Source organism: Lepus europaeus, chromosome 12 (genome assembly GCF_033115175.1).
Source record: "Lepus europaeus isolate LE1 chromosome 12, mLepTim1.pri, whole genome shotgun sequence".
Lineage (NCBI taxonomy): Eukaryota > Metazoa > Chordata > Mammalia > Lagomorpha > Leporidae > Lepus > Lepus europaeus.
This window is the reverse complement of record NC_084838.1, coordinates 91805532-91947684: the sequence shown is the minus strand read 5'-3', so window position 1 is coordinate 91947684 and position 142153 is coordinate 91805532. Positions and strand designations below refer to the sequence as shown.

The 142153-nt window shown below is 55.2% G+C and overlaps 1 protein-coding gene across 2 annotated transcripts; it reads right to left on the bottom strand.

Moving 5' to 3' along the window:
- Nucleotides 1–54559: 54559 nt before the first annotated feature.
- On the bottom strand, nucleotides 54560–141444 carry PHF2 (PHD finger protein 2). 2 transcript variants are annotated; one of them, XM_062208513.1, is made up of 22 exons: nucleotides 141316–141444; nucleotides 92825–92910; nucleotides 88209–88323; nucleotides 81460–81620; nucleotides 79259–79400; nucleotides 76098–76284; nucleotides 75096–75258; nucleotides 74170–74257; nucleotides 73609–73715; nucleotides 72301–72392; nucleotides 71503–71592; nucleotides 70619–70987; nucleotides 68994–69113; nucleotides 68242–68357; nucleotides 65148–65326; nucleotides 65001–65071; nucleotides 64712–64875; nucleotides 60668–60945; nucleotides 58807–58902; nucleotides 58174–58283; nucleotides 57095–57530; nucleotides 54560–56451 (listed from the first exon to the last, which is right to left on the bottom strand). In XM_062208513.1, exons 1-22 carry the CDS (start codon nucleotides 141411–141413, stop codon nucleotides 56363–56365), a joined length of 3357 nt encoding a protein of 1118 aa, XP_062064497.1. In that variant the 5' UTR covers nucleotides 141414–141444; the 3' UTR covers nucleotides 54560–56362. The 2 variants fall into 2 exon arrangements, with proteins under 2 accessions (XP_062064497.1, XP_062064498.1); XM_062208514.1 differs by having other exon boundaries at nucleotides 64712–64872.
- Nucleotides 141445–142153: the final 709 nt, after the last annotated feature.

Here is a 142153-nt window from a genome sequence, read left to right as displayed (position 1 = left end):
ACTTTGTAGTGCACATGGCCTTCCAAAGGTGCATTTCCTCAGCTCCCCCCCCCCATACTTTAGTGCCACATTGGAGTTTGTGGTGGTGGTGTCCCCATTCCTAGTGCTGTGGGACAGAAGGGACCTTACCCAGGTCCCACTGGATGGATGTGGGTGATGCCAGGACTTATAGCACAAATAACCACAGTGCCAACATTGGGGAACTTGGGGGAGACTTACACAAGCATAGGTTGTGCTGGGATTGTGCACTGATGAGCATGATCTGAAGTAGAGGAAAGCACAAGCCTCTCCAACGTCCTACGGAGTGTGTACGTGGGATGACCCAGAGTTGCAGAATGTGGTGAGGTCCTTACCCAAGTCCCACCACTGAGTGCAGGTTACTCTGGGGGAGTTGTAGCACCAGCAGCCACAGTCCAGAGCTTTAGGACAGGGAAGGGTCTATCCCCAGGTCCCATAGTGTTTGCAAGTGTGATGCTGGGACTTGTATGATGACCACCCAAATCCTTCAGCCACAAGACACAGAGAGGGACTTTCTCGGGTCTTACTGGGGCTTGTGTATTGGCTGCTACTGGAATTGACCCTGAAGAAGCAGAGAACTTCCCTACATTGTGCAGAATGAGCAACAATGACTCCAGGATTGGGCACAGCAATCCCACAGCACCAGGATGCAGTGGGGCTTGCTCTCTGCCCTGTGATGTGCACTGGTTCCAGGGCCTTCTGGGGGTGATGGGGCTGCCTCTTGGTCCTGAAGTCAGAATGGAGTCTTGCAGTGGCTGGACCATAACAGACAGCACCTGGAGCTGGGGTGTGAGCAACACAAGTTTTGTTTTGTTTTTTGTTTGTTTGTTTTAACAAAGAGGTTGCTCATGCTCCAGTCAGCTTTCCAGACTAGATTCAAAGCCTGTGAGGACCACGGAATTCTCCTGTTAGGGCTGCCAGACTCCAGCGATCACGGGTGTTGCTAAGCTTTCCTGCTTGCTCTTTCCCAGAAAAGTGGAGTTTCTGTGGCCAGCCTGGGACCTGGGGTAGGAGTCGCAGTATACTGTGTTCTTCTCTGTGCTGAGTTTCTGTCCACATGTTTTGATTACTACAATTTTAATTTTTGAAATCAAGAAGTGTGTATCCATATTTTGTTTATTTTTCTGTTTGTTTTCAGTTTGGAACAATTCTAGTTACCCATCTTCAAACTCTGTGATTTTGTCTTTAGCAGTAAACAATCTACTTGATGAGGCCGCCAAAGGCATTTTTGTTGTTGTTGTTATAATGCTTTTAGAATTTGGCTTCTAGAATTTCCTTCTCTTTCTTAGAGTTCTCAACTCTCTGGTCTCACACATTGTCCACTTTAGAGCTCTTAGCTTATTAATCACATTAAATGATTCTGATCTTAGGAGTCCAGAATCTCTGAGTCTGGTTCTGATGCTCACCTATACTTCCAACTATGCTTCTGCCTTCTAGTCTGCCTTGAAACTTTTTGTTGATAGATGGACATTGTGTATTAGTAAAAAGAAACTGAGGCCGGCGCCGTGGCTTAACAGGCTAATCCTCCGCCTTGCAGCGCCGGCACACCGGGTTCTAGTCCCGGTTGGGGAGCCGGATTCTATCCCGGTTGCCCTCTTCCAGGCCAGCTCTCTGCTATGGCCCGGGAGTGCAGTGGAGGATGGCCCAAGTGCTTGGGCCCTGCACCCACATGGGAGACCAGGAGAAGCACCTGGCTCCTGGCTTCGGATCAGAGAGATGTGCCAGCCGCAGCGGCCATTGGAGGGTGAACCAACGGCAAAGGAAGACCTTTCTCTCTGTCTCTCTCTCTCACTATCCACTCTGCCTGTCAAAAGAAAGGAAGAAAGAAAGAAAGAAAGAAAGAAAGGAAGGAAGGAAGGAAGGAAGGAAGGAAGGAAGGAAGAAAGAAAGAAAGAGAAACTGAGATAAAAAGACCTTGAGTGTAAAGCCTTTATCTGTCTAGGGATTACTCTGTTTATTGCTTGTTCTAATTACAGTTGTCAAAGGCTAAAACGCTCTCTGCTGTCCTTGGTTTTTACTCCCCTGCTACCTTTGGATCTCCCTATAGACTTCTTCCTTTAAGTCTGACCCTTGCAGTTCTTTTAACTTTAACCTCTAGTTATCACACAGGAGCCCTACTGACACATTGAGAAGGTGTGGGGAAAGGAGATGTTCTACAATCCTCTGGTAGGTTTATGGGTGCAAGTTCCCAGGTAGAACCTTCACAAGTACTTCTTAATGTCTCCCTTAGGTAAAACAAGGAGACCAGAAGGGACTGGAGTTGAGAATGTCTATTCACCCAAGGTCCTGGTAAAACCCAAAGTGGTCAGGCTCTGGGAAAATATCTTCCTTTGAGGGCATGACTTTTTTTTTTTAAAGATTTATCTATTTATCTGAAATTCAGAGTTGGGGTGGGAAGGGAGGGAGAGAGAGAGAGAGAGAGAGAGAGAGAGAGAGAGAGAGAGAGAGAATGAGTTCCATCTACTGGTTAACTCCCCAAGCAGCTGCAATGGCCAGGGTTGAGCCAGACCAAAACCAGAGCCAGGAGCTTCATCTGTGTCTCCCACATTGGTGGCAGGGCCAAACAGTTGGATCATCTTCTGCTAATGCTCTTCACCATTAGCAGGGAGCTAAATCAGAAATGGAGCAGCCAGGATTTGAACTGGTGCCCATATGGGATTCTAGCACTGCAGGTGGTGGCTTTACCTGCTACACTACAATGCCAGCCTTTGAGGGCATAAATTGTTAAGGAGAAGAGAATGTTTTAGGAATACTTCAAAATGGCTATTGAAATACCCTAGGAAGCACATGGTAATTTTCTCCAATAATTACCCCGAGAACGTGGTGGGATTCCATGAGATCGGTGAGGCTCGTGTAAGTGGGGACTCCCCTTAAGTCTGGGCCCACGGAGTTTTTATCTTTTTTAAGATGTATTTATTTGAAAGAGAGAGAGAGAGAGAGAAAGAGAGAGAGAGAGAATCTTCCACCTGCTGCTTCACTCTCCAAATGACTGCAACAACCAGGGCTGGGGCACAACAAAGCCAGGAGTCTGAAACTCCATCCAGGTCTCCTATATGAGTTGCAGGGGCCCAAGTACTTAAACCATCTTCTATTGCTTTCTCAGGCACGTTAGCAGGGAGTTGGATTGGAAGTGGGATAGCTGGGACTTGAACCAGCATCCACATGGGATGCTGGCATCCTATTAACTGCTGCACCACAATGCCACCCCCAACACACCTGGGAGTTCTTATCTATCAAGCCAGTCCATGCTTAAACTCTAGTTGATTAGTCAGTTACCCTAGTGCTCCTACCATTCCCTACTCCAGTGGTGGCTTTAGCTCCTGGTAGGCTGTGATGCTGCATATCTTCCTGACTCCCTGGTTTTTAGGGCATCAATTTTCCCTCTAAGTTGCTGATTTTCAGTTCATCTGAAAGAAGTAATGATAGGAGTAATGACTTCCAAGCTCCTTATTCTTTGGAATGGGAATAAAAATCCTTGCCTTCATTTTAAAAAAAGATCTGTTTTTTAGAGAAGTTTTAGGTTTGTAGTAAAATTGAGCAAATAGTGCAGGGAGTTCCCCTGTGCTCTCTCCTCCACTAAACACACGTGAGTTGCCCCGTTGGTAACGCACTGCCTTGTTGCAGTCCATGTGTCGTAACTGATGGGCCAATATCACTGAGTTACGTTAGGGTTCACTTTCGGTGTTGCACATTCTACGAGTTTTGACGCAGTATACTGACATTTATTCACCACTGTGGTGAAAATCACTGCCCTAAAAATCCTTTGTGTTCCACCTATTCATCCCTCTCTTCAACACTGATTTTTTTTTTTTTACTGTTCCATAATTTTGTCTTTTCCAGAATGTTTATAGTTGGAATCATACAGTATGTAGCCTTTTCAGACTGGCTTCTTTCATTTAGCAACATACATATCAGCTTCCTCATGCAGTTTTGTGACTTAATAGACTATTTCTTGCTATCAGATAACACTATTCCACTTTATGGATGTACCACAGTTTATCAATTGAGAGAACCCCTGATTTTTCTAGTTTCTGACAATTTTCAGTAAAGCTGCTATAGACATGAGTGCAGGATTCTGTGTGGACCTAAGTTTGCATTTCATATCTAGTGATTACTGGCTCATATTATAGGAGTATGTTTAGCTTGTAAGAAACTGTCAAACTTTCTTCCAAAGTAGCTTTATCATTTTGCATTCCCACCAGCAATCAATGAGAGTACCTGCTGATCCTCAGGCTTTCCTGCATTTGATGTCTTTGCTTTCATTTTTAAAGGTTTTTTTGTTGTTGTTGTCAAGTATAAAATTCCAGTTTGACAGTTTTCCCCCTAGTACTTTAAAGATGGTGCTCCATTACTTTCTGGCTGGCATAGATTCTGATGAGAAGTCTGCTGCTTTTCTTATCTTTGTTCTTCTGTTCACAGGGTTTCTTTTTTCTCTTAGGATTTTAGCTTTATCATTGTTTTTCAAAAATGTGATTCTGATACGCAAAGCCTCTGGATATGTTCTGAAGTTACAGCCAACAGAATATTGGTGAGGGATTCCATGTGGGAGTTCAGGGGAGAAATGGACCAAAGCTATTCCCAGAGTTTTGATTTGAGAAACTCGGAGGAAGGAGTTCAGTTGGCTGAGAAGGGAAAGACATCTGCTGCAGGTCACGAGGATCCTAATTTGGCTGATTCAGAGGAGAAGCAGCACATTCCTCGGGTCCCCTCCAGATGCTAATCCGTGGGCAAGATTTCAGGGCAAGAGTGGTTTATATGAGGGATGATCCCAGACAGCACTTAAAGGGGAGCAGAGCGGCAAGGCAGAGGAGGCAGGGCAGACACACAGGAGGTGCATTGTCAGGGATGTTGTTGCTGCGGGCAACTGGGGCCCATTCCACTGGAGAACTCTGGGGGCCCGTGCACAGTATGCTCCTGGGAGACACCCGACCCCGGGGACAAGGGAGCTGGAGCGTCTGCCCACCAGCCCTGTCTGTCATTGGCTGAGGGCTGGTCCTGAGGGGTGTTAAATCTCAGGCACTCTGGCCCACCTCACAAAGCTGCAGTTGGAGATGCTGGTGAGGCCGAGAGGGACGTGGGCTAGTGGTAGGCCAGAGGACACTCACATATCAGCTACTCCGTGGCCAGAGGTCGCCACACTGGAAAGTGAAAGAAAGCACCAGTGGTCCCTCCTGTTGGGTTACCGCTTGCCTGCAAGACCCTCTACCACTTAATTTAATTCTGAGCAAAGCATGGTGGCTCTCTGCCATGACCTTGATAGCAGGTGAGGGGAGCCTGGTTCGTGGAGGCAGTACCTGCCCCCCCCCCATGCCCACTCAACAAATGGAAGACCCGCGTGCAGAGGGGAGGGGAGGCTGCACTCACCGTTATACTCCATCCTCATCGTATGCCTGGGAGCTGCTGTCACTTTCATCTACATTTCGCAGGCCAGACTGAGGCTAAGAAAAGGCAGTGACTTGTCGAAGGTCTCACACCAAGGAAGTTGGAATCAGGATCCAAACCCAGTGCTGCTGGACACCGGGGCCTCTCCCAGCCCCCGGGGTGCTCCCCGTTCAGGAGCCCCATCCCCAAGCTTGCACTGTCCAGAAGCGCGCGCTGGGAAAGTCGCGGCTCCTATTCATCACCACGGTCGTGTGAATTAAAAACAACATCCATGAGGTCATTTCCATGGGGCTCTGGGGTTGGCTGTGTAAATATTTGGCCTTCAGGGCTCTTCTCGGCCAAGCTCCTCAGGGTGCTGACGTTAAACACACTCCTTCAGGAAAAATGCAATCGCTTTCAGGAAGCCCCTGGAGTCGGTGCTCAGAGGGTGTCTGTTCAGGCTAATGTTTGACAACACAGAGCCCATTTTTCCTATTACTTTTTTCTCATTTAAGACAAGAATGATCGCCCTCTGCTCGCCAACACACACACTCACCAGTCATGAACACGCAGGCATTTAAAAACATTTGTGATCAGAAGGATCTGTGCTTTCTCACTGCTCTACAGAGCCAGAGAGGTTTGAGAGCAGGAGAGTGCGGAGAGAGAGAGGAAGGGAGGAGGAGAGAGCAGAGTAGAGAAAGGGAGAGAACGAGAGAGACAGAAGAAAATGACGCCGGTGCCTGCCATCCGCAGCTCGGCAAGAACCCATCCACTCTGGGCACGCACGCTGCACACTCATGAACTCCGTGACGCAGATCCACGAGGAAACAGCCATGACCCTTACAGGTCCACAGCACAGGTGGGAAACTCACCGCAGTGCTGCAGATCAGAGCCACGCTGTGCTCAGAAGCCGCTGGGGAGGCCCCGCTCTCAGGAGCTTCAATTTCAGGAGGGGTTCACCGTATTCTGTGATGCGATACCCAGCACCTTCATCTCCTGGAGCTGCCAAAACAAAGGAGGCAAACTTGCTGACCCGAAAATGTACAAACATATTCTCCCAGTTCTGGAGACTGGAAGTCCAGATTCAGTCTGGGTCTGGGTCAGGCCGTCGGCACTGCCAACCCCATGCCTCCAGAGCCTTCTCCTGGAGCGAGGAGGGGGACGGGAGAGCAGAGGACATCAGATGCGGAGGACATGCTGGGATTATTTGATCACGAGTCCCTGTTCCTTCCAAGGGCAGATTTGGGATCATGGGGTCTTCTGTATGGCTGGTGAGGGGAGGACTTTGGCTGGAGCAGGAGGAAGACTGAGGGTCCTCTCCGGTCAGGGACTGACCACAGGAAGGAGGGAGCTGGAAGGGCAAGGAGTGGGAGCCCATGTGTTGTGAGCCTGGAGGAAAGTGAAATTGTGAACGCCTGGGTAATATTGGGTCCATAGAAATGATGATTTATTTTTAAAGATTTCCTTATTTATTTGAAAGTCAGAATGACATAGAGGGAATAGCCAGGACATGAACAAGTGCCCTATGGGATGCCAACGTTGCAGGTGGCAGCTTTACCCACTACCCCACAATGCCAGCCCCTGATTTTTTTAAATTGTTTGAAGGGCAGAGTGACTGAGAGAGAGGGACAGGCAGATAGAGAGGAAGAGAGAAAGAGAGAAAGAGAGAGGGAGAGGGAGAGAGAGAGAGAGAGAGAGAGAGAATCTTTCACCCTCTGATTCACTCCTCAAATGGCCACAATGGCCAGAGCTGGGCCAGGCTGAAGCCAGGTGCTAGGAACTCCGTCTGAGTCTCCTACAAAGGTGGCAGAGCCCCCAAGCACTTGGAACATCTTCCACTGCCTTCGCAGGTGCATTAGGAGTTAGCTAGATTGGAGTAGAGCAACCAGGAATGAAATTGGCTCTCTAGTGTGGAATGCCAGCATTGCAGGTGTTGGCTTAACCTACTGGCCATAGCATGGGCCCCAGGAATGACTACTTGGTTTTTTTGGTTTTTTTTTTTTTACAGGCAGAGTGGACAGTGAGAGAGAGACAGAGAGAAAGGTCTTCCTTTTTGCCACCCCTTGGCCACCCTCCAATGGCCGCCACGGTAGGCGTGCTGTGGCCGGCACACCGCGCTGATCCGATGGCAGGAGCCAGGTGCCTATCCTGGTCTCCCATGGGGTGCAGGGCCCAAGCACTTGGGCCATCCTCCACTGCACTCCCTGGCCACAGCAGAGAGCTGGCCTGGAAGAGGGACAACCGGGACAGAATCTGGCACCCCGGCCGGGACTAGAACCCGGAGTGCCGGCGCCGCAAGGCGGAGGATTAGCCTAGTGAGCCGCGGCGCCGGCAGGAATGACTACTTGTAACACACGTGGAAAGTATAAAGAATACCAGGAAATGAGCACTCTGGACCCACTCAGCCTAGGAAACGGAATCTCCCATGGGGACTCCCCCCACCCAGCAGAGTTGGCAGAAAGTGGAATTAAACATCAGTTCATTCTGGTGCAAAAACCTTGAAATCTATGTGTACAGACTCCTCAAAGGGGTCACACAATTGTGTATCATGAAAAACAACACATAGATTTCAAAAAAATTTTACACCAAAACAAACTGACCTTTGTGTTACATTTTCCATGAACTTTTTGAAGCACCCTCATTATTCTTTTGTGACTCCCCTTTGCTCAGCATCATGTTCCTGAAACACACGTGGCCGAATACGCAGGGCTCATTCGTTTGTCCCCAGTGCGGTGGTGGTTTTATTAAACTAGTGCACACCTTCATCCACTCTATCGCTGTGGGGTCCATTGGCTCCCAGCTTGTTTGCTGCTTCGAACAAGGCTCCTAGGAATATCTTCCTTATTCTTTATTTTTTCTGTTCATTTATTTATTTAGTGGAGGGGCAGAAAGAAAGAGTCAGCAAAAGCCCCCATCTACCAGTTCACTCCCCCAAATATGCAAAATGGCCAAGAAGCTCAAGCGGATGGCCAGGAACTCAGTCCAGGTCTCCCCCATGGGTGGCAGGAACTTAGCCACCTGAGCCATGCCTGCTGCCTCCCAGGGTCTGCATGAGCAGGAGGCTGGAATCAGGAGTTAGAGAGCAGGGGATCAAAACGATGCACTCTGAGATGGGATACAGGCTTTCCAACTGCTGGGTTAATGCCTGCCCCTGTGTGTACATCTCCCAGGGCTTGTGTGGGGTGACTTGCCCTGGAGCAGAACTGCCAGGACACTGGATGGGCTTCTGTGAGCTCTACCGGGTGGTGCTGGGCTGATTTCCAAATGCCAGGACCATGACACTACAGAAGCACCCAGAGCTCGCTCTTCGCCCATTCTGCCGCCTTCAGACTCCTGGTTCTTTCTGACACCTTCCAGGATTGTCAGAATAGGATTCACCAATGTCACAAAGTAACCAGGAAAAGGAGGAATTAAGCAATTTATAATTCAAAACAAAAAAAGGAAGAATGAAATCTAGGGGAAATTTTTCAAGGGGGCAGTTTGAGACCCCCCATTGCCTTGAAGCAGTGGGCACTGCTGATGGAATGGCCTTGCTGGCAGACCCCACCGGGGGCCCTGCTGGGGGAGAAAACAAGACTGCATTTTCCCACGTTTGTTCTTTCTCTAAAATCTAAGGCCACAACCCTGTCTGGAGCCACTCTGTGCTCCCCTCCCCCTGCCACAGCTCCTCTGGAGAGCCCTGAGCCAGCACCCCAGCTTCCCCTACTGTCTGCTCCCGCCACGCCGTGAGCCCCATCAGCCACGCTGTCCTGAAGAAGCAAGCTGGGTCTCAGGGGATGACATCTGCTGGGGGAATCATAGGAACTGCCAAGGTCAAGGGTCTCCTTGTCCCGGGGGCTCATGTGGGCAGCAGGGCAGACAGGAGTCCAGGACACCCAGCTGGTGGGCTGGAGTGGGGGCCCTGCGCCCTCATCTGGGAACTCTCGGACTCTGGGAGGTCCCCCTGGCCTAGGACTGCAGCTGGCACGAGTATTGATGACTCAGTGGGTCAGATGCTCTGGGCTCCTTGTTTGGTAGGTGAAGATGCTGCTGTCACTGTCTAGTCATGTGCCCAGGGCCCCGACCTGGGCAGAGGATGGCCCCGTGTTTCTGAGGGGTGCGCTGAACTCGAGGGAAAGCTGTGGGTCACGACGGCTTGGCCTCCCAGCAGGGCCCAGCCCCTCCTATGGCACACTGCACTGCTTGACAGGTGGAGGTGAGGGCACAGAGGGAGGCCCAGGAAGAGGAGTGAGCAGGATCCTACAGGACCAGCAGGTCTGTGGGGCTCAGGGCAGTGAGTGGGGCCTGCAGAAGACCACGGGGGGAAGGGGGCTGTGTCCTCTGGGCCCCTCCAAGAAGTGGGGGTGAGGGTAGCAGGGGTCAGCATCACAGGGGTGTGGCAATGTGTCAACCAAACCCAAGGGGCGCTCAGGGCAAAGACAGCCTCACCAAGGAGCATGTGGGGCAGAAAGGCTGTGCCAGCCCCAGGCTGGACCGTTTGGGAAGGAGCTCTGGTCCCCAGTGCTGGGGCCTTGACCGTGCATGGCCTTGACCCACGATGTCTGGGTTCTTAGAGGAGGAGGCACACAGGGAACGTCAGGGGAGGGGGCTGTTTCCGCCCTCAGCTCAGGTCACGACCCTCTGATGTCCTGGAATGCCAACCAGCCTGGGAGTGGCCTCCCCACCCGGAGCCCTGCCCTGCCTGAGCTGCCCACCCCTCCTCATTCCAGGCCAGCTCCCTGCAGGAGCCTCCTGGCCACCCCTGGCCTGGCTCTGTGAGTCCTTCCTGCCCTTGGTTGGCGGACACGGCCCCTTCGGCTGGAAGGCAGAGCCTCGGCAGGAAGAGGCCGCAGGTCCCAGCTGGAAGTGTGTCTCCCTGAGCCTCCAGAAGTGGGGGCTTAGGCTGCAAGGCCAAGGTCGCCCTTATTCCCAGACAGGGACCTGTGCTGAAAGGAGCTCCTGTTCTCCAAAACTCACCTGCGGCCGGAGCCAGGCACGCCTGTCCTCAGGGACCGGTGCCTCATCAGGTGACCTGGAAGAAGGGTGGGCAGCGGGCTGAGAGAAGGCATCTGGCCCTCCCACACCCCAGGGCTTCGTGTGAGGGGGACACCGGCAGCGGGTGACAGCTGAGGGCTGACGGGCTTGCAGGGGGGTTCCCGGTGCCCCGCACCGCACCGGCGCACCATCTCCAGGACTCGCAGCCCTGGGAAGCTGGCGCAGGCGCCGGCTCCGAGGGCTCCCGGCAGGGCAGTGGAGACCAGGGCTGGCGGAGGCTCCCGACCTTGGTGGGCCCGGAGCCCAGGAACGCGCAGCGGCCCGCGGCAGCATGACGCCCCGCGCACCGCTCACCCGGGCCTGGCCGCTGCTTCAGCTGCGAGGAGACGCCGCCAGCCGCCGAGCCTGCCCAGGTATTTACTTTCCGTTCGTAAAAGGGCCTGGGCTGTTGCCCGGCACCATTTGCCTTTCGCAGGCGTGAAAGCCGCCGCCATCTGGGGACTGGATCGCAGCAGGCCGGCGCGGGGAGGCCCCGAGGGCGCCCACGGCCGCAGGGCCGCGCCCTGAGGGCTCCCCCGACGGCAGGCGCCGGCCTCTCCCGCCGGGCGCTCACAGGCTCCACCCGTGCAGGGCCCTAGCCCAGGCTTCCAGCGCTAGGGCGCAGTCACCGCGGGCCAGGAGGGCACAGTGGCCGCGGCTGCCATGGCATCGCAAGGCCTGACCCGGGCTGCACATCCACTCCGGAGCGTTGCCTGGCCTCAGGCTGCCGGAGGGGGCTCACACACACACACACACCCAGAGCAAGCGATCAGACGGAGGGCCTCCGTGGCAGGAAGGGTTTTCGTAATCCAATTTGGGAAGCGGTACACATCACCTGTGCCACAGTCTATTGTGTACTGGATTAAAAATCTCTCTCTGGGCCAGCCTTGTGGTGCAGAGCCGCTGCTTGCAATGCTGGCGATCCAGCCCCTGCCATTGTGCCTGGGAAAGCAGGGGAAGATGACCCCAATACTTGGGCCCCTGCCACCCACGTGGGAGACCCAGATGGAGCTTCTGGCTCCTGGCTTTGGCCTGGCCCAGCCCCAGCCACAGCGGCTTTTTGGAAAGTGAACCAGCTGGTGGAAGATCTCTCAGCCTCTCAAATAAGCAAATAATACTCTCTTCAAACCACAGAGGAGAACCCAGGAGAAGCCCATGGTGGTGGAGACAGAGGTGGCTGGCAGGGATGCAGCTACAGGCCCAGGAAGGCCACGTGTCTCCGAGTGCTCTCTTGTTGTAACAAAACGCCTGAGCCTGGACAGTTTACCCAGAAAAGAGGTCTGTTTGGCTCACAGTTCTGGAGGCTGGAAGTCCAGGCTGCAGCAGCCCATCTGCATGGTTCCAGCGAGGCCTGTGCTGCCCTGAAAGGGCCAGCAGGCAGTGCTGAACAGGGGAGGGGCCGGCATTGGGGCACAGCAGGTAGAGCCGCCGCCTGCATCCCACATGGGCACTGGTTCATGTCCCGGCTGTCCACTTCCAATTCAGCTCTCTGCTAGTGGCCTGGGAAAGCAGCAGCAGATGGCTCATGTCTTTCGACCCCTACCATCCACATGGGAGACCAGGATGGAGCTCCTGGCTCCTGGCTGCGGCCTGGCCCAGCCCTGGCCATTGTGGCCATCTGGAGAGTGAACCAGCAGATGGAAGATCTCTCTCTGTAACTCCTTCAAATAAGCAAAATCTAAAAAAAAAAAAAAAAAAGATGGAGCAATGGGGACCAGATGCTTTGCAATAAGACACTATTGCAACAGCTAAGCCACTCTAATGGGAACCATGTCAATCCCTTCATGAGGGTGGAACCCCCATGACCCAAACCCTTCTTAAAGGCCCACGATGTCAGAGCGGCAAGATGGCGGAATAGGCAGGGAGCACACTATTAGTCCGGGGGGAGAGAAAGTTTAATATAAGTGGAGATACTGCAGGGTCAAGGAAGAGTAGGGGATGAAACAGCAGAGGAAACTCTTCCGGAACTAGTGATTCACAGTGTACCTGCGTGGAGAGCGTGGGAGCCCAAGTTCGGGACACCAGCGGCAGAATCAACACACCAGCGCTGGAATGCGAGGTGAGCCGAACCTCAATAGCCCGAGACACCAGCGGGCAAGCGGAAAGAGGAGGCTAGAGGGAACGAGGCTTGAAACTCCGGGGGGAAAAGTTCACCAGGCTAACTAGAAGAGAGAGAGGAAAAAAATAAAAAAAAGTGACCGATACAGACACAAGATTCTCTCTCTCCGCTCACCTCTCAAAGGCGAGCAAGACAGAGCAGGCGCCATTTTGGACATACGTCATAAGAAGGGCGACCTCAGGTCTGCACCAGCCTTGAGCCTAGCAGAAACACCTGACTCTGGGGGAGGGGTGAAATAACAGGAGATTAGCATCTAACTTGGCAACCCAGTGGGAAACTGCAGGAGAATTGGAGCCCACACTGAGGGCAGCAGAGATTCCCTGTGTGGAGCTTCCAATCTCTGGCTCCTGTGGGTATATCATTTGCCTGCTAACTACCTCCAATTACGTTCAGCTGTGCAGAATTACTTCCCTTTTGAATCAAAAAAAGAAAGAGAGATTTACCACACCTAACCTGGGAGTGTCATCTTTGACACACCCTCAACCCTGAGGAACCAAACACAGCTCTCAGTCCACACTCATCTCAAGCCTCTAAGGCTCCACTGAAAGCAGACAGTCCACTTAATATAGAGCCATAGTGTAACAAGAAAAAACACCACAGTGAAGAAACCAAATATCTCCAACATGCCAAACAACAAACGCAAAAACCAAGCTAACAAGAACAAGGAAGACACTATGACGCCCCCAAATGAAAAAGACACCCCAATTCAAGATTATGAAGATGATGAGATCGAAGAAATGCAAGAAGCGGATCTCAAAAAATTGATAAGAACATTAAGAAGTTCTCAAAAACAAATTCTTGAACTACAGAAAACCTTAATGGACAAGATAGAAAATCTCTCTCGTGAAAGTGAAATATTAAGGAGGAATCAAAATGAAATGAAACAACTAGTGGAACAAGAAACTCTGATAGTGACTAGAAATCATAATGAAATGAAGAATTCAATAGATCAAATGACAAACACATTAGAGAGCCTTAAAAACAGAATGGGCGAAGCAGAAGAGAGAATATCAGACTTAGAAGACAGAGAACAGGAAAGGAAACAGGCAAACCAAAGAAAAGAAGAAGAAATTAGAAATCTAAAAAATATTGTCAGGAATCTACAGGATACTATTAAAAAACCCAACATTCGGGTTCTAGGAGTTCCTGAAGGCATGGAGAGGGAGAAAGGATTAGAAGGCATTTTCAGTGAGATACTAGCAGAAAATATCCCAGGTTTGGAGAAGGACAGAGGCATCTTAGTACAGGAAGCTTATAGAACCCCCAATAAACCTGACCAAAAGAGATCCTCACCACGACATGTTGTAATCAAACTCACCACAGTGAAACATAAAGAAAAGATCCTAAAAGGTGCAAGAGAGAAACGTCAGATTACTCTTAGAGGATCTCCAATTAGACTCACAGCAGACTTCTCATCAGAAACCCTACAAGCTAGAAGGGAATGGCGAGACATAGCCCAGGTACTAAGAGAGAAAAACTGCCAGCCCAGAATACTATATCCTGCAAAGCTCTCATTTGTGAATGAAGGTGAAATTAAGACTTTTCATAGCAAACAGAAACTGAAAGAATTTGTTGCCACTCATCCTGCCCTGCAAAAGATGCTTAAAGATGTGTTACACACAGAAACACAGAAACATGGTCACCAATATGAAAGAAGGTAAAGGAAGGAAACCTCACAGCAAAAATCACAGGAAGCTCAATTTCTCTTTGACATAGAATTAAACTCTGATGCTCTGTTAAAGCAATGTGTTAAAGTAATCTATTATGTTCTCTTGATGTCTGTTAAATTCTAATTGTTCAAAAACAGCTGAATTTTTATTAAGAGCTATGGGTTATTTAAATATGTGCTTTTTTCAAAAATTTGAATAATCACCTTGTAACAATGATCAAATTTGGTCTATGTTATGTCATGATTTTAAGGAATCTTATTTCAACCAGATTTTTTGGATTTTGAGCCTTCTTGGCATTCTTGACAGGCATTCAAAAAATCAAAGTTTCAAACAATCTGGTCTCTAAAATTTCCAGTAAATCCTGGACTTTGGTTTTTCCAGTTTGGGCCCAACTGAAAAAATCGAAGGACCTATGTCTCTCATCTTATAGAGACACCAACTAATCAGTCTATTTGGAGTATATTAGAAGGACTGTCAAGATGTGATGTGGTACCAGACTTTAAGTTTCTATAATGGAAAATGCTATTAATACAATTAAAAAGTCTAATGATCTTGTGTTACTAGATATGATAGTTATCTTAATGAGAAAGCCCCAGAGGCCTAAAGGGTTAAATACTTGTAAAATCCTACAGGTGCTTTCAAAAATACTGTGAAGTAAGCAAGTGCCTCTTGTTGGTTGATGAGTTTATAATTTTAAACATGGCGACTTAAAGTCTTTTGTCATCCACAGTTATATACGATTTGCTGCTCATAAAACTAAAGCGTTGTTGGTTCTGTGTTTAGCTGTCCTCCTATAGGTTCCTATGGACTTTTTCCAGCCACTTTTATTGTATTCAGTATTTGGGGATGGCTCTGTAAACAGATGAAGCCAATAATGTATTAACAGTACCAACTGAGAGAAAGTATGGTTAACTGAGGTTACTAAAAAGAAAAAGCAATTCAAATCAATTGGCAATCTACAAAAAGAGTTAAAGATTTTAAAAGCTATTATTAAAATTGCTATATTGGTCTATTATGCTATATTATATGTGTGTACATATTGTATGTCCACATGGGGAAATTTTATTAAGAGTTTTATTTTAAATGGCTTATAGATAAGATTGTCCATAAATTTAAGCTGCTAAAATCAATCAAAGATACATTTTAATTTGTGGGACCTGAATCTGTGTATCATATGTTTTAGACTTGTTGGTAGAAAGAAACTAAAAACATTTTAGATGGTTGTGCTTAAGTTTACTGGCTAAACAAACTACACCATGTTAGATATTTAAGAGGTGTTTTCAAATACATGATTCTTAAAATTTATAGAAGGCATTGGACCTTCTGGTAAATGTTTTCTTAAGTTGTTATCTAATGGTTGAAACGGTTTGCTAAGTATTCATGTGATATTGCTATTGTCAGCAAGTGATCTAGGACTTGCTCCCTCATTTCTCTATTCTAAGCCCAACTTGTTCTTTCATTTCTCTATTCTCTTCAAGGTAGGAAACTAATTCTATTACGAAGGAATCTGTAGGATGCACAATTTAATCTTTAGACCTTATAAAAGAGATGGCTAACATTTTTCTGCAATAGCATAGCCAAAATAAGAACTTAAATAATAATCTCATAGCTAGATTCACTTCGCCATCAGCGAAGTATACAGTAAGTAGAAAAAACCTCCCTTTCAGACCAAAGGGAAAGAAAGTTTTAAAGTGAGAATATAATTTTCCTCATGGGCATTGTCTACCTTAGAAAAACTACTACAGAACATGCCTGTGACTATAGACTTGTAGTTCAGGCCACCGAAGATTAGAGATGGGACACGGGCACTCCCCTGACTTGCATCCTCTGGTCTGCTTTAACACAAACCAGGAGGAAAAGAAAGCTCGGCATCAAAAGCAATGGGTGGCAGGCCTATTAATGGCTGATCTGTACGGTGATCTGCCCTCAAGGAGACCCAACAGGCCAGTCCACTGCAGTGGCTTTCAATGTGGTAAGCCTGGGCTTCAGCAGAAGTCAGCTTGTGAAGAGCCCTGGCAGCTCTGCCAAGAGTTGGATCACTGGAAATGGACCTGCCCTGGAGTCGAAGGATGCCCAGGTCAGAGCCACAGATCTTATTGGCTCTAAGCTGAAAAGCCCTTCACTCAGCCCAACTTCCAAAGTGACCACTGCAGCTGAGGGGATGGTCAAGTAGGGTCAGCAACATTGCAGGCAGAACTGTAAATTTCTTGTTAGAGATGCCCCCTGCCTTTACCTGGCCAGCTCTCCTCCCAGGCCAGCCAAGTAATGAAAGTCAACAGAGTGCCTTCCCCTAGGAGGTTCACACCTCCCTTAAGGATATACCCCATGGGAAGAGATAGAGAGGTCTGGGCCTCTGAATTTACAAGGCCTAAAGCCCACCAGATTATTATCAAGCCCCTTCTATCAGGTTCTATTTGCCTCTCAATCAGAAAAATTACTTGTAGCTTAGCACCTTTCTTAGCTCCTCTAATAATGACTCTGTCCTTTGTTCTAGGCCCTGTCTAGCACACTTGGGCCTCATTCCTTTGTAATCATAACCTCTACTCTACCACCAATGGCTCTATTCCCAACCTGTGTGTACTGATGGTCCTCCTCCCCACTTAATGCTGTATAATTGTTCAAACCTGGTAAATGCCACTCTTAGGATCATTGGTTACTATCCTCACTCTGTCTTTTATGACCGTGTCTAAATATGATCAGAGTCGGCAAACTTGGAAGGCTTCCATAGCCTTGGCAACTCATGACGGGAACCTAGGATGGTTACTGGCGCCATAAACTAGAGTGTCAATTTGTTGGGTCAACAACAGGAGCCACTGTGCACTTGCTCCTCATGTGGGATCTCTGTCCTTAATGTGCTGTACATTGTGATTTAATGCTATAACTAGTACTCAAACAGTATGTTTCACTTTGTGTTTCTATGTGGGTGCAAACTGTTGAAATCTTTATACTAAATTGATCTTCTGTATATAAAGAGAATTGAAAATGAATCTTGATGCAAATGGAAGGGGAGAGGGAGCGGGAGAGGGGAGGGTTGCGGGTGGGAGGGAAGTTATGGGGGGGGGAAGCCATTGTAATCCATAAGCTGTACACTGGAAATTTATATTCATTAAATAAAAGTTAAAAAAAAAAAAAAGGCCCACGATGTCTCAATACCACTGCTTTGGCAATTAAATTTCCACGGGAGTTTTGATGGCGACAAAGCAGCTCTGACCCCAGCCCCAAAGACTCCTGTCAGCCACCGTACGCCAGGCCACAGGGAGGGGCCTGGAATGGCGTCCTACAATGTCTCCAGAAGGCACAGCCTTGCCCACACCTTGAGGCCGGACTCCTGGCCCCCAGAGCTGGGCACAAACAGACTCCTGTTGTTTTAGGTTGTCTGCCTCAGTACAGCGGCCCCAGGACTCCCCCACTTGCTGGTCACACGCAGCCCTGCCCTGTGGAGGGAGGACTGTGGGCTGCGAGAAGCAGGAGTTGGGGGTGCCTGCCACAAAGCCGTCTGCTCCCTCATTCTTCAAGCCTCGTGACTACAGGCCATGCCCTCTGCAGAATGGCTCACTGCCCAGGGTAGGCTGGTGCCCAGGGCTCCAGAACTTTCTGTAACACACTTCCCTGGGGGTTGTTTTCAGTCTTTCTTCTCTGTTGGTCTGGAAGCCAAAAAGCAAGGGTGGACCCTATCTTGTCTGCCACCTGTTCACGCCTCACTGCTGACGCACACGTGCTCGGCATACAGTAGGTGCTCCATAAGCGCACTAGTGAATAGGTGGAGACGCTGACCACCTCCTGCTCCTCACATCCCTGCATTTTCGACAACCCTGCTCCCGCTTTATAGATGAAGTTGAAGCCAGAGAGCTGGCACCCCTCCCCACCAGCAGCAGGTACGCAGCGGAGCTGGGATTCAAACCCCGGTCTGTCCAGCTTCCAGTCCTGGGATTTTACCACTGCAGCAGTGTGGCCTCACCTGCAGTGGTGAGGTGGGGGCTTCAGCTCCTGAGGGGACATGCCCAGTGAGGACTCCTGGGAAAATGCACATGTGATGTCCTCTGTCCTCAGTGGAGGCACCCCACTCGGGCCACGCATGGCCGCTTCTGGCCTGATCTGCACCCTCCCATGCCCCAGAGTTCCTTCCGATCATATGGCTGAGGTCATGTGCTCCGAAGCCCCCCTTAGCTGAGTGTCTATGGATGCTCCCACTATTTGCAAGTGAATACGTACATGGTACATCTATCCTCACCCTTTGCTTCCAGCCCACCTATGTCACCGAAGTGGAAGTCACACCCTATAAGTGGCAGACTTGTGTGGTTTATTTTTTATGCACTTTGCCAAGCTCTGATCCAGCTGCCTGTCTGTCCCGGGCTCATCATGGTGAATAAGGAAATGTCATGGTTGGTCCCAGGGTCGGCCCCACCTAAACCACCTGGTCCAAGAGAAGGAGAGAGGTGAGCTCCAAAGGACAGGAGACGGCGGGGTGGAGGGTAGGCAGCGGAAATGGCCGCCTCTGCTCTGTCCCTGTCACCACCAGGCACACTGGGGTCTCGGATGCAGGAGTGAGCAGTCCTGTCATCCTGCCACACTGGCCTGCCCCTGCTCAGTGGCTGTCCCTCAGCCCTCTGCCTTTCCACAAGTCCAGCTCCAGCATGTGGCTGTGACTGTCAGCCCAGGCCGCAGCTCTGCTCTCGCACAGCCAAGAGCCAGGCAGGGGCAGAGGACAGCAGCCTACCTGACGGTACCTGGGATCATGCACCTGTACCTAATTGGCAGGTGGGCATGGAAGGGCAGCTGGAATTCCAGGAGAGGGGGAGTTGGGAGCTCGCATCTGTTAGGAAGGCAGGAGGAGGGAGGGCTGCCTTCCAGGAACAAGGGAAGCCACGGCCCTCTGCCCCAGTCATCAGACCTCCACTGCACATAGCCGGGGGCTGCCTGAGGCCTTCAGATCCCTGACCTATGGGCTCCTCCCACCATCCGGGACCTCCCAGAGGTGGAAGGAGAGTGCCCAGAGGCACATGACTTCTCAGGGGTGGACCCGGGACTCAGGTAAGGGCTGCCTGGCCCCAAAGCTCAGGAGTGGCAGGGGCGGGGTGAGTGTCCTTCTAAGAGGGAGGAAAACAGAGAGCAGGTGTTAAAAATGAAATAATAGGGGCCAGCACTATGGTGTAGTAGGTTAAGCCTCCATCTGCGGCACCGGCATCCCATTCGGGCACCAGTTGGTGTCCCAGCTGCTCCACTTCCAATCCAGCTCTCTGCTATGGCCTGGGAAAGCAGTAGAAGATGACCCAAGTGCTTGGGCCCCTGCACCCACGTGGGAGACCCAGAAGAAGCTCCTGGCTCCTGGCTTCAGATTGGCACAGCTCTGGCCATTGCAGCCATGTGGGGAGTGAACCACCAAATGGAAGACCTCTCTCTCTCTCTCTCTTTCTCTCTCTGTTTCTCCTTCTCTCTGTCTATAACTCTGCCTCTAAAAGAAATAAATAAAATCTTCTAAAAAATCAAGTAGTATCTAGTAAAATGCACATAATGAAATGACGGAAGGCTATGCAGGCAGTGAGCAGGGTGGGGTGGCTGGGGCAGGCAAGGGAGGGGTAGGAATTTGCATGTACCCTTTTGTACCTATTCAGTTCTCAGTCATGGACAAAGAGATCTGCCTTTTTAAAAAAATAAATAAACAAGTTATGCTTTTCCTTGATGGTTTGCTTCTCCTTTGGAAAGTTGCAACTACTTGGGATTTGATTCAGACGGAAGCGGATGGCTGAGCCACACTGTAAGTGCAGAGCTGAGAAAGGTCCCTGCCTCACTCACCTCTCCGGGGCTCACATTTAGGGCGCAGATCGCTGCTGGGAATGCCGAGGCTTATGCTTTTATGTGGCGTGATAGTTTACCACACGGCACTGAGTGAACCAGGTTTTCTGAGAGCACACATTGGTTTCTTAAAAGAGAGACCATTGTTGGGCTGGCACTGTGGCTCAACAGGCTAATCCTCCGCCTTGCGGCACCGGCACACCGGGTTCTAGTCCTGGTCGGGGCGCCGGATTCTGTCCGGGTTGCCCCTCTTCCAGACCAGCTCTCTGCTATGGCCCGGGAAGGCAGTGGAGGATGGCCCAAGTGCTCCTTCGGATCAGCGTGGTGCGCAGGCTGCGGCAGCCATTGGAGGGTGAACCAACGGAAAAGGAAGACCTTTCTCTCTAGCTCTCTCTCTTACTGTCCACTTTGCCTGTCAAAAAAAAAACCAAAAAAAAGTGAGACCATTGTTTTTACACTCAGAAGGCCACTGTGCTATGCCATTATTTCATAGCACTGGAGACAGGCGGCTTAATTTTAGGCACTTCTGTGTTGAAAGACAGCAAAGCATCACAGCCAGTTCGTCTAAGCCGAACTCCACCACCAGCGGCAGAATGGCCTTGGGCAGATCCCGTAGGCTCCCTGGGCCTCAGCTGTCCTCTGTGTAAAATGGACACTCGAGAGAGGACCTCACAGGGCCACCAGAAGGCTCAAAGAAAGCCCATTCCACACAAGCAGAAAAAGAAAAAATAGACAAATCAGGCTTTTGTGCACCAAAGAACACCATCAAGAGTAAAAAGATGACCCTTGGAATGGGAGGAAATACTGCAAATTTTATATTTGATAAGGTTATAATATCCACAATAAATAGGGGCTGGCACTGTGGCATGGCGGGTGTGGTTGCTGCCTGCAGTGCCAGCATCCCATGTGGGCGCCAGTTTGAGGCCTGGCTGCCCCACTTCCGATCCAGCTCTCTGCTATGGCCTGGGAAAACAGTGGAGGATGGGCCCTTGCACCCACATGGGAGACTAGGAAGAAGCTCCTGGCTCCTGGCTTCGGATCAGCACAGCTCTGGCCGTTGCAGCCAACTGGGGAGTGAACCAGCGGATGGAAGACCTCTCTCTCTCTCTCTGCCTCTGCCTCTCTATAAATCTAACTTTCAAGTAAACAAATAACATATTTATAAGAAAATTTTTAAAAAGCCATAATAAATAAAGAATTCTTACAACTCAGCAACAAAAAAATTAAAAATGGACACAACACTTGAGTAGGCATGTCTCTGAAGAGGGTACTCAAATGGCTGACAAGCACATGGAAGATGGTGAACACCATTAGTCATACAGGAATCAAAGTCAAGCACAATGACAGACCCTCAGTTCACATGCCCTGGTAATAACAAGACTGAAGGGGAGAAAAGCAAAAGACAACGAGTGCTGGTGAGAATGTGGAGCAACCGGAACTCTTGCACATCGTTAGCGGACTGGAAAACAGTGCAGCTGCGGCCAAAAACATTCCTGCAGTTCCTCAAGAAGTTAAACACAGAATTGTCGAATGATCCAGCAATGTCACTCCTGGACATACCTTAAAAAGAACTGGAAGTGGTGTTCTAACAAAAACTTGTAGACAATCGTTCATGGCAGTGTCGTTCACGTTAGCCAAGCAGTGGGAACATTCCAAATGTCCAACAAATGATGGATGGGTAAACAAGATGTGATCTGTGCAGACCCTGGAATATTAGTCAGCCATAAAAGAGAGTGGAGTATGGATACATACTGCAACACAACATTGATGAACCCCCCAAAAGTCATGTTAAATGAATGAAGCCAGACGCAAAAGACCACAGACTGTATGAATCCATTTGTGCAAAACATTCCAAATAGACACATCCGTGGAGTCAGAAAGCCAACTCATGGGGACCAGGGATGGGGAGAAGAGAATGGGGAGGGACAGCTTAAAGTGAGGACAGGGTTTCCTTCTGGGGTGATGCAAATGTTGTAGAGCTTAGGGTTGGTGGGAGTTCCACAGCACTAAATGGCACTGATGATAAATTTTGTGTGCATTTTGCCACAATTAAAATATATTAAAAATTCGAAAGTCTGTTTCCCCTAGCCAAAAAACAAACAAAAACAAAAAAAAAAAAAAAATGAGAGCCCAACAACAGAAAATCTTTTTACCAGTGCTCGCCTTACTGCAGGCAAGATGAAGGAAAAGCCTGGTCCTACCCCACTTTTCATCTCAGCGGGGCTGAACTGGAAGTCAACCTTCCATTTTCCTCTTAGTAGAAACGGGCGACCATCACTGGCTGTCCTGCCAGACTGGTTCAGGCAGTACCGGGTGGGCTGCCCATCTCCATCCTCTGCCTAGTAGAAGTGGGTGGGACCCCGATTCTCCTGCCGCCTGAATTAGTGGATCCACACTGAGCCCTGTCACCTCCCACATCAATGGGACTGAACAGGTGACACAAGTCAGGGTTCCTGTTGTCAGGGAGGCCCCAGGAGGAGCTGAACTTGGCCCCTGCCTACAGCAACAAAGTGGTATGAGTTAGCCTCCACTTCCCTCCCTGCTACCAGCCAGCACAGCGGGGTGGGGGTTGGGGTGATCCTACATCCCCACTCAGGGACGATGAGCGGCCTGGGCCGGTACCTGTGTTAGTAGCTTTTTGCTTCTTTAACTAAAACATCTGAGAGTAGCTTCTTCGGAACGAAAGACTTATTTTAGCTCAGAGTTTGCAGGATCTGAGGTCAGGATGGCATCTGGTGGAAGGTGGCAATAGTGGAGAGTTGTGGGGGAGCAATCAGATGATGGTGAGTGAGCTGCAAACAAGGAGGGATGGAGAACCTCACTCAGCTGACATAACCAGCCCGCTCTCAAAAACTCATTTCCGAAGGCAAGCTCCTGGGTGCCCTAAAGAGCTCCCACCTAGCCCACCTACCAGAGACCACACTTAGATCACCCGTAATCCACCAACTGTTAATAAGACTTGAGGTTTCAAAGTCTACATGATTTTGGGGAGCCAAGTCCTGTTCAGTCCATAATCTTACCACACTCCAGTCAAGAGGTATGGGCCCCAGGGAAAGCTACACACCCACAGCCACATGGCCTTTGCATGACATGTGGCCTGAGGACTTCCGGAATAAAGATGAAATAGAATCCAGTCTCACAGTATAATACTCAAATGCAATCAAAATTAAACTTGTCATTCCGAGACCAGGAAATTCACAGAAAAAGACAACTGGCATTCATCAACTCTGAAACATAAAATGTAAAATCATTTGACAAGGCCGGGGCCAGCATTTTGGTGCTGTGGGTCAAACTGCCACCTGCAACCTGTACCAGAGCACCAATTTGTGCCCAGCTGCTCTGCTTTTGATCCAGCTCCCTGCTAATGGACCCGGGAAAGCAGCAGCAGATGGCCCAAATACTCAGGCCCTGTCACCCACATGAGAGACTTAGATGGAGTTCCAGGCTCCTGGCTTTGGCCTGGCCCAGTCCTGGCCATTGCACCCATTTGAGGAGTGAACCAAAGGATGGAAGATCTCTTTCTCTGCCTCTCCCTCTCTCTATATATAAAATAATATAAACATAAAATAATATAAATTTTTTAAAATTACCTAAGACTAATACTAAGGCTAATATTACCCTGATATCAATATCAAACAAAGATGGTCCTAAAAAAGACAACTACAGATAAATACCTCTCATTAACTTAGAGATAAAAATCCTCAAAAATATAATCCAGCAGTGTAAAACAAAACACTCACATTTTATCAAGTGAGATGTATTTCAGAGTAGTGTGATTGGTTCAGTAGTTTTAAAATCAATTAATACAATCCACCATATCAACAGTTTAAAAAGAAAAATCGTATGAGTATACCAACTGATGCAGGAAAAGCATTTGACAAAGCCAGTACCCATTCATGATAGAAACTTCCGGGGTTAGCTTAGTGGTACAGTGGGTTAAGCCACGGCTCGTAACACCAGCTCCCATATGGATAACTAGTTTCAGTCCTGTTTGTTCCGTTTCCATCCAGCGCTCTGCTAATGCACCTGGGAGGGCAACCATGGAGTGGAGTGGGAGTGCCCCACTTAGGGAATGGGCCCCAGGTCAGGAAGCCACGTCTGAGCTGTCCCATAACCCCGACCCTCTAGCGAGAGTCATGTAGCCAGAAAACAAGAACACAGAGACAACTGAAAGAAGTACCCAGCTTGTCTCCGCCAGCTGCAGGTGGTCACCGGTAAGATGGGGGCTGTGCTGTGCTTTCCTAAACAGAAGTCCCAGCTTAGTTAGAGGTGGAAACCACCTGGGAGCCACCAGGAAGCGCTGTTTGGGGAAAATCTGGGATTCAAGAACCGACCACCAAAGGCAGAAGGTGGCATAAGACCAACGAAAAAGGCAGAGAAGTCCAGGACTTGAGAAAGGGCTGTTTTCTGGGGGTTTACAGGCAGAAGTGTGTCTTGGGAGGCCCTAGATGTGAGGATTCCCACACCCTGAGGCAGCAGGAAGAGGTTTCTGTGCTGAGATACAGAAAGGTGTGGCAATCAGAAAGTACCCGGACTTTCTCAGGAAACGCTAACATCTCAGGCTCCCGCAGTGTCTGGCCCGAAACAGCCAGTAGACAATCTAAATGACTTCGTTTTCCCTCCAGGTTGTGTGATGAGTGTCGGGGTCACCTGGTCGGGAACATGGCAGTTCTGACCAGGACAGCTGCAGTCATGCCCAGCCGGACCCCTACAGCCACGTTGCTCTTCTGCACCCCGCCAGGAGGACAAGCCATCCAGAAGCTTCGGGAAGCAAACAGGAATCTGCCAGGCCCCGCTGCAGACCTGCTGAGTCAGAGTAGTGGGGGTCTTCAGGCACAATCCAATCAGATAGACAGATTCAGGGGTGGGAACATCCGGCCTGCACAACATACAAGGCCTATAGAATTATTTGGCCAGGCCCTGCCAGGGCAACTGCAGGTAGAATTCAAAAATTATGTGTAGCAGATGAATTTTTAACTTGATCATTTTGTATGACCCATGAATGATGTTGCAAAAATCCACATGGCTCTTGGCAGTAAAATGTTTTCCACCTATGAATGACAGATGGACAAATGAATAGATTGATGATAAATACAGATGATCCATTAATAAAAGATGGCAGAGAGAACAGAAGATAGAAAAATATAGGCTGCTGACAGATAGATAGATAATCAATAGGACAAGTGACGGATAATGGGATCCCATGAGGGGACCTGGGGTTTCCTCGACTGAACCTGTCCCAAGGCATAGACAGAATATCATGATGTGTGATGTTATCTTCTGAAACCAGAGAGGGACAGTGGCTTGCTGAAGCTCACACAAGACCAGGACGGAGCCCAGCCATTCCAGGCAGCCTCCTCCACAGGGGCCCAGAGGTGGCAGCAGGCCACTTGGGTGGCAGTAACCCAATTACCTGTGCCATCATTGCTGCCTCCCAGGGTCTGCATTAGCAGGAAGCAGGAGTCACTAGCCAGAGCTGGAAAGCAAACCCAGGGACTCTGATGTGGGATGTGGTCCTCTTAACTAGCATCTTAACCATTAGAGCTTGCCCCTCCAGTATGATTTTAATTGTGATTTGTAACTCCACTTTTTATTTTCTACATGATTTGAGAGACAAACAAATAACAATGTAAGAGGGCTGACTAGAGGTGCCTGGCACACTTCCTGCCACGACAAAGAACCAAAACAAGAAGTCAACAGCTGTTTCCCCGGAGTATGTGAGGCAAAGCATCAGGGTGCAGGGCAGGGCATGTGGCAGACACTGCAGAGCACAGAGATGTGCAATGGATTTGTTAAAGGGACCTGACACACAGCACCTGCCATTTCATCTCTCAAGACCAACCCTGAACCAAGAGGGACTCTCCTTAGTGGGGGAAAGGTAAGCAGGTGGCCCCTGCCAGGCACACAGCAAGAAAACAGCTTCCGTGAACTCAAACAATTCGACAGAAAACAAACAAAAAACTGATTTTAAAACTGGCAAATGACCTGAATAGACATTTCTCAAAAGAAAAAAGATAAATGGCCAAATAAGTGAAAAAAATGCTCAAAAACACTCATCACCAAGGAAATGCAACTCAAAACCACAATGAGATATCATCTCACACATGTTAGATGGCTATTATCAAAAAATCCCTAAATAAATAAAAATAAATAATACTGATGAAGAATCAGAGAAAGGAGAACTCTTATATACAGTTAATGGGAATGCAAACCAGCATACGGAAGACAGTATGGAGGTTCCTAAAAAAGAGAAAGAAAAGAAAAAAACTAGAAAAAGAGGCAGGCTAATTTAGCCTAGAAGTTAAGATGCTAATTAAAGCACTCACATCCCATACCGCAGTACCTGGGTTCACTACCTGGCTCCTGACTCCAGCCTCCTGCTAATGCTGACCCTGGGAGGCAACAGTTACAAATACTTGGGTTCCTGCTACCCACACTAGAGATCTAGATTGAGTTCCCAGTGCCTGATATCAGCCTGGCCTAGTCCTTGCTATGGTGGGCATTTGAGGGCATGAACCAACAGATGGGAGTGCCATCCCTTTCTCTCTCTCTCTCTCACTCTAGCTCTATCTATATCTCTTTCTGCCTCTCAAATAATTTTTAAAAGACAAGAATGACGGCCGGCATCGCAGCTCAATAGGCTAATCCTCCGCCTTGTGGCGCCAGCACACCGGGTTCTAGTCCCGGTTGGGGCACCGGATTCTGTCCCAGTTGCCCCACTTCCAGGCCAGCTCTCTGCTATGGCCCGGGAGTGCAGTGGAGGATGGCCCAAGTCCTTGGGCCCTGCACCCCATGGGAGACGAAGAGAAGCACCTGGCTCCTGCCTTCGGATCAGCGAGATGCGCCGGCCGCAGCGGCCATTGGAGGGTGAACCAATGGCAAAAAGGAAGACCTTTCTCTCTGTCTCTCTCTCACTGTCCACTCTGCCTGTCAAAAAAAAAAAAAAAAAAGAAGACAAGAATGACCATATGATCCAGCAATCCCACTACTCACAAATCAGTATGTCAAAGTATATTTGCACTCAAATGTATTTTGCAGCATGACTCACAATAGCCAAAATATAGAACCAACCTAGGTGCCCATGGATGGATGAATGGATAAAGAAAATGTGGTAGGGACAGGCATTGTGGTGCAGCAGGTTAAGAGGTCCCTTGGGACACCATCTCCCACATCTGAGTGCTGGTTTGAGATCCCCTGCTCCACTACTTCTTATTTTTAAGATTTTATTTATTTATTTATTTATTTGAGAGGTAGAGTTACAGACAATGAGAAGGAGAGACAGAGAGAGAGGTCTTCCCTTCACTGGTTCACTCCCCAAATGGCCGCAATGGCCGGGGCTGCGCCAATCTGAAGCCACGAGCCAGGAGCTTCCTTCGGGTCTCCCACGTGGGTGCAGAGGCCCAGTGACTTGGGCCATCCTCCACTGTTTTCCCAGGCTACAGCAGAGAGCTAGATGGGAAGTGGGGCAGCCAGGACTCAAACCTGCACCCATGGGATGCCGGCACTACAGGTGGAGGATTAACCTATTGTGCTACAGCGCCGCCCCTCCCATGCTCTACTTTTGATCCAGCTCTCTTCTAACACATCTGGGAAGCAGCAGATGATGGCCCAAGAACTTGAGTCTCTGCCACCGTGAGAAACCTGGATGGAGTTTCTGGCTCCTGGCTTCAACCCAGCCCTGGCTGATGTGGCCATTTGAGAGATGGGCAGATGGAGATCTTTGCCTCTTTCTCTGTAACTCTGCTTTCCAAATCAATAGGTCCTTTTAAAAATAAAATGTGGCATATATACACTGTGGAATGTTTCAGTCATAAAAAGAATGAAATTTTGTCACTTACAACAACATAGATGGAACTGGCACAGAAACAGGGGACGCAATGATCCTCATCATACGTGGAAGATTAAAATGACATATGTTGGACGTAATAGATATGTCAACTACCCTTATTTGGTCATTACACTGTATCCCATAAATATGTACAATGACTGTGAGTAAATTCTTTTGAGTAAAAGAAAAAATATATGTAGTTAGGCACATAATATATAGTGATGTCAATAACCTAAAGGAGAAAGCAGAGCTGGATAAAGACACAGCTTTGTACACTATGGGAGTTAGGTCGGCATCAGTCCGAATTAGATTGTTGTCACTTTAGGATGGTAGCTGTAAGCCTCGTAGTAGCCATGGAGAAAATATTTATAGAACATACACAAGAGGAAATGAAGAGGGAAAAAGATCTCATGATAAAAAATTAGACACAAAAGAAGGCAGTAATAGGGCATGAGAGACAAAAAACTTTATGTGGTATTACAGAAAACAAAGAGCAAAATGGCAAATATAAGTACTTGCTCATCAGTAAGGTCTTAAGTGTAAATAGACTCAACTCTCCATCCAAAGACAGATGGACAGAATTCATTAAAAATGACCCAACTACATACTATCTGTGAAAGACTCATTTTAGATTAAAGAAACGAATAGGTCAAAGTGATAAGATGAAAAAAGTTCCTTGCAAATAAGCAAAAGAGAGTCCACATAGCTATACTAATATCACATAAATAGACTTTAAGTGAAAAACTGTTACAAATGATAATATGTGACATTACATATTGATAGAAGGGCCAATTCTAATCAAGAACCTTTAACATTTGCAAAGATATGCCCCAAGCAACTAAGCCAAAAAATAGATGAAGCAAATATTGATAGAATTAAAGGGAGAAATTAAAAAAAAAAAAAAAGAAGGCGGGTGCCACGGCTCACTAGGCTAATCCTCTGCCTGCGACGCAAGCACACCAGGTTCTAGTCCCAGTTAGGGCACCAGATTCTAACCCAGTTGCTCCTCTTCCAGTCCAGCTCTGTGCTGTGGCCTGGGAGGGCAGTGGAGGATGGCCCAGGTGCTTGGGCCCTGCACCCGCATGGGAGACCAGGAGGAAGCACCTGGCTCCTGGCTTTGGATCGGCGCAGTGCACCGGCTGTAGCGGCCATTTGGGGGTGAACCAACGGAAGGAAGACCTTTCTCTCTATCTCTCTCTCTCACTAACTCTGCCTATCAAAAAAAAAAAAAAGAATTAAAGGGAGAAATAAACAACTCTATCATGGTAGATGGAGACCTTAATGCCTGCCTCTCGGTAATGGACAGCTGAACAAGGAACTAGAGGACTTGAACAACACTAAAAATCAGTCAGAGCTAGTGACACGCACAGACCACTCCACCCAGCAGGAGAAGAATACGCATTCTTCCAAGTACACCTGGAACATTTGCTAGGATAGACCACATGTTAGGACAGAAAACAAATCTTAATACATTGTAAAAAAAAAAAAAATTGAAGCCACACGAAGTATGTTTTCTGCTCACAAGGAATAAGCCTAGAAATACTTAATTAAAAAAAAAAGACTGGAAAATTCACAAATATAGTCATCCCTTAGTATCCACAGGGACTTGGGTCCAGGACCCGCCACAGGCACTAAAAACCTGTGACTGCTCAAGTCCCTTATAGAGAATAGCACAGTATTTGCATACAACCTATACACATCTTCCCATACACCTTAACTCTTTCTAGATAACTACTGATACCTAACACAATATAAATGCTAGGTAAGTAATGTTACACACAACTATTTAGAGACTAATAAGAAGAACGCCTGTACATGTTAAGTACAAATGATACTTTCTTCTAAATGTTTTTGATCCATGGTCGGTTGAATTTACAGAAGCAAAACCTGCAGATACAGAGGGCCACTGCATCTGAAAATTAAACAACACACTCCTGAACAAACCAAACAACCAAAGAAATAATAAGGAAAATTAGAACATTCTTTGAGTGAATGAAATGAAAACACAACATGCCAAAATGTATGGGGTGCAGGGGAAACAGTGTTAACAGAAAAGTAGATACATTTTTCCTGTTTGTCCAAGATGATATATAAATAGCCAACACACATGAAAAGATGCTCAACACCACTCATCGTTAGAGGAATGAAAATCAAAGCCACAATGAGACACCGTTTTATATCCATTAGCGTGGCTATTATTTCAAAAAGAGAGGATGACAAATACTGGCCGGGATGTGGAGAAATTAGAATCCTTGTGCCTTACTGGGAGGAACATAACACAGTACAGCTGCTGTGGAAAACCGTATGGCAGCTCCTGACAAAGTTAAATGTGGGATGACCCAAGGACCTAGCAATTCCACTCCCAGGTAAAGCCCCAAAAGAATTAAAAACAGAAAACCAAGCAGATTCTTGGACATGCCTGTCCCTGGCAACATTATTTGCAACAGCCAAAGGGTGGAAACGAGCCAAGTGTCCACCTCCAGATGAACAGAGAAGCAAAACTACATATACGTGGGTCAAAGTTCTGGCACATACTCAGCATGGATGAATCTTCAAGTGAAATAAGCCAGACCCGCAAGGACAAACCCCGAGTGGCTCCTCTTCTAGGAAGTACCTGCACAGGCAAATCTGGAGACCCAGAGGAGAATGGTGGTTACCAGGGGCTGGTGGAGTGTGGACTGGGCAGAGACAGCTTAATGGGCACAGCACTTCAGTCTGGGATGGCAGAAAGTTCTGGAGGTGGGTGGTGACGATGGTCACGTAACACTGTGAATGCACGTATTGCCACTGAATCACCACTTACCATGGCTGAAACATGGTATGCATATTTTGCAACAATAAAGGCAGGGGAGAAATGAGGGAGAGTAGGGGAAGGGGCGGGGCTTGGTGCCCTGGCCAGCCTGGCTGGTGCCCTGGCCTAGCAGTGCCAGATGGCTGGATTTTTGCTTTTCCCAACACAGGTCCCGTACAAGTGGTTCTCTCAGGCTGGGTCTACGCACCTCCAAAGTAAATAGAAGGATATTTTAATCCCCAAAGAAGGAAGGCGAATGAGGGGAAGTTACTCTAATTTTCACAGACTTAATTCTTCAAGTGAAGGGAAAACTCCTCTCCGTCCAGATGGGAGTCCTGGTTCACAAGGGGAAATTCCAGCTCTGAGGGGCCAGCTCTACAAGAGCCTGGGTTGCAAGGGGGCTGTCACCGCTGCTCCGGGAGCCCCTCCTGGCCTCCGCGCATCCTGAGGCATCAGGAATGGGGTGAGCATGCCCCACAGATGGACACCCTGAGGCTGGGGGAGGCTCCTGGATTCGCCCCGGGCCTCAGCAGAGTGCAGGACGCAATCCAGGTCTGCCTGTCCACTGATTTCCAGACTGGGGCAGGAGGCTCCCCCAGGCCAGAGGCAGGAGAAAGGCTGGGTTTGGATACGGAAAGGGTGTTCCACTCTTTGTCCTCACCGCACTGTGTACTTTGGGTCCAGACGGCGCATCTCTGAGTATAAAGAGGCCTCGGCACTGAGCTCCGCCCCAGGCAGCTACGTGAGCTGCTCTCCTGTGCAGCCTGTAGCACTCACCCGGGGGCAGATGGACGGTGGCTGGCCCAGGTCCTTCCACATCCCTGAGGGGAGCACCTTGACAGAGAGAGTTTCTCTTGGTCTGGTTTGTTTCTCGCAGAATGTGATGGAAGTCACGAATGGGCTCCTCCAAGTCGGGGGGCAGCACGCACCAGGGAAGGTGTGGGACTTGTGACAGCATACACAGGTGATAGGGCGAGATGAAGGGTGCTTTGAAGACAGGAAGCCTGATGGCCTTTGAGGGACCCAGGAGAAGATTCAAGACACCCTGGGAAATCCTGGAAGTAACTGTCCCGCTGCTCCGGGTGCGGAGCACTTTGCTGTGAGCCTTTACGTTGAAACCTTCCTGGTCTGGCAAACAGAAGCAGAGTATAAGATGTGGGTGCCTCAGACGTCCACGTGGATAGAGCACCCAGGCCTGGCTGTGGCTGGGAATGCCACTCCTGGAATGTCATTCCTTTAGTTTAAGGGTCTGCTAGTCCACAAATGTGTTTCGAACAACCACTGCCCACCCGCCACGCTCCCTGCCCAAGCACCAGACACAAACATCCCTAGGATGTGCAACAGGCTGCAGGCTCCCGGAATCCCTGCTCGTGAGGGTGCCTGACTTCTGGGGCCTGTGCTGGGAGCAGGAGGTCACAGCGAGGGGGTGATTTGGGGGAGGGGGAGGGGGGGAGCCAAGTGCTGATGTTGACAGGAGCCAGAGTGGTGGCCTGGGTGAGCAAATGGGCCCGGTGGAGACTGAGGCCAAGCGAACAGGCCCTGCCCCACCCCCACACAAAAGCTGCCACTCAGCTCAGCCCCTTTGTCACCATATGGGAGCTTGGGCCTTGCGTGGCCAGATCTCACTTCCTCCAGAAACCCTGGTGAAACGTGTGCACCACTGAGGCCCGCCTGTGTCCCGCTGCACAAAAACCCACCCCCACGTCTCCACCATTTCAGGTGACAGATTCTTCTCTCCTGTCCTGCCCCAGGTGGTCACCACAGTCACCCACGGTGAGCTACGCAGCCCTTGTACCAGAGGTGCAGAGCTCTGCAGGGCCTCCTGCTCACAGCCAGGGGGCGCCATCCTGGGAGGGACCCCGGTCCCCTGCCCACGCGAAGGAGCAGACAACAACACGGAACAGCATGAATTCCTTGAAGTAGAGTTGCTGGATCACACCGTAACTCTGTGTTTAATGATAGATGGATAGATAGATAGATAGATAGATAGATATAGATATAGATAGATTCTGTGCTTAATTATAGATAGATAGAGAGACAGACAGACAGACAGACAGCAAGCTCCTATGTCTCATCTCTCCCCGCTAGTCCATGCCCTACAACAGCTGCGGTTGGGTCAAGGCTAAAGGTCAGAGCCAGGAACTCCATCCAGATCTCCCCTGTGGGCGTCAGGGACCCAACTGTTGAGCCACCACTGCTGCCTCCCAGGGTCAGCATAAGCAGGAAGCTGGAGTCAGGAGCCAGGGGACCTACCAAAGCCAGGCACTCCAGGGTGCTACGCAGTCATCCGGGTCTTAACCACCAGGCCAAATGCCTGCCCCGATATTTTTAGTAATTCACACTCATTGGGAAAAAAAAATTGAGAAAAACGCAGTCAAGAGAAAAAGAAGGAAGCAAAACAATGGCTGTTTTTTCAACTTCCTGGAGGGAAACCACTGTTACCACGGGTGGGGTCCCCTCCAGCCCTCCAGGTTGAGCCCTGGCACCCTGGGCTCAGTTGGGAGGCCCCAGGGAATGTCACCAGGGCCCCTCCCCAGTGCCCCGCCCACCACAGGCGAGCCTCGCAGGTGCTCCGGCTGCCTTCACCGATCATAGCGGCCGGGAATTAGCTACGGGGTACATCCGAGCTGTCGTGTGGAGTTGAGTTTCTTTTGGCAAACACTGGAGACTGACAAAAATACTCACGTCAAAACATTTCTAGTGCAAAATTTATGAAAGCATTTGAATTTGGCCTGGGCACTTTTTCCCTCTTCGCTCCGCCTGCCCCCTCCCTGTCCCGGCTGGGGCGGGGAGGGAGATAGAGTCCAGATGTTGGTGGGAATGACTCTCCCCTCTCCTTCCCCACCCCCCTCTGGCCAGGGGCATGGCAGAATCAATGGCCGCTGTGTGCCATGAGCACAAAAGGCCCCGGCCCCGGCCCTGGGCGCTGGGGCTGGGTGAGCTCCGAGGAAGTGCCCCCCGCCTGGAGTCTGCCCCCTAACCCCGGGCGCGGGGTAATTGTGTGCAGAGGCGGCCTGGGGCCGGGCAGGCCATAATGATTTAGGCAGGATTGATTTCACTTCAAGCCTTTTCTCCTCCGAAGAGGCCTAATCGAAAGTAATCTGAAAATTAGGGAAAATAAAAACCATGCCCACTGTTACATAAATACCCATTTCCTCACATCGGCTGCTCGAAATCACCTCATTCCAGGGCGGCGTGATGTTTCCCTGACGGGCGAGGCCCGGCCCTTGGAGCTGTTTGATCTGCCGCCTGCTGCCCCACACTGACCAGCGCCAGAGAAGCAGAGGGTGGGAAGAGAGGGAGGCCACGGGGCGCTGAAGGCCCGGACTCCACAGGGGCTGGACCTTCCCTGCAGATCCAGCATTTGGTCCGGGACTGGGGGAGGAGGCGACAGAACTGGACCCGGGGTGGCCTCAGTGAGTCCGTCACTTACTCCTGAGACCCACAGGTCCCTTGAGATGGCTCGGGGAGACCTCTCCTCTCGAACCCCCTCCCCAACTTCCTGTGTCACGCCTTTAGCCCTCAGACACTTGCAGCTCAGTCATACCCCAGGGACTTTGCACATGCCCAAGCCATGTGGAGTCATCCCACCCCCAAGCTAAGTGTGCGAGCGAAGACACTTCCAGATGGTTCCAGAAGACGCCAGCTATCTGCATGTTCTGGGTCAGTCTGTGGCTGGGATGCGCAGGCTCCTCTCTGGCCAAGTCACTAGCTGGGTGTGCAGATGCAACCAGGAACCAATTCTGACACGTTGGCTCTGTCAGCCTGCGCTCCTCCCACCCCCCAGCCCCAACGCCTCAGCCCTCTGGCAGATGTCCATCCGGGCAGCTGGGGCTGCTGGATGGAGGGCTTGGTCCTCAGAGCCCTCTGCAGATGATGGGCAGGTAGGAGGTGCCCCGTGGGCGCAGTTGACAGGCAAGGAAGACAAACACCCCAGATTACTCACCCTCCCCCGAGCAAACTGGGGTCAGGCGTCAGAAGTCAGCTTTTCACTGCCACAACAACAATCTGAGGCCACTGACCTTACAAAGAGAAGAGGTGGTTGAGCTCAAGTCCAGGATCCAGCGGCCCCACGGCTCTGGTGTCCGGGGAGGGTGGTGGGAGGCGATGGCGGACGCCGGCTGAAGCAGCTGGGCCTAACGCAGGTGTAGTAACTCAGCCTCGCGCCAGACCTGCGGCCTGACGGCGCCCCCGGGACCCGGGAGCCCCCAGCTAGGCCGCTCTCCCGGCCGCCATGATTGGATTATGCTTGCACCTTTTAAGAACCATCCACTTCCGACCTGGCGGCTAAACCTCCGCGTGAGTCAGACGCCAAACCCGTTCAGACCACAGCGCCAGCCGGCCTGGCTCCGATGCTGCCCCCCCCCCCCCCCCCCGCCCAGTCAAACCCTGGGCTAGTCCCAGAGGCTGCTCCCTGTCCTCACAGAACACAGTGGCTCGTACCCTCCCTGCCCCTGGGGCCCCGGGAGCTCCAACAACACGGACAGTGAGAGCCCTGGGGCCCACGCAGCGCCCAGGGACGGCCAGCCCCGGGCCCTCCGTACGTGGCCGGGACATCGGCCGGTCTCCCACCCCGTCCGTGGGATCTGCCTGTCAGCTGTGTTAGCTCCCAGCAGCGGTCATGAAACAGCGAGATCACTGGGGTTTCCCCTTGGTGGGGTCAAGGCTGCTCCCCAATCCGCGCCCCCCCCCCCCCGTGACTCAGTGCACAGAACGGCCCCCGCTGGGATAGAGAAGACGCCAGGAGAGGCAGGGCCTGGGCATGCAACATGGACGGCCCTGGGCAGAAGGGCGGAGGCTTCCGACTCAGGCCCAGGATGGGTCAGGAGCTCTCTGACGGTCGGCCTCTAGGGGCCTGTGTGTCACAGGCAAGGGGCTGGGTCACACGCAGCCCCACAGCGCCAGCCACTGGCACAGCCTTTGCGTGCGCAGTACCCCCAGCCCACCAGCTCTGCCGGCCCTCCCCACTCCCCAGGGCCCCAGGGACATGGGGCCTGCGCAGCCTGGCCTCGGCCTGGAGCAGCCTGAGGGATACCTTCCCCAAGGTGAGGGTGCTTCGTGGGGAGCGGCAGTCAAAGCCTCCACCAGCTGCCACACAGTCGTTTTTCTGTGCAGCAAACGAGACCACAGGGAATCACCGGACGCCACGGCTCCCTGAGCTAGGGAAAGCAGGTACCTGCTATGTGGGGTGGAGGAGTATCCAGGAGGGATCGCGCCGTGCCGGGATGCACACAAGCTCACGCAGGCGCAGTTCGCTCTGGCAGCCGCGGCATCTTATGAGCCGTAGACTCCTCCCAGGGCGGGGAAGGTAAGCAAAGAGTGGCTCTGGCCGCTGCTGGGCAGGTCTGTGTGGGCGTGGCTTCTGCAGGAGGGTGGAACTTGGGCCAGTTCACCATGGCTGGTCTGGTGGATGCATCTCTCCCAGGAGGGTAACTGAAGAGCAATTTTTAGAGACTTTAGAGCTCTGAAGTAGGTAAAAGACTTCTGGGGGCGCCGACATGGCGGCGGAGCGAGTAAAGCCACCGCCGGCATCGCACAGGGGCACCGATTCGTGTCCCGGCTGCTCCACTTTCAATGCAGCTCCCTGCTAATGGCCTGGGGAAGCAGCTGAAGATGGCCCCAGTGCTTGGAACCCTGCTAACCACGTGAGAAACCCGGATGAAGCTCCTGGCTCCTGGCTTTGGCCTGATCCAGCCTTGGCCAGTACAGCCATTTGGGGAGTGAACCAGCGCATGGAAGATCTCTCTGTCACCCTGTGTGTAACTCTTTCGAATAAATATCTAAATCTTAAAAAAAAAAAAAAAAAAAAAAAAAAGACTTTTGAAGGGCAGGCATTTTTGTAGCGGTTAAAATGCCACTTAGAATGCCTGCGTCCCATATTGGAGTTCCTGGGTTTGAGTCCCAGCTCTGCTTCCAAACCCAGCTTCCTGCCAGTGCACACCCGGGGAAGCAGTGCTGATGGTGCAAGTAGTTGGACCCCTGCCATGCCCATGGGAAGCCCACATGGAGTTCCTGCTGCCTGGCCCAGCCTTAGCTGTTGCAGACATTTGGGGAGTAAACCAGCAGATGGGAGATCTCTTTCTTTTCTCTCAACCTTTAAAAAAAAAAAAAAAAAGATGAGTATCTCGGGGCATCGGCTGATGACACAGGTAGCAGGGGCTTGGGCATCCACTTCCAATCCTGCTCTCAGCACGGTGCTGCAGAGGCAGGCGCTCTGTGTGGGCTCCACCCCTGAGCCCCTGGGACTGTCCAGCACGGTGAGAGGTGGACGCTGAGAAGGTTCAGGAAAACCATGAAGCAGAGAACAGTGGGAGAGCTGAGCTGTGGCCAGAGCCTAAGTGCAGACAGGTTGACAGGCGAGGGCCTCCCAGGAGCAGGACAGGTGAGCGGGCCTGATGGTGTCCTGGGAGCAGAGGCAGGGTGCTGGGGAAGGAGAGGACCCCACAGGTGAACTGGGCAAGAGGCCGCAGGCTGCAGACTGTTGGGGAGCAGGTGGCGACCGCTCAGAGACCACACAGAGGAAGCGCCCTGAGGACTGGACTTCGGAGGCCAGAGCTGAAGGATGTGCAAAGACTCACGGGGAGTTCAGGAGACAGGACGCCATGGACTGAGACCCCAGGAAGCTGTGTCCTATCTTCCCCCACAGAGAGTTCCTTCCAGAAGCCCCAGTCTCTGTAGGTCTGGGGTGAGACCCCAAATGGCATGCTGGGCCTTGAAGCTTTGGGGGTAGGTGCCGGGGTCTCCCAAGGCCGAGGCGTGTTCCCCAGTAGTAGGGCGGGGATGCCAGGCGGGGGCTCCCCGGGCAGAGCCGGTGTTCTGTTGCAATTACCCGTAAGCCTGGTGTTTACACGGGGTTTACAGGGAATTCAAAGCATATCTTCCTCTTGCTGTGGCAGCGAAGGCGTATCAAGTGAGTGTTCAAAAGGGCCGAGCCGCGTCTGCAGAAATAGAAACCAAATGGCTGAGTAATTTCCACCAGAGAGGAACTTACTCTCACAATTGCACGGTCTATTTAGCGTGCTTTCATAAAACCTTTTAACGAATCAGCCCTGAACCCCCGACAGCAAGGCCCACCCCACCTGTCAGGCTTGGATTTCCAAACACAGGTATGGCCACTCGCTCCGAGATTGGATGCAGGTTTCCTTCCCACTGGAGCAGAAGCCCTGGAGTCCCTAAAGACTGGCCCCAAGCAGGGGGCCCGCAGGCCTGGCCTCGGGGCTCTGTGCTCCACAAGGGTGAGGGTCCCTGCCCCAGAGAACATCCCAGGGGACAAGGGAGCCAGTCATTCTAGGAAGACAAACAGGTCAGCTCTGTGGCCCCATCAGGACTCCAGGACCTAGGCCGCTCAGCCTAGAGCATCCCAGAAAGCTTCCAGGAGAAGCAAGTAGGACTTGCCTTCTCAGGACTTCGGTAGGACTGAAAAGTAGGACTTGCCTTCTCAGGAGAATAAGAGCCAAAGGAGGCTGGAGCAAAATGCTTGCACATGCAAGACCCTGTCCTGGAAGAGGCTGGCAAGACTGTTTCCCCAGGCGGGGCCACTGAGGCGATTAATGGGCTGGAGATTAGCCGTTAGAAAAGGGAGGGCCATGAGGCTGGCACTGCGGGGCAGTGGGGTAAGCCACCACTTGCGATGCCATCATCCCACATCAGAGTGCTGGTTCCAGCTCCCTGCTAATGCACCCGGGAAGGCAGCAGATGATGGCCCACGCACTTGGGCACCTGTCACCCACGTGGGAGACCCAAATGGAGCTTCCAGCTCTTGGTTCCTGGAAGCCACCTGGAGGCATGAACCAGCAAATAAAAAATATCACTCTTTCGCTCCCTCTTTGTTTCTCCTTCTCTCTCTGTAACTCTGCCTTTCAAGTAAACAAATGAATCTTTTTTTAAAAGGGAGGAGCATGTGGGAAGGTGTTTTAATTTTTTAAAACATAGGTATTTTGAGAGGCAAAGAGACAGAGAGAGGGAGAGAGAGCGCCAGACACACACACAGCACTGGTGGTGCACTTCCCAGATGCCCACCATAGCTGGGGCAGGGACAGAGCCTGGAACTGAACTGGGGGCTCCCACCTTATTGAGGCAGGATTTACAGAGCATGATGTGATGTTCGATGGCTTTGGGTCCCCCCACCCCACCCCATGGAGATCTGGAGCGTTCCACCTCCCTGGAAAGGTCCCTCCTGTCCCACATTCTCTGTTCTCCCTAGGAGGCCAGGGTCCCCTGCTGGTAGGTCTTTTTTTTTTTTTTAAGATTTATTAATTTATTTGAACGGCAGAGTTACAGAGAGGCACAGGCAGAGAGAGAGAAAGAGAGGTCTTCCATCCGCTGGTTCACTCCCCAAATAGCTGTGATAGTTGGAGCTGGCCTGATCCAAAGCCAGGAGCTTCTTCAGGATCTCCCACGTGGATCCAGGGGCCCAAGCACTTGGGCCATCTTCTGCTGCTTTCCCAGGCCATAGCAGAGAGCTGGATGGAAAGTGGAGCAGCCAGGACTCGAGCCAGCGCCCATGTGAGATGCGGGCGGCAGCTTTGCCTGCTACGCCACTTCGCCAGCCCCGATGGTAGATCTTGTATGATCGGAATCCACCCACGTGCGCCTGTCTCCAGTGTCTGCTCAGCTCAGTGTGTTCCCTCTTTACTACTGAATGGTGCTGCACCGTGCAGAGGTCCTGGGGTTCTCATCCACTCACCTGTTGCTAGAGATCTGGGCCATTTCTGGTTAAAGCAACCTGTTTAAAAAGCTGCTCTGGCCAGGTCTTACAAGGCCCTAGCTTTCACTTCTCTTGGAAAAGTACTTAAACACGAAGAGCTCTGGGTAAGTCCCTGGTAGGAGGCAACGACAATGTCTCACCCAGGGGCGCCCATTCTCCATAGCCACCCAAGGTGGATGGTGACCCAGAGCCTTCAAGTTTGTTCCAACGCATGTGCAGTCATTCAGGCTGGCAACACTAAGTGATGCTTAGGAAGTGGTAGCTCCTTCCGGTTCCAATGTGCATGATCCTGATAAACGATACTGAACACCTGTTCCTGTGCTTCCTGGCTGTTTGAATATCTTCCTGAAAGGTTTGCCAGAGCCCTGTCTGGCACTGGATCCTACTGCTCCACTTTCAATCCAGCTCTCTGCTAATGTGCCTGGGAAAGCAGCAGAAGATGGCCCAAGTGCTCGGGCTCCTGTCACCCATGTAGGAGACCCAGATAGAATTCTAGGCTCCTGGATTCAGACCAGTCCAGCCCCATTCTTTGTGCCCATTTTGGGGAACTGAATCAGTAGATGGAAGATCTCTTTTTCTCTGTCATTCTGCCTTTTAAATAAATAAATAAATAAATCTTTTAAGAAACAACAGCAGTACATTGCGAAAACAAGGGAGTCAACATTGGTATAATCTGTAGAACCTATGCCGATGTCCCCAGTCTTGCATGCACTGTGTGTGTGTGCATGCGTGATCATATGCAGGTTCATGAAATGAACACCAGCATAGAGACGCATAACTGTGCCATCTCCAGAGGCTGTCTCACACTCCCCTGTGACCGCCATTCCTACCTTGTCCTAACCCCAGCAACCTCTAACCTGTTCCCATCTCCATTGTTGCCTTATCTGATGGGTGTTGGGTGAAAGGAATCACGCGCAGGTGTCCTTTTGACACTGGCTCTTGTCACTCAGTGCAGCCCCTTGAATTCCTGCACATCCCTGTGTGCACCGAGGCTCAATCCTGTTCACCGCCAAGTGGCATCCGCGGTAGGGATGTACCACAGTGCATTTCGACATTTGTTCCTTGAAGGTTATTTGGGCTGTTTCCAGATTTGGGCTGTTACAAAGGAAGCTGATATAATTATTCCTGTGCAAATTTTGACATGAAAATAAATATTCCTTTCTCTGGGATAAATGCCCGAGAGTGCAATTGCCGGGCCTTCGAGTAATTCCATTTATAGGTTTAAAAAGAGCTGCCATTCTCCGGAGTGGCTGTACCATTTCACATTCCCAGCAGCAATGATTGAGTGATCAGCTTCCTCCGTGTCCTCATGGCATCGGATGCTGTCCCTGTGTGTTAGTGTAGCTGATAGGTGTATAATAATATCCCGTTCTGAGCTGCATTTGCGTTTCCCTCATGGCTGGTAGTGTCGAGCACCTGGTCACATGGTGGTTTGCCACCTGCATATCATTTTCAGCAGAACGTTCGTGCATTTTAGCAGTTTCTCTGGTGGGAATTATCCTTCACCGTTAGGTTTTGAGAGGTCTTTGTATCTTCTAGACACTCGTCCTTCAGCAGGTCGGCAATTGCAAATCTGTTCTTCCAAGCTGCAATCTACCTTCTCAGCCTCTTCGTAGAGACTTCCACAGAGGAGCAGGAAGCATTTTCCTGCGATCCATTTTCCTTTTATGGATTATCTTTTTGCTATCCATCCTGAGAACATTTTGATTTATCTAAAACTCCAAAATTTTCTTCTGTGTATTTTTTTAAGTGGTTTAGTTTTACATTTCACATTTAAATCTCAGATCCATTTTGAGTTTTGATCTGTTTCTAGTTTGCTAAGATTTTTCTTTAAATCAATGGCTGCTGGATTTTTATCAAAAGCTTTTTCTGCATCAATTGATATCATTATATGATTTTTCTTCTTTAATAGTGGATTAAATTGATTGATTTTTTTTTTTTGACAGGCAGAGTGGACAGCGAGAGAGAGAGAGAGAACGAGAAAGGTCTTCCTTTTTTTTAATATTTTTTTTATTTTTATTTTTTGACAGGCAGAGTGGACAGTGAGAGAGAGAGACAGAGAGAAAGGTCTTCCTTTTGCCGTTGGTTCACCCTCCAATGGCCGCCGCGGCTGGCGCGCTGCGGCCGGCGCACCACGCTGATCCGATGGCAGGAGCCAGGTGCTTCTCCTGGTCTCCCATGGGGTGCAGGGCCCAAGGACTTGGGCCATCCTCCACTGCACTCCCTGGCCACAGCAGAGAGCTGGCCTGGAAGAGGGGCAACCGGGACAGGATCGGTGCCCCGACCGGGACTAGAACCTGGTGTGCCAGCGCCGCAAGGCGGAGGATTAGCCTAGTGAGCCGTGGCGCCGGCCTAAATGGATTGATTTTAAATAGTGGACCAGCCTTGCATCCTTGGAATAAGTCCCACTTGGTCGTAGAATATACTTTATTTTCTTATATTGCTGGTACTGTCTTTGCTCTTGGGATCAAGGCACTCCTGGCCTCAGGAAATGACCAAGGAAGTGTTCCCTCCTGTCCTGTTTTCTGAAAGAGACACTGTGGACGTGGCACTAACTCTTCATTATGTATTTGTTAGAATTTTCCAGTAGAAAATTTTGGCCGGGACATTTATTTTTCAGTAGCTTTAATATGACCAGGTCAGGGCAGGCGTTTGGCCTAGCAGTTGGGACACCCCATTCCCTTTCAGAGTGCCTGGGTTCAAGTCCTGGTTCCCTCCCAATTCCAGCTTCTGGCCAGTGAGCACCCTGGGAGGCAGCAGTGGTTGCTCAAGTGGTTGGGTTTCCTGCCACCCACATGGGAGACCTGGATCAAGTTCCATGTCTCCCAGCTTCAACCTGGCTTTGTCCTGGCCATTGCAGGTATATGGGGAGTGAACCAGTGAATGAGTGTGTGTGTGTGTGTGTGAGAGAGAGAGAGAGAGAGAGAGAGAGAGAGAGAGAGAGGAGTGAGAGAGAGTACTTACTTGCCTGTCTCTCAAAAATACAATAAAATTACTGGTTCATTTTATTTAGACGTTATAAAACTATTGAGTTTGTCTCCTCTCAGTAGAATTTTGGTCACTTGTGGTGTTGGAGGACTTGGTCCATTTCTTCTAGTTTGTGAGACTGATGAGCATAAATCTGTTCATAGTTTTTCCTTGTGACACTTGAAATGGCTGTACTATCCCCTGTCTCATTCTCGATATTGGTGGTTTGGGGCTTTCCTCCGTGTACCTTACTTTTGCTAGGAGATTATCAACTTTACTGACGCTTTCATAAATTTCCTATATTATCTTCCTCTTTTCAATTTCATAGACTTTGGGGCTGATGCTGTGGCACAGCAGGTTAAAGGCCTGGCCTGCAGTGCCAGCATCCCATATGGGCACCAGTTCATGTCCTGGCAGCTCCACTTCTGATCCAGCTCTCTGCTTTGGCCTGAGAAAGCAGTGGAGGATGGCCCAAGTGCTTGGGCCCCTGCACCAGCATGGGAGACCCGGAAGAAGCTCCTGGCTCCTGACTTCAGATCAGCGCAGCTCTGGTTGTTGCGGCTTTCTGGGGAGTGAACCAGTGGATGGGGGATTTCTCTCTCTCTCTCTCTGTCTTTCAAATAAATGAAATAAATCATTTTAAAAAGATTTATTTATTTATTTGAAAGACAGAGTTACACAAAGAAAGAAGGAGAGGCAGAGAGGGAGAGAGAGAGAGAGAGAGAGAGAGAGCTCTTCCATCCTCTGGTTCACCCCCCAAATAGTGAACCAGCTTGGCCAAAGCTATGCCAATCTGAAGCCAGGAGCCAGGAGCTTCTTCCCGGTCTCCCAGGTGGGTGCAGGGGCCCAAGGACATGGACCATCTTCTACTGCTTTCCCACGCCATAGCAGAGATCTGGATCGGAAGTGGAGCAGCCAGGACTGGAACCAGCACCCATATGGGATGCCAGCACCGCTGGCAGCAGCTTTACTCACTACGCCGCAGCAACGACCCCAATAAAACAAATCTTTTAAAAAATTTCACAGACTTCTGCTCTTGTCTTTATTATTTGCCTTCTTCAGATTGCTTTGGAGATATTTTGCTCTTCTTTTCCTGTTGCTGTTGTCCACATGCCCTACCTATGTGGATTAATTTCTGGATATTCATTCAGTTCCATTTTTCTGTATCTGTATAGATTGTATATAGGCTTTTTTTTTTTTTTTTTGACAGGCAGAGTGGACCGTGAGAGAGAGATATAGAGAGAAAGGTCTTCCTTTTTGCCGTTGGTTCACCTTCCAATGGCCGCCGCGGTAGGCGCGCTGCTGCCAGCGCACCACGCTGATCCGATGGCAGGAGCCAGGTGCTTCTCCTGGTCTCCCATGGGGTGCAGGGCCCAAGGACTTGGGCCATCCTCCACTGCACTCCCTGGCCACAGCAGAGAGCTGGCCTGGAAGAGGGGCAACCGGGACAGGATCGGTGTCCCGACCTGGACTAGAACCCGGTGTGCCAGCGTGGCAAGGCGGAGGATTAGCCTATTGAGCCGCGGCACCGGCCTGTATATAGGCTTCTATATACATTGTTTACTTAATAATGTCTTTATAACTTCAAGGATCTTTAAGATGTTTATTTATTTATTTCTTTAAAAAGCAGAGAGAGAGAGAGAGTAAAAGAGAAAGAGAGATCTTCCATCTCCTGGTGCATTCTCCAAAAGGCCACAATGCCCAGAGCTGGTCCAGGCAACAGCCCACAGCCAACAGGCGCCCTGACGTGGGATGCCTGCACTGCAAGCCGTGGCTTCACCCACTGCACCACGAGGCTGATTTCCTATACCAGGTTTTGAAATCAACCAGTGTAGTCCTCCAATTTTGTTTTTTTTTTTAATTGTTTGCTTTGCATATTTTAGGCCCTGTGCATTTCCATGTCAGTTTCTACTAAAAATATTGCTAAAATTGGAATTGCAACAAATGCGTAGCTTAGTTTGGAGGAATCAACATCTTAAAAGTATTGGCTCTTCCAATAAATAAACATAATTTATCTCTCCATTTATTTGTCTTCTTTAATTTCTCTCAGCAGTTTTGTTAGTATTTTGTGCATATGTCTTGCAAATATTTTTGTTAAATTTATCCCTAAGTATTCCCTGTTGTTTTGAATGTTATTGTAAAAACGATTACTTTATAATTGCATTTCCACTTGTTCATTGCTAGCACGTATAAATCTAGTTGATTTGTCTAGCACTGATCTCGCATCCTGTCACCTTGGTACCTGACTTTTGACTGTCTCTCCGGTGTTATCACTTTTCTTTGTGTCTCCTTTGGACATTACAAGAGAAAAGTGATCTGTGGTCCAAGTCTTCGCTCAAAACAGTGCCAATAGCTCTTTTGTAGATTCCTTAGGAATCGCTGCGTACACAACGTCATCTAACCAGCATGCCTTTTACTTGTTTTCTTGCGTTATTGCAGTGGCTAACTGCAATGTTGAGTAAGTCCCGACAGTGGCTGTCTTTGCCTCAGCTCTGTTCCCGGGGGAAAGCAGTCAGTCTGCTTCTCACCAGGAAGGGTGAGAGTACTTCAAAACAGTCTGTGGAAAAATGTAATTCAAAGACAAGTTCGCTTTGCTGGGGAGTAACATTGAAAGGCACGTATAGCCTGTGCACCATGCACGCTCCATGGACTCCGAAAACCCGTCATGTTCACGGATGTCCTGCATCAGGACATCCCCCTGCTCAGTTTGAGCAAGTGATTTCTGATCATGCTGTTCTCTTCTTTATTCTCTGAGGACGAATTAAATTGATTTTAGGGTGCTAAGCCATCCCGCCTTCCTGAGGTTAAGCCTGGGGACAGGCACAGGGCAGGCACAGCGGCTACATTGCTGCCTGGGCTGCCGGCTTTCCACACTGGAACGTGTGAGGCTGAGTCCTGCCTCCAGGTGCAGACCAGCTTCCTGCTAATGCACACCTGGGAGGAGCAGCTGATGGCTCAGATGTTTGAGCTCCGGCCGCCCGCGCACGTCGGGGCTCGGATCTCGGATGAGTCTCTGAGCTGCTGGCTTTCTCCTGGCCCAGCACTGGCTGTTGGGAGCATCTGGAGAGTGAAGCAGAAGATGCTATCTCCCTCCCCTACTTTCAGATAAAATAAAAGTAGGTAAGTTTAAAAAATGTGAGGCAACATCCTTTTACTCAACTTACTTCGTGGAGAATATGTGTCTGTATATGTAAGGGATGTAAGTTTGCAGGTTTTTTGTAATTTCTTTGTATCTCTTTGTCATATTTCTTTGTCATTTCCTTGTGGATAAGGATAATGCTGACCTTGTAAAATAAGAAATGTTGTCTGATCCTCTATTTTCTGCAAAAGTTCATATATTTTCATAAAAGGTTTGCTGGGATTCACAGTGAAGCCATTTGGACCTGTAAATTTCTTGGTTGGATGGTTTTATTTTATTTTATTTTTTTAAATTTTATTTAATGAACATAAATTTCCAAAGTACAGCTTATGGATTACAATAGCTTCCCCCCCATAACTTCCCTCCCACCCACAACACTCCCCTCTCCCACTCCCTCTCCCCTTCCATTCACATCAAGATTAATTTTCAATTATCTTTATATACAGAAGATCAATTTAGCATATATTAAGTAAAGATTTCAACAGTTTGCACCCACAGAGAAACACAAAGTGTAAAATACTATTTGAGCACTAGTTATAGCATTAATTAAACACCTAAGAATAATTGTGTATTAATTACAGAGTTCAACCAATAGTTTTAAGTAGAACATAAAAAAATACTAAAAGGGTAAAGTATTAAGTTCTTTTTATTCTTTTTTTTTGTTTGTTATATAGTTATTTTTTTTATTTAATAAATGTGGATTTACAAAGTGCAACTTTTGTATTGTTGTGGCTCCCCCCCACCCCCACAACCTCCCTCCCTCCCACGGCCCTCCCCTCTCCCACTCCCTCTCCCAGGTTGGATGGTTTTAAAATTAAGAATGCCAAGGGGCCCACTCTGTGGTGTAGAAGATTAAGCCTCCGCCTGCAGTGCTGGCATCTCATATGGGCACCAGTTCGAGCCCTGGCTGCTCCACTTCCAATCCAGCTCCTTGCTAATGTTCCTGGGAAAGCAGTGGAAGATGGCCTAAGTACTTGGGCCCCTAAGGTCCATGTGGGAGACCTGGAGGAAGCTCCTGCTTCCGGCCTGCCCCCCCCCCCAATCTGGGGGAATGAACCAGTAGATAGAAGATCTCAGTCTCTCTCTCTCTCTCTCTCCCTCTCCCCCTTCTTCCCTCCCTCCTCCCCCTCCTCTCTCTATCTCTGCCCTTCAAATACATAAATAAATGTTTTTAAAAATTTTTTAAAAGAATACCAAGCACATTTTTATATACAGACACCTAATTGGATTTTCTATTTCTTTTTGCATCAGTTTGGTTTTGTGTGTCCTTTGAGGAATTTGTCATCTAAGTTGTCAAACTTTTTTGCATAAAATTAAAATATCCCTTTTTTTTTTTAAAGATTTATTATTTGAAAAGCACTGTTACAGAGAGGGAGGGAAGGAGGGAGGGAGGGAGAGAGAGAGAGAGAGGTCTTCGATCCACTGGTTGACTCTGCAAATGGCCACAATGGCCGAGTCTCCCACACGGGTGCAGGGGCCCAAGGACTTGGGCCATCTTCTACTGCTTTCCCAGGCTGGATGGGAAGTGGAGCAGCTGGACTCGAACCGGCGCCCATGTGGGATGCTGGCATTACAGGCGGTGGAGTAACCCACTACGCCACAGCACCAGCCCCCTTTGTTGTTCTTTTAATGCCTGTAGAATCCGCAATGATAGTCCTTCTTCTCTTTGCTACACTGGTAATTTGCTCCATTTGTTTCTCGGTCTGTCTAGCTGAAGGTTTGTCAATGTTATTGACCATTTCAAAGAATCACTTTGTTGTTTCTTTGATTTTCTCCATTGTTTTCCTATTTTCTACTTCATTTTTTTTTCAAGTGACTAACATTCATTCACTAAAAGTACATTTAAGATGCAGTGCTCAGCCATGCCCTGGGGCCATTTATCCTGAGGTCCTCTCGGTACCCCGGCAGGCTTCCTGCATCCCTGGGAGGGCCAGGTGGCTCCACAGCCCTTCCTGTCCTCTCTGTGACCCTGGCCTTGGCCCCAGCTCAGCACCTATCCATCACCACTTCCCCTCTCCCTTATCCCTCACCCCTACTGTCTGCGCCCACCTGTGCTTCCAGAGGGAGCCTCCCCCTCCCCCAGGCTCCACCCCACACTCAGGTCTGGCCCCCCAGGCTTCCCAGCCGGGGAGGATCTGTCTCACCAGCAGGGTGCTTTCAGATGCAGCGGGAGCACCCTGTCCCCCCCCCCCCCCTTAGCCCAGGGTACTTGGGGAGGGAGAGGACAAAAGTGACAGCTCCAGTTCCAGAGCTTACAGCCTGAGGCCCGAGGTCCTGCCCAGGATGTGGCCGCTGCCAAGCTGGGGCCATGAATCACCACTGCCTCCCGGGAGGAAGCAGCCATAACCCGGACCCCAGCAGGGCCACCCGGGGCCTCATCTGTCCTGATCCGCCCCTGCCCATCACCGGCCCCTCTGCCCTCACAGGCAGCTCCTCTTCCAAAGTCCCCTCTTACCCCGCCACGCCCCAAGCCTCCCAACCCCGTCCACATCCCAGGCTCCTGGCCCCTCAGTCCTCCTGGCTGGCCCACCACCCACCAATGCCCTTGTCTACCCACGAGTGAGTGAGAGCCCTGAGGGTGAGACCACCACTGGCTCACCCCTTTTCCCAGCACCAGCCAGCAGAGGGTCAAGCAGGGGCTCTGTTCTCAGAAACCAAGGGGGCCCCCTGGAGGCCTGTCTGACCATCCCCAGGGATGCCCCAGGGGCTGAGGGAGCAGAGGCTGGGCATGGGACACCAGAAGGTTGAGATGCCCTGGGCAGTTAGTGGACAGCCAGGGGGCAGTGGGGAGCCACAGAGGGCCCCTGAGCTGGAGGAGGGTGGCCAAAGGAAATGAGGCTTCAAAGATCCATCAGAGGGCGGAGAGGAAGACATGGGCTGCTGTGGGGTTCCAGAGGCTGGGTGGGCCGTTCCCAGGGGCCTGCACACGCCTCCCCAGATCTGCAGTGCACTCACCCGCAGGAGGGCTGGTTGGAAACTCATCAGGAGGCCGTCATCAAAACTCCAGGACAAGGCCGGCGCTGTGGCTTAACGGGCTAATCCTCCACCTTGCGGCGCCAGCACACTGGGTTCTAGTCCCGGTTGGGGCACCGGATTCTGTCCTGGTTGCTCCTCTTCCAGTCCAGCTCTCTGCTGTGGCCCGGGAAGGCAGTGGAGGATGGCCCAAGACCTTGGGCCCTGCACCCGCATGGGAGACCAGGAGAAGCACCTGGCTCCTGGCTTCGGATCAGCACGATGCGCCGGCCGCAGTGGCCATTGGAGGGTGAACCAACGGCAAAAGGAAGACCTTTCTCTCTGTCTCTCTCTCTCTCACTATCCACTCTGCCTGTCAAAAAAAAAAATAATAATAATAATAATAATTAAAAAAAAAAAACTCCAGGACACCACGTTCAGAACAGAAGAAACAGTACAAAGGGACCGTATTCCCCAGAAACCTCTCCCTGATTTCTACCCCTCCTGCATGGAGTCCTCACCCTGGCCGGGCTCCCAGATGCCCAGATGGAGCAGAGTCCAACCCTGGATCAGAGCTTCCCACCAGGAGCAGCCCAGGCCAGGGGACCCCGGCGCCGGGAGACACCTGTGTGCTGCTGCAGGCATCAGGGTTCCAGGGGGTCCCCAGGTCAGAAGGTGACGTAAGCGACTTTTTGGGGACAATCATGATCCAGAGCCAGCTCTGCGCTCTCGTGGCTGGTCCCTGCCATCCTGCAGGCACCTGAAGCCTCAGAGGACTGTGCCCCAGCAGGGACCCAGGGGGCCCCCTGGAGGCAGAGGCCCTGCGATCTTCCTAAGATGCCTAAGGGGTGGACCTCGGGCGGGCCCTGGCTCACTCTGCAGGAGCTCCCCAGGACCTGCAGCCAGAGGCCACGCCAGGTGCACAGGTCGCGTTGCTAAGCAACTGGGCCGAGTTTCTAGGCAACACATGGAAGGAATTCTCCCTCTCCAGGGCATCAAGGTGGTGCAGCTGCTGGCGGGCGCAGGCCTGCAGGGGCCCTCCTCCAGGTGGGCCCCACGCCCCCGGCCCTGGGAGCCCAGGACCGACCACGCTCAGGCCTGGCAGGTGCGGCCCCCTGCGCGGGGCAGGGTGCGCGGGTCTCACGCCCACAGCCGCCCACGAGGCCAGGAGGAAGTTGAGGTCCAAGGCCACAGAGTTGGGGAGGGCCCAGCAGGGAACCCCGACCCCAGTGGAAGCGGAGCGTCCGCTGTCTCCCGCCCCGGCCTCATAGCTCTGCACTTCCGCCACCTGGTAAATAGTTTGCGGGGCTGGGGGAGCGGGGGTGGGGGGTGTTGGGGGGGTCCGATCTTGAAACCACAGGGGCTGGGGTGGAGGGGCCCCGGGCCGGACAGTGAGTGACGAGGCCGGGCGAGGGCCCAGCGGGGCCGGGTGTTTACACGCGCGCTCGTCTGTTTGGGGCCTGCAAATCCGTGTCAGATGTTAATGGAACAGCGTCATTTTTCTGCCGAGGTGGCACCCCGGGTTGTTTGGATGAGGCCGCCCAGGGCTCAGCCTGGGAGAGGCCTGGGGGGCGGAGAGCAGCTCGCTGGGGCCGGCTCCCCGCAGCCCTGGCCCTGCCGGCCCCACCCCTGCCTTCTGGGTTCCTGGGGAGGACGCCCTGGGTCCTGAGGAAAGGACCGTAGCAGGAAACTAGAAACTGGGAATGAGCCAGTGTTTAATCAAGCATTGATGCGGCCCAACACTCGGGGAGGGGGGCAGCCACTGCCCAGGCTCCAGCCCTGCCTGGCACTCGCAGGCCTCAGCCTGCATCCACAGCAGCACCGCAGGTGTGGGCGGCCCACCTGCAGGCTCAGTGGGGGGGGGGGGGGAGCTGGCTGTGCCCTGATGACTGGCCTCAACTCTGCAGGCCATCTCAGATGTGTGGGGCTCCTCCCCTCCACCTGGACGTGGCCTAGGCCTCCAGACGGAGGAAGAGGCCCAGAGAGGGAAAGCGACCCATCCAAGGTCACACAGCATGCCAGGCCCTCTGGGGAGGTCGCTATCCGGGAGTGGCCTGGGAGGGATGAGGACGGAAACACCTCCGTGTGATGTGAAGGCCCTCATCCCCTTCTGCAGGTGAGAAGCTGGGCTAGGCAGAGGCAGGGTCTGGATTCCTCGGAGCTGGTGGGCCCAGGCAGCTGGGCTGTGCAGAGCAGACTGGGCCAAGAGTTTGAGGAGATGAGACTTCCCTGTCACCCTGGCCCTGCCACTGTGACCCTCCCCCACTGCCTCCAGCTGGTCCTCGGCAGGCCCCCAGGGCCTTTGCACAGGTGGCTCCTTCTATGGAACGTTCAGGGAACTTGGGATCTTGGACCCCTGATCAACCATGGTCTCCTTAGGGACCTCCCAGGCCAGGCTGGGACAGTGACCCGGCCTTCTCCCTTCCATTGGGTGAGGCTTAGGGAAGGTAGTAAGTGCTAAGCCAGTGTGCGACAGCTTATAGCAGGCACTCGGGGATTGGGGCCACACTGGTCCCACTGTGGCTGCAGGAAACCCTGGTGTATTTAATGCCTTCCATCTGAATGCCCTCCACACCCCCCCATTTTTTTTTAAAGATTTATTTATTTATTTGAAAGTGTTACAGAGAGGGAAACACAGAGAGAGAAAGAGAGATCTTCCAGCCCCAGGTGGCCAGGGCTGGGCCAGACTGAAGCCAGGAGCCAGGAGCCAAATTCTCCATCTGGGTCTCCTACATGGGTTGCAGGGGCCCAAGCACTTGGGCCACCCTCTGCTGCTTTCCCAGGCGTATTAGCAGGAAGCTGGATCAGAAGTGGAGCAGCCAGGACAGGAACTGGTGCCCATGTGGAGTGCCATTGACGCAAAGGCGGCTTTACCCACTGCGCTGCAGCGCCGGCCCCTCTGTGTCTCTCCTCACACTTGATCTTAGCCAAAAGGCCGAGAAGCGATTGTGTCTCTCATCACTGGGAACTGTGACTGGGAACACTGCTGTCAAGACGGCTGGGAACACAGCATAGGTTTCCAAACCAGCATCTGTTTTTAAACCCTGGGTGGGGAGTGCTCTTGAGTCTCTCTCCCATACCCCAGCCAGCGCCTCAGGACCATGGAGCATCCTCCAGGGCAGGGGCTCTTACAGCCACGTGTCCCAGACAGGCCTGCCTCAGTGTCCCCCCACCCCCCTGCAAAGTGGGCTCCCTGCCCAGAGAAACACAGTGTCTAGGGTGTGTGCAGGGCCCAGGCCAGGCTGGGGAAGGCAAAGGTAGGAACCTGGAGGGCAGCGGGCGACCCCTTCATGATGGAGAGGGGAGCCTGGGGTGAGGATGGTGCCAGCGCCCTGTAGTAAGCTTCAGGTACCTGCCGCTGGGCTCAGCCCCTGCCCTGGCCAGCCTTAGAAAGGTGTACTTCTCCCCACCCCAGGCCCTTTGCACTTGCGCCACTTCTGCAGGCTGTGAGAGTTGGCTCCTGGCCACCATCTGCAGGGGTGGGCTTACCCCTTGGTCCACCAGCCATCCGCCTGGAGGCCAAACAAGCCCCCCCCCCCCCCCCCCAGTACAATAGTCCTGAGCCAAACACGAGATAACGCAGGCCTGGTGCTTAAAACGGATGACAGCTAAGGCAATTCTATTTTTCTCACTCCCAACACTCACAGCATGCTTTTAGTTTCATTCTTTCTGCCTTTAGTCCCCCTGAGCCCTAAGGCTCTGCATCCCAGCCCCAGGCATGTAATACCTCCTGCGATTGTCCGCCCTGTTCCCAGCCTTGCCCTGCCCCCTGGTGTTCGTTCTGGGAAGTGCCCCCCAGGCTCATGAGTTATGGCGCCTTGCAGCCAACCACAGGTTCAGACAGCTTCAGGACTTGGGCACCTGGCAGGTGGGGGTGTAGAGCAGACAGAGCTGCCTGCATTGCCGAGCTCCCTAGCAGGCAGGGGGAGGATGGGCATGTGGAAAGGGGTGGTGGGGAGCCCTTGTATGCGGCCCATCTGCCCACAGTGTGGGCCGCCCCCCCCCCCCGCCCTGAGCCCTGCTCTGAGTCGACCCCAGGCCCTCCTCTCTACTCAGCCCGCAGACCCAGCTGACCTCAGCCTCCTTGGCTCCAAGGGGCTGCCCGGGCTGCCTTCCCCTCTGGGGGTGTCACCCACACCCTGCCCCGCGGCACAGGGGGCTCTGGGAGCCTTGGTGGGCGGAGCACGCTAGGACATGTAGGATGCCTTCCTGCAGGAGTGCTGGGCACTCGGGAGCCAACCGTGGGCTCCGACGAGCTTGCTGCGCCGGCCGCTCAGCTGGACGGGGCTGCGGAAAGAAACAGCCTCAGCCCCTCCAAGGCCGGCGCGGAGACCCTGCTGCTGCCGGGCGGCGCCCTGGGCAGCTCTCCTCCTGGTGCACGCTCCAGGACCCGGCCGTGCATCCCGGCCCCCAGTGCTGTCCCAGCAGGGTGGGCAGACCAGCGGCGCGGTCCCCCACCACGAGAGGGCTGAACAGTGATGGCGAGTGTGGGCTGTTCCTGGTGCACTGGGTCCCATCCTCCAGCCCAGGCTGCCTGAAAGTGGACAGGGCCTGGGCAGAGGCCCGAGGGTCGCAGTTCTCTGGATCTCTGCGTGCCGGAGGGTGCAGCTCTGGGATTGGGGCCCCATCCCAGCCTGCGCACCCGTGGGGTCTAACTGGACCCAGGAAGGCAGGAGCCGAGCCCTGAGTGCCAAGTCCCAGGACTCCTTGTGGTGGCTCCCAGAGGTGGACGACGAAGCCCGAATGAAGAAGGGGTCCAGGCTGTCTGCGAGAATCTAGAGCGCTGCCCCGTCGAGGCTGCCTTGGACAGAGCTGGGGCCTGCCTGAGCCCGGCCTTTGGGTGCCCACCTACCGTGGGCTTCAGCCGCCCAGCCTCACTGGCAGGGAACTGTGATCTGCAGGAGGGCCCCTGCCAGGACCCCCCACCGCACCTGCTACAGGCACACATGCATCGGGCCAGGAGCCACAGGCTGGCATGAGGCAGGGCAGGACAGGGGCCCCAACCCTGCTGCCTCTGGACCCCCAGCTCCCTGAGGGTCCTGACAGTGAACCCCAAAGCACAGAGGGGCAGCCCTAAGGTCATGGGGTCAGCCTGAGCATGGTGAAGGCCCAGGGCCAGTCCTAGAGAGGCCGCATGGACCTTTCCCTGGCTGGGGTGGGGTCTCCTGGGGGCTTGGGAATCCCCCTACCCTTTGTCTCCAGAGGACGGGCTCAGGCGGGGGGTGCCCAGGGCCCAGCACTGGGCTCACTGCAGCAGGGGTGGGGCGTCTCCCCTGAGCGTGCAGCGGCACACAGGATCCCAGCCACAGGCCCAGCACAGTGGGCTGCGTCCATGGTCTCCCTCAGGAAACCTAGGCTTAGCTCAGGGTCCAACCCGGCCCAGCTACCTGCAGACTGGGTGACCTTACATGGAAGTAGGAGCCTTCCTCACGCCCAGCTCCCATCCCCACAATGAGACCCCACGTGTGTGCGGGCACAGGCACCAGGGCTGGGGGGCGGTGCACTTCCTACTGCAGCCGCCAGTGCAACCACCGGTGCCATCACCGATGCTGACACGGCGTGAGCAGCCCATGGTGACTGTGGCTGTCCCGCCTACGTCGTCAGCCAGCGCTGACAGTGGCTGTCCCGCCTACCATCATCAGCTGGCGCTGACACTGCATGGTGACTGTGGCTGTCTCACCTACCGTGGTCGTCAGCATTGTCATCAGCCCCCACCTGCCCCCGCCCCCACCAGAGAACCACCTGTGTCCCAGCAGCCCCACCCACTGCAACCAGGAACTGTCACCTGGTCCCCGAGCTGGACACCCTCCCTCCTCCCCTTATCATTCCCGTGCGTCTGTCGGGGGCCAGGGCCGCTCCCGTTGGTTTGTCGTGACGAACCCTGTACCTCTGAGTGCCCTCTGGGGGGGTCTGGCCCCATGCTGGGTGGGTGCGCCTGCGTGTGTGCCCTGGGCTCGGCCAGGCCAGGCACCTGTAACAAGGCTCCAGGGGCTCCCCGAGGACACTCGCGGGGCTGAGGCTGGCAGAGCCAGGGTCTCAAGGACCACCCAGCCCTGGGAGTCGGCTCGGGGCACTGCAGGTCTGGGGGGCCACCCGAGGCTTGCCGTGGGGCATGCCGGTGGCCTGGCCCCCACCCCCAATGCCGTCTCCCCACCACGACGGTAGATGAAGGCCAAGGAGGCAGAAATGACACAGACATGGTTCTGTACAAAACCTGAAATATTTTTACTTTTTTAAAACTTTGGTCTAAGTTGCCTTAGACCTCATGGACTCGATACAAGAGTAATATGAATCGGGAAATAAAACACTTTAATAGCCACGATAAACTTTGTTAGAAATGTACATGTTGCCAAAATAATAATAATAATAAAATTAAAAAGAGAGAGAGAGAGAGAGGCCAGCTTGGTGCCCGGGTTCGATTATATAAATGCTCATCGAGGACGGGGACGCGGATTCCGAGCAGGCCTGGGGCCCGTGGGTCCCCCTCTCCCAGCCTCGGGCCCTGGACCCCGCCGCGCCTCCCCGGACACGTGGGAGTGGGGGAGGCTTCCGCCAAGCTGCTTCTCCCCGTGGACAGAACATCCAGGTGATGGGTATATAAACAAAGCTCATAAGAAATGTACAAATATAAAAAGCTACAAACATTAATAAATTACAGCATCACAAAACACGGAAACACTTCACAAGGTGCTAGTAAAATAACTGTATCCCCACCCCTCATCATACAAGGAAAACGAAGAGCTGGTATAGAGTCGAAGTCATCTTGACGCGGGCGCGGCGGGCCCGCGCGTCCGCCTCGCACCTGCGGGGGCAGCGGCTGCACAGACGGCACTTGTTTTTCAGGCAATACCTTAGTTCCTAAAAGAAAAACGACAGCGACGGGAACGGAAGGAAAGAAAGAGCGAGGGAAGAAGCGTCGGAACCCACTGTCCGTCAGACTCGGCAAAAAACTCGTATAAATGTTAATGGAGGACTCTCTAGAAAGTAACCCCTAAAGATACTTTTACTCTTATAAAAAAGAAGTTATTTAAAAAGCTATTTACACGCTACATTCTATGAAAAATATGCTTCAGGAAATACATCTAAAATGAAAATACAGGATTGCCTGAGAAACAAATCCAGCCACTCTGTGTCGCCGGGCGGACGCGCCGCCCAGGGACGACCCACGCTCGCCACGCACACAAGGGCCGCGTTCCGACTGCGAAGTGCTTCTCTGGAGCGTCGCTGGCAGGGCTGGCGGGGGGCCCTTCCCGTGGCTTAGCCTGGGTCCCCCGGACCCAAAGACGTGGCCGAGCCCCCGCCTTCCCTTTCCACATGGCTCCCTGGCTCCCTAACACACCGACCTGGCTGTCGGTCCCAGCTGCCCCCGAGGAGTGCCCCCTGGGCATTCGGGGCACGAGGCCCACCACACGGCCTGCCGCGGCCAGCCGGGGATTGCAGGGCACACCTCTCCTTGCTGGCCAAGCGCTCTCCGCACTTGTCTGACAATCACTCGGGAAGGCAAGGGAAGGGAGGCACATCCACGCCCCGCCTGCTCCTCCTCCTCTCTGTGTTCTTGGCCTTATTTTTTTAAGCCCCTAGAGGCTACCAGCCTGTGGCCAGCTCACACTCTGGGGCTGGTGAGCATTGGCTCACTCTGCCTTCCTGGAAGGACTCACGCTCCCAGCAGAGCTGCGGAGGCCCCTGAAATCACACCCACACTCAGGGGTGCCCAGAGGCTGTCCTGAACCTGGAATGGTCCTCCTCCTGGCAGGGCTGCTGTTCAGGAACTGGTCACTCTAAGCAACTTGAGAAAGGACGTCCGTATTCAAACCGCAGGACGGCCGGGCTCAGCTCACTCCCGCCTGCCCTGGGACACACGTTCGTTTGGGGGAGTGGTGGCTGGGAGGAGGCAAGGCCCCCCCACCCCCGGGCAAGGCAGCTTGGCCACCCTCCTGGGGGGCGATGGTTCAGCGGGGCTCCAGGGGTCCTGAGCGGAGCAGAAGGCTCCTGGTTTTCCAAGCTTTAAAGGAGCAGTTTCCCATTCCGATGAATTTTCAAAATCTTCCCAAGCCTCTGTTTGGCGGTGGCCATGCCCTTTTTTGTACGTTTTCCTACAGAGAGATGGGGGGGCAGGGACATGAAAAAGGAAGATGAGTGATGGGGCAGCACGCAGCCCCTCGCCCACACCCTCTCCAGAGGTTGCACCTATGGCCCGTGAAGAGCGGCTGGACTCAGGCTCAGGTCGGCATTCACGGAACATGAGGCCACCCCGGGCCCCCACCCCCTGCAACATGGCCACCTGGAGCCACGCCAGTCACCATGCCAGGCTCTGGATCTGGGGGGTGGACTGGGGCAGGAGAGGGAAGACACACTGAGGCTGCAGGGCCTCTGTGGCCAGGTTTCTCTGTCCCCCACCCACAGGGCACGCTGGGCCTCGGTCAGCCTGGCTCACCGCAGGCCACCCCAGCCGCACTTGACCATGTCAGGCCCCAGAGCTGAGGACCTGGACAACTCCGCTGTAACCAGGGTCCCCTCCCTGGCCCCATCCATCCATCTCTTTCATACACAGACTAGGCACATCACCTGGTGGGCCAGCCGTAAACACTCAAGTGCTACGCTGCGGGTATGCCGCTGCTCAGTGAGCGCTGCCCTGGACCCCGGCATCTGCTGCCCCAGGCCCAGAACCACCCCTGGTGGAGCGCCGTCCCCTCCCGGGGAACGAGACCGTGACGGGGAGGGCGGGCAGGACGCTACCTTTGGCAGCGGTGCTGTTGTTGGGGGGCGAAGCCGAGGGCCGCCTCTGGGTGAGGAAGACGCCAGGTGCCATGGGCTGGGAGGCGCGGCCACCCTGGGCCCCGGCGAAGGCGCCAGCCGCCGTGTACTCGTGGTCTGTCAGGCTGCTGCTGTGGGACTCGGGCGGGGGCTCGGGCGAGCTGCCCTCCTGCGAGGCCTGGCTGCTAGCCGTGCTGGTAGAGGCCGGCGTGGTGGAGGCCGGTGTGGTGGAGGCCGGCGTGGCGGAGGCTGGCGTGGCGGAGGCCGGCGTGGTGGAGGCCGGCGTGGCCAAGGCTGGCGTGGCGGAGGCTGGCGTGGCCGAGGCCAGCGTGGTGGAGGCCAGCGTGGTGGAGGCGGAGGCAGCGTTAGGAGTCAGCTTCCTCTTGGCGCTCTTCTTCTTCTTGCTTTTCTGCTCCTCCTTTGAACAAGGCACACAGGTGCTTACCTGCAGGAGGCCTCAGACGCCCAGCACTATCACTGGGGATGGGGCAGACCCGCTGGGGGTGGGCGGGAAGGGCCAGACCCCACCCGGGCCCACACATCTGGCCATGATGAGCTCAGTCTGCCAGCTTTGGCTCCTGACGCACACCTGCCCAGCAGCAGGGGGAGGCGGGGGGCCAGCCGTGGCCTCTCAGATCCTGTTAACCTCCCTGAGCCCAGTCCAGGGGATGCCTGAGGCTCAGGACCTCCCCTTCCTGAGCAAGAAGGAGCTGGAGGCAAACGAGACGGCGCTGGGGAGGAAGCCGGCTGCCGCCAGCAGAGGCTGCCAGCCAGGGGCGCGTAGAGGCCTCAAGGCCCCCGCGTGGAAGAACAGCCCAGCCTCAGCAAGAGGCACCTGCCCAGCCTCAGGGTTCCAGGCCACCGAGTCTGGCTGCCTGCTCCCCACTCACAGGAATCAGAGGCCCAGAAGAATGGGCCACTCTGTCCTCAAGCAGCCCCAAGTCCTCTGCAGCCCGCAACCTGGGTGGCCCGTGCCCCGCCCCCCCCCCCGGGGGCGCCCGAGCCCAGGGGGGCATGATGGGACCTGGCACTGGGTGTCACCCACCTCAGCCCCTCCTCACCTGCTGGGACAGCTTGGCCGCGGCGGCCGCCAGCCCGGTCTCAATAGAGGCCACTCTGGTCCCCTCGCGTACGGGCCTGTCCTGTCTCGGCACTGACGGGCCGACCCTCGCTGTGGAAAAGAGAAGCCCCTCAAGCCATTAGCCACGGCCCATACCCGTCTCGTGGCCTGGGCCCACCCCGCCTGGCCTGTCCCAGAGTCCAGGGCTCTGAGCACCAGGCCCCTGGAGGCAAAGCCATCACAAGTGTTACAGCCTGGGCCTGGCCATCCAAGCAGACAGGTGCCTCCCCGGTGTCTCCCCGGGGCAGAGCCCAGATGCACAGCAAGATGGCAAAGGGCAGGCCCCGGGGGGCATGTGGAAGGTGGATAGGGCCCCACCCCACTGGCCACGGTGGCAGGCATCCCACAGCCCCATAAAGCGGGCTTGGGGGTGGGGCGCCAGGCACAAAGCTACCCTGGATGGAGCTCCTCACAGGAGGAACCCAGAGAGGAGGGGCGGGAGTCAGGGGCTTCCGGGTGAGGCGAAGCTGGGCCCATCCCACCCCCAGGGCAGCGAACCCTCCCTGGGGGCCAGGCTGCCAGTGGTCGGCCGGGCAGGAGCAGCCCTGGACTCACATGCCTGCCCTGGCACTACCTGTGGGGCTGTAGGGGGCGTCGTCCGAGCCTTTCCTCTTCTTCGACCGGGACTTGAAGACGGGGTTGTCTTCGTCAGACTCCAGGGAGGGGTAAACTGAAGGAGGCAGAGGGAAGGCGGGGCGCTGAGCCACTGGGCGTGGCCATGGGGGCGGGGAGCTGTAGGTGCCAGCAGCCCTTCTTGACCAGTGGCCCCAGGCCGGTCCTCAGGGCCACGGGTGGCTGTGCCACATCACTGGGGACAGAAGCCACCCAAGTGAGGATGCCCCCACTCAGAGCCCGTCCACAGGGCTGGGCCTTGCCACACGGCGGGGCACCTGCACCCTGCCGAGCAGTCGTGCCCGCCCCCCAGGGCTGCTGTCCACACCACTGTCCACAGAGCTGAGACCCAGAGGCCTGGCCACGGAGGCAGCTGCAGCACCCAGGAGGAAACCAGGGAGGTGCAGGCCCAGGGTCCTGGGAAAGGCTCTGCGTGGGGAACAGTCTCCGCGGCTATCAAAGGAAATCGTGTCCAGTGTCCATGGCGCAGGGCCTGCCTGGTAGGAGCGGTTCAACTCAGGGACCTACCGGCAACCCGCTCTGAGCCGGGCGCAGCCCTCTAGCGCCAAGGCTCGCCAAGGACCCTCGGGAGCTAAGACGGCCTGAAACAGAAGTTGGCTTCGCTGTCAGTGTGTTTGTCGGAGCAGGGCGGGCCCCACCACGAAGACCCAATCTGTCCACCAGATGTGGGGCAGGGCCAGTGGGAGGCGTCTCCCGGGACAGTAGGATAAACATGTAGCTCTTCCAGTCACAGCAGCCTTGGGATGGCTGAGGCCCAGCCTCTGGCCATGGGAACAGGTGTTGGAGGCGGCCCCGGATGAAGTGAGCCATAGCACACCCGGCACGAGCCTATGCCAGCTTCTCTCACCAACGTCCCCCTTGCAGCTGGAGCAGCTCCCCCTAGCAGGAGCCAGGAACTCCCAGCCTACTCCGGTGTGGCCCCAGGGTTTCTCCACCTTACAGAGACCAACAGGCTGGATGGTCAGGGTGTCGGGCAGGCCCTCTGAAGGCCAACTGTGCGGTGACCTGCAGCCCAGCAACCACTTGCCTGGGACAGAGCCAGGCAGCATGCAAGTACTGGCCCCCGGCGGGAAACGCACACACCCATGTTCGCAGACGGCTACTCACGACAGCCCAGAGCAGAAGCAACCCGCGCACCCACCAGCACACAGACAGGTTAACACAACAGCGGAGCGTTAGTCAGCCTTATAAAAGGAAGGGATTGCGGCCGGCGCTGTGGCCTGGTGGGTAAAGCCACCGCCTGCAGTGCCGATGTCCCACATGGGCGCCGGTTTGAGGCCCGGCTGCTCCTCTTGCAATCCAGCTCTCTGCTATGGCCTAGGAAAGCAGTGGTAGATGGCCCAAAACTTGGGGCCCCTGCACTCATGTGGGAGACCTGGAAGAAGCTCCTGGCTTCGGATCAGCCCAGCTCCAGCTGTTGCGGCCATTTGGGGAGTGAACCAGCGGCTGGAAGACCTCTCAGGAAAGGAGGAGGGAGGCGTTCTGGACTGTGATAGCCCAGATGAACCTTGAGGATATGATGCCAAGGGAAATCCATGAAATGTCCCGAACAGGCCAACCCACAGAGAGCGGAGCAGTGGTTCCCAGGGGCTGGGGCGAGGCGATGGGACACAGGGTTTCCTTCAGCGGGGGTGACTGCCCCAGCGGACTGTGGCCTCGGCTGCACACGCCAGCTCCCCGAGTGCACGCTTTCCCACGGCAGACCTCACAGCGGTGAACCGCAGCTCAACATGAAGGTGGGCCCGTGCCACCCCGCCGCCCCAGGCCCCAGAGCAAGCGGCCACCCGTGCCGTGCCGCTCACCATAGTCCGAGTCCTTGAAGCAGGCGTCCAGGTGGTCCTGCTCCTCCTCGTAGTCGTCCAGATCCACGCTGTTCTTGGCGGGCCTCTTCAGCAGCCGCTTGCCTGCACCCTTGCCACCGCCACCCCCGTTCTTCCGGGTGCCGTGGGCCCCCAGCGAGCTGCCCTTGGCCTGGCCAGCGCCCCACGTGGTCTGCAGGCAGGAGTCGGAGGCCTGCAGGTTGGCCATGGACAGCATTCCCTGAATGGCTTCCTGCGTGCTGGGGGAGGCCGGGGGCTGGCTGGGGGCACAGGGAGACAGGCACTCAGCCCTCGGCCACGGCCCACAGCCCAAGGCCCATGCCCATGGGCCTCGGCAGCCCAGCAGAGGGCACGGAGTGGCAAGGGTGGCCAAGGGCTGATGATCTCCCCATGGGAAAAGGCCAGCTGCGCCCCTCCACTCACCTCCCCATACGCCCATGGGGAAGGCTGGAGGCCCGGGCAGGGTCAGGAGGCCGAGGACAGCGGGGCTTCCCCCGCCCCTGTGCTCAGCTGTGAAGATTCGGCCACCTCCTCTCATGCCCTTCAGTGGGCTCCGCACAGCCCCACACTCCCACATCTGCACCCTGCACCTCTCCCCAGTGCAGGGTGTGCCCCGCCCAGGTCACCTGTCAGCCACTGCCCTGGGATGGCCTTCCCTCGCCAGGGGACCCCACATCTCCATGCCCACCCTTGTGGCCTCCCTGGACAGGCACAGCTGCCGCTCGGCTCAGCCCAAGATCTCCGGCGGCACCGGAATCCCAGGCTTCTCGTGGCCACCCAACCGCCACTGCCCCGGGGCTCAGGCTGTGTCCTCGGACCCGGCCCCAGGCCTGCGCCTCCTCCCCCGGCGGCACTGGCTCCCTGCCTCCCAGAAGGGGCTCCTGAAACACCCAGGGTGTGACAGGCTTGCCTGGGCTCCGGAGGGCCGGACAAGGTGGTCACTGTCACCTCACAGAGCCAGTGCCCAGCACTGCTAGACAAGGGTTGCCTTAAGGCTGCCCGCAGGGGCCTCCCCTCCAGGCCCCCAGAGCTGCCCACACGGTCCAGCCCCAGCCTCTTCATGAGGCCCTGCCCCCACCCTGGCTCACCTGAGCAGCTCACAACAAACAGCTGATGGGTCAGGGGTCCCCCTGGACCCCCAGGCCATGTGCAACCCCACAGCCTCCCACACTGCCACTCGGGCCTGGCCTTCAGCATCCCTCCTGGGCCACATCCTTGCCCACCGCCCTGTGACCCCAACCCTGGCCAAAGGCGGACAGGACAGCCAACCCCAGCCTTCAGGGAAGGCCCAGTCGCACTGTCACTGTATCCAGCACTCCAGGAACCAGACTGAGGCACGCAAGACGCCTGCCATCTCCTCCCTCCACTCTGGGCCTGCCCCTCCCAGCACTCCTTTGGTACCACCCCCATTATGTCCAAGAAATGGCCAGAACATTGTTAGTGAAACCATGAGAAGAGGGTAAGTGGTAGAGGAACTCATGGCAGGCCCAGGCCCCACTGGGAGTGCACATGGGTGCTGCGTGGGCTTATACACCCATGCCCTTTGCTGGAGGCGGGGCGTGTGGGAGGTGAGAGATGAGAGAGGAGGCCAAGGCAGCCGCAGGGGCCATCCACCATCAGCAAACACACAGGCACCCAGGCAAGAGGGTTCCCAACATGGAGGCCCTGCCACCAGCCGGCCAGGAGACAAGGCTGTCCCCAGTGAACACAGCTGCTCCTGTGGCTGGCCATGCCAGCTTGTCCAGAACTGTCTCCGAGGGCAACACTGACTGAGGTCCAGACTCATCGGCCCTCTGAGGGTCCCGTGGACGAGGAGAGACTGTGCTGTGAGCCTGGGGAGGGGGGGATGCAGCCATGTTCAGTCGCCGCCCACCAGTCGAAGCCACGAACACGGGAAAATCAAGTCTGGCGAGGCAGCCCTCAGAGTCCTTGGAGGCCCGTGGTACCTGGGCCGCAGTGCTGTGGAGCAGGGAGCACGGACAGCTCACCCCACATGGCCTGCACCAGGCCCCTGACGCTCCAGCCTGCCGGGCCCAGATAGACAGGAGGGCGGGGCCTGCAGCCAGCCTGCAGCGGGGGTGGGGGCACCAGGACACCCACCACGCGGGTCCCACACAAAAAGCACGCTGCCACCCATGCCATGTAAGTGACCTGGGGGCGGGCCCGTCTGTCCACGCGGTCGCAGGCGAATCAGTGGGCAAAGCTTAACCAGTTGGCGTAGAAAATAATACTTTAATCCTCCAATTATCATACCAAAATCCTCTCCTTTTCCCTCTCCAGCGGTAAACACTAAGCAAACGATCCCGAGAAATTAGCATATTTTCCTCAGCTGTTCTTCCCCAAACAGTCAGTACTCAAAACAGAGCAAATGGACCATCAAAAACTGACCGACGCTCCAAATGGGAGACTTGGGAGAGGAACTGCCCGCGGCGGGTGGGGGCCGGCCGGCTGCAGAGGCCCAGTAGGCACGCGTGTGCACATGTGTGGGCACATGCTAGTGCTGCACAGCGCGCTCCTCTGCACACACGCACAGGACCTGGCAGCTTGGGGTTTCTCCTTAGGACACAGGCCAGCCCCCTCCTGGCTCTCATTCACAGCCAGAGCCCCCGACCCGACCCTTGCAAGACCCCTGGTGCCCAGCCAGGTACCCAGACCTATTTGCCGCCAACATGGATGGATGGCCCCAGACGCCCTGGCCCCACAGTGCCGGCATGGCGGTGTCAGTTGGCACACACTTGCTACCCAAGACGTGGACCCCCGACACGTGGAGCCCTGCCCAGCGAGGGCCACAGCTTTGGCGGGGGGGCAGGGCAGGCACTCACAGCCAGACATCACCTGGTGGGCACAAGCACCTCTCTACCAGGTCAGAACATAGACCACCTCATGCACACAGGGAATCTGTCCCCAAGGCACTGTGGGTACCTCCAGTCATGCTGCAGTCCCATTAAAACAGAGTGCCTATGGGGCTGGCGCTGTGGCGCAGCCGGTAAAGCCACTGCCTGCAGTGCCGGCATCCCACACGAGCACCAGTTTGAGACCCGGCTGCTCCACTTCCAAACCAGCTCTCTGCTGTGGCCTGGGAAAGCAGTGGAGGATGGCCCAAGTGCTTGGGCCCTGCACCCATGTAGGAGACCCGGAAGAGGCTCCTGGCTCCTGGCTTTGGATCAGCCCAGCTCCAGAGCCATTGCAGCCATTTGGGGAGTGAACCAGCGGATGGAAGACCTCTCTCTATATTTATTTATTTCAAATAAATAAATAAATCTTAAAAAAAAAAAAAAGTACCACCAGCTGGCTGTGAAATAAAACACGGCCAATTGAGTCAGCCAGAGCTCCTCTCAATCACCCTTAATCCGATTCCACTGGAGCCCCTCTGTCATCTAAGAGTGGCCTCAGCCCACCCTGAACAGTCCTCGGGGCTGTGCTGAGCTGTCGACCGCGCAGCCCCGGATCACCCACCCTGCAAAGTGCAGAGGCTCGGGGCAGCAACCCGGCAGGCCCCATGGGCCCTGTCTTCCGCAGGCCAAGGCACTCCTGTCAGACAAGGGCCCACGTATCACAGGCTGGCGCAGTCAACACCCTGGAGACCCCAGGCGTGGGCTTGAGAACCACATGGAGAGTCTAGGCCTGCCTCTGCTGTGCACTGGGGATCTGTACCTGGGGAACGCCACTCCCCATGGTGGCTGGGGTCCCCATGTGCACCCAGCGGGAGGGCTTCGAAGGCATGTGTAGACCCACCCCCTCAGGCACTGGTCTGCAGTACTCAAGTGGAATCCCCTTATGATTCTCATGTAACAAAACGAGGTCACAGTGATGAAAACAAAACAGACACCTGTGACCTCCCTGGGATGGCTTGAGAGCCACAAGCCCTAGCTCTCCTTGCACACAATGCCCAGTGGGATGCTGGCCAGGCCGGCACCTCTGTCCTCTGGGAGCCCTGCCCGGGCCCCAGCCAGCTCAGCCCCTGCTGGCCCCAGCCCCGCAGCCCGAGGGCCAGTCATGCACCTGGCGGACGTGGCCAGGGCCCACCTGTTGGGGTTGTACTCGAGCGCCCCGACCTCCTCGCTGGCCTGCAGCAGGTCCAGGATGCCGGCCGCAGAGCCCCCGCTCTCCTTCTTGGCTTTGGCGTTGCGGCTGGGCTTGGTGTCCGTGTCGATGTGCAGCGAGCCCTCGTCTGACGAGTCATCACTCTGCTGCGAGGGACAGAGCAGCCAGTCAGCGGGGCTCCCGGGACGGAAGGGGGCTCCCTCCTCCCTTCAGGCTCGCCAAGGGCCTCTGAGAGCCCCGCCCTCCGATGAGCACAGGCTGGGTGGCTCACCTTGTACACGGTGGAGTCCAGCTTTGGCTTCGTGGCAGGCGTGGGCAGCACCTCCTTCTTATCCAGCAAGACTGTGAGCAGAGCAGACGGCGTCCGGCACTGGCCCTCCATGGCCCGGCCCCCTCCCCCAAGCCCCGCCGCACTCACAGGACAAGTCCCTTTTCGGGGCATTCTTCTTCCTCCTGATGGGGAACTCGTCGATCTTGAGCTCCCCGTCGTCTGACACGTACTCGTACTCATCCCGCACGGGCTTGGGCTGGTCCTCCTTGAAGTTCTGCAAGGCCCCGAACACCCCAGGGCTCGTCGGGGGCCGCACCGCCTTGGAGCTAGGGCAGCAGAAGGCGGCGAGTCAGCAGGCGCCCGTGTGGCCCAAGGCCAGCACGTGGGCAGGATGGCCCTGGGGACCCCGGCCGGGGACAAGTGTCGGTGCTGCCCCTGCCTGCTCAGGGCTTCGGGAGCTCACCCCGCCCCAGCCCCACAGCCCACTGCCGGATGCCGTGTTCCCCGAGCGTGGCCCTGAAGCAGCCCACGTGGCACGAAGAAAGCCCTTCCCTGGACGGTGTAAGTGCACGAGCCTCTGCCCCACTGTCCAGGGCCGCAATGGGCGTGGGCCTCCCGCCAGCGGCTCGGATATCCTGACACTGCTGAGACCAGCCTCACACACAGCAATGGGATCAACCTGCCTGGGTTTTTTTTTTTCCCCTCCCACGCTATTTTAGAAAAATAAATTCATGGCCACGGCCAAAGCACAGACACAGTGATCTAAGAGCCACGTAATCCGTCTCCCTGCGGGGCCAGGCAGAGCTCCCGCAGACAGGCGTGCCCACGCACGCGGCCTGCGAGCACTCCGGCCTTGGCCTCCGCGAGGGCTGCAGTACAGCTTCCCTCCCAAGGGCAGGGACAGCAGGCCCAGGCAGAGATGTCCGGTGCTTCCAACAGACACAGCTCCCATCGGGAGCCCAGGGAGCCACAGCTGTCTGGTCAGCACTGGGGACAGGGTGGCGGTGGGGGCCACAGCACACACACACATGCACACACAGGCAAGTGTGCGTGCACGGCTGGAGAGCCACCTGCAGCTCTCTCCTCCCGTTTTACACTCTCAGTAGCACTGTCACTGACCTGATGCCATCCGGGAGCCTTCCCGGGACCCGGATGCAGAGCTTTGGATAAGGCAAGTGACACGCTCGAGGCTTGAGACACGCGGTAAGGTGTTGGGCATTGCCTAAAACCTCCATTACAACATGGCGCCTGGCGGATGTTCGAGGGGCGTGTCTGCGGCTGCTGCGGTTAAGCTACTTAAGATCAGACCACCGGCAGGGATAGGTCCGCTTTGGTTCCGGACACGTGGACAGTGCGTGATCCCTATACTTTGCTTACGGTGCCCCTGTGCGTGCTCCACCCGCGCCTGCATGACCTTTTCACTGATTGGCTCCCTTACTGTGCATGTCCTTCGTAAGCTTTATAAGCCTGTATACTTCCTCAATAAAGTGGTTCCTGCTTCGACAGAACTCATGGGTGCTTGCGGTGTGTTTGACCCGTCGACCTTACCTCTCCCATTCACCTTGTCGGGGAGTATCTGTACTGTCCCCTGCTGGTCAGGGGTTAGCCTTGGGCTTGAGACCCCGACAGTTAATGGGGCCCCGCAGATCAGACCCACACACGTTTGGCTTCTGCTGGGGCTTCTGCCAGGACCCCGACCCTTTCCGCACTCTCTCAGGCCCTGCTTCCTGTTTCTCCATCACCCAGAAAGGGAAACTGAGGCCAGGCCAAGGAAAGTGGCCACCACTTCCCCAGGGACATGACTCAACAAGCGACCACATGGGGAACATCTCAGTGGGACTGGGGGCCAAGCTCACGTGTCCTGAGCCCTGCCTGGCAGGTGTGCTGCTCCTAGAATGCTGTCCATCACTCAACTCAGCACCTCCTCCCTCCTAGAAGTCCTCCTGACTCCCATATGAATCCTTCTCTAGGGCACTTGTCACAGCCATAACTTTAGGTGGATTTATCAGATTATTAAGTTCACTTTGCCCCCTTCACTGGCCACTGGGCACCAAGAGCCAAGGCCATGCCCATGTCCTCAGCACCAGCCCACAACTGCTCGGCAAACATCTGTGGAGTCACCCACACTCCCCCTGCCAGGTGCTGTGCCTCCCACAGGCGGCCTCCTTCCAGCCCACCCCAAGCGCTGCTGTCCCGGCCTGCCCTGCAGAGGCCCACACAGAGGCTGTGCCATTGCAGCTCGCCCAGGATCTGCACCGGACCAAGGGTCCCAGGGCACAGATGCCACCAGCTCGTCGGAAGGGGGCTTGCCGGGGAACCCAAATGCTCAGGTGTGTGTGCTCTGTGTAAGTATGGTATGTGTGCGGTACAGTGTGTAGTGGGAATACAGGTGCTATGTATGGTGTGTGTGTATGTGGTATGCTCACAGTGTGGTGTGTGGTGCAGTGTGCGTGCGTGTGGTATTTGGGATACATTTGCAGTGTGTGATGTGTGTGCTATGAAAATGTGTGGTGTGTGTGCAATGTGGAGTATGTAGCCTGTGGGGTATGTATGTGTGCACTGTGTGGTGTGTAGCCTATGGGGGGGTGTATGTGTGCACTGTGGGGTGTGTAGCCTGTGGGGGTGTATGTGTGCACTGTGGGGTGTGTAGCCTGTGGGGGTGTATGTGTGCACTGTGGGGTGTGTAGCCTGTGGGGGTGTATGTGTGTACTGTGGGGTGTGTAGCCTGTGGGGGTGTATGTGTGCACTGTGGGGTGTGTAGCCTGTGGGGGTGTATGTGTGCACTGTGGGGTGTGTAGTCTGTGGGGATGTATGTGTGCACTGCAGGGTGTGTAGCCTGTGGGGGGTGTATGTGTGCACTGTGGGGTGTGTAGCCTGTGGGGGTATATGTGTGCACTGCGGGGTGTGTAGCCTGTGGGGGTATATGTGTGCACTGAGGGGTGTGTAGCCTGTGGGGGGTGTATGTGTGCACTGTGGGGTGTGTAGCCTGTGGGGGTGTATGTGTGCACTGTGCAGTGTGTAGCCTATGGGGGTGTATGTGTCTACTGTGGGGTGTGTAGCCTGTGGGGTGTGTGTGTGTGCACTGTGGGGTGTGTAGCCTGTGGGGGTGTATGTGTGCACTGTGCAGTGTGTAGCCTATCGGGATGTATGTGTGCACTGTGGGGTGTGTAGCCTGTGGGGGTGTATGTGTGCACTGTGCGGTGCCTGCACAGTCTCCCGTCCCACCTGCACCCTCACGTACCCCAGGAGTTTCTTGTTGGAGAAAGAAAAGGAGAACTTGTCCTTGTTTCCAGTCACAGGCGGCCTCTCCAGCTTCTGCTCCTCCTCCATCTTCAGCAAGGAGTCAGGTTTGCTGTTCTGAAAACAAGACCAAGCCTGAGGGCTGACCGCACGCAGAGGCGGAAGGCTGCCCACGGCTCTGCTGGCTGCCTGGGCCACTGTGGGGCACTCGGGAGCTGCGCCCTACAGACTCAGCAGCCACTACAGCCCCAGGGCCTGCAGCACTGGCCCTCAGCACCGCCCAGCGCAGGGAAGCACGAGCCAGGACACGGACAGCAGCAGGGGAAGCGAACTGTCATCAACACAGAGGGCGGCGCGCTGGGTCTCCTGCAGCCTCGCAGACACGGGAGAAGGCGGCCAGCACAGACACCCCGCTGGCGCTGCCTCCTGGGAACAGGCCAACACAGCCTGCACGCACACGCACACACAGGGCTTCACAGGCTGGTGTCACACGCACACGCACACGCAGGGCCTCGCAGGCTGGTGTCACACGCACACGCACGCGCAGGGCCTCGCAGGCTGACATCACACACACACACGCACACACAGGGCCTCGCAGGCTGGTGTCACACGCACACGCACACGCAGGGCCTCGCAGGCTGATATCACACGCACACGCACACGCAGGGCCTCGCGGGCTGGTGTCACACGCACACGCACACACAGGGCCTCGCAGGCTGACATCACACGCACGGGCACGTGTGCACATCTCACCTTGTACTTCCATTTGGCCTCCGACTTGCTCTTCGTTTGCTCTCGGACTTCCAGCCTCTCCACGTCGTTCTGCGTGTGGACCGTGTCTTTGTTGGGCACGCTCAGGACGCTCTTTGTGGCCTGGAAAAGAGAGCCGCAGTGACCCAGATGCAGATTCGGGAAGGAGACAGGACTCCTCCAGTTGCAGCACAAAGGCCCGGCCCACGGACGCCTGTCCCCCGGCACATACACAGCTCATCCGGCCGCTTATCTGTTCATTCTGTCATCCACCCAATCACCCAGCCATTCTGTCATTCATCCACCCCGTCCGCTGTCTGCTCGTTTACTAATTCATCCATCTGCCCACACATCCACTGATTCGTCCATCTGTCCATCTGCCCACCCATTTGTCAGTTCACTCGTCCATCTGCTCATCTATCCATTCATTTTGTATTCGTTCACTTCTTCATCTATCCTCTTAGTCACTCGTTTGGTCAGCCATCCACCCATTCACCCATCAGCTCATAATCCATTCATTCCTCCAGCCCATTTGTTCATTCATCCACCTATTCCCTCATTTCTTCACCCATCCTTAGTACACATATCCGGGGCCAGCGCTGTGGCACAGTGGGTTAAGCCACTATCTGCAGCACCAGCATCCCGTATGGGCACTGGTTTGAGACCTGGCTGTTCCATTTCTGATCCAGCTCCCTATTAATGTGCCTGGGAAAGCAGCAGAGGATGGACCAAATGCTTGGGCCCCTGCACCCATGTGGGAGACCTGGATGAAGCTTCTGGCTCCCGGCTTTGGCCTGGTCCAGCTCCAGCCATTGCTGCCATTTGGGCAGTGAACCAGAGAATGGACGATCCCTCTGTCTCTTCTCTCCCTCTGTAATAAACATACATCTTCTTTCCCTCTTTCAAATAAACATACATCTCTTAAAAAATCATACATCCATATTTTGTTCAATTTCCTCATTCATCCACTGATCTGATGATTAGCTTATCTGCTAATTCATCTATCTACCTATCCACCTACCCGTTCACCTATTCATGCACTCACTCCCTCGAGCCTGCCCTGAGAAAGAACACGGACACATCCCCCTGCAGCAGTGGTGGGCTGCTGCTCCCAGGAGGTGGGCGGGAGTCTCCTCCCGGCAGAAGTGTGGACTCAACGGCACTTGGTCAGGGGCTCCTGGCCTCAAAACCCCAGGGGCAGGATTCTCTGGTCAGAGAGGGTTCTCAGGGCTGAGCCTGCCTCTCTCACTGTCCACAGGGACTCAGGCCACCACGGCAGCCCTGCCCCTGCCCTCGTCCTCTCCACCAGCATCCTCCTTCCCTGGTGTGCCCACACGGACACCATGTTGTCACCTTCAGGCCTTGGCCCCAGGGACAGCTTCTCAGTTCCCTACAACCTCCCACCCCTCCCTGGAATGCCACTCTGTCCCCTCCAGCAGGTACCCCCCACCCTGCTCTGCGGGCTTCCTGGGTTGCTCCTACCTTCCTAGGCTCTGGGCCTGGGTGGGGAGCAGGCAGTGCGTCTGCCTGGCAGACTGCCCCCACAGTGAGACCCCAGAGCTTTGCAGCACAGCCGGCTCTGCAGAGGGCTTGCACCCCGGGCCCCCTCAGCACCCACCCTCGCCCACCTTGCCCTTCTTGGGTGGCTCCATCTTGGTCAACGCCTCCTTGGTGTGGGCCTCCAGCAGGTCCAGGTCAGGGATGGTGGGCGAGGTGGACTCCCGGCTCCTCTTCCCTTTCTTCTTGCCTCCATCCTTGAGCTTCAGAGACTTGGGAGGCTTGGGCGGCTTCGGGGGCTTGGGGGGTTTGGGCATTTTGGACGGCTTGGGCATCTTCACAGTTTTGGGAGTCTTTTTTTTGGACACTTTTTCTAGGAGGGATCGAGGTGGGGTGGCTTCAATGGGAGATGGGGGTTCCTCCTTCTCCCGGTCCCCCTCACAGATCTCATCTGAGGAAGCCACAGCATTCACTTCCGGCCGGACTGCCTTGGAGGCATTCTGGTGGGGGGAGCGGGGACAGGAGAGAGGGTCAGGACTGGTTTTCCGCAAAAATGCAACCGGGAGTCTCACAGCTCCCACGCCACGACACACTCCTTCATCTGTGCCAGCGAGTGACACCGCCACCAGCTGTGTCCTTGAGGGACGGGTTCACACCTAGCCACACCATCGTGACGTGCTCACACCCACCCATGCCATCACGTGACACCAACCTAAGCGGCCCTGCCATCAGCCCCGGGCCCCCACACCCCGGGGCTCTCGTGTCTTCCTGATTTCCTGAGCACAGGAGGCTGCAGGGCTGGGCCAGGCTCAAGGTGTGGGATGCAGAAGCTCCTTCCAGACCCCCACCCCTCGCTCCCTGCATCTTCACATCCAGAGGGCTGAGCCCTCACCCGGGTGAGCTCAAGAAAGCACAGGGGCCGTGGGGGACCCTGGCCCACCCCCGGTGGGCCTCCCCGGGCACGGCTGGCTCCCAGGCCAGTGGGTCCACTCTTGCTCCAGGGGTCGGGCCGTACCTCGCTGAGCCGGATCTCTCTGGCCAGGTCTTTGATGAGCTGTGAGGGTCGGAAGTGCTCGGGAAGCTCGTCCTCGTGTTCTGCCAAGGCCTGCATGATGGCGGGCGGGGTCAGTGCCTGCCCTGGCCCCCGAGGCCCCTTGTCACTCTCTACATCCCAGCCAGGACTACGGCCAACCAAAGAGGCAGGGAGCAAGGGCAGCCATAGGATGGCCTAGGTGCACAGGGCCCGGGACCCCAGCCCTGACAAAAAGGCTCTGCTGTGACTGCCTGCCCTCCCCCACTGCCCCGCAACTCACAGGTGGGCACACCCAGCCCTGGGTGACGGGGCTCACCGGAGACCACCCCCAGCTGTCTGCACACTTCTGAGCTGATGCTGGCTGGCCGGGAGGAGCCGGGGGTGTCCTGAGCCTCCCTGTCCAAGATGCCTCCTGCTCACTGGGTCCCTGTCTGCCCCCTGCCGGCTCCAGGCCTGTCTGTGCTCACACAGTGCAGTCCGCCCACGGCCGCCTAGCCCTTACCTACCTTCCCCTCTGGCGGGCCAGAGCCCATTCACTCCTCCCATCCACTGGAGGGCACTTCTAACCACCAGGGTCCCCCACCCCAGGGGGCCCAGTCAGCAGCAGCAGCAGGGTGCTGGTGTGGGATGCCCTGTACGCGTGGGCCAGCCTGGGCAGGTGAGCACTGCCTGCCCGCCCTCCCCACACCAGCTCACTGAGGCAGATGGGCTGGGCACTGCTCTCAGGTCTCCAGGACGCCCCCCCTCCCCCATCCAGGGCACGAGTGATGTGCTGCCTACCTGCTTCTTTGTCCATGACCTGAAAGCACCATTGAGAATTTTAGCTCCTTGGACTAAATGAGGGGGCAGCTGTTTCCCGGATTTGTGAGAGCCTAGGAGGAGACAGGCAGGTTAGCTGGGGAGGGCAGCCGGCCCACTGTTCACTGCCCGCCACCTGCAGGCCAGCAGCTAGTTGGGGACACGCAGGGCCCCACGTTCCAGGGCCCTCAGCCACAGCCACCCGCCCAACTGCCAACGGTTGCTCTTGGAACCTGGGGTGGCCGGTGGCCCACCCTGTAAGGGGAAGGACTGGCCTCCCCATGTCCCACCCACAGCCCACCCACAAGGTCCCTAACACTGCCCCACAGTCTTCACCAAGGATCCCCAGCAGCCTTCTGAGTCCCACCTCGGGACAGCGAGCCCAAGGACCACCCGCCATGCCTCAGCCAGGTAGGGGTTCCTGCTGGGCAGGGCCTCAAAGGCATCCTTAGGCCCAAGGATCAAGAGCATCCTCCCCTCTTCCTGCTGTGGCATTGTGCAGGCCTAGTGCTCTGACGCCACCAGGGGACGACAGCAGCACCCTGGAGGGCTCTGAACTGTCCCACGGAAGGCGGCCCAGACACACAGAGGCCAGAGGACTTGCCCAGGAGGCCAGCTGACCCCACAGCATGGCTCCACCCCAGTGCCACCCCATCCCCACCCTGGCACCAGCCCCCCAGGGCAGGGTGGGCCTCTCTCCTGCCAGTCAAGCTCAGGGCTAAAAATCATGGGGAGTAGCGGACACGTTCACTGACACCCGGCCAGTCAACGTTAAGGATGCTTGTCTCAAATGAGAGACACAGTGCAAAGCATTCTGGAAGACTCTCGGCTCATAGCCATTATCAAAACCAAACAGCAGGGTACCACCAAAACGGAAACCGTGAACAAAAGCAAACCTTGCACAGGTCTGCTCTCATACTGCCGTGTGGCCGAGCCCTAAGCAGGGGGGATGGCAGCAGGGGCCACTGGCAGAACGGGTGGGGCCCAGGACCGAAGGTGCAGCCTCAGGATGTAGAGTCCATGAGGGCGGGGACCTGCCCTGCAGAGGGACAGCTTGAGGAGAGGTCCCTGGGCTGCTGCAGAGTAAGGAAGACCCCTAGGTCTCCCGCCTGCGCAGGGGTGGAGCTGGGAGCGTTGTCCCTAACTACGCTGGGGCCACAGGCTCCATACAGCGCACACTCTTGCTCCCGCAACACGCCGCCTCACTCTCTCTAAAACTCAGGCAGCCCTCCCAGGAGGACAGAGCAGCCAGCCCCCAGGCAGTGCCCGCCAGCCTGCAGTGACCAGTACCTTTGAACGCCTCCAGCAGATGCTTCCCCATGTACCAGCAGGCAGTCTCAAAGTTGGGAAACTGAGTCAGGCTGCCCAGTTTCAACCTCCTTTCCACTTCATATGCTCTGTGGGTCACAGCAAAGAACCGCTCAGTGCACCGTGCACCAGGCATGCCGTGCCACAGCATGAATCCAGACCACAGGCACACAGAAGCCACACCCCAGCCACGCCAGAGCATGCCTCCCCATTGGGCCTGGTAAGGTGGACCAGGGTAGCAAGCATGTCGGGACAGCCACCCTGGATGGTGCCATGGGCTACAGCTAGGGGACTTGGTCAGAACCCAGGAAAGGCAGTGGTGGCCTCAGGGACCCCAAACCCACCCAGCCAGCAGGGCCACCCCACACCAGGCCCCTCAGGAGTTTGGGAGACCAGAAGCCACATGCTCCTTCCTCACAGAGCACCAGGAAACCCAGCGAGGCTGGCGGTCCCACCCAGGGCCAGCCCCAGTGCCCGTCACAGCAGCTGGGCCTCAGGGGACCCTCCCCGTGGAGCCTGAGGTCGCCGGGGCACATGCACTACCTCATCTGCATCTCCACGCTCAGGCTGTGGAGAAAATGACCCGCGAAGGCCAGGCAGTCCACCGGGGTGAGCGTGGCATAAATCCAGCCTGGGAGAGACAGACAGGGGCACAGCTGGTCTCCAGCCTGCCCCTGAGGGCAGCCGGCCTGAACCTCAGCACCCCCACCTGCCCCCAGGCCATTCCCAGAAGCAGCTTTGTGGCCCAGCCTCCACGGGGACAGCCTCCGTCTGCGGTAGCCCGGCCTGTTCAGTCCAACTCCGCAGCACAGAGATGGGAAGATGGAGGCCTGGAAGCTCTGGGGGCAAGCTCAGGACACCTGAGGACTGTGCTCAGACCCGGAGAGCGAGCCCGGCCGCCATCCTGTCCTTGGCACCCAGGGGCAAGGGAGACTGGCTGGGGCCAGACTGCAGGAAATCCACAGCTCCTCCGGGAGGGGGCAGGGCGAAGTCCAGCCCTGCTCCGGGATCCAGAGGGTTCTAGACCAACTGAAATGCCGGGGCCTTGCTGCAGTCCTGACTGAAATGGGAGAAAACCTACACACAACAGCAGAGAGACCTCAACGTCCATGGCCACCCGCGACCCTGGGGAAGGGCGGCTGACGGCTCACTGCTGAGGCATGCCCGTGGCATTGTAAGTGTGTCATTTTCAAAGGCAGGAAGTGCTGGGGACAGCAGAGTGAAGGGATCTGCTCTCAACGCTCAGGCAGGCTCTATGCTGCGCAGTCTAACCGTCCCTCAGGGTTCTAGATCCGTGGACACGCACGCCCAGGACCCTCGGGCAGCCTCGCTGTCTCTGAAGCCATGGCCACACGGAGCTCGCTCCCGCTGCTGCCAGGCCCACGGGCAATCCCTCGGAGGAGGGATGAGGCTGGGATGAGTGTCAGGCCCAGGGGAGGTGAGCAGGCCAGGGGTGCCAGGACACTCACCCGAGGGGATGAAGAGGGTCTGGCCCTGCTTGACGGTGCACCTGTAGCACTTGTCCACCTGGTCGGCAAAGAACATCTCGCTGTGGTTCGACGCTGACCGCCAGCGCTCATACAGGGAGATGTTGGCAGAAGCTGGCCGGATGAGATAGAAGATCTTCTCCCCCTGCCGAGAGAGCTCATTGGCAGAGCCGCGCGCACAGGGCCCACCGTGTCCTGATGGCTGGGACTGGGTCCTGGCTTGGAAAGCGTCCCGCCCGGGCTTACCACTCCTGCCCGTGACACCATGGCACATGGCGCTTTGTAATCCCCAAATGTGCACTCGCACGAGCCCTGGGCAGGTGAGCAGCAACGCCCTCCAACCCCGCCTCCCTTGACCGCTCAGCACCGCAAGTGTGTGCATGCATGCCGGGGCCCAGGTCTTGTCTGGCTGGCTAGCTGGTCAACTCCAGGAAGCTCTGCTCATGGCAGGTGCTGGGCCCTGGGGCCTCGTGCTCACACACTGGGCTGAAAATGAGCTCAGACGACACAGAGCCACACCTGAGCCTGCCGCCCCCAGCCCACGCTCTAGCTGATCTGGAAAAGCCATCCTAGGCCTTGGCCCCTTGAGCCTCGGGCTTAGGGTTTACTTTGTGGTTCCTTACGGTTCATTTGTCTTCCAGTCTCCCTACCTTTGCCCTACACACACCCCGGGAGTGAGACTGCTAGCACCCCGGCCCTCACCTCCCCAACTCTGCCCCCTGGTTCCTGGGCAAGGCACCTTGCTGGGCCCTCTCCAGGGCTGTCTCCCCAACAACCCTCTCCCTTCCTGGGGTGCTCCAGGGTCTGGGCTGCCCCCATGTCCCGTCTCCACAGCCTCCTCTCCAGAGATGGGCATCCCAGCACCCCTCCTGTGGGGCTGTGCGGCAGCGGCGGCAGTGGCAGTGGGGGGGGGGGGTAGTAAGGGGAGCTGGCGGCACGGAAGGAGGCGAGCTCGGAGGGGGCAGGCCTGGGGGCGGAGCTCACTTTGAGCACGTGGTGCCAGGCGGAAGCGCCGCCCGAGTCAATGTGGAAGTCGGTGTAGCCGTCTTTCACGCAGATCAGACAGTACTTGGTCACTTTGGGCTTGGCCAGCAGCGCGTCGTCAGGCCAATAGTTTTCCACCCAGGACAGCTTCTTCACGATGTCAGGTGGCTCCACAAAGCTGGACATTCTGGGGCCGGAGCGAAGAGGGGTCAGCGGCAAGGGAGCCAGCAGCCCCCACGTCCCCTGGAGGGGGGAGGCGCTCTGCAGGCCATGCCCACACCCTCCTCCCCACCTGTAGGCCACGCAGCAAACCCCCATTTTGCAGATGAGCCAACTGAGGGTGGGTTTGGGCTGCAAGATACGCTAGGCAGACACGGAGAGAACAGAGAACCCACCACCCCGGGGAGGGGGGAGCACTCCCTCTGCTGGGACTGGGAGGCCAGCATTTCACGCTGACAAACACTTGTGTGGCTGGCGAGGCCCCGGGAGTCAAAGTCACTTTTCCACACAGCCCCACCTCTTGCTGTCAGCCGTGTAGACAACTGGGCTCTTGGGCAGACAAGCACGTGTGTGCAACGCTGACTCCCTGTCCGACCTGCCTAACTCATGGCAAGACTGGACAAGGCGAGCGCAGCCTTTGATGCTGCGAAATGTCTCTGGGTAAGACACACAAGGATGCCTCAAAATCGTCAAGCTCGGAGGCGCCCGAGTGGGGACACAGCAGCCGCCAGCGAGACGCTCCATTGCCCCATCTGGAAGCCCGCTGGCACACTTCGTCTCTGGAGCCCGTGCCCACCCGAAGTCTGCAGGGAACTCTCCAGTTTTACGTCACGGCTGTATGAGTTTTCTGTCCAAGTATCTTTCTCATACAGAGCAGGGTTTCCCCCCAGGCCCCCAGCGTGTCCCCTCTGGATCTCCGCCTCGACGGCCCCTCCTGGGTACCAGCTTCGTATGGGGACGGCTTCATGCGCCTGCTGGACAGGCCCCCGGTCAGGTGGGTGCAGGACCCCCTGGGGATTTGTGCCTGTTGCTCGAAACTGACCAATTAAAACTGCCCCTGGAAAACCTGTTTGGGTAACGCCCTGGGCCCAGTCAAGGCGCTGGCCCCCAAGTCCCTAGCCTCTGTGTACCCCCAGGCCCTGTGAATGCTAAAGGCTGGATTTCCATCCTGTCTCTCACAGTCACTGAAGGGGCGCTCTCCTTTCTCCAGCAGCCTGAGTCACAACCATCACAAACCATAACTTGTCCTAGGGCTCAAATGCCCCAGCTCAGTCACAAACCTGCCCTTTAAATCCCTAGCGTGGGGGCCAGCACTGTGGCACAGTGAGTTAAAGCCCCGCTTGCAGCGCCGGCATCCCATATGGGTGCCGGTTCAAGTCCCAGCTGTTCCTCTTCTGATCCAGCTCTCTGCTATGGCCTAGGAAAGCAGCAGAGGATGGCCCAAGTGCTTGGGCTCCTGCACCCACATGGGAGACCTGGAAGAAGCTCCTGGCTCCTGGCTTCGGATCAGCTCAAATGGCCATTTGGGGACTTCTCTCTCTCTACCTCTCTAACTCTTCCAAATAAATAAAATAAACCTTAAAAAAAAAAATCCCTAGCATTGTCCATGCTGATGTCTCCTTCCCCTCCCCGGGGTCTAGTCCATGTCCTGGGTGGGCCACTGTGCAAGGGAGAGGGTCCTGGGCCAAAGGAAAGCACAGAACATGGCCCCTGCTCCCGCAGCCCGGGTCTAAGACTCAGGTCTGACCAGGCGTTCACACCCCGCACACCACAGGGACTGGCCGTCCCACCTCCCAACACGGCCCCCGACTGCCTTCATTCCTTGGCTCGGCAAAGTGAGGTGCAGAGCCAGCCCTTCCCAAGTTGGCATCCCGTGTGACGGGTACCTGCACAGCAGGCACGCTGTGGTCTGGGGGTCACTGAGAGCTGCCCCAGGCAGCACCTTGGCTGAACGTGGCAGTTAGGTGACATCTTGGGGACGACTCACTGAGGAGGTGGAGACCACGCTCAGTAGCTAGCAAACAGAGCAGAACAGGTGCCAGGGCTTGCCCACCAGCCCCAGCCCACACCTGCACGAGTGACCCAGTATGGAAGTGGCTAACCACCTGCCGTGGCACTTGGACTGGGCCGGGGGACAAGGGAAGCAAAGGCAAGACCCTGCAGGGCTCAAGAGGGAACTCCAGAGCCAAGCACCATCTGCCCCTCGCTCCGCCCCTCTGTGAGGACCCTTCCGGTCAGGGCAGTACATGAAGCGGGCGGCGACACAACTCCCAGGGTTCTTTGGTGCCCTGGAGGAGACTTTTCTTAGGAGGAACACACAGGAGGCTGCTTCCTCCAGTACCAGCCCATCTCCCTTTTTGCCTCTGCTACCAGGAAGCTCAAGTAAAACCCCATGTCCAGATAGAGTTTCTGTGCTTCTTGTGTATTCTGCAATCTCTCAGTGTGGTTTTTGACCTTCCCTGTATTTTTCCCGGCCTCACACGTGCTTTCTTGGAAGACACAAAATGTCTCAATCTCCAACACACACCTTCCATCTAGAGGAGATCGGATGCAGACAGCAGGGGAAGGGGCCTGACCGTGGCGAAGCTGAAGGCTCCAGGAGGGTACAGAATCCTGGGGACCAGGGCAGAGCCGGCAGCACTGTCACCAGAAGCAGCTGGGATCCCACCCACCTGACCGAGGACGCCGATGGCAGCACCTGGGCCTCGTGGGGCAAGACTGCCAGGGCACATCTGTGCAGGGACCTCATCGTCTAGGCAAGGGGGCCAGAGGAGCCGGGCCTGGGAGAGGGGGCAGGTGCAGGGCAGCGGCCGCTGCGAGCCCACGAGAGGGGCTGCACACACGTGTGAGGATGCCGTGGGCACAGCAGGGGCGTGTGGTGTGGGTGTGAGTGTGTGCGCCCTGAGTGCATGCCTGCTGGAAGGAATGGCTCTCCCCGCGGAGGGGGCGGGCATGGGCGGGGGGCTCCCCACCTCTGCATCACTCACACTCTGTCACAGAAGAGAAGCAACAGACGGCGGGGTGCCAGGCCCGGGATGTCACTCCCGAGACCGCGACCGGAGCTTCTCCGCCCACTCCCAGGGACGGCTGCCCCGCTCCCCGGCCCGCAGGCCCCGCTCCCAGGGACAGCTGCCCCGCTCCCCGGCCGGCTGCCCCCGCACCTGGTGTCGGAGAACTCAAGGTTGGTGACATTGAGCACGCGCTTGCGGCTGGTGCTGTAGTAGTAGTCCACGAACTCCTTCAGCTTCATCTTGCAATCCTTCTGCTTGGTGACGTCCGTCACGTCCACGCTCCGCTCCGGCCCTGGGGAGGCGGAGGCATGGGGGTGGGGGCTGAGTGCCCAGCAGGCAGCCCATCGAGGCTGGGACCCGTGGAATGGATGCACACCCTCCGCTGCCCTCACACGAGGCACTGGCTGCCGGCCGCTGGACCTGAGACCATGGGTGCTAACGTCTGTCCCCTTCCCAACTCCCCCAGCTGGACAGAGCTGAGGGTGGCCATCTGCCACCTGTACGGGTGGCCAGGTCAGCAAATATAGATCCAGATGCCTGGTCAGCTTGGACTTCAGGCAGACAGTAAATATAAAACACGCCCGGATGTATCTACACTTGGAATATGCAAGTGGATTTGTGATCAGCCGAGGGGCGGGCAGGCTCAGCAAGGCAAGAGGCCACTGGGATTCCCGTGCGCAGATGGGGCCGGGTCACGAGAGGTGGCGGCAGGTGCTGCGGCTGTCCCTGTCCTCACACACAGATGCTCCCTCCCCCCTGGATGTGGGGAATTATTCAGCACCCCCGACCCCGCGCCCAGCAGACCCAGGGGCCAGGTGCAGCGTGTGGGTCTGGCCTGGAGTTGGAAAGACAGCGGAATGTAAGAAGCGCTTTGTAGGCAACCAGGGAGGAGGAACCCGGGTCTCAGCCACCGTCCCGATACTGCCGCTCAGGCTGTGGACTGCAGCAATGGGACTGTGATGTGTGTCCTGGGGTTCTCGTGGGTGAAAAGATGGAAGCAACGAGATCCACTCTAAAATACTTCAGAGGGAACAGAAGAGTGAGGTTGGCAGAAAACCAGCCACAAGCTGGGGGTGTCTACAGCCAGTGATCGGACAGGGGCTCACCATTCATTCCCCTCATTTTCTGTGTGTTTGAAAAGCTCCATATTCAAAACAAATGTTTAAGAGGTGAGAGAAAAACACAAAAGCAATAAAAACCAAGAGCCATCTCCTCCCCCACTCTACAAGGACAGCAGCCGAGGGGCAGGGCCAGGGGGTGACAGGGAGCCCAGGGCCTCCAGGGAGAACGGGTCCCTACCTCCCACAGCTGCGGGAGCAGTGAAATTGGCTCCAGTGTGGGAGGAGCTTGGAGAACCGCCTGGCGCTGAACAGCCAGCAGCGGTCATCCCCGGCGCTGGCCTCATGCTGGCCTGGTGAGCAGGAACGCACCACACAACAGCCCCGTGGAGCCCCTGTGTCGCATCCCAGAGCCACAGAACAGACCAGCAGGCATGCCATCTGCACACAGCTGGGCAGCTCCAGCCATGCCGCCCGCCCTCCCCGAGAAGAGCCCCATCAACACTCAGCCCAGGATGAGCCCTTCCTGGCCCCGCCCCCCCGGCCGGCTCCAAGGTGGCCCCCGTCCCCCTGCTTCCCACGTGAAGTGCTGGCAGCTCGTGGGGATGGTCCCATCGGGTCCTTCAGCACCCCACACAGGGGAGCTGTGGATGAAGGGAGCCGAACTCAGGGCGAGGAGCCACCTGCCCGCAGGACCCCAGCCTGCGTCCACTCTGGGTCCTGAGCGTTTGCCTCTTCAGGGTTTTTCCTGCTCCACCCACCACAACCCAGGCACTGCCCTGAGCACCCGAGCCTTACAACCACTGGGGCTGCAGAGCCCGGGCCTGCAGGGGTCAGTCCCAGGGGGAATGCAGGGTGTGCCCCACCACGGCATCCGACACGGTCACCTTCCCCCAAGCACACAGGCCCTGTGTGTCAGTCCTGGGGGCTGCAAGAGGACACGCAATGGCAGCTGCTGACGGGCTCAGCGGAGGCCAGAAGAAGCCAGGAGGCGGCCTTGGCGCGCGGGGTGGGGGTGGGGGGCAGGTGGTGGTACAGCTGGGACACCACAGCCCCAGTGCGGCTGTCAGGACAGGACAGGGTCTCACGGCTCTGGGCTACCAGGCACGGCAGTGTCACGTGGCACCCAGCAGTGATGGAACTCATGGCTGGCAGGACCAAGGGGACCACACGCCTGATCCAAGAGCCCCAGGGTACGGCCAGGGCCCTGGAGACAGAGGGCACAGGAGTGTCCCCAACACCCTCCAGCTCGGGCCCCATGCAACACCACGGAAGGGACCACACGACACTCACCCACGTAGTTCTCGACGTCGCTGACGTAGAAGGTGGGGGCTGGGACGGCCAGGCCCAGCCCGTCTTTCTTGGGGACCAGGATGGGCTCAGTGAAGCCGTGCTCTTCCAGGTAGCCCAGCGTGAGCTGGCCGCCCGGCACGCGGGCCACCACGTCTTCCGCACTGCAGGGGAGGCACGCATCAGAGGTCGGCAGGGGCCTCGGGGCACGGGGGAGACTGAGCTGCGCTTGCCTGCACCCCGCCTGACCAGACCACCTGGATAGGCTGAGCAGGCAGGCCCTTCACTCACCCCTGCCCACGCAAGAGGGCTGGCCAAGCTCCACCCAGCCCTGGTTCCTGTGGGCAGGGGCTACCAAGACTGAAAGGGGTCCAAGAGGAGGCCAGGTTCCCTTTCATTCCAGGAATGCCTTGCCCAGCCACCCTGTCCCCATAGGACTGCCCCAGAGGAGCTGACCGGTGAGTGTCTGGGCCTGGTCTGCCCCCTACTGGACACCGCCACCACCGCAGGGCCAGAGGCAGAAGAGAACGGGCCCACAGGTGGAGGGTATGAGTGACCATCACAGGCACAGACATGTCCTGGCATCTTCCAGGGGACATGGGAGCCCCAGGAGAGTGCTCGAAGCCACACGCTGGAGGCCCTCTCGTCCCCACCCCTCCTCCAGAGGCTGCCTGGCCACCCACAGTGAGCAGCCCACTCTCCCTTGCACTGGGTCAGGCACTGCCTGCCTTGGGCCCCGGAGCCACCAGTCCCACAGGAACTGGTGACCATGTCTGGTGACCGTGGGGCAGGCTCCCCTGGGAGGAGCGCGCAGGGCCCCACCCACAGCTGAGCATACTGCTGAGGGCCAGTGAAAGACAGAGACCCGGCAGGGCCTTGGAGGCAAGGAGGCCCCCAACGGGCAGACACCTCCACTGGGAGACCGGATCCCAGGCTCCGGTGTCGCTGGTGAGGCTCCCGATCATGCAAAGTCCCGGAGTGGGGACCTGGCCCCAGCAAAGGGCAACCACAGAACCCTCCTGCAGGGACACAGGGACACAGGGGCCAGGGGGCATGGCAGGGGGCACGGGGGCTACTGAAAATGCTCCCCTCCCCAAAGGAAGGCTGTGCAAGCCAGGAGCAGGTGTGAGGCTGGGGCGGGTCCCAGGAACCAAGGATGACAGAACCACGGAACCATGGAAAAGCAAATTTTCCGATGGACACAAGCAAGTGCGTTCAAAATGGTAATGAGAAGATGGGGAGAAAAAGCAAACAGGGAAGTATGGAAACAGACTGGGCAACACTGAAAACCAACTTTACAGAAATCCTAGAAAATGTGATGTTAAAACGCAAAAACTCAAAATGGCAGAAGGAAAGAAAGGAAGGGAGGGAGGGTGGAGGGAGAGAGAGAGTGCAAGAGAGGGAGGAAGGGAGTATCATATTCTTAGAATTATATTTACAAACCAACTGAATCTGTCAACAAATATTTAAAATTTTTTTAAAATAAAAAAATTTTAAAATTCAATGAATGTATTAAACGGTAGTGGCTGAAAAGTAGTGAATTTGGGAAAGATGTGCAAAATGATACGAAGACTGTGGGAGAAATGCTAGTGAAAGATCAAGTAGAGGCTGGTGCTGGGGCCAAGCAGGTTAAGCCGCTGCCTGCGACACCAGCATTCCACATGAGCTCTGGTTCGGAGTCCCAGCTGTTCTACTTCGGATCCAGCTCCCGGCTAACGCATCTGGGAAAGCAGCAGAGGATGGCCTGAGTCCCTGGGCCCCTGCTACCCATGTGGGAGACCCAGATGGAGTTCTGGGCTCCTGGCTTCAGCCTGGCCCAGCCCTTCTGCCTGTTGTAGCCATTTGGGAAGACAGGAGATCTCCGCCTCTCCCTCTCTGTCACTCTGCCTTTCAACTAAATAAAATAAATCTTAAGAGAAAAAAAATGGAATATTTTTCAGAATACTAAGATATGACTCCTCAAATTAATGGAGCTTGCTGAGCTCTGAGCAGGATAAACAAAAACAAATGCAGATGTAGGACTTCAAAGACAAGAGGAAGGTCGTAAATGTTGGCAGAGAAAAAAAAAGATTATTTACCAGAGACAAAACAAAAACACAGCCCTGAGACTGCCAACAGACTTGCCATTAGCAGCACAAGATGTCAAAAGACAATAAAGTAGCATCTCCAAAGAGTTAAAGGAAAAGAACTTGCACTCTAGAACGTCAGATACACCTTGGAGAGGGAGACACACTCTGGAATAGGGATGAAAAGAACACACTGTCGGACCAAGTTCAGCACGTCGGAGCTCAAACGGAAGGAAGGAAGGATTCAAAACCCGAGGAGAGCTGACTTACAGACTCCGCGCAAACACTGTATCAGAATCCAAGTGACTTCTTCCAGAAGCTGACAGAGCAAACCTGGAATGCTGAATGGAAACGAGGTACTCACCGTGACCAAAACAGTCTTTAAAAAGAACTAAGTTGGAAGATGCTTCTCAATTTCAAAATTCACTTAAAAACTACAACAATCAAGACCAGGTAGCCCTGGTGTAAGAAGAGGCATAGAGAGGAATACAGAGCAGAGAATAGGATAGGATAGGATAGGATAGGATAGGATAGGATAGGACAGGACAGGACAGGTGTACAAAGAGGAGGTGTTAACCTGGCAGTGAAGATGCTCCCGCCCCACACTGGGGTTCCTAGGCTTGACAGCCTCTCTGGCTCCCAAATCCAGCTTCCGGCTAATGCGGATCCTGGAGGCAGTAGTGGTGACGGCTCCAGTGACTGGGTCTCCATCTCCCACATGGCTGACCCAGACTGAGTTCCTGGCTCTCACAGCTCTGGTCCCAGCCCAGTCCCGGCTGCTGTGGGCATCTGGAGAAGGAACTAGCAGATGGGAGCTCTGTCTCTCAAATAAATAAAATTTTACAAAAGAAAACAGAATGGTGTCCAGAAATAAACCCTTCCATCTCTGGTCACTTTTCACTGGAAAAACCGAGACCGTTCAGAGCAAAGTCTCCCGGACACAGGACGGGGAGAGCTGGACACCCACAGCCCTCACGAGTGGACAGAAAGACAGCAACCTAATGTGGGGCACCTGCCCTCCACTTTCATCTCCACCGAGAGCGGAGCTCGGAGGCCCCGCCCACTTTCACAACAGGAGACAAGCCGAACAAAGGGAACACCAACCGTGCCCTTAATCCCCTCAGAGAACTGGGGTCACAGGGCAAACAACCGCCCCCAAATCCGGGTGAGGCCGCCTGCCCCAGGCAGCAGCTGCAGGGGCAGCCACAGGCAGGCACACCAACGGTCACTTCTGACCGCCTAGCTTCTCCCTCCACAACCACCACCCGCTTCCCATGGTCAAGGCCGCCACCTGATTCAGGCAGGGAGGGGAACACTCTCCACCAACATAAGTCTGCCTTCCTGGGGAAGCCACTTGACCAGGCTGTCACCCGGCAGGAGCACCCCCACCCTGTCCTGTCTTAGGTGAAGAGGAGAGATGATCAGACCACAGCCGAGTCCCGGGTCGACAGCGCATGCCCACCCACAGCCTCCCCGCCACGGTTAGAACTGCCAGCAGCGAGACAGATGCTATTGGATGCTCAGGGAGACCAAAGGAAAGCAGGCGAGAAAAATACACAAGGAAACTATGAGGAAGTGGTCTTTCGTACCTACAGCGGGAGCAATTTTAACTCAGCCCAGCTCCCAACCAGATTAACACAAACCTCATACCTGCTTACCTCAGGCCCTGGCACCTGGCACCAACATCACCTCCAGTTCTTAACAAAAAATACAAGGCAAGGAAAACCACAGCCTAAAGAGACAAATTGGGCACCGGTGCTGTGGCATAGTGGGTTAAGCCATGGCCTGCAGTGCCAGCATCCCATATGGTTGTGGGTTAGTGTCATGGCTGCTCCACTTCTCTTTCAGCTCCCTGCTAACATGCCTAGCAAAGCAGCGGAAGATGGTCCAAGTGCTTGAGCCCCTGCACCTACGTGGGAGACCCAAAAGAAGCTCCTGGCTCTTGGCTTCCACCTGGTACAGCTCTAGCTGTTATGGTCATTTGAGGAGCGAAGCAGCAGTCCTATCTCTCCTCTCCCTGTAACTACCTTTCAAATAAATAAATAAATCTTCCGAGAGAAAGAGAAGGCAGCAGAACCAGACTCCGATATGGACAGATCTTAGGAAATTTAAAATAATGAAGATGAGTATGTCAGGAGCAGGGGCTGGCATCATGTTGCAGCAGGTTAAGCTGCCCCTTGCAATGCCAGCATCCCATATCAGAGTGCCAGTTCAAGTCCTGGCTGCTCCCCTTCCAATCCAGCTTCCTGCTAGCGCACCTGGAAAAGCAGCAGAGCATGGTTCAAGTACCTGGGCAATTGTCACCCATGTGGGAGACCCAGATGGAGTTCCTGGCTCCTGCCTCGGTCTGGGCCAGGCCCAACCACAGAGGCCATTTGGGAAGTGTACTACTTTATGGAAGATCTCTCTTCTTCTCTCTCTCTCTGTCACTCTGCCTTTTAAATAAATAAAAATGAAATCTTAAAATGTTAGGAGCACTCACGGGAAAAGTGAACAACATGTAAGAACAGATGGGTACTATAAACAAAGAGATGAAAACTCTAACAAAGAACCCAAAGGAGATGCTACAATTATTTTTTAAATGGAAACTATAATGGAAAATTAGAATAGCTTCAAAGGGCTCACCAGTGGACAGGACACATGCCAAGGAAAGAATCAGTGAGACTGAGGATATAGGAAATCCCCAACCTGGAATGCAAAGGCAAAAAACTACAAAAGAGAGAGCTTGAGTGAAGAACATGGAAGAAACATGGATGTACACAGTGGGACTATCAGAAGGAAAAGAGAAAGGAGAAGAAATATTTGACGAAATAGCCAATGAGTTTTTCAAAATTAATGACAGACATGAATCCACACTTGCAGAAGTTCAGACAACACCAAACAGGAGAAATACAGGAAAACCCCACACCTACGCACACCATGTTCAAAAAGCAGAAAAACCAACGACAGCGTATCTTGAAAGAAGCCAAAGGAGAGCAAAACTTGCAACATGACGAGGAAGTGGGGAAAATTATGTATAAAACAGCTGTTCAAAGCCGCTGGGAATGGTCCTAAGACTACACAGCAGATGAAGGCATGCTGATGCAAGAAAATCTACAAAAACTCATTGAGAAAGGCACGCATCTAGGATGCATGGACCAAGACCACTCCCTCTCCACCTCACACTCAGAGGCGGAGTCTCCACTCCAGAACACAGGCTGCCTCCCTGCTGGCTCCCAGCTCCCTGCTAGCAGCCTGGGAAAGCAGTAGAAGATGACCCAAGTGCTTGGGCCCCCGCACCCATGTGGGAGACCCGGAAGCTCCTGGCTCCTGGCTTCAGATTGGCGCAGCTCCGGCTGTTGTAGCCAACTAGGGATGAACCAGCGGATGGAAGACCTCTCTCTTTCTTTCTCTCTCTCTCCTTCTTTCTCTTTCTCTCTCTCTCTCTCTCTCTCCTCTCTCTGTGTATCTCCGACTTTCCAATAAATAAATAAATCTTTATAAAAAAAAAAAAGACAGTACGTCCACTTCCCATCCACTGTGATGGTCATGATCGAAAGGCCAGGCAGTAGCCAGCACTGGTGCAGGGGTGAAGAAACAAACCCCGGCGCGCTGCGGGGGGGGGGGGGGGGGTGCACAGCAGTGCGGCTGCCAGAGGCGCCCAGCACCAGCCACTCAGGGCCTGAAACATGAGCACACACGAGCACACAGGAACATGCACTCAGGGTAGCCACGAAGGGGAAACCACACAAATTCCCGTCGCCTGCTGAACGGGTCAGCAGAACGCGTGCGTCTCCACCCTGGCGCATTATTCAGCTGTTAAAAGGATGACGCACGGACACACGGATGAGCCTTGGAAACTTCCTGCTGCCTGGGGGCAGCCCGCCACGCACTGCATAACTCGGCTGAAATAAAACACCCAGAAGCAGCGAGTCTTCTTGTAGATAAGAAAGCAGCTGAGTGGCGGCTCAGGGCCACAGAACAAGGGGGAGAGGGGGCGACGGAGGAAAGGCGATGGGGCGATGGAAACGTGCTACAAGTGGTGCCCAGGTCTGTGACTGTCCAAAAGCCACGGAAACACGCACCCTGAACGGGTGGATCGTACGCTGGGTAAACGATACCTCAGCGAAGAAGCCGGGGGTGACAACAGCTTAGGCAGAGAGGAACAAGGGTAAGACTGCCTCGGGTCTCTCATCAGAAGTCTCTCAAGCAAGAAGGGAGTAGGAGGTATTTAAGCATCAGGAGACAACCCCGCCAGCTTGGAAGGCTGTTGCCAGGGGTGACACCACACACACACACACACACACACTCACGAGTACAGAAGGAACAGACTCAGACAGACAGACGCCGTCTAGGGCGCTCCAGGGCACGGGCAGCTGCTTCCGACTGGCCCTTTCCCACTGGACACCTGCTCGTCCTCCCAGCTTCTGCCCTCACGCAGGACAGTGGTGCAGGTGGCCGGGGTCAGAAGAGAAACCACGAGGGAACACTGGGCAGGCTCCCAGCCGCACCAGGTGGCCAGGGGTCCCTTCTACCCACAGGAAGCGTGGTCACCAGCACTGGTGCCCCTGTCCCTGGGAGGAGCTCACACAGGGGAGAAGCGGGCTCTGCTGCAGGATTGGGGGGCGCTCCTCGCTGTCCTGGAAGAGGCAGCCCCCGCAACTGAGGGCTGGGCACACCCCGCAGCGTGGGGGGACGGGGCCCCACCTGGGGAAGGTCCGGCTCCGCAGCTCCTTGATGAAGAGCTGGCTGCCGTTCTGCACGGGCTTCACGTCGGCCGTCGGCCCCGGGCCGTGCTTGTGCCAGGTCCGCTTCTTCTTCACTACGGGCGAGACAGGAGGCAGCTTTGTCACCCTGCAGTGCAGCCCCTGTCCCGGCGCCCACCCCTCAGGCCCTCTTCCCAGCCCCAACAGCCCCTCCTCACCCCTGCCCCCTCCACGCCCTACACAAGTGCAGTGAGGAGCCACCCCCTCCCCAGCCTCAGGTCCCCTCCACACCCCACGAGTCCGGATGGCACCAGACCCAGAAGCACATGTGCACACACACACCTACACACCCACCCCACTGCACTGTAAGCCCTGGCACACTCGCAGACTCACACGCACACACGCAGGCACTCCCACCCCTACTAGCTTTGAGCACCCATGGGAGGAGGGCAGTCTCCTCCCCACCCGTTTCCCTGACACCCACGCAGGTGCTTGTTCAGGGCAGACAGAGTAACCTGGGGGTGCAGGCAGCCACCAGGCATACAGATGCTCCCCTAGGGGGGCTCCCAGCTGGGCCTGACCCACGCAAACCCTGGAGCCACGCAGACTGAACACAAGGGCCAAGCCAGACAGGACCCACGTGGCACCTGCACTTCCCAAACCAGGAAAGGCGGGGACAACAGAGCAGGGGCCATGGTGACAGAGGGCCATGTGCCCCCATTCTCCTGAGTCTTGGTGGTTATGGGGACAACAGGAGCTGAAGAGCACACAGTAATTGTCACTGTCCCTGAACAAGATCTGCTACTGGTGCAGCTCAGGACGGGGCAGGGGCTGGGTAGGGAGGGTTTGCAGAGATGGTTCACATTATGCTCCTCTGGTTTACAGAGATCCTTCACATTAGGCTCCATCTCCTACCCACTAAGTGATACAGAAGCCTGGCCAGGGCCTGCAGTGTCAAAGCTGGAGGTGACTGAACCATCTTCTGGCTGTGTGGCCTCAAGCAAATTGCTGGGCATCTCTGTGCTCATACAAGCTGTGTGGAGTGGCCAAGGCCGTATGTCAGCCCAGCACTGGCCCGAGGGCTCCACTTTGCCATAGCAAAGCCACCCGGTGTGGCAGGTACTCAGTCAGGGCTAGGTGCTCCTGTGTGGCCTCCCCGTACCCAGTGTCAGACTGACACACTGTGGGCACAGAAAGGTCATCTGTGAAAGGAAGGCTCTCGCAGAGGGTCCTGGAAGAGGAGGTGGACGTGTCTGTCCTGGGAACCATCACACAGGGACGGACTCAGCTCATCCCATGCTTCTACCCACTCTGTGTCTACCCGAGCCAGGCAATCCAGGGCGATGGGCAGCACCAACCCACCCTCCCGTTGCCCGCTGTCTCCTAGTACATCCTCACAAGTCATCTGCAAACGCTCACACTAAGAGGCTTGGTGCCGAGCAGGTGCCACCCTGGAGCCTGCTCTTCGGGGCGCATACACACAGGGCCCCGGGCTGGCCCTGGTGTGCAAGTGTGGACCGGGGCAGCCAGGTGACAGGGTGAGCAGGGAAGACACCGCCCACAACAGCAGCCCGAGTCCTCCCTCCCCACGATCACGCCTAACCCTCAGCAGCTCCGCACACTCTGACGTCCTGCAGGACTTGGGCTGCGTCAGGAGGGACCAGTGTACCGCAGGTGCACGGGCTGCAGCGATGACAGAGACATGCATGTGATCAGTGGGGCCCGCCAGTGCATGCAGGGATGGGCGGGGGGAGGGACAAGTTAGAGACCCAGGCTGCAGGTGGCTCAGGCAGAGCTGAAGACTGTCCTGCCCGTCTCTGGGCGGCAGTGATGCTGCAGCTAGGAGAAGCCATGAGACAGAGGAGATGGTAGCCCCAAGCAGTGCAGGGCCCACGGAGGCTGCGTAGGAGAAGGGCCACCCACAGAGAGGGGCCCGGGAGGTAGGCAGGGTGGGGGCAACCCCAGGTGCCCACCTCCACAGTCACTACTTCATCATAGCAGCCTGTGCCCAAAGACATTCGCTGTGGCACCTGTGTCCCCTCCCTTCCTCTCCATGGACGAAGAGACTGAGCCAGGGACATGGCCCCAGGTCAAGGTCTCCATGGAAGGTAAACAGAAGGGCATGGACACAGACCCAGCAAGGCAGGCCCTGTCCCAGGAGGCCACAGGGGAAACTGAGCCTTGGGACGGTGGTGCAAGGCTGAGCAGTGGCACAAAGGAAGTGGGGGAGGGGCAGCTGGCACTTCAGATTCTCACCCCGAAGATTCAAGTGGCCTCTCCAAGCGGCCGAGGACAGCGTGGGGATGCCCAGCGTCTCACCCCAGCCCTGCCAGGCATGATGTGGCAAACATCCAAGGGACACAAAGTGAGTTTGGTCCATCAGGTGCTCCGTGATACCACAGAGCCACTTCTGACTGCTGTGCCCGCTCCACCTGCACCCTTGTCACACAGAAAGCCCTGCCACACGCCCATCCAGAACCTGGGCCCTGGGCCAGACCTGTGTCAGGCAGGGTAACAGTGGGGTCCATGGCCCCGCCCATGGGTGACAGCCCTGAGCCACTGCAGGGACACACATCAGGCCAGTGGGGGCAGGGCCCTGCAAACCTTCCGACGTGGCCATGCTGAAGAAGAGGGGAACCGTGAGGCCCTGACTGCAGGCACGGCTTACTCTGGTGTCAGCAGTGTTCCCATCCCCGTCCCTGTCCTGCTGGGAGCCCCTCCCCAGGCCAGGGCCACGAGGGCAGAAAGGGCAGAGGCAGGCTTGAGGCCCCCAGGGGATCCCAGGCACAGGCCATGGGCTGCAACTTCTCCGGGGATGCGGAACGAGTGACCTGCCCTAATGATGTAAAATCCAGCCGGGGTCAGAAACAGGCATGGGTCACAGTGCTGGCTCCCTGCAGAAGGTGCCAGAACCATGCAGCTTTGTCCCTGAGGGAGCACCATGTTCCCCAGTTATCAACACTGAAGAGTCGGACTCCCAGAGGGCACACAGCATGGTCGACATCCGTACACACACATACACAGGCAAAAACAGACAAGCACACACAAACGCAAGGTCTTCAAAAAGTTCATGGAAAACGCGTATAATGAAAACATTATACAGGTATTTCAAAAATCTTCAGAAATAAACTCATCTTTTAATTCCATTTCCAGGAACTTGTTCAAGTGCCCCATCTATGCCCATGTTCACGCACACATGTGACAGCCAGGCAGAGGCTGGGGGCCTGCTCACGGCAGTCCCACTGACTGCTGGTCTAGAACACAGTTCCCTGGGTGCTGGCTGCAGGAGACCGGAAGGGGAATCTGCACTTGCCTCTGCCTGCGGGCAGGTCCGGGAGACACACACACACTTCCCAGGGCAGGCAAGTTGTTACCACTGGGGGAGGGGTTTCTGAGACCCCGGGGATCCTGGAGAAGTCAGAGCTGTGTGCTCAGCCCTGCTCAGCACCCGTACCACCACGACCCAATCCCAGCCTGACTCCCACAAGAGCCCCACCACACGAGAACCCAGCCCTCCGGCCTCTCAGCTGTCACCAGAGGACGCATCACCAGCTTGCCTTGAAGGGCCACCAGCCTTCTCGCCTTCCCCCACCCGTGTGCTGAGCGCACTGGGCGGGCTGACGAGGACATGGCAGGGAGCAGGGGATGAGATCAGAGCGAAGGCAGTCTCCGCGGTCACGTGGTTGGACCCAGGCCAGGCACTAGGTGCTCAGGGCCTGGAGGGGCCAAGAGAGAGCGCTGAGGTCCTCAGGGTGGGGAGACCCCGCCTCCCGGCTCCAGCTTCATGAGGCGCCAGCCCACAGAGCTGGGGTGCTGGGGCTCCCCTGCTGCCTGCACCCAGGCTTGTGACCAGGCACCAGGAAGGGGCTCGCTTTGCAGGGAATGGTGCAGAGTGGCCGTGGCTGGAGTCACACACACCCACCCTCCCTGCCCTTGGCTCAGCAGGCCACAGAGCTAGGAGCAGCAATTGGCCAGGGCCACATCAGCGGACAACTTCAGTGCTAACACATACACTAACACACACACACAGAGCTGTGTGCCTTCCACCCTCAGGCCAGGTACTGTTCCCCACTAGCAACTTGCACCTGAAGCTTGGGCTGCTCCAGCCCACATGCATGGGGCTTGCACCACAGGAGCCCCTAGGTGTCACCACACACAAGAAAGATGGGGGAAGGGAAAGCCCTGGGGACACACACAGCAGGGGAACTGGGAAAGGCGGGGGCCCTAAGAGTCCAGTCCCTGCAGAGGAGGCCAGGAGGACAGAGGCACTCAGAACCCACCTGCGGGTGGCAGTGGCCAGCTGGGCTGAGAGCCCTGCACAGCCACCCAGTCACCACATCCACAGCCCTGGCTCGAGGCAAAAGCTGAGTGTATAACCCCTGCCCAAGCCTTGAAGCCCTGGGGTCTGTGCACAGCTGCCACGGTGAGCGGGGGTGGTCAGGAGGGGCCCAGAGGCCATACGCGACCCTTGGCTAAGCCAGCAGCTGTTCCCAGGTGCTGACACCACCGTCTGCACTACCCATGGTGTTTCAGCTCCAGCGGCCCAGGGTGCAGGCCCAGGGAGCCTGTCCGCAGGCAGCCAGGGCGAGGGGTGGTCCTGTCAGTCACAGTACTTACAGGTGGACTTCCCGTGGGTTTTCTCGCAGTTCGGGCAGTGATAAATGTCGATGTCTGGTGCCTCCTCCTCTTCCACCCCAACACAGCTGAAACGGAGCAAACACACCATTACCAGGTGTTCAACCCCACTCGGGCACCTTCCGTCTGCCAAACCCCTGAAGGGTCCCTGTTTGCATCTGGGCCCCAGCCAGACGGAGCAGAGCTGTGCCAGGACAGCAGTCCATGGCGGGGGACACAGCCGCTGCCACAGCCACCATGAAGACCCCTATAGCCCCCCTGAGGGGCAGAACTTGCCAGGGGCAGCCTGGAGCCACCCACTGGGCCATACCACAGCCACCTTTCAGCTCTGCTTCAGAGAGTTCAGGGCAAGGCCCACGTCCAGCGACTCTAGCGGCCATGACCCCTCGGTGCGCCTCCCTTGAGCTCCTCCAGCCCTGCAAACCTGCACAAAGACTGAGCGCTAGGAGAGCAAACCCATTATACAGATATGGCCTTGACACGGGCCTTGACACGGGCCTTGACACGGGCCTCAGGCCATTAGCCAGCACCAAAGGCTTTGCCCTAAGACATCCACAAGTGTCTACAGAGGCAAGGCCAGCAAAATGGAAACCTTCAGTTCTGATGCCCTCTGTGTGTGTGTGGGGGGGGGGGGGGTGTAGTTTGAAAGCGACAGAACACAACAAATGCATACAACTATAAGACCCCAGTGGACAGAGGGCAGGCCTGGGAGCAGGCAATTCCCATGAGAAAAATGCACCAAATGAGCTGGAAAATCCTTCAGCATTTTCCTCTAGCGAGCACTTAAGTGTAAATAACACTGGCTAGTAAATTTAAAACTCCCCTTTTCCCCGGGGCCAGCCCAGATCGCCTATGCAGGAGGCGCTCGGGACAGCAGGCGACCTGGAAGCCACGGATGTGCCTGAGCAGCCTGGTTTTACTTCGGGGAAGCATACGAGACCATCAACAATTCAAGTCTCCAAAACCGCTTTTAATCCCGTTTAGTGTTTGCTTTAGTTTTCATCTGGGGTCTCAAGGGGGCTGGCGCTGATGTTACACCGCTTACACCTCAGGAGGGATTTTGCACAACCACTAAGATGCAAAGGTAAGGTGACTGGGAAGCAGGGACAGATGTGTCCCTGCACACAGGGCGGGGCCCAAGGCTGGCCAGGAGCCCAAGCGCCCCGCGCCTGCTGGACAGCACACCCCCCAACAAAGACACTTCCAGAAAACTCTTCAGCCGACGAAAGTGTTCTACGTGACACGACCATCCTCTCTGTCAGAACGTTAGAAACAGCTTAAAAACGCACGTAGAGGGACCAGCCATGTGTCTGCCTGCGGTCCCTCCCTGGAACGGAATCGTCCACAGCCAGCGGAGGTGAGGAACAGGACCACGCTGGCACAGGTTCTGAGCCACTGACGCAAGGGAATGGAGCCAGAGACCAGACCAGAACCTGGGGTTCAGCTGCGTCAGGGGGAGAGGCAGACGGCTTCCCTTTTAAAATGCCCAAGCTTGAACTGCTTTGGGAGCAGCAGACTGCAGTGCAGATGTTGGCCTCAGCCTCACACCTGTCCACACATCGGGCACAACGGAGAGAATCCACCAAACCCAAAGGTGGCTCGGACTCCAGTCTGCCTGGCCACGAAAATGAGAGAGAAGACGAAAGTCAGACATGAAGTAGACACTGCAACTGACCCTAAAAAGCAAGGCTATAAACAGTTATGGGCCAACAAGCTGGATAACCTGATGAAATGGACAAATTCCTAGGAACACAGGAACCATCGAGGTGACCTCAAAAAGAGATAGGAAAATGGAACAGGTCAATAGCAAGAGAGTGACTCAATAATAATAATAATAAAACTCCCCAAAATGAAAACCACAGAACCACCACTGGTGAACTCTACCAATTTTTTAAAGATGTATCTATTTATTTGAAAGGCAAGTTATAGACAGAGAGAGGGAAAGACAAAGAGAGAGAGAGAGATCTTCCATTTGCTGGTTCACTCCCCAGATGGCTGCAACAGTCAAGGCTAGGCCAGGCTGAAGCCAGGAGCCAGCAGTTTCCCCTGGTCTCCCATGTGGGTACAGGGGCCTAAGCACTTAGGCCATATTCTGCTGCTTTTCCAGGCTCATTAGCAGAGAGCTGGATCAGAAGTGGAGCAGCTAGAACTCAAGCAGGAAATCCCTTATGGGATGCCAGCACTACAGGTGGCAACTGAACTTACTACGCCACAATGCTGGCCACAAACTCTATCAAAATCTTAACACCAATTAAAATACAGAAGACTAACACCAATCTTCAAACTCATCCAGAAGCTAACAGAGGAGGAAAAGTTTCCTAACTCTATGAGGTCAGCATTACCTTAACTCCAAAGCTAGACAAGACACTACAAGAAAAGTACAGATCAGTATCATTTATGAATAATGATGCAAAAATCCTCGACAACATACTAGCAAATATAAACCAGACGCATATTAAGGGGACTGTACCCTTTATGACCAAGTGGGATTTATCACAGGAATGCAAGGATAGCTCAACACAGGAAAAGAAGCCAACACTTCCAACCCTGAGGCCTCACCTCTGACAGCAAGGAAAGGACACAGCCCTGGCACTGGAGGCTGGGAAACAGAAGCTGAGCTTTACTCCCACAACCCACAAGGGCAAGCTCGTGAAGGGGGTAGGAGATAGGAGGAGGAGGCTCTCCCTACCCTTTCCCCCAGCTGGTACAGCTCCTCAACTCATCCCTCTGTTCCTGCCTCTCCCAGTCCCTTCCAAACCCTCCTCCTCCCTAAGATACACCACACTGTATTAATACAATGACAAAAAACTCCACATGTTCATCTCAGTTGACACAGACAAAGCCTTTAGCAAAATCTAACACTGCTTCATGATAAAGACACTCCACAAACCAGGAACAGAAGGGAGTTTTTTCAGCATGATGAAGTCCATAGGGATAGGAAAAACCCAGAGCTCACATTGTATGTAATGGTGGATGGATGAAAGCTTTCCCCAGAAGCCCAAGGGCCAGCCAGGATGCTTGCTGGTGCCACTTGTATTCCATGCAATGTTAAAATTTTAGCCAAAGCAATTAGGCAAAAGAACAAAATAAAAGGCATCCAAATTGGAAAGGAAAAAGTAAAATAATCTTCATTTGCAAAAGACACATCCCATATAGCAAAAAATCCTAAAGAAATCTGTACACAAAAGACTTGCTAGATCTAATGAATAAATGCAACACAGTGTAGGGAGCAACATCAATATCCCAAAACCAGTTGTACTAGCAATGAGTGCTCTGAAAATGAAATCAAGAAAGCAATTACAAGAGCATCAAAAAGAATAAAATAGGGGCCAGCGCCATGGAGTAGTGTGCTAAGCCTCTGCCTGTGGCGTTGGCATCCCCCAAATGTGCACCGCTTCATGTCCCAGCTGCTTCTCTTCTGATCCAGCTCTCTGCTATGGCCTGGGGAAGTAGTGGAAGATGGCTTAAGTGCTTGGGCTCCTGTACCCACTTGGGGGACCTGAAAGAAGCTCCTGGCTCCTTGCTTTGGATCAGCCCAGCTCTGGCCATTGCAGTCATTTGGAGAGTGAACCAGTGGATAGAAGATCTCTCTCTTTCCCTGTCTCTCTCTCTCTCTGTGTAGCTCTGCCTCTCAAATAAATGAATAAAAGCTTTTTAAAAAATCCAGAAAGGGGCCGGCGCCGTGGCTCAACAGGCTAATCCTCCGCCTTGCGGCGCCGGCACACCGGGTTCTAGTCCCGGTCGGGGCACCGATCCTGTCCCGGTTGCCCCTCTTCCAGGCCAGCTCTCTGCTGTGGCCAGGGAGTGCAGTGGAGGATGGCCCAAGTGTTTGGGCTCTGCACCCCATGGGGGACCAGGAGAAGCACCTGGCTCCTGCCATCGGAACAGCGCGGTGCGCCGGCCGCAGCGCGCTACCGCGGCGGCCATTGGAGGGTGAACCAACGGCAAAAGGAAGACCTTTCTCTCTGTCTCTCTCTCACTGTCCACTCTGCCTGTCAAAAAAAAAAAAAAAAAATCCAGAAAGGGGCCAGTGCTGTGGTATAGCAGGTAAAGCCATTGCCTGCAGGGCCAGCGGTGCCGATTTGAGTCCCGGTTGCTCCACTTCTGATCCAGCTCTCTGCTATGGCCTGGGAAAGCATTAGAAGATGGCCCAAGTCCTTGGGCCCCTGCGACTGCGTGGGAGACCCAGAAGAAGCTCCTGGTTTCGGATCAGCACAGCTCTGGCCCTTGCAGCCAATTGAGGAGTGAACCAGCAGATGGAAGACCTCTCTCTCTCTCTCTCTCTCTCTCTCTGTAACTCTTTCAAATAAAATAAATATTCTTTTTGTTTTAAAGATTTATTTATTTATTTATTTGACAGGTAGAGCTACAGACAGTGAGAGACAGAGACAGAGAGAAAGGTCTTCCTTCCATTGGTTCACCCCCCAACTGGCTGCTACGGCTGGAGCTGTGCCGATCCGAAGCCAGGAGCCAGGTGCTTCCTCCTGGTCTCCCACGCGGGTGCTGGCACCCAAGCACTTGGGCCATCCTCCACTGCCTTCCCGGGCCACAGCAGAGAGCTGGCCTAGAAGAGGGGCAACCAGGACTAGAACCCGGCACCCATATGGGATTCAAAGGCAGAGGATCAGCCAAGTGAGCCATGGCACCGGCCCAAAAATAAATAATTCTTAAAAAAAATAAAAATCCAGGAAACCACAGACTTTAGTAGGCTAACACTGCTTTTTAAAAAAAATAAATAAAGTAATTATGAAAAATTTAAACCAAGAAACCAGCAGATTCCAAGATTTGCACACTGCTGAAATAAAGTTTAAAAGGCAGAAACAGACAGAAGCACACACTATGACCTCGGATTGGAACACTTAATAGCGCTAAAACTTAAACTACCAGAGCAGTCTATGAATTCAATGCAAACTCCAGAAAAATCCTAGCACGTTTGTTCACAGAATGGAAAAGCTGATCCTCAAATTTTTATGGAATTGTCAGGGATCCCAAAACAAATTTCAAAACGGAAACTAAAGTTAAGAGGATCTGTATCTCTGTTTCGAAATTTACTACGAAGCTACAGTAATGAAAACAGTGTGGCACTGGCATATGGACAGACACGTGGACCAACAGAATGGAACGGAGACTCCAGAAATAAACCCATACTTCAATGACCACCTAATTTTTGACAGGGGTTCTAAGACCATTCAACAGGGAAGGAATAATCTCTTCAATAATTGTTGCTGTGATAAGTGATTAACAGCAAGGAAAAGAATAAAGTTGGATGCTTCCTTCCCATTCTGTATAAAAGTTAACTGAAAATGGATAAACAGCCTAAATACACATAAGACTTAAAATTATAAAATCTCTTAGAAGAAAACAGAAAAACCTTCATGATCTTGGATTTGGCAATATATTCCTAGATAGGACACCAAAAGCATGAGAAACTAAAGAAGAAAATCCAGACTTCAGCAAAATTTAAAACTCTGTGCACTGGTGCTAGCACTGTGGTGCAGTAGGCTAAGCCTCTGCCTACAGCACCGGCATCCCATATGGGTGCTAGTTTGAATCCTGGCTGCTCCACTTCCAATCCAGCTCCAGCAGTGGAGGACGGCCCAGGTTCCTTGGGTCCCTGCACCTGTGTGGGAGACCCAGAAGAAGCTCCTGGCTCCTGGCTTCAGATCAGCCCAGCTCTGGCTGCTGCAGCCATTTGAGGAAGGAACCAGTGGGTGGAAGATTTCTGTCTTTCCCTCTGTCTATAACCCTTCCTGTCAAATAAATAAATCTTTAAAAACAAAAACAAAAACAAAAAACCTCTGTGCATCAAAGCACACTATCAACAGAGTAAAAGGGCAACTGAAAGAATGGGAGAAAATATTTATAAAACACGTATCTTACAAGAGTCTAAGCCATATAAAGAATTCTTATTACAGCTCAACAATAAAAGGCAAACAACCCAATTTAAAAATGGACAAATGACTTCAACTGACATTTTTCCAAAGACACGCAAATGATTAACAAGCACATACAAAGATGCTCAGTCAGAACTACAGTATGATACCATCTCACGTCTACCAGATGGCTGCAAGTTTGATGAGAACGCGAAGAAATCATTACCACCTTACATCAGAGAAGGGAATGTAAAATGGTGCAGGGTACTGTAGGCAAAGGTTTGATATTTCCTCAGAAAATTAAACATAAGGGGCCAGCACTGTGGCACATCAGGGTAAGCTTCTGCCTGTAACAGCGGTATCCCACAATGAAGCACCAGTTCAAGTCCCGACTGCTCTACTTCCAATCCAGCTCCCTGCTAATGCACCTAGGAAAGCAGCAGAGGATGGTCCAAACACTTGGGTCCCTGCCATCCATGTGGAAAACCTGGAGGGAGTTCCGGGCTCCTGGCTTTGGCCAGGACCAGCCCTGGACATTGCAGTTATTTAGGGAGTAAATCAACAGACAAAAGATATTTTCTCTCTCTCTCTCCCCATATATATATATATATACACACACACATCCTTTGTGTGTCTCTCCCTCTCTGTTACTCTGGCTTTCAACAAACAAATCTTTTTTTAAAAGAAAATTCAACATAAAACTACAAGTCCATTCATAGGTAAATATCTCAGAGTTAAGAACAAATATTCAAGGGGCTGGCACTGTGGCGTAGTGGGTAAAACTGCCGCCGGCATCCCATATGGGTGCTGGTTGGAGTCCCCATTGCTCCACTTCCGATTCAGCTCTCTGCTATGGCCTAGGAAAGCAGTAGAAGATGGCCCCTGTCCTTGGGCCTCTGTACCCACGTGAGAGACCCAGAAGAAGCTCCTGGCTCCTGGCTTTGGATCGGGGTGCAGCTCCAGCTGTTGTGGCCATCTGGAGAGTGAACCAGCAAATGGAAGATTTCTCTCTCTCTCTCTGCCTCTCTGTAACTCTTTCAAATAAATAAATAAATCTTAAAAAATAAAAAGAACAGGTATTCAAACAAGTCCTTATACATAAATAATGATATTATTCACCATAACCAAAAGGTCCAACAACAAATAAATGGATACACAAAGTGTGGTCTATAAAACAAGAAAGTTCTGCTACATCCCACAACATGGACACATCTGAAAAACATTCCGCTAAGTGAAAGAAGTCAGCCACACAGGACTAACAACGTGATCCCATTTATATGGAAGGAGACACAAAGCTGACTCCCTGTGCCAGAGGGTGGGACGAGAGAGGAATGGGAGTTATGGCTTGGTGGGTATGGAGTGCCTCTTGGAAATGAAAATGTTTTGGAACTGGATAGAGTCAATGGTCACACAGTATTGTGAATGTACTAAATGCCACTGATTTATTTTTAAATGGTTGATTTTATGTTATGTGAATTTTATCTCAATAAACTGAGATAAACAAATTGGCCCTGAGAAAATAACATCGCCACCATCCCATCATCACCATCATTAACATCACCACCATCTTCACTGTCATTAATACCATCACCACCATCACCACCACCACCACCATCACCACCATCTTCACTATGATCATCACCATCACCATCATACCATCATCACCACTGCCACCAACCCCATCATTGTTAGGCCTGGCCGAGCACTCACACGGGTGGCATGTCAGGAACCCTAACTGCTTTCTTTTACAACCCTGTAACCACAGGGATTTTATGGCTCCTATTTAAAAGACTAGGGGGAAGAGGAGATTAAATGTCTGCCCCAACAATCTCCTTATTCGTTCACTGGAGATAGTCCTGCCCTTGTCTTCAGGGCACGTGCAGAAGAAACTGAAGCTGGCAGACAGCTGGGTTGCCTGGCCTGGTGTGACGACCCCACAGGCCGGGTGGTCACGGCTCATGCCCAGTGTGTCAGACTAAGCCTACCAGGCCACCAGTGAAAGGCCCTGCACAGGTGGCTCTGCTGCAGCTGCCACAGTCCTGAATCCTGCGAATACAGCCTGAAGCCCAGAAAAAGATCTTGGCAAGTTTTTGAGAAGATAAAGTTCACTGTACCACAGAAGACAAACTGAAGCCAAGTCCAGGTCTAAAGAGATAAGTGTTAAAGATAAAGCCATGGGGGCCGGTGCTGTGGCGCAGTGGGTAAAGCCACCACCTGCAGTGCCGGCATCCCATATGGGCGACAGTTGGAGTCCCAGCTGCTCCACTTCGGACCCAGCTCTCTCTGCTATGGCCTGGGAAAGCAGTGGACAATGGCCCAAGTCCTTGGGCCCCTGCACCCATGTGGGAGACCCAGAAGCTCCTAGCTCCCAACTTCAGATTGGCTCAGCTCAGGCCATTGCAGCCATCTGGGGAGTGAACCAGCAAACAGAAGACCTCTCTTTCTGTCTCTACCTCTCTCTGTAGCTGTCTTTCAAATAAATAAAAATAAATTAAAAAGAAAATACAACAAATACAGCAAAGTGTTAATATTCCCACTCTGGGGCCAGTGCTGTGCACAGTGGGTTAAGCTGCTACCTGTGACACCAGCATCCCATATAAGCACCGGTGGGAGTCCTGGCTGCTCCACTTCCCCTCTGGCTCCCTGCTGATGGCCTGGGAAAGCAGCAGAAGACAGCCCAAGAGCTAAGGTCCCTGCCACCAACGTGGGAGACCCAGATGAAGCTTCTTCAGCCTAGCCTAGCTCCTGCAGCCAATTGGGGAATGAACCAGTGAACGGAAGACCTCTCTCTCCGTAACTCTGACGTTCAAATAAATAAATAAATAATCTTTAAAAAAATTCTCACTCTATGAACTTTTTTTAAAAAGATTTATTTATGTATTTGAAAGTCAGAAGTTACACAGAGAGAGGAGAGGCAGAGAGAGAGAGAGGTCTTCCATCTGCTGGTTCACTCCCCAGTTGGCTGCAGTGGCCAGAGCTATGCTGATCCGAAGCCAGGAGCTTCCTCCAGGTCTCCCATGCGAGTGCAGGGGCCCAAGGACCGGGCCATCCTCCACTGCTGCCCCAGGCCACAGCAGAGAACTAGGTAGGAAGTGGAGCAGCCAGGACTAGAACTGGCACCCATATGGGATGCCGGCACTGCAGGCAACGGCTTTATCTGCTACGCCATAGCGCCAGCCCCATCTATGAAATTCTTAGTTAAGAGAACCGCCTCAACAGAAGAAAAGGACCCAAACCAGGTAGAAAGAAAAGCACATGAGGGCTGGACACACGGGAGGGCAGGCACAAGACACAGGGCCAGGACGGGCCCAGGACGAGGCAGAAGTGCTGCCGGGGGCCCCAGCTTCTCCTCAGCGATGCTGTTTTAGCCACATCCCACGGGCAGGCTGAGTTGGCAGACAGGGGAGCTGGTCTCCCTCCCAAGTACCCTGGCCAGCAGGGCCCACCGGGTACTATCCCACAGCTACCTCTGAAAGGCCAGCGAGCCTGGCTCACCTGGCTCACCTGCGACAGAGGGTGGCGAAGAGCTTCACAGGACAGTTCTCCCCTCTCCCCAGCTCCACTTGGGTCCTCCACCCACCAGGAGCCACAGGCTGGGAGGGAGATGGTCCTCCACCTTCACACCAGTCAGGGGTCGGCTGGCCCAGGAGCTGGACCAGCACCTGCACGTGCCAGCAGGCCCCTTGTCAACCCCCATCCTGCCCCACATCCATGCTCAGCATCTGGTGCCCCTGGCAGCTCCAGGCCATCTCTCGCCTGCAGCATCTGGAGCAGACAGACGCCGGGAACCGCCCACGCAGCTCCTGTCCCGTGCTGAGCTGTCCCAGCGGGCACCTAACCTGCACAGCACGCCCCTCCCAGGCACTGGTGCTGACCCTGTGGGCAGGAGGTCCAGGATGCATCTGCTGAACTCAGCAGACTCCTCCAGGTCACACAGCAGAGCCAGCAGCCCCTGCCCACGTGAGACATCAGCAGTGCCCAGGAGTGCGAACGAGCTGCTCACCCCAAATCCCAACTCCCCAGCATTCCCTGGTCAAACCACTCAGTGTGATGAGACCGGTGGGTCCGCACAGCAAAGGGGGCCCAGGCCAGAGCCACCTGAGTCTGTGGAGAGCCCCAAATGCTGTCATGTTCCCAGAAAGCACCAAACCTCAACAGCCCAGGGGCCAGCTGCACCACAGGAGGGCACAGACGCAGGCCCTGCGAGCACAGAGGGAGCCACCCCATCTGAGAGCCACGAGGGAGTTAGGGATCCAGCCCAGTCCACAGGACAGACATCCAGGCACTCCCAGCGCCTCCACTACAGACCTGGGCTCTGCAGGTGCACTTACTAGGTTCTGTCAGCACCTGCCGTACCCAGCCCTGGCATGTCCAGCAGGCCCCCAGCGCCCACTGTGGCTCCGGTCAGGCTGGCAGACCCACTTCTGCACTGACCCTGCTTCCAGGCAGGCAGCGTGGCCAGGACAGCCACCTTGGCTGGTCATTTGCTGCTTTGAGCAGAAGGCCCTGGGGACTCACAGGGTAAGAGGTAACCATGGCAAAGTGGCCACTCTGCCCAGAATTAAGTTCAGAAAATGGAGGGCCTTAAAGCCCCTCACCCAAAGCCTGGATCAGCAGTGAGTGTAGCCATCAGCAGGGGCCCTCCTCCTGCAGGAACCCTGAGTAGCTTTGCCAGTCCTAGCACCAGTGCCCTCACCCCCTGACCTGGGGGTGGAAGCCAAGGCCTTGAAGCAGCCGCAGGGCCCTAGGGAACAGCACACAACTCCCAGCGTCAGAGCAAGACCACCATGCAAACCCTGGCACTGCAAGCATCGGTCAGGTCCTATCGTGGTCACCACCATCCTCACACAGAGGCTGCTTAGCCGTTTATTCTATTATCCCAAAGCTAAGACTTTCCAAGTGCCCCCTAAGAAATCATTTGGACAATGGCCAGAGTGAAAAACAAGAGAACAGCTGCAGAGAATGAGGAAAACGTCTCTTTGCATCAAAGTCAAGAGCAAAGGTTGCTCATGTTCTTTTTCTTTTTAAAATTATTTTATCTATTTGAAAGGCAGAGAAGAAAAGTTCAATCTTCTGCTCACTGGTTCACTCTGCCAAGTGTCCACACAACATCCCGAGCTGGCCCAGGCCAGACCCAGAGCCCGGAACTTAATCTAGGTCTCCCATACGGGTGGCAGGGACCCAAGTTTTTGAGCCATCATCTGCCGTCTCCCAGAGCACACATTAGCAGGAAGCTAAAGTTGGGAGCAGAGGCAGGACTCAAACCCAGGCTCTCTGATATGGGGAGTGGGTTGTCCCAAGCAGCATCTTAAGTAAGCAGTGCCAACTCATGGCCCCAGATGCTGATGTTCTAATTGAGGTTTTGCGTCCACACAGCAGCTGTGCCCTTGGCATGCGACGTCAGCGCCATCCATCCACAGTGAGTGACAGGAAATGCTGGCACCGTGACAGCGATCCGGGGCTGGTAGTGTGATGAATCAATGTGTTAAAGGCAGAAGAGCAGCCTACACTTCTCTTTAACATAAATTCAACTCCTCCCGCCCCCTGCTAAGGTGAAGTGGACCCGTGGATAAGCACAGGAGTTCACAAATCCCAAGCAGCTCAGAGCCCACAGCCGTGTCTCGGTGGCCCTCTGCAGGACACCTGTTGTGGGCCACCTGGCTCACAGGCAGCCAGACCTGGCTAACATTTAAAATTGCCCTGGGAAGGCAGCGCTGGTTCACAAGAGCTGAGCCCCAACTCCAACCGGCCCAGCCCATGCCTGCGTCTCTGTGCCCCCCAGGCCCTGCTTGCCCCCTCCTATGGTGGGTGTGATCCCAGGACCACCACCACAGCTCAAGGGTCAGGAGGCCCCGGGTGTGCAGGGGAGGAGAGGCAGGGTGGCCCTCGCAGAGTCAGACCCCCAGGCCCCAAGGCTTCTCAGAAGATGGAGGTGGGCATCTCTGCCCCAGGAGGCAGGCCAGGCCCTGCTAGGCCTGTGACCACCCACATCTGCAGAAGGGGCAGGGTCATGGGCTGTGGAATGTGGGCTGCAAGGGCTGAGACCAGGAAGAGGAAGTGGTGGGTGAAAGAGAAACAGACAGGCAAGGCCAAGGCAGTCTGGCCATCTGGGGGAGGGGCAGTGACAGGAGCCTGAGCCCAAAGGCACTAAGCAGAGCACAAGAGTGGCTGGGGGTGGAAGTGCAGTGCCTGGAGAAAGCAGCCCCAAGTGACAGCAGCAGCGTCCGGCCAGCTCACTGCTTCCTTTGAGAAGGGAGCTCCTTAGTCACTGAGCCAGCCCCAGGCCTCGCTGTCCCCGAGACCCTGTCCCATGGACCCAAGAGCATCAGAACTGAGTCTGTGGGCCCCCAGGAGCCAGGCTCAGACAGAACAGTGCTGTCCCCACCAACTCACAGACCTGGGTCTGTCTCACAGGGCTCCCAAGGGCTGGGAGACTGGGGCAAAGGGCTGTACACCTGTCATAGTTCAGGGGAGCAGGACAGACCTGGGCCTCCCGTATTGAGAAGTAGAGACCACGGCCAGAGGCCAGCGAGACATGAGGGGGGGTCCCCTGGCCCCAGCAGGGCATGAGGCGCAGCATGGGGCAGGTCTGCAGACAGACCCCAGCCACAGCCATTGACCGTGGGAGACACAACCCCCAGTGCCACAGGACTCTGAGACTATGGGGACATGAACAGGCACCAGCCGGCGCCGTGGCTTAACAGGCTAATCCTCCACCTTGCGGCGCCGGCACACAGGGTTCTAGTCCCAGTTGGGGCGCCAGATTCTATCCCGGTTGCCCCTTTTCCAGGCCAGCTCTCTGCTATGGCCCGGGAAGGCAGTGGAGGATGGCCCAAGTGCTTGTGCCCTGCACCCGCATGGGAGACCAGGAGAAGCACCTGGCTCCTGCCTTCGGATCAGCGCAATGCACCGGCCACAGCGGCCATTGGAGGGTGAACCAACGGCAAAAAGGAAGACCTTTCTCTCTGTCTCCCTCTCTCACTGTCCACTCTGCCTGTCAAAAAAAAAAAACAGGCACCAAGAATGAGGCCTAGATGCAGCTTAACACACACAGAAACACACATGTGGATAGACACAGACGTACACACTCCATATGCCCAGACACAAACCACGTGTAGACATACAACACACACATGCAGACATATCACACATACACACACATGCAGGTGTGCATGTGCAGAGTGCTCCACGTGAGCAGAACACTGAAAAGCTAAATTTTACAATAAAAAGATTGAAGTAGGTCTTTACACACTGATGTGAAGTGATATCCACAACATATTCCTAAGTGGACAAGCACAGGACAATGTCTAAGGTACAATTCCATTTGGTGGAAACCCAAACCAAAAGGTGTGTGTGCGTGCATGCCTATGGTTGTGTCTACGTGCACACGTGCATTCTGTGTTTTGTATGTGGCCATGTTTGTGTCACATGTGTGCGTGCATATGCACACAAGTGCTTGTAATCACACGTGCTGCCCTAGGTATGTGTGCTCCTATCTGTGCACATGTATGTGTGGGCAATATGTCCATGCCTGTGCTGATCTGTGTGTGCGTGCATGTGTATACCTGTGTCTGTGCACATCTGTGTATGTCCATGTTTGTGTGCACACCCGTGCGAGTCTACGTCAGAAAGATGCAGTCCACCCCACTCACCCTGCCTCTGAGACAACCCAACAGTGGAAATGGGGTGGAGGGCTGTGCAGGTGGTGCACGTGCACTATCTCAACTGCGAGAACAGGTGAGACCAAGCTCGAGACAGGATTCCCTGGAGCCAACTGTGACCCCAGTACCCAGAGCTGAGCCAGCCCCTCAGAGTTTAAAGCCCAGTAACGAGAAAGATAACAGAATTTCCAATCACAGAGTTTCAGCAGAGGGTCCAGTTCTTATCGCAGCACAGGGAGGGAAGACAGGACTCTGACCCCCTACCCCCAGCCTGGGTCCAGCCCCAAAATGCACTCCTTCATGTTTTCGGATCAAGTCTGGCGTTTACCTTAGGAACAGCACAGCTATAATGCATGCGCAATTTGTTCTGTTATTGTTAGAGAACACTGATTTAATGTAAACCACAATTTGTCTGACCTTGGTTTGATTTTTTTTTTTTTAAATTACAGGAGGCGCCTAAAGTACGAAAGGAGGTGATGTCTCTCCACCCCAGCAAGGTGACAGACAGAGCCTGAGAGCCCGATCCTCTGCAGTGTCCAGCATGGGTGCCGTGGCAGGCGCGCTTTCAGGGGCTGCAATCACCCACAGCACAGGGTGGCCGCAGGCAGCAGGCACTCTCATCCCTCCTGTCAGCACTGAACTGGGGACAAGCCTCCTGGGACCACTGCGTGTGGCAAGAGCGCCAACAAGACTCGAGGGCAGGTGCTTGGCACAGTGGTGAGCATGCCCAAAGACGGCTGCATCCCGTGTCGGAGTGCCTGGGTTCAAGTCTCAGCTCCATTGCCAGTTCCAGCTTCCTGCTACTGCACAGCTTGGGAGGCAGCAGATCAGTAGCCGAGTCTCTGCCACCCACGTCGGGGATCCAGACTGAGTTCCGAGCGCCTGGATGTGGCCTGGCACAGCCTTAGTTGCTGCAGACGTTTGGGAGTGAATTAGCTGATGGCAGATGGAAGAGTCTCTCTCTCTCTCTCTCTCTCTCTCTCTCTCTCTCTCTATCAGTTGATGGCAGATGGAAGACACCCCCCCCCTTTCTCTGCCTTTCAAATAAATAAAAATCAATTTAAGATATCAATGGTTAATGAGCAGCATATATCTCCCACCAATGGAAGTCAGGTGACCAGGTCATGCTGTACACACACAATGGTGTAGTACACAGCCATGAAAACTATGAGTTTTATAAATGTTTGTGTTTACAAGTTTAAAATCTATGCAGACACTAAAAACTATAGCACTTCTTCCTGGTGCACAGTGCCCAGTGTTCTTTATACTTCTCCGCACTTTCCTAAGTCGTGGAAAATGATGATGGACTCCTTTTAACAAGCAACAGAAATCCCACTTTAAAACCAGAATGGCCACCCAACTGCCTGCTTCCCAGCCACCTGTGCCGACTTCTCTGGCTCTTTGCAAAGAAACCACCTGGGCCGTCCACTCTGGAGACAGCTGGGGGACTGTCAGCCCAGGACTGCAGAGATGGGTTCCTGGCACTTGGTCCCATGGGTGCCTCACAGGAGTCTGGTGGCAGCTGGGTAAGGGAGGTGGTGCTTTCGGGATGGTGGGAGAGCTGACCCCCAGCACAGCCGCAGGGCATCTCTCAGGGCCAGCAGTATACAGAGTACGTGAGCCTTGGGCTCTGACTGCCGCCAACAACTCCATGAGCACAAGAGGCACCCAGAGTTACGGACTCTGATCCTCCTTCTACGCAAAGAGCAGAGAGCACTATTGACAGAATTACAGAGAGGGTTGCGTGTTCCAGGCCGCCCACGGCACCCGGCAGAGCAGACGCCTGTAAAGGCAGTTTACAGTCGTGAGCACGAGTTTCCTCAGCATCACTGTCACCATCGCCGCCATCGCCATCGTCATCACTGCCGTCTTCCCCTGCTGGGCTCAGGACCACGACTCCAGCATTCACTCCGGGCAGTGAGTGGCTAAGAAACGGCAAAACTCTAGAGGCGAAACAGAGTCTGTGTGGGAAGAACGCGGACAGCTCTCCCCTCCTCCCAGGCATGCTGCGCTTGCTCCCCCAGGATTCTCAGCTGAATGGACCCCAGCACAGCCTCCTCCTGCCTCCAAGCAGAGGAGGGCCGGTCCAGCCGGGCCCTGCCCCCGTCTCACCCAGAGCGCCTTCCTCCCCAGTGTGACGCTGTCACGGGTGAGGCCCCGCTGCAGGGTGAGGAAGCCACGCTCGGCGAGCCTGGGCCCCTGGAACTTCTCCATCTGCTCCCATGCGCAGGCACACCCTGTGGGGCTTACGCCCTCCTCTCCTCTTCCAGCCCAGTCGTGGCACGAGCTGGGTGACAAGCCTGTGAGCCGGTGTCCCTGGCACCCCAGGCCGCTCCTCCTGGCAGCCTCAGGGCTGGTGATTCAGTTTCTCCGTCTGGAAGCGGAGACAGAGGCGCCAAGTCCTCCAAAGGAAGTGGCGAGGACAAGGTACCCAGAACACAGGGATGGAGAGCCACGGGGCCCAGCAGCACCAGGCTGAGCCAGTGGTCACCAGACAGGCACCTGAGGACACTCACGGTGGCCAGCATGGACTGGCCCTGGGGCTTCAGGAAGAGCCACCAGGAAAGGGGAAAGTGCTTCGCTCCCTATGGGTCAGATGCCAGACCCAAAGCCCCAGAGCTGCCATTCCCCAAGCCCACTGCTCAGTCCAGGGCATGGTCCCACTCAAAAGAACATGGCAGCATGTGCAAGGTTGGCAGTGGAGCCAGCATGGGACCCCAAACTCCTCATGACCCTGGCTGGGGTCATGAGCGCACACAGGCGCCACGTGGGGACAGGCAGGCTTGGTCGAGCAGGGGAGGTGGAGGTGGCCAGAGGCAGGCCGGTGACAGTGCTCAATGTCACCAGCCTCTGCAAGGGCTCTCCCCACCCTGGAGAAAGGTTGGGAGACTCAACTGGGATGTATACAGAGGCCAACATTTCCCCTCCCCTGCCTTCTTGCTCCCTGTTTTCTGGATCACTTGCAACTAAGCTCCAACATCAGGACCTGTGGCCCTAATCCCTTGGCCGGGACCTCCCAAGAGTGGGACGTTCTCCACCCATGCCAGACAAGGGTAATGCCCCGACCTGGGTCCTCTAATCTATGCGTGCTCTCAGTTTCCCAGGGATCCCAACAGTGCTCTTCACAGCTGCTTGGGTATTTGGCCTAGAGTCTCACGCAGCCCTCAGGATGGACTTCTCGTCCTTTGGGGGCTCCAGCCAGCGGTCTTGTGCAGAGACCCTCTTTGCCTCTGCCTGGTGTTGACGGAGCTGGGTTGTGCATTTCTGGGGGGTGCTGTGCATGCCGGTTGCAGACACCTGCCAGGCTGGGTCTCCTGGCTGAGGTGAGTCCCCGAGATCCGGCCCCCCACCAGGTGTAAAGAAGGGGCTCTGACCGGCAGGCTCAACCTCCAGGGTTTTCCACTTAGCAACCTCCTGGCCTCGCTCCATATGGGATCACGGTGACCTCTGGGAAGGCTTTGAAAACCTGGGCCCCGAACCCTGGGGTCAGAGTCTGTTCCCAAAGACAGGCCAGGCCCGGGCCACGCAGTGGGGGCTGCCACAGGTCCTGGGTGAGTCAGGGGACCAGGCCCCGGTATTGGCTTCCCATGACTGAGGGGACAGCTTCATCTCATGGGGTAGCAGGGGCAGCCCAGAGGTGGGGCTGTGTGTCCTGTCAGCTTCTTCCCCACGGCAGTGGAGGCTATGCCAAGGTAGAGCTTTGACTACCACAGCTCTTTTTTTTTTTTTTTTTTTTTTAAGATTTGTTTATTTATTTGAAAGTCAGGGTTACAGAGAGGGAAAGACAGAGAGCGAGAAAGAGAGAGGTCTTCCATCCGCTGGTTCACTCCCCAGATGGCTGCAACAGCAAGGGCTGAGCCAGGCAGAAGCCAGGAGCTTCATCTGGGTCTTCTACATAGGCACAGGGGCCCAAGCACTTGGGCCATTATCTACTGCTTTCCCAGGCCATTAGCAGGAAGTGGAGCTGCCAAGACTGGAGCCAGTATCCAATGCCTGACACCCCCTAACCCCCACCACTACCTCCCACCCCGTCCCGGGCTTAGCTGTTAACTGCATTTCTAGAATGTCCCTGCATGGGAAAACCCCAGGCATGACCGGTGGAAAGCAGCAGGCTGCAGACCTGGAACCCCCGAGATGTCACCACTTGTCATTGTTGATCCCACACACTTAGCTGTAGAGCCAAGCGCTCTGCCCAGCCCATTTCACAAGTCCTCACAGCTGCCACACAGTGACAGAGACACCGAAAGCTGGCCCTGTACCCAGAGGAAGTGGGGAAGCCCTCATGTCCCCAGGCACCATCACAGCGACGCCCCACCCAGCCAGCAAGGAGCAAACAGAAGCGGGGAGGGAGACCAGAGCGACCACAGCACCAAGTCTCGGGGGGCTCTCAGCTGAGATAACGCCTTCCCAGGGCTGCCTTTTGAGATCTGACTTTAAGGCACCCACAAGCACAGAAGCACACCAACAGACTTGTTTAAAACCGGCGTCCGCTGGGCACACACAGACTTGCTGTTCTAGTTAGACAGCGCCCCTCGGGGCTTGCCGTGGCATACACCTGAAGGGGAGCTGGCGCTTCTCTTCCCCAGAGAGACGCAGGGGAGGACCCCTGGGGGGCCTGCAAGGGTCCGCTGCAGCCGACCTCACAGGTGCAACAATCAGAACGACTCAGGACTATGGCACTGCTCCCCACTGCTCTGAACAAAACCAAGGACCGACAAGAGTGACTGCTGGCCATCATGATGCACGCACCCAAAGGAGTCCTCAGTCGACTCCCAAGATGAGTGTGAGGGACGCGGTCACCAACGAGGAGCCCCACAAGCACACTGAGGGCGTCATGGCCTGACGTTCTTGGAGAGAAGGGCAAGCAGACAAGCCAAGTGACTTGAGTCAGACCGTCATCCAGCACCGCTGTGTGATTTCTCCCCACCGGCGAGCCAAGGGGAGCCCACAAGGAGGGGCGCCTGGTGTGGCTGAGGTCACGGAGCAACAGGTTCTCACGTGCACCTGTAGGAACACCCTGGCACGATATTTCCAGCACAGCTACTTCCTGTTCCCTTCTGGGTCCAGCTCGGACCCACAGCACATGTGTGCACAGGCACTGGAAGCAGCCTACACGTCCACCCACAGGACACGGAGCTAAATGTTCCAGAGAGTGGACAGGCCCCAACTGGACGCTTGCTGGGCTGGACAATCCCCAGATGTACCGTCTGGCCAAGGGCACAGGCTGCCCACGGCTGCAGAGCCACACCCACTTCTGCGGGGACAGCAGCAGAGCACGCATCTGTGACCGGCATCTGGACACAGGGCACCTGGTCCAGTGGCCACCTCTGCAGATGTCTCGTGGCAGAGAGGGGCAGACTTTTCCCTGGAGACATAGTGTGTTTTGACTAAAATTTTTTCCCATGTACTTAGACTGCTAGTTGCCCACTGACAGTTTTAAAGAATATGTTTGGTTCCAGCAACTTGCTTTGATTCAAATTATATCTATTTAAATTTAAAAGTACATACAAACTGGTTTTTTTTTTTTTTTTTTAAATGCTCTCTAGGGACCGGCGCTGTGGCACAGTAGGTTAATCCTCCACCTGTGGCGCCAGCATCCCATATGAGCACCAGTTCTAGTCCCAGCTGCTGCTCTTCCAATCCAGCTCTCTGCTATGGCCTGGGAAAGCAGTAGAAGATGGCCCAAGTCCTTGGGTCCCTGCACCCACGTGGGAGACCCAGAGGAAGCTCCTGGCTCCTGGCTTCGGATCGGCGCAGCTCCGGCCATTGTGGCCATTTGGGGAGTGAACCAATGGAGGGAAGACCTTTCTCTCTGGCTCTCCTCCTCACTGTCTGTAACTCTCTAACTTTCAAATAAATAAAATCTTTTTTTTAAAAAAAATGCTCTCTGACTCTCGAGAATAAATGTGCATGGAACAGAAGTCAAGAGCAAGGACAGGCTTAGCTCTAAACTACATTTCCCTTGGAGTAGTGTTTAGGATGCCTGCATCCCACACGGGAGTACCTGGGCTCCACACCTGGCTCCACGTCCTGCCTCCAGCTTCCTGCTAACACGGACTCTGGGAGGCAGCAGTGGTGGCTCAAGCAGTTGGGCTCCTGCCACCCACATAGGAGACCTGGGTTCAGTTCCCAGCTCCCAGCTTTGGCCCTGGCCATTGCAGGCATTTGGAGGAGGGGGGAGTATGTGTGTGAAATAAATATTTTTTTTAAAAGCAAAAGCTAATATACTCAGATCTTTCAGTGACAGTGGCTGGAGGGGACAAGAACTTGTGGCTGTCACAGCAACAGAACAAAAGGAATGAGCAGACACCTGTCCTGTCCAGCTCTCTGTGTGACAAGGACAAGAAGCCAAGGGTGGTGGACACGGTGCTTGCCCACGACACGGGGTCTCCTCCAACCACCACCACTTGGTGCTGCTGGGGGAGACCCTGGTGCAGGACGAAGCCTTCTCCAACAGCACACAAAGGAAGCGGAGAGACTGAAACATGAGAGACGCGGGCAGTCCCGATTCTCCAGGCAGGAAACAGCAGCGGGATGTGAGTGTCCACAGAAAAGGCAGACAGGACGGAGGCACCTGTGAGCAGAGACCACAGGTGGCTGCCTCCGGACAGTGGGTCTAAAGGGGCCCACGCGGGCTGAAGAGACGAAGCAAGCATGAACACCAGACCTGAAAACGGCTGGGACGCCGTGATGACCAGAACAAGAATGTGAAGCAGCTCCGATTATGATGCGAAGAGCTCTGATGGGAAGAGTGGACAGCCTGCAGGGCAGCTGGGCAACGAGAGGGAGGTGGTTCTAAGATGGAATCCAAAGGAAATGCTAGAGATCGCAACCGCTGCCACAAAAGCACCAGTGCCTCTGACGGGCTCTACGACAAACTGCTCACGGCCAGGGAAGAGCCAGTGCGCACGGGGGTGCATCAACCACAACCGCCAGAGCACACGTGTGGAGACAGAGAATGAAGGCAAACGACGAGACAGGACATGGGGCAAGCACAAACGCACGACGGGGACACTGGAGGAGGAGAGAAAGGAGAGCAGGAAGCGTCTGAAGCATCTGACGTAACAATGGCTGAGAGGCACCGATCCACAGATGCAGGCAGCTCAGCGAACACTGAGGAGGATGAAGACCAACAAACCTGCACCTAGAGGGGCCGGCGTTGTGGCATAGCGGGTAAAGCTGCCGCCTGCAGTGTTGGCATCCCATATGGGCACTGGTCCTAGTACCAGCTGCTCCACTTACAATCCAGCTCTCTGCTGTGGCCTGGGAAAGCAGTAGAAGATGGCCCAAGTGCTTGGGCCCCTGCACCTGCGAGGGAGACCTGGAAGAAGCACTTGGCTCCTGGCCCAGCTCCAGCAGTTGCAGCCATTTGGGGAGTGAACCAGCGGATGGAAGACCTTTCTCTCTGCCTCTCCCTCTCACTGTCTGTAACTCTACCTCTCAAATTAAAATTCTTTTAAAAAAAGAATGAAAGGCAAAAAAAAAAAATTGAAAACAGTAACAAATATGGTAGATATTAATCCAACTATATCAGTCACCATTTTAAACATCACTGGTCAATATATACCAGTTAAAATACAGAGACTGTCAGAGTGGACAGAAAAACAAGACCCAATCGTGTGTTGTCTTCCAGAAACCCACTCTATATATAAAGATTCAAAGTAGGGGCTGGCACTGTGGTGTAGAAGGCTGGGCCTCTGCAAAACCCCTCAACAGAGGTGTGTATCTGGTGCAGCAGCTAAGCCGTCCCAGAAACAAAGCACCTGGGTTCAAGTCCAGGCCCCACTCTTCATCCTAGCCTCCTGATAAGCACACCCGGGAGGCAGCAGATGACAGATCAGAGTTGGGTCTCTGCCACCCACGCGGAAGACCAGCCGGGGTTCCAGGCTCCTGGTTTCAGCCTGGCCCAGGCCTGGCTGCGGCAGGCATTTGAGGAGTGAAACAGATAATGGGAGTTCTCTGTCAGCCTCTCTCTCTTTCTCTGTGTCTCTCTGCCTTTCAAATAAATACAATAAACAAGTTTAAAAAAATTTTAAAGATCAGAAAAAGGCAAGAAGGTACTCGCTTGACCACTGACTTTCCACACTGTACTAGAAGCTAGCTAATACAGAAACACAAGTTGAGGAAACACAAGGCATAAAGATCGAGAAGGAAGAAACAACATGCTCTTTGTTCACAGATGGTACGGTTGTCTGTGTAGACAATCCCACAGTCCCACAGGACCAGCGAAAGAACTCCTGGACTAATAAGCAATTGCAGAGCAAGGCTGGCAGGAAAAAAAAAAAAAAGTTGCTTTCCTATATACTGGCAATGAACATCTGAAATTTAAATTTAAAAAATACACTACTACTACTTATATTAGCACTCTGAAAGTCCAACGAGATATAAAACAAAATACGTAGAAAATTACAAAACCCTGAATGAAGAAAACAAAGAACTAAATAGAGAGATGTTCCCAGTTCACAGAAAGACAGGAAGACTCAGTGTTGTCATGATGTCATTTCTTTCCAGCTTCTCTAGAAAATCAACACAATTCTGATAAACTTCCAGCAAGTTATCTTGTGGTGCTTTACAAGTGGATTCTAGAGTTTATACAGATAAGTGGAAGACCCAGAACGGCCAACACAAGACTCAAGCAGAACAGTCGGACACCCTCCAATTTCAAGGCAGCGCGGTGCTGGTGCAGGCGTAGACAAGCAGATCCATGGAGCAGTACAGAGCTCAGAAACACTAATGCAGTCGATTGATTTTTGAAAAAGGAGCAAAAGCAATACAGCGGAGAGAAGATCGTTTCTTTTTTTCAAGACGCAGGACTGAAACCACGGAACCTGCGCATGCAAGAAGAAAAATGAATGTAGACAGAGATCCTATATTGTCACAAAAGCCAACTTTAGATTGTAATGTAATGTGAAACGCAAAATGATGAAACGCCTAGAAGATAACAAAAGAGAAAATCAAGGTGACTTTGGGTTTGGCAATGACTTTTTTTTTTTTTTTTTTTTGACAGGCAGAGTGGACAGTAAGAGAGAGAAAGGTCTTCCTTTGTCGTTGGTTCACCCTCCAATGGCCGCCGCGGCTGGCGCGCTATGGCCCGCGCACCGCGCTGATCCAAAGGCAGGAGCCAGGTGCTTCTCCTGGTCTCCCATGGGGTGCAGGACCCAAGCACTTGGGCCATCCTCCACTGCACTCCTGAGCCACAGCAGAGCGCTGGCCTGGAAGAGGGGCAACCGGGACAGAATCCAGCACCCTGACCGGGACTAGAACCCGGTGTGCTGGCGCCACAAGGCAGAGGATTAGCCTATTGAGCCACAGCGCCAGCTGGCAATGACTTTTTAGATAAAACATCAAACGCACAATCCATGAAACAACTGATAAACTGGACCTCATTCAGATTAAAATTTTCAGAGCCAGCGCTGTGGTGTAGGGAGTTATGGTGTCACCTGCAGTGCCAGCATCCCATACAGGTGCCGGTTCCGGTCCCAGCTGCTCCACTTCCAAGCCAGTCCCTGTTAATGCACCTGGGAAAGCAGCAAAAGATGGCCCAAGTCCTTGGGCCCCTGCGCCCACATGGGAGACCCAGAAGAAGCTCCTGGCTCCTGGCTTTGGCCTGGCCCAGCCCTGGCCATTGCAGCCATTTGTGGGTGTGAACTCTCTCTGTCTCTCCCCTTCTCTCTGTAATTCAGACTTTCAAATGAATAAATAAATCTTTTAAAATTAAAATTTTCTGCTCTATGAAAGACACTGTCAAGAAAATGTTAAAAAGCCCCAGTCTAAGGCCAGGCTCTGTGGCACGTGGGCATCTGTTCAAGCCCCGGCTGCTCTACTTTCTATCCAGCTCCCTGCTAGTGCTACCGAGAAACCAGTGATAGAGCCATGAAAGTCAGGGAGGAACCTTACATGCGTATCACCACGAAGTGAAGGAAGCCAGGCTGAAAAGACCAGAGTGAACGTAGTGTCAACTATGGACGCGTGTCAGTCCTGGCTCCTCAAGTGTAACAAATACACCACACCACCAAATACATTAACAACAAGGAAATCAGGAGAGAGGGGATTACGAGAAATTTTTAACTCGCTCTTTCTATAAATTCAAGACTGGTCCAAAAACTTAAGTCTATTAAAAATAAAACACAAAGATGGGAACGGCATTGTGACACAGTGGGTTAAGCCACTGCCTGAAACTCCAGCACCCCATATGGGCACCAGTTTGTGTTCTGTCTACTCCTCTTGTGATCCGGCTCTCTGCTATGGCCTGAGAAAGCAGCAGAAGACGGCCCAAGTGCTTGGGCCCCTGTACCCGCGTGGGTTTCTTGAATGAAGCTCCTGGCTCCTGGCTTCAGCCTGGCTCAACACTGGCTGGGGGGTGAACCTGCAGATGGAAGATCTCTCCTTACCCCTCATAACACTGACTTTCAAATAAATAAATAAATCTTTAGGAAAAAAAAAAAAAAACAAGCTACAAAGAGAAAGGTCTGTGTGTCTATTTGGGAGATAAGGAGAAAACTTATCCAAATGGTAAAGTCTCGGGAGGGAACAGCTAAACCAGTGCTCACAATGGAGTGATGCAGTCTCCGATACTACTTAAAAGAAGTTCCTGGCTCCTGGCTTCAACCTGGTCCAGCCCCGGCTGTTGCAGCCATTTGGGGAGTGAACCAGTGGATGGAGGATCTCTCCTCTCTCGGTAACTCTGCCTTGCAAATAAACAAATAAATGTTAATCTTAGAATCCTATGCAAATGCCAAGAATTATCTTCCCACAAAATTAAAAGCAAGGCCTCCTGCCCCTGCCAAAGCCCACTCCTCCTCCGGGGACCCTGGTCAGTCAGGATCTGACACAGACGCATGGCCTGTGCCACCTGCCTGGGGCCTCAGGCCCTAGCAGAGCAGCGGCCTCTTCTCTTTCCCAGCTTGGGGACCTCCTCCTCCGCCACCCTGTGCTGCCCCATCCGTCCCAGAGTCTAATTCCAGGTCTCTGACTCTGCACCGAGACTCTACAACAGCCTGGTAGAGGCCGGCAGTGCACACTGCTTGTTCCAGATCCGGGCTACCTGCTGCACAGGCCGCCTGCACTGGCTGCAGGCTGGGGGATCTGGAGGCGGCCGACTGGAGCCAGCCCCCAGGTGCCCGACTAAAGGTGGGCATGGTGAGTGCCCTGTGCCAGCCCTCACAACCCTGTGGGCCGCCAGCTGCATACAAGACAACCTCTGGGTGAAGGTGCGCGTGCACTCCAAGAAGCCCCTTGTGGTCTGGCTCAAAACCACAGCTCATCGGAACACCAGTTCGGTGAACACCAGGCAGAGGTGTGCTGCCCCGATCTGCAGGTGATCGGGTGCCCCCAGCGCCCTGGGGCCTACACGGTGGGTGAACTCGAGTGGGGAGAACTCAAGTGGGGAGAGGCGAGAGGCCACCAACCGCTGCAGTGAGACGACCTAGCTCAGGCGTGCTGGCCCACGAGGGTCGCTCTGCTCTGGGTTTCCTGTGACCCCTGGTGGGTGGGCTCTGGGATCCAGTGCCAGCAGTACTTTAGGGGGCCCAGATGTACCCAAACAACAGGACACAGACCAGGTCTCCTACCTGCCAACGCCCTGTGTTTGGAGCTGCCCCACTGTAGACAAAGGGTCAGCACTGGTCAGTGGCCCTAGGCAGGGGAGCAGGCCTCTTCAGGCCGGGAGGGCACAGACGGGAAGAATCCAGGTTAGCCTCCGTCCCCCCATCCGGTGTGGTCACTGGGGAAGAGGCCAGCCCAAGGCACCAACGCAGCACCAGGGAGACTCAGGGCACCAGGGTGCCCACCCAGCCCTGCCCTCTCTTTGGTCCAGGGGCAGCCCCGGGCATCTGCTCTACTTCCTGGCCCCACCTCTGCCCCCGGCCCAGCACCACAGCAGTGCTCTCCACTCCGTCCTGCCGACGCTGGGGCTCTGGGAGAAACTGAAGCTTCCACCCTCAGGTCGGCCTCCCCAGCCTGGCACAGCCGGCCGTACCCGAGTGACCCTTCAAGGAGCAACATCACAACCTGGGAGCAGTAAGCAGACTCTGGACCTCTGACAAAAGAACCTTGCTACTGGAACACATGAGTGAGTCCAATGACCGGAGAAAGACGTGACCCTGGGGTCGGTCTACTCCCAGCGATGACAGGCAGGGACATCCACGCAGCTGGGATTCAGGGAAAGCTACAACTTGGGGATATCCCAGGCCCCATGATGGTGGCACATTTGCGTACAGCACCCAGGCAGGACCCTAGCTTTGTGCAAACGGCCCTGTACCTGGGGCCAGGGACTAAGACAGTCGCATTGGTGGTGAGCTGTGGCTGTGGGGGCTCCTTCTACGACAACCAGGCACAGCTCCTCCCTGATCAACACACAGGGCAGCCTGTGGGAGGTGAGAAGAAGCGTGCTGGGGTGCAGGCAGGGCCTCCCGGTCCTGAGGCCCTGAGATCCGGGGGTAGGTGTGAGCTCGGTCCCATGCAGACCTGGGTAGGATCTCATTTAATGGGGCGTCAGGGAAACAGGCCTTCCTGGACTCCTGCAGTCTGCAGTAGAGGAGAGGGGTCCTAATGCGGAGCCCTGCTGGCCGCTGCCCACCCTCAGCAGATGGCTCCCTGCAAGCAGGTGCACACGTGGGTGGGGTGTGGCTAACACCCCGATAAACACCCCACGAGTTCTCAGTAAGGATGGGAAGTCCCCAGGAGAGAGACAGAGAGTGCCTCGGAAACCAGTACAGTCGGCAGGTGCTCTGGGCTCCGACACGGCCGGCCTGGGAGCCAAGAGCTCGAGTTTTGAGATTAATGGGTCAGAAGAAGAGGCAGGAGTCCCCACCCCCAACACCCACATGCACAAGGCCAGACTGCGGAAGGACATAGCCCTCCATGCAAAGGCCATCAGGCCAAGCAGAGACACTGCCTGACGAGTCTGGGCTCCAGGCAGGGAACAAGGCTCCCGGCAGCAGCCCTGAGCCCAGGCCCAGACTTCTAGGAGGCCAGCCACAACCCAGACCGTCCAGCAGGCCCAGGAGCCCAGGGCCCGCAAGACTGATGTAAAACATCCCCCCAAACTCCATGCAGGATGTGACGTCCCGAGCTCCCTAACAGAAGCAGGAGGCTGACCTTGGGTGAAGCCATTGTCAGATTAAACTGCCAAGAACCCAACACGGCAGGGTCACCTAACGCAGGACAGGAGATCTGCTTTAACCCGCGGCACAGCAGGGAGACTACGGTTCACAAGACCCTGGTGCATATTTTATGAAGAACCAGAGCAGAGGAGCTCAAAGGTGCCAACATAAAGGAACGATAAGGAGACGTAAACACTAATGACAACGATTTGATCAGTACTTGTTCCACAAATGTCTTGAGATACCACACTGTACCCCATAAACACGCACGATTACAGGTTAATAAAACAGTGTATAAAATCCTCGTGGGATGTGAACAAATAAAGTTATAAAGGACAAAAAGAATATTAGAAATGTTTTAAATGATTGTAGAAAAAGACTTGAAAATGTGAAACATTCTCTAAGACACATCAGGAAACAACAATCAGAGGCTGGCACTATGGCGTAGTGGGTAAGGCCGCCACCTGCAGTGCCAGCATTCCATATGGGAGCCGGTTCAAGTCCTGGCTGCTCCACTTCCGATCCAGCTCTCTGCTATGGCCTGGGAAAGCAGTGGAGGATGGCCCGGATTCTTGGGCCCCTGCACCCATGTGAGAGACCTGGAAGAAGCTCCTGGCTCCTGGCTTTGGATTGGCACAGCTCCGGCCATTGCGGCCAACTGGGGAGTAAACCAGCAGATAGAAGAGCTCTCTCTCTCTCACTCTCTTTCTGCCTCTCCTTCTCTCTCTGCCTCTGCCTCCCTGTAACTCTGCCTTTCGAATAAATAAATAATTCTTTTAAAAAAATCAGAGAAATTTAAAAAGCAAGAGCCTATAGACATGAAAAATGATGCTAAACCCTAAGATTTCATGAACAGTTTAAGCAACACATCGGACACTTCACCACATTCAGGGAATTGTGATTCGGAAGGGAAAGCTGACGACATGACCCACACTGGGGTAGGCCACCTCTTGCAGCATCAGCATCCCATGTCAGAGCGCTCGTTGGAGTCCCAGCTCCTCTGCTTCTGATCCAGCTTCCTGCTGATGCACCCGGGAAGTACCTGGGCCTCTGCCACCCATGTCGGAGACCAGGATGGAGCACCTGGCTCCTGGCTTTAGCCTGGCCCAGCCCCAGCTGTTGTGGATATTTGGGGAGAGAAACAGCAGATGGAAAATACCTCTGTCTGCCCCTCTCTCTCTCTCTCTCTCTCTTATGCTGCCTTTCAAATAAATGCATAAATCTTAAAGAAATCACCAGGGTATAACATGAGGAAAGGAAGCAGCAGGGAGAGCGAGAGCCCAGGTAGGAGCTGGGATGGCAGAGAGAGGACTAACACTGTAGAGAGAGAACAGGAGTGTGGCCAGGCGATCGGGCTGGAGCCAGGCACCTGTGCACACGCAGCTTTCTTATCAGAGTGCCCCAGAGAACAGGCACTCCCACGAGGTCTCCCTGGAAAGCGGCACTGCCACCTCTCTCTGCAGGACACTGACTGCTCTGCCCCAGCAGTGCTGGGTGGCAAATGAGCCCCTCACCTCCGGGGCAGAAGGAAGCCTTCCACGCTGGGGCTCTGACACCCTGCCCACACCTTGCTGGGCACCTGCGCTGGGCAGGGCTGCAGCTTCTATCTCACAGGGGAAGAGGGCAGGGGAGGCGCTCCCTCAGGCCCAGCAGGAACTCTGGCCTGGCAGGCTGGAACCGCAAACAGCCCATGGGGAGGGACAGGTGGGGCACACTTCACACACAGACTCACAAAGCTCCTCCCCAACCTGGGGGGGGGGGGGGGCGGCGGCAGGGGCACTGCTTCTCCCCTTCAGGAAAGAACCTGTGAGCCACAGCCTGGGGGTGCTCAGGAGGCACAGACACCCAGACACCTAAATCACGTACACACAATGTAACACACTGCATCCACAGAATACGTACACACACACACAGGAACACACCACACATGGCACACACACAGCCTAACACACACCACACACTGCATCCACAGATCTCACACACACACACACAGGAACACACCACACATGGTGCACACACAGCCTAACACACACCACACACTGCATCCACAGATCTCACACACACACACAGGAACACACCACACATCACGTACACACAATGTAACACACACTACATCCACAGATCTCACACACACACACAGGAACACACACCACACATGGCGTACACACAGCCTAACACACACCACACACTGCATCCACAGATCTCACACACACACACACACAGGAACACATCACACCTCATGTACACACAATGCAACACACACTGCATCCACAGATCTCACACACACACACACACATGAACACACATCATGTACACACAGCCTAACACACACCACACATCATATCAGACACCTAAATAATGTACACACAATGTAACACACACTGCAACACACACTGACACATTCCACACACATTCGTTCCATACACACCAGACACACTCTACACATACATGTCACAACACAGAGCACACATCACATATGCCACGCACAACACGCACTCTAACACACACACACACACAGCAGGTTCTCACGGGGTCGCAGGGCAGATCCCCCTGGGCCGCGCACGGCCCCACAGACCCTGCCTCTCATCGCTGCTGCCCAGGAGGAAGGGCCAGGCTGACCCTGGCTGACCTGACCTGGAGTAACTCTGAGCTTCCACAGTGTCACTGGGTGTCCTGGTGTGTCCCCTCATGCTGTGCCCACCACTACAAAGCTCAGAACTCGGGGGCTGGGCCCCAGGCACGCCAGCATAACGCCTGTGGGGGAGCAAGGTGAGGTCTGGGATGGGACGCACTCCCTGGACAGCTGCTCAGGCCATCCTGAGCCGCCGCTGGGCCTGAGACCCCAGCGCTCTGGCCTCGTGCGTGTGCTCTTCCCCTCGGCTGTCTAAGCTCGCTTCTGCCCCCTGCTGCTGCCCGCCTCTGCCACTGCTCGCTGGCATCTACTTGCAGCCCACCTGGGTCCACGCAGGTCCCACTCACTGACTTGCAGGGAGGCAGGGGCGGCACGCCACCGTGCTGGTGGTGCTCTACAGGGCCGCCCGCTCTCCCACCCGGGGCCACCTCTCCAAGGGAAGGCACGGATGGTACGAGGCGCACACGGCACAACCCTCCCGGCCCACCTGCAGCCACCCCATCTGCCCGCAGGAGTGCCCGGGTCGGGGGCCAGTGGAGACCTTTGCCGACTGTAAGAAAAGCCGCGGTTTGACGGCACACACAGGTCCTTCAGAAGTACGCAAGATTCCAAAGAGCCCCGGGGTTTCCTAAGGGCAACCCCACGCACACGAGGTGGCCCACGGGAAGCCCCTCGGGGCACAGGGGCAAGGACAGGTCAAGGGTAAGGCTAGGGATTTTTAGGGACATTCATACCTGCGCGACTTAGACGTGATTAAAATTAGATTGTAAAAGAAGAAACACCCTGGATGGAGCCTACCTCTCCTGTCCCACGCCAGCCACCGGGGAAGGCAGCTGGCCCCTGGCTCTTCCCAGCCCAGGTCCTGCCAAGGCGTCCTCAGCCAGGGTGGACCCTGCCCTCAAGCTCACCATCACTGTCCTGGAGGGGAGGGCCAGGGGGGTGCCAGGGTGCCGACAGCTGCTGCATTCAAGGGGAGCAGGGTTTGGGGCACAGAGGCGGTGAGGATGCATCTGTAGAGCACCCCCTACTCACTAAACAAACGTCCGTGGAGCCGGGAGCTGGCCAGGCCAGAGCCAGGTTTGTGCAGGACGACAAATGAACGCCCTCGAGGCTGAGGTGCTGTGTTCCACAGTCAGCAGGGCCCTCCAGCCCGCTGGCCTGGGGACACACAGCTTCCTCACCATTCAAGGGCCCGGGGACGCCCTCTGAGAGCTCCCCCAACCCCAGTTGTGCCCAGTCTCCTATGAAAGTCTCCACGGCCCTGGGTACTGCACATAGGACAGGAGGGACCGCCTTAACAGAGAGGCCAGGAGCACGGAGCCCGTGCACGGTTCACCCAAGAGGGCGGCAGCAGGTGAGCGAGCAATTGCGCGTGTCCAAAACAAGGACTAGTTAGCAATCTGGAGTAGCACGGACAGCATCTCCTGAGCCTGTGAGCACGGGGAACATAACACAGACAAAACCACTGCTGTAGATCAGCCTGCTCGGCCAACAGACACCCTGGATCAACACTTGGGTACTGACTGTTTCATGGGCTCCAGGCCTTGCAGACTCAGGGGTCCCCCGCCCCGCCCCCCAGCAAGGCCTCTGGACGCACACGTACAGAGCTGCACACCCACGTGTGCACAAGCACATCATGCGGGGAGCACTTTGAGCCAGGCACACCCAGAAAGGACCTGTGCACGACACATGGACCTGCCGCTGGGCATCCCTGGACCAGGCACACGACGACGACGGCCCGAAAATACTTTCTGCAACTCCCAATCTTAATTTTCCCAAAGCTTACACTGTACGTTCAGGAATTCTGTACTGCTGCTGCTGAAGTGGATCCACTTGAAGTGGCCCCTCAGACTCCTGCCCTCCTCTCCAACTCCGGATGGAATAGCTGTGAGTCCCCATCAACACTCTCTCGGCGTCAGTAGGCATCTGAGACTATGCACGTAAACGCTGAGTGTGCACACACAGCTTGGGCTCCGGGAGCCGGCCCTTCACTCCTGCAACACCCGAGGTTCTCTAAGTTATCACTCAGCACCTGCACATATTCAAGAATCTACAGGTAAGCACTAGGTACCTGAGCACCTAGAGCATCCCACACTGTGTACCTGCAGTACTCAATAGCATCTATAAGCTGAGCACTTATGAGCAATCATTTAGCATCTCTAAGTGCCTGAGTATCTAGTAGTAACTGGTCAGCATCTCTTAAGAACCTGAGTATTTTTAAGTACAGGGTTTGCATCTGTAAGTACTGCTTTAATGTCTGTAAGTACCTAAGTACCTACAGGTAATAATTTAGCAACCACAAGTACCTGAATACTTATGTTACTGTTCATCACCTGGAACTAATTGTTAGCATCTGGAAAGTACCCAGTATCTGTATGTATTCTTTGAGAATCTGTAAGTACCCAGGTATCTGTAAGTAAACATTTAGCATAAGTATCTACGTACCCAAAGTCATCATTTAGTATCTTTACAATGTCCTGTAACATCTGTAAGCATCCAAGTAATCACACGGCATCTGTAAGTGTCTGTTTCTAAGTAATTATTAGAATCTATAAATGCTCAGCTCTGTGCACGCAATCGCTCAGCTGTTAAGTGCCCCTCTGTGCCCCTCTGTGAGCACTAGCAGGTGATCATCAGCGTGGGTAAGTACTGAATGGCTCTAAGTGTTCCTCTGGTGTCTGTAACTATCAGAGTACCTGTCACAAGGTCCCAGCTTGCTCTTCCCTGGTGTAGCGCCTGCACGCTCCCTGACAATCAGCAGGAGGCTGGGGTCACACAGGCCACCCTGGGAGTGGGGGAGGGCAGCCCTGCTGCTCTGGGACATGGTCTTGGAGGGCCTATCCCTGACCCAGGAGTCAGGAGCTCACAGTCTGCAGAATGTGGGAATGGGAACCCCAACCCCACCCCCACCCCAGGATGGTCCCAAAGGAGGGGAGGGTGGTCCCCCTTCTGGACTGAACATTCGCCTGCAGCCTCCTGCCCAGCCACAGGGATTGTCAGGCAGCTTTGGCCAAGGCGCCCATGTGTTAATGGGGGCAGGGTCATGGCAGAAAAGGGTGTGCCAAGGCTGGGGAGATCCCACTCTACCGCAGCCTTCGGTGTCGGGAGGCCTGGGGCCAACAGCCTGCCTCTGCTGCGTGGCCAGTGAGATACTCAAACAGACCGGTGTCTGCGGAATGCAGAGTCCACAGACTCCGCAGAAGGCAGCGAGAGCTCTGTGGCCCCTCATTCTAGCACACTGCTCACTGTCCTTGTGAATACAAGAGTAACGTGATACACCTGGAACCCAACTTGGGAAACAGAGAACAAAGCATCAGGAAAACACAACCTCAACCTTTAACATTTGGTATGTTCCCTTCTAGCGTGTCTTTGAGTTGGACTGACTGACCCCAGCTATCATTACTATGCACACAGCGCTCCACCTCCTGTTTCGTCATCAACACTTCCCATAATTACACCTTACTGAGGGGGCTGGCGCTGTGGCGCAGCAGGTCAATCCTCTGACTGTGATGCTGGCATCCCATATGGGTGCTGGGTTCTAGTCCCGGCTGCTCCTCTTCCCATCCAGCTCTCTGCTATGGCCTGGGAGAGCAGTGCAAGATGGCCCAAGTCCTTGGGCCCTGCACCCACATGGGAGACACTAAAGAAGCTCCTGGCTCTTGGTTTTGGATCGGCGCAGCTCCGGCCGTTGCAGCCATTTGGGGAGTGAGCCAGTGCAAGGAAGACCTCTCTGTCTGTTTCTTACTCTCACTGTCTATAACTCTCAAATAAATAAATAAAAACACCTTGTCGGCCCCATCCCCGCTGACAACTGCATAGCTCCCTATGGTGTGTCATTCACTTCATCCTCTCTCAGCTCCAGTAAGCAACAGTGCAGGTGTCTTGAGTTGTTCAATGAATAACCAAAATGTCTCTCTGTGTACTTTTAAAGCTGCGATGGTGGATTTCAAACAGATAGTCCAGATAAAAGGCATAATCTCTTTCAAAATCAGAAGCCAGCTTTGCAGTGGCAACTCCAGCGGTTTCTAGGGAAACCAGTTTTACAGAGATGCAGATCGCTCCCTCAGGAAGCTCTGGATGAAATCCTCAGAGACCACAGAGGAAATGCAGTCCAAGGTCCTATGAGCAGAGATAGGGACTCCAGACCAAGGGAGGTGAGCCCTGGGCCCCAGTTCCACCACAACTCCAGGGGCATCAATCTGGTGGCACTGCAGCCCCCAGAGGCAGCCCAGGAACAAAAGGTGGACGTCAAGACCCCTCCGGAGGCTGGCACTGTGGCGCATCAGGTTAAGCCGCCTCCCACAAAGCCAGCAGGAGTGCCAGTTCAAGTCCTGGGTACCCTGCTTCCTACCCAGCCCCAATAATGCAGCTGGGATAGCAGGGGAAGATGGCCCACGTGCCTGGGCCCCTGCCACCCATGTGGGAGACCTGGATGGAGCACTGGGCTCCTGGCTTTGGCCTGGACCAGCACTGGCCGTTGCAATGAGTGAACCAGCAGATGGAAGCTCTGTCTCCCTCTTTCTGTCACTCTGCCTTTCAAGTAAATAAAAATAAATCTTTCAGGGAAAAAAAAAAAAAAAGAAAGGAGGCCTCTCCTGGCATCACTGGGACGCTAATCCCCAAGGCCAGATCCTGCTAGAACTAGAACATTCTAGCATGTGCTCTTTGAACATTTTTAAAGCCATAAGGGACAAGAAAAGCAAAGACGGGAAATAGCAGCTTGTTGGGCAAATGTAGCTTGAGCTGCTCCCTCCCAGGGCCTCCAGGTGGGCCCGGCCCCAGACCCTTGAAGAGGAAGCCACACGATTAGGGATGCCCACAGCCCACCTGGGAGTGCTGGTTTGAGTCCCCAGCTTCCCTGCTTCCAATCCAGCTCCTGCTCACGTGCCTGGGAAGGCAGCACATGGTGACCTTAGGTCCCTGCCACCCAAGGGGGAGACGTGAACAGAGTTCTGGGTTCCTGGCTTCTGCCTGACCCAGCCCCAGCTGTTGCAGGCATTTGGGGAGAGAACCATCCAATAGAAGATCTCTGTCTATCCCATTCTCTCTCTTTCAAATAAATAAACCTTAATTAAAAAAAAAAAAAAGAAAGAAAGAAAGAATCAAGGGCTTGGAGTAGCGATGTAGCTGCAGGTTTCCGATGCCCCCCACCCCAGTGCCAGCTGGGGCTTCTAGGGCAATACAAGACCAGGCAGGTGGAGTGGCCCTACTGCAAGGATATCTGTTGGTGCTTGACCACCTCTGACCTCACTGTTGTCTGCCAAGGCTCCTGGGCCACCAGAGCATCAGTCTTCTCATCTATAAAATGGGGACATGGCCTCGCACACAGGCAGGCAGCAGACACCAGCTAAGACACCCCAGCCACAACCCACAGTAAACACACAGAGAGACAGATGGACAGACAGACGGCAGCATGCCTCTCATCGGCACGAGCTTCCAGACACACGCTGCAATCCTAAGGAGGAAGTCTGGTCCCTGCGCTGCACCCGGAAGATACCTCAGCAAGCCAAGTGAGTGGTGGGGGCCTGCAGGTGGGCGGGCGCCGTGGAAGAACTCCACTGAGATCCCAGTGCTCCAGACAGCCAGGTAGCAGGTGCGGATTACCCCACAGAGGCCAGCGGGGTGAGGTCCTTCCCAGGGCAAAGGCGAGCGCAGGGTATCCAGTTCTACAGAAGCTCAGCTTTCCCCAACCCCCCAAGGGCACCCCACCTGTGGACCCTGCCCTGGCTCCGTGGGCTTCACAGGCCGGAAACTGAATTTGGTTGCGGGCATTTCCTCCAGAACACACAGGAGGAAGGAATGTCGGGTGCAGAGACGACTCTGGGCCCGCCTGGCCCTGACCCACTGCACAGCCTCAGCTCCCCGTCTGGGAAGGGGGCTTAGAGCAAATGCCCCCAGTGCTCCCAGCACACACCTCTGGTTCAGGGCCTGCGGGGCAACAGAGGTGCGATTCCAAAGGTCATTTTCACTACATCTGTCCTTCCCAAAAAGGAACTTAAAATTCCAATAGTGCATATCTGAGATCCGGAAGCTTCCACGTACAGGAGAAAGCATCTGTGACCATGGCCGTGGCTAGCACCTGATGCCGGCACAGAGAATGGTCCCGGGGAGCAGCGTCCCAGCAGATCCGCACCAGTGAGCGCCTGTCACAGAGACCACTGCAGCCGGCCCCCACGCACATTCGCCAGGTGATGCCAGGTTGCTCTCAGGTTGTCCCCATCTGCTGTCTGGCTGGACCCAGCAACCTCTGTAAGCAGCAGGTGCCCACGCTGGGGCTGGGAGCAGGTGCCCACCACCAGAGGTGGGTGAGGGCATCTGGGGAGAAGCAGCCCCTCAAAGGCACTCAAACCACAGCAGGACACTCAGATCTGAGTGGCCGCTGCTCATGTCTGCCAGGAAGGCTGAGAAGGTGCCACAGCACCCAGAGGGGCCAAGACCATGGGGGACAGGTGCACGAGCTTCCCGGTGGCTCCCAGCTAAGGAAGGACCTGCAGGTAGGGCCCGCAGCCTCGTGGGTGGTGGTGCAAGACGTGAGCCCTCGGGGGAATGGGCCTGGAATACGGGGAGATGTGTCTGCACCTTCTCTGAAAAACTCCAAAATTCTAAAATCAATGGGAGGAACAAAAAGCAAAGGAGGACTGTCATCACGGAGGGCCTTGGACAAGGAGCAAAGGAGGACTGCCGTCACGGAGGGTCTTGGACAAGGAGCAAAGGAGGACTGCGTCACGGAGGGTCTGGGACAAGGAGCACAGGAGGACTGCGTCACGGAGGGTCTGGGACAAGGAGCAAAGGAGGACTGCCGTCACGGAGGGTCTTGGACAAGGCAGGGGCATTCTGCAAACAGGTGGGAGGGGAGGAGGGGGCAGGCAGGAAGCATCCGCATCCCCTGACCTCTGGGACTGACCCTGCCCGTCCTATCTCCACAGAAGCATCGGGGCCATAGACATGGTCCTACAACCACCGCAGGGAGACAGGATGGCAACGCGAGAGAGCTCAGTAAGCTGAAATGATGGTGGGACATTGTTCTCCGCCTTCCAGGTTGAACTGATACCGATTGAGACGTTCAGGACGTGTGCTGCCTGCCCAGCGTGCAGACTTTAAAATCTGAGATGCTGACTCCTTCCACTCAGCAACTTGACTTCCTGGACTGGATCCAGCAGACACACTTGCAGACGTGCATACAAACGTACAGACCAGGATCCCACCGTGCAAGACTACATAACAGTGCAAAAGGAGCCACAGGCCACACGCACCCCAGAGCTGCGCCACCATGGCCCGATGGAGGGCACAGAAGCGTCAGGAAGTGAGTGGGGGCTTTTGGGACCATGAGCCGCCCCTGGGACTAGAGTCCTGTGGGCTCCAGACAGAGGGCCGGGGGGTTCCAGGCAGAGGGCTGGGGAAACCAGGCCCGGTCTTTCGCTCCCTCCCCCACTCCCTCTTTAATCTGTGCTAGTGTTTCCTCTGCAAAATAATTTAAAAACTTTCGAATAAATAAATGTGCATCAAAATAAATAATTAAATATCAGTTTTCCACCAGATACAGTTGCAACATATCTGGAAGAAGGTTAGTGGCTTCCTACCCTCAACCAGGGAGATTCAGCAATGACCCAAGGCGCTTCAGGTTGTCATCCCCAGGGTGGCACTGCTGGGCTCGGCTGGGTGGGGGCAGTGTACGGGCAGCCCCGCCACAGACGACTCTCCAGTGCAGGCCCGGGGCCTGCCGTGAACACGCCTCCCTCCACTGTGGCCTGTTACAGTTCTTACAAAGGCTTCCCTCGGATGGAACCCCAACCCGCCTGCTTACTAAGCTCCCTTCTCCGGGTGTCAATCCGGCACTTGGGCCCTTCCCAGCACCGTGGCCCGGCGGCTGCTCTGCAGACAGACAGAACTAGAGCGAGGAGACTGTCAGGTGTGGCAAGGCACCGAGCCCCAAGCTCGGAGTGAAGCTTCCCCACCCCCCGGCTGCCCCCGGGGGTCCCTCTCATTCAGCCAGCAACCCCAAGCGCCAGAGGGGCTTCCTCAAACACAAATCCCTTCGGGTTTCCCCGGCATTGCCTTCAGGGCCAGGGCCAGAGGTTTCATAGACGTGGCTGGGTGCAGACTGAGCAGGAGCAGCCTCTGTGACATCAGAGGGAGTTACCCACACCACCTGCTTGGCTTCGTGCTTAACAGCAGTAGAGCAGGTGCTTCAAGGCCAAGGCTGTCAGGGGGTGGGCAGCAGAGGGGCAGGGTGGGAGCAGAGGGGCAGAGGCGCAGCTACCGGAAGGCAGATGGGTGGAATGAGTCCCAGGCCAACACTGGGCTGTGACACCCTGGGGCTGAACAGCAGCCACAGCCTCCTTCCAAGGGCACCAAGCGGCTCAGAGCAGGTGCAGCACCCAGGGCTTTGCCGTCCTTCAGTCCCGGGCTCTGCATCCCTTACAGGCCTCCTCCATCTTTCACCCTAGGACTCCATCGTCTCTGGTGTCTCTCTCTCGCCCCACCATCCACACCTCCCACAGCACTCCGAGAGAACTCTGCAAACGTAAACTGGAGAATGCCCTGCCCTGCTGCTGCAGGGGTAAAATGTGAACTGCCACTCATCACCTCCCCCCGCACTCGGTACTGGCTCTGCCCTGCCTTCTCCCACACAGCAGGCTCAGGGCAACCTCCAGGCTGCCCCAGTGCGCTCCTGAAGGTGGCTGGTGGTGAGGGCTGTGCCGCCCCCTGGGGCCGCTCCCTGCCCCAGCCCCAGGGTCTCACAGAGATGCAGAGACCCTGCCGTCTGCCTCACTGCTGCACCCCCTGGGCTTAGAACAGAGCCCAGTCCTCTAAGGTGCTTGGGAAGTGTCACCAGCCAGGTGACAGACAGATGAGGAGCCAGGCCCAGGCATGGGCAAATCTCCCAACTCCCAGCCTGGCATGAGACTCAGGGATTCCTGGAGCAGGACGTACAGTCGCCACTTACAGCCAGGGGTGACGAGAAAGTCTTGCAGCTGTCCCCAACCGGCCAGCACTCTCGCTGTAGTAGAGGGGGTGGGGCAGCTGGCTGGGGCAAAGCCAGTGGCCCCACTATCAGAGGAGGACGTGGCAGGCTGCAGAACTCCCACCCCAGCTCACTCCTCCTGAGCAGCCCTGGGTCTGAGGCCCTCCAGGGAGCAGCTGTGAGGACGGCATCCAGGGGTGCCCAGTGCCAGGGACAGACAGTGCACAGGCACCTTGGCAGGTGCCGCAGTTCCAGACAGCCGGGGGTGGGGGTGGTCACTTTGTCCACTTTGAAGAAGACACCACAGTGACTGCACTGACTAACCCTCACGTGTAGCGACTCCAGTGGGCGGAGATTCACAGCAAACCTCATGCTGCCCACCTGAGCCTGCACGCAGCCACAGGTCTCCCTCTTCCTCAGAACCTGGGGAGCTCCCACAAGCCGCACACCCCCCACCCCCAGCCCTGTTCACCAAAGATGGACAGACCCAGGCTGCAGTTTCTGCCTGATTCCAGGCTGCTGGAACCTTGGGACTCCAGGTCTCAGTCTGTCCTGCAGGAAAGTGCGAGCTAAATCCCTGGCTCAGCCTGCAGCCTCGCTCCAGCAATGGCAGGACACCCTGGGGTAGGGGGACCGGCAGGGAAGGCCCTCACGCCCCCTCCACGCTGCCTCTAGCCTAGACCCGGATTCCTGGGATGCAACCACTCTTCCAGCCTCTGCTTTTCCGGAGGTCCCTTGCAGAAGCTGCCCTGGGGGAAGCTTGTTCTCAGGACAAGTCACAAAGCCACGTCGAGACCCCCAGGCTCCCAAGCTGCTGCATGTCCCACTGTCATCTGCAGTGGTCGGCCCCACAGGTGGCCCTACATGGGGGACCCAGTCTCCAGGACAAGGAGGCACCCACAGCACCCCACTCCTGTCCTCAGTAGCAGCCTCAGCTCCTCCTTGGAGCCTCCGTGAGGCAGAGGGGCTGCACCTTAGATGGCCAGACCAGTGCACTGGCCACAGGTTCTCTTTCAGCTGTCCCAGTACTGCTTTCATGACCTCCATCCTGACTCACTGGCCCTCCAGCCACCGAGACCCACCCTGGCTCTGTGTGGCCTCTGATGGGCAGCCTGGGTCCAAATCCCACTCCACACTGACCAGCGGTAGGGCCCTGGGTCAGCCCTATTGCTGCCCTCACTCTGGTCTCCAACCTTGGAGGGTAGGGTGAGGGATGAGAAAGGATGTGGCTTCCCTGGGGTCCAGGGCTCAGCACGGCCACGGCACTCCTTCCCAGCCTGCTTAGTACGGCCGCGGCACTCCTTCCCAGCCTCCTTAGTACGGCCGCGGCACTCCTTCCCAGCCTGCTTGCAGGCGCCCCAGGATCCCGCCCTCCGTGCCCCTCTGGCTAGAACACGCACTGGGCCTTCCCCTGCTGGCCCGGCCAGCTCCAACTCCAGGCCATTCCGAAGAGTTCTATCTGTGCCTGATGGACCTTGTGGCTGGCCTGGACCTCCCTGCTATGGCGGCTGCTTGCTCAGTGCAGTGGTGGTCACTCGCCTCGCTCTCAGGGGCCCTAGGCTCGTCCCAGCACAGCTTCCTCAACAGTGACTCCTGTAGCCAAAACGGGAGGACGCAGTCAGGGGAGGAGGGAGTCCTGGGTCCTGCACGTGTCCAGACAATTCTCAGCCCTGCACCAAGGCAAGAGGCTCCACAAACACTCACAAAGAGAGACAACATGCAGGCACTCTGGGTACACCCAAGCCAGCATGCCAGGGGAGCATGCCAGGAGCGATGGCGCCTGGCACACGCATGGTCCTGGAAATTCTGCCACCACGTGCAAAGGCGATTACAAAGAAAGATAAAAGTGCCAGCAATGAACAGTCTAAAAAAGAAGCTGAGAAAACAATTCTGGGCAACAGCACCCGAAAGAACAGAACACCGGGGAATAAACTGGCCTGAGGAGGTGAAGACAAGCACAGTGAAAACCACAAAACCTGGCTGAGATAAGCACGGCACAGACGCAAGGAGAGGCGGCTCGTGTTTGTGGATGGGATGACTTAATGCCGGGGCGGGCATCTGGGGCACTCATCACCTGGATTTGAGTCCTGGCTACACTTCCAGTTTTAGTTTTCTGCAAACAAGCAGAGGGAGGCAGCAGATGATGGCTCAAGTATGTGGGTCCCTGTCACCCACGTGGGAGTTCCTGGCTCCAGGTTTTGTCCTGGCCTAGCTCTGGCATTTGAAGAGTAAACCAGCAGATGTCTGTCTGTCTGTCTGTCTCTCTCATCCCCCCTTCAAATATAAAATAAGTAAATAATTTTCAAAAGCCTTAATGCTGTTATGATGACAATGCTACCCAAAGGGACCTACAGCTTAAACAGCATTCCTATCAAAATCCCAACAGCCTTTTTTGCAGAAATGAAGCAGCAAATCCCAAGATTCTAGTGGAGCTGCAGGTGCCAAAGAACCACAAGAATCTTGAAAAATAACAAGTCTCATTTAAAACTTCCTTCAAACCTTCAGTAATCAAAACAGTATGATACTGGCACAAGGACAGACATAGAAACCAAGGGAACGGAACTGATAGTCCAGAAATAAACTCATATATATATATGGTCAAAAGAGTTTGATAAGTGTACAAGGCCATTCAATAAGCAAAGGACAGTGTTCCCAGTCAATGCTGCTGAGACAATGGATTATCCATATGCAAATGGACCAAACTGGACCCTTCCCTTAGGTCGTAAACAAAAATACGCTGAACATGGATGAAAAACCTAAATATAAGAGCCAAAGTTATAAAACTCTTAAGGAGCCTGCGCTGTGGTGCTGTGAGTTAAGCCACCACCTGCAATGTCAGCATCCCATGTGAATGCCTGTTTGATTTCCAGCTGCTCCACTTCCAATCCAGCTCCCTGCTAATGCGCTTGGGAAAGTAGTGGAAGATGACCCAGATGCCTGGGTCCCTGCATCCATGTGGGAGACCAGATGGAATTCCTGGCTCCTTGCTTCAGCCTGGCCTATTTGGGAAATGGATCCGTGGATAGAAGACGTTTGTTTGTCTCTCCCTCTGTAACTCTGCCTTGTAAATAAACAAACAAGTCTCAAAAAAAAAAAAAAAAAGGAAAGAAAACATTACACAAATCAATAAGCATGTGAAAAGATGTTCAAAATCATTAGTCAATAGCAATAGCTAAGTCAGAACCGCAGTGATCTGACTTCACACTTGCTGGGGCAGCTATGGTTTAAAAAAAATTAGGAAAGTAACGAGTGTTGGCAAGAATGTGGAGAAATTAGAACATTCATACATTGCTGATGAAAGTTTAAAATAAGCGGCCCCTGTGGAAAACAGCTAGTTGGTTACTCAAAAAAGGGAAGCATATGGGCATGGCATTGAGGAACAATGGATTAAACCTTTGCTTGGAATCCCTGAATCCCTGGGATTGAGTCCCATCCTCCACTCCCAATCCAACCTCCTGCTCATGCACACCATGAAAGGCAGCTGATGATGGCCCAAGTACCTAGGTCCCTGCCAGCCAGGAGGAAGACCCAGGTTGAGTTTCAAGCTCCTGGCTTCAGCCTGGTCCAGCCCTGGCTGTTGTGGGCATTTGGGGAAAGAACCAGCAGACGGAAGATATCTCAATACCTCTCTCTTTCTCTCCCTCCCTCTCTCCTTCTTTCTCTGTTGCTCTGCCTTTCTAACAAATAAATCAATCTTTTTTAAAAAATCACTTAAAAATAGAATTATTGTATGATCCAGCAATTCCACTCCTAAATATATACCCAAAAGAATTGAGAAAGACAGATAGTCTTCATGGCAGCACCATTTCCAACAGCCACGGGTGGAAACAACTCAAATGTCCATCAGCCGATGAATGGATAAAGTGTGGTCCATCCCACGGTGGAATATTATCCAGCCATAAAAATCAAGGAGACACTGGTACAGGCTACAGCACGAATAAACCTCAAAAACATTTGGCTCCGTGAAAGGCAGGCACACAAGGTCACATATTGTATGATTCTATTTATACGAAATATCCAAGATAGATAAATCCATAGAGACGGAAAGCAGATTGCTGGTTGCCAGGGGATGGGGGGCGGGGGAGGGGGAGCAATGAAAATGTTTGGGAACCAGACAGAAGCGATGGTTGCACAACATTGTGAATGCACTAAATGCCACTAATCTGTGCACTTTCAAATGGCTAATTTTATGTGTATTTTGCCTCAATTAAAGAAAAAAAAAAAAAAAGATGAAGATCTGGTTTTTCCACTTGTCGGGACAGATACCACAAGGAGCTACACGCTCTGAGATGAAAACCAGTCGCGGGTGGGATCCTAAGTACGGTCGTCCGTGGTTGACCCGGCCCTTTGGTGGTGGGGGAAGTCCAGGGGAGAAGTGTACAGACCCCACCCCCAAAACAGAGCTCACAGCCAGGGGAGCCCAGCCGCCACCACACCCTGGGGCCAGGAATCCAGGCCAGCAGAAATATGGAGCCCGAGAGGGAAGATGCAGACACGACACAGGCGCCCCTGGGAGACCCTAGGGAGCTGCCCCAGGGCCTCCTGGAAAGGGAACCACCTCCATCACCCGGCACGGTTTGCAGCGCTCCTCTGCGACGTCCCCACCCATGCCACGCTGTCGCAGCCATGGACACGAGTTGTTATCAGCACCTGGTATTTGCTCAGGCCCTTGAGCCAGAAGAGCATAAGCCAGGCAGACGCCACCTCTTCACCTGTACCGCGTGGGAGGTGAGTGTGTCCACCTGTGGCATAGCCAAGGGCACCGGCTGGAGCAAGGACAGCAGGGCTGCCTCTGCGCATGCGGAGAAAGATGGGCCATGATGTGAGCCACCCCAGCCACCACCCACAGTGCCCACGGACGCCAAAGAAGATGATAAGGAGTCCAACACACCCAAGTGCCTGCCCCTGCAGCAAGAATCTCAAACAAGCATCACTGGGGCTGGCACTGGGGCACAGCAGGTTAAGCTGTTGCTTGTGACACCAGCATTCCATACGAGTCCTTTTGAGTCCTGCTGATGTCCCCGGGAAAGCAGCAGAAGACAGCATGAGGGTGTGGGCCCCGCCATTCAACACAGGACACCACAATGAAGTTAATGGCTCCTGGCTTTGGACTGGCACAGACCCGGCTATTGCAACGATTTAAGAAGTAAACCAGCAAACGGGAGAACTCGATCTCTCTCTCTTCTTCTCCCTCTGTCTCCCCCCCAGACACACACACTCTGCCTTTCAAATAAATAAATAAATCCTTAAAAAAAAATTAATGAATTTTGTTTCCCCCACAGTCTGGTTTTAGGAGTTAGGTTCCCCAAGCACACTCCAAAGCGGAACACTATTTACTGGCCCACACACCAAATCTCTTCATTCTTCTGAGATAAGGACCTGGTACGTGCAAGACACCAGGAAAAGAGGGTGCCTGGGTGGCAGAGTCGACAGCAAGCACCCCCAGTCTCTGCCCAGATCCCAGACCCTCCGTAGCGACCCGATGCTTGGGTGACACCAAAGAAACACAGGCTGCAGTCCAGAAGCTCCCACCAAGCCCTTGCCCAGCCGAAAATGTTTCTAAAAGATACACACATTCTGGAGAAGCAGAGTAGACACTCACAAGCCACTCCCTTCGGGACACCTCTCCTCTGGAAAGCAACCCACAGGGACGTCCGCTCTGCCCTTAGAAGTGGACAGGACACTCCCCCCTCCTCCTACAGAGCTCCTGCAGCTCACAAGGGGAGGAAAGACCCACTTAATTAATGAATGGAAATGATGACGCCTTACTGCCAAACACGTCACCACGCTATCTCCATGAGAAGGGCCTCTGCCCCCCAGCATTCCGCGTCGGAGGCTCTGGAAACCCAAACTCCAGTGTTGGCGCTGGCCTGAACCCCGCAAGGATCAGCACTGCTGACACGCACTCTGCCACGTTCTGTGTCCCCAGGCCCCTCCGTGTGGCTCTGCCCCAAGGAGAGTGGGGCTGGGTGTATACACACAGGCAAACTCAGTTCCAAGGAAGGACACGAAGACCCTGGTGAGGAGGAGCACACAAGAACCAGGCAAACCCTGCCCCGTGAGGCTGGTCCACTCCACTTTCCAAGAGCTTCCAGAAGCCCACTGTCGCCTGTGCCGCCCTCTCTCACCTGGATGGGCAGCAGCATCCTTACTGTCTCCTGCCCCCACTCTGGGTCCCTTCTGTCCCCACAGCAGCCAGGGGGACCCTGTCAAAGCCCTTGTCCCCTGCTGTCCCTCGTCTGTTCAGATCCCCTGCAGGGCTCGCTCACCTCCAGGTACAAACTGGAGTGGAACTCTTCACACACAAGTTCGATTTCCCCACCCTGGCAGAGGCAAGCAAGCTGCCGGGGAGCCCGGGAGGCCAGCTGAGCCCTGCACGGAGTCACGCCCGGCACGGGCACAGGCTTACTAAGGGCCAGGCAAAGCTCTCGAGCTCTCTGAGGATGCCCCCACAAGCCCTGGAGCCCAACAGAACAAGCCCCTGCGAGGACGTCTGACACTTTACAGGATCAGTCTTGTCTCCCAGCGAGGGCCGGTCTTCAGCTCAAGTTGGTGACAGGGTGAGAGGCCGGGTCCTCCGTCACAGGGCACCAACTCCGCCCTCCAGATGGAAGACACTCGACCCAAGGATGGACCACAGCACTCAGCCCAAGGGCAGGAGCCTGAGAGCGGGATACACATCCCTGCTGACGGGGCACACAGGACATGCTAGACAGCATCCGCCAGCCTCCTGCCTCCTGCCAGGTTCTGCCCCCAAATCCACCCCTTCCAAGTCAAAGCCCCGATTCCAGGGCAGCAGCGGGGCCAGCACAGGCCCTCTAAGCTGAAAGGCTTCCCTCAGCCAAGGTCAAGGTGGGACTGGAGAAGGAATCCTGCCGGGCAACTCAGGGGCAGCCCACACACCCAGGGGTCTGAAAGTTGCAGCCCCTGCTCCACTTGGCCCTTCCAGGAATGCAGGACAAAGGATCCCCTGCCCAGGTGACTGCTTTTCCTCTCCCAGCCCAGCGGGGCAGCCCCCAGGGGAACACGGGGACAGTGCTTCACCGTAGAAGCCAGCTCTGGCCCCACCAAGTCCTCACCCCCGAAGCTTCAAGGAGCAAAGACTTGGGTTCTGTGAGTGCAGGTGACTCACAGACCCTCTGCCCCCTCCTCTGCACAGCGGGGCTCACAGGGCAGGTGCAGTGTTGCAAGGGTCAGGCTGCCGCTGCAATGCCTACATCCCGTAATGGACCTCAGCACCCCTGCTTCCCATGCAGCTTCCTGCTAATGTACCCTGGAAGGCAGAGTGCACTTGGGTGCCTGCCACTGCGTGGGAGACCAGGATGGAGTTCCCAGCTCCTGGCTTCAGTCTGGCTCAACCCTGGATGTGGATAGCATTTGAGAGGAGAAACAGTGGATGGAAGATCTCTCTCTCTCTTTCTCTCTCTCTCTCACTCACTCTAAGTTTCAAGTAAATGGAAATAAACTTAAAAAAAAAAAAAAAAACCAAAACCGGGGCTCACTGAAGAATACAATACGACCACAGCGGGGAGGACACAGGCTTTTCACTTCAACAGTTCCGTGTTTATTTTCACAGTGACTGTGCACAGCAAGTGACACTAACTTTCTATTTCAGGGAATGATACGAAGTTTCCTTTTAAGAGAAATATTCACCAGAGTAAGGAGGCATGAGAATTAAATGTAACCTGGGACCCTAGACAGAAAAAGGGCAGGAAGGGGACGGTGCCGTGGCTCACTAGGTTAATCCTCCATCTGCGGCGCCAGCATCCCATATGTGCTCCGGGTTCTAGTCCCGGTTGCTCCTCTTCCAGTCCGGCTCTCTGCTGTGGCCTGGGAGTGCAGTGGAGGATGGCCCAAGTGCTTGGACCCTGCACCCGCATGGGAGACCGGGAGGAAGCTCCTGGCTCCTGGCTTTGGATCTGTACAGCGCACCAGCCGTAGCAGCCATTTCGGGGGAGAACCAACAGAAGGAAGACCTTTCTCTCTGTCTCTCTCCTTCACTGTCTATCTCTATCTGTCAAAAAAAAAAAAAGAAAGGAAGCAGGGGAAACCTTGTTACAGAAATACCAGTAAATGTTGTCGGTGGAAGAACAGCATTGTAGAAGCGTGAATATCTTTGCTTGTGCACAGGCGCCATGGTTATGTAAGATGCTAACTTTAGGGAGATGGACAGAGTGAGCGAAGGGTACCCCACGGAGGAGCTGCACCATTTTTGTAATGCTAAAGTCCCCTCGGAATACAAAGTTAAAAAGGACTGAAACTTTTGAAAAGTGAGCTTTCGTGTAAACTGTGAAGTAAATGGCAGCACAGGTGGTACGCCCGGGGTTACTGAGGGTCATCCGAGCCGACGTAGATTGGGAAACACACGGGCGTGGCGACACACTTTCGTTTCACTGATGGCAAGAATGATGCCGAGAGAGCCGCGTGCAGCCAAGCCCCACCTCGTCCACACAGCCCTGGTCCCTGAGCCCGCCTTCTGTCCATCACAGCCTGGAGCCACCCAGGGGGACCAGACGCACCAGGAAGCTTTCACCTCCCAGGGTTCCCAAGCAATCCTCTTTACAGTGTCTAAGGTCATATCTCTCCTGCCCCCAGCCTGGACCAATAGAGCAAAGGACACCAGCCCTCTCCCCTGCCTGTCTCTTGTTCCTGGGTTTCCCCTTGGCCTAGAAGACCAGATCAGAACCAGCCCCCTTCCCCAGAGCTTCCCTTAGGCACAAGAGGAAGGGCCCCCCGGAGCCCTCTCTCCTCCCCAGTCTGGGCGTGTGGGCAGCAGCCCGGAGCTGAGCACCAGGGCCCACAGGGTTCTGCAGGCCCTGAGTGGGGATGGGAGACTGGAGAGGCCTTACCACGTTCAAGGATTTCTGGGGCCAGCGGCTCGGGATCGGCACAGCCATACAGGCTCTGGTCCTTGCACTCCCGGATGGATGCAGTTAGTGGGTGTGCACATGGGCTTGGGGCAAGCAGCAGTCAGAAGGGGTCTCCCAGCCCTGGGCAGCCCCAAGAGAGCATCCTAGGAGCCCCACGCATAGTCAGTCAGCATGTGTCCCCGACCCACACAACTCCACACCCTCCTCACAAGCATCCCCTTGACAGGCACGGCAGTGGGACTTAGGCACAGAGGGGACCAGGTCCTGCCACCCTGCTCCCCACACATGAACAGGGTGCCTGCGGACCCGGGCCACATCTGTCAGAGGGTGTGAGAACCCCTGAGCCCATTCTCAACACCCTCAGCTGGGACCTGCAGGGGGTCTCCACTCAGGAGGGAGGACCAGGAGCTGCGGCGACCCCTCCAGATCCCCCAGGCTGTCCTGGAACTCCGCAAGGCAGACAGCCCAAACAGCCCACAGGCAAAGTCAGCCGCGGGAGAACCTGTCGGAGCAGTTCGGGCAGGAGTACCCCTCCTCTTCCTCCCGCAGCTTTTACTTCTGGGTGGGAAGGGCCTTTGGCTTGTGAAAAGTAGGCACCGGGCCAGGTCACGGCCACGGGCAAGGGCCAGGAAGGCAGGCTTCAGTGTCTCCAGGCTTACCTCCTGCCCCCTCCCCACCTTCCTTAGAGAGCATAAGGTCACGTCAAACTGGGGTGTCCCTGCCGAAGGAAATGGGGAACCTTGCAGGCCAGGGCGGAGGCGGCAAAGCCTGGCGCCCGCCCCGCGCACCGACACGACTCTGCCGCCGCAGTCCGCCGGGCTGGGTCCGCCCGCCGGGACGAGGTCCGGGGAGCCGCCGGGTGTCCCGGCCGCCCAGCCCCGCCGCTCGCGCCTCTCGGGGACCCGCGCCGGCCGCGCGCCCGCCTCCCCCGGCCCGGCCGCCCAAGCCCGCGCGGGGAAAGTTCCTGCAACTTCGCAAGGGGAGGCGCGGGCGCGGGGCCTGGGCCTCCCTCCGAGCCGCCTCCGCGGCCGCGCGGCCCCGCTGTCAGGCGCCCGGCCGGGGCCTGGCCCCAACTTCCCCGCACCCTGGCGCCTCCGGGCCGCGGGCCTCGCTTTGTGCGGGCGCCAGGCGCCCCGCCGGCCCGGCTCGCGGCCCCCGCCCTGGGCACAAAAGGGCGCGCGGCGGCCCGGCCCCAGCGCGCGGGTTCCACCGAGCCGGCCTCCCCGAGCCGTGCCCGCTGAGCGGGCCGTCCCCGCGAGCCGTCCCCGGCGAGTCGCCTCCGCCGAGCCGTCCCCGCCGAGCGGGCCCGGGCGCCGGGTGGCCGCGGTGGCCGGGCGGGCGGGAGGCGGCCGGGCCGCTGCGCGCTCACCTGCCGTGGAACCAGTCCTTGCAGGCGTCGCACTCGATCATGAAGCGGGTAACGTCGTAGGGCAGCCGGCAGACGCAGTACACGGGCACCGTCGCCATGTTGCCGCGCGCGCCCCGCCGCTGCGCCGCGGTCGGGCCGGGCCGGGCCGGGCCGGGCCGCGCGGGGGCGGCGGGCGGGGGCGGCGGGCGCGGGCGGCGCCGCGGCCGGGGGACGGGCCGGGGGCGCAGACCGCCCGCGCGCTCCCGGCCGCGCGTCCGCACAATGCCGCGCGCGCTGGAGGCCGCGCCGGAGCCGCCCGGCCGCGGGGCGCAGGGCGCGAGTGTGCGCGGGCCGGGCCGCGCGCGGGACACAAAAGGGAAGGGACGCGCGGGGGCGGCGGGCGGGGAGCCGCGGCCCCACCGCAGGGACCCCCGGCCGCCGAGCGGCCTCTACGTCAGCGCCCCGGGTGGCGCCGCCTCCGCCCGCCGGCCTGGGCCCCGCTGCCGCGCGGGGAAGGCGGGCCGGGTGGAAGGTGGGCCGGCCGGGGGACCGAGCCAAGGGGAGAAGGCGAGCCGGGGGTCTCTGCTGGACGGGAGGTGGGCCGTGGGACTTGCTGCGGGAGAAGATAGGCGAGGGGTCCCTGCCCGGGGAGGAAGTTGGGCCAAAGGCTTCCCCGCCCCCGGGGAGGTGGGCTGCGGGGACCCCGCGGAGAAGGTGGCCGGGACCCTAGGGCACAGCCGGCCGGCCGGGCTACTGGCGGCCGGGTCAAGGGGTGCCAGGCTGCAATGCTCCCTCCTCCAGCAGAGAGGGAAGTCCTGGACCCCTAACTTTCTTCTGACCCCGCGGCGAGTGGGAAGGA

Excerpts from the sequence above, each read along its gene's own strand:
- PHF2 (XM_062208513.1), bottom strand. The coding sequence starts at position 141,413 with ATGGCGACGGTGCCCGTGTACTGCGTCTGCCGGCTGCCCTACGACGTT. Across the intron at positions 73,716-74,169 it reads AGCGTGGAGATGCAGATGAG|AGCATATGAAGTGGAAAGGA; the intron begins GTAGTGCATGTG and ends TGTGACCCACAG. Across the intron at positions 70,988-71,502 it reads GAGAGATCCGGCTCAGCGAG|AATGCCTCCAAGGCAGTCCG; the intron begins GTACGGCCCGAC and ends TCCCCCCACCAG.